Raw genomic sequence first — 144,179 nt, forward strand, 5'->3', positions numbered from 1 at the left:
GCAAAAATGACACAATAACCTTATTATACAGGTCAGCACAGTGTAGAGTAAGGTTGGTTATGGTACTGTATCCATGTAGTAAGCTTGGTTGTGGTATTGTATCCATGTAGTAAGCTTGGTTCTGGTACCGTGTCTATGCAGCAAGTTCAGTTCTGGTACTCTATGTAGTAAGCCTATTTCTGGTACCATATCTGTTTAATAAGCATCAGATCCTTTTAAATCTTCAGACTGGTGGAGCTCCACATTCTTCATACAGCCCAAGGCACATATAATGTGCCAATAATGGTTTGCTTACATCTGGGGCTTCAGTAGGGCTTTTTGTCTCTCTGTTCCATTTCTGGAGCAGCGAAGCGGAACTAAAACAGAATAAATGTTTCCCTTTATTCCCCTTTTGTTCTGTTTGGTTTCTGTGTATTTAACGGAACAGATAACGCTGCAGGCTGCGCTATTTGTTCCTGTAGGAAAAACAGACACCCTAACAGAACAGAAACTAATTGAAAGCTCTCCGTTTGCTTTCTATTTTTTGCGCCAGGGCCAGTGGGCCTCTAGCTATACCCCTGGGGCACACTGCAACAGTCTGGGAGACTCACGAGGGGAGTGCAGTACTGTAATTGTGGGGTTGCAGAAGGAAGCACTATTAACTGTATAGGGGGCACAAGGAGGGACGCAGTGTAACTGTGGGGGCAAACAGTGTCTCACACTGGAACTGTGGGAGATGACAGAGGGGGGCACTATTAGTGTATAGGTAACACTGAGAGGAGTCGGTAGAGGCTGGATAGGAAGACCATGCGGAGCTGAGTGGTGGCTGCAAGATGTTATAATGGTCAGAAACAGGAAAACTAAAATATGGACGATGCTGATGAAAGATGCCTTCACATATGGTCGGTTTTCTAACAGATGTGCCCTGTATGCTCTATTTTTACTTCACTTTTAGCGGGGTGAGGCATGTGTTTTGAACCTTAGGCCCTTAATTGTTTAAGACTATAGCAATGTTCCTTGCTACATCATTGGGTAAGTTAGGAGACCCAGCACTTCAACAGCATGTTTTGGGGCGGATCACAGCCAGCAGCCATGAAGTGCAGAAGGGAAGCTGAACTTCTTGCCCCCGGGCTCGTGGGCCTTTAGCTACAACCCTGCAAGCACCCCTTATATGCTTTTCATGGTGTTCACGAAATCTCTGTCTTTGACTAGATTCCTAATTTGAGAGTCATCACATATACCGGCCTTCAACTTGTGTGAAAGAATAGGAAATCTGGAACACAGATACTTAAAGCACTTACCATCTTTATCCAAAGCCTTAGGCCCAATGGCCACAGAGGGGTATAGGGAAACATGGTCGTCCGCAAAAGCAATAAAGCATGCAGATTGTTTTTGCGGACCTTTTGGTCCGGAAAACAAATCGCAGCATGCTCCATTTCACTGCAGATCCCGCACGGACGGCTTCCATTGCGTTACGGGCAGGCCACGGGAAAGCAGGAGTTTAAAAAAAAAAGAACTGCGCATGTGCGTGGTGCGCTGGCTGGTGCTTCCTCATGCATCCGCAGTGAAGAAGAAAGAAGATCCAGACAGGATGCAGAAGAACCGCATTGGACCCGCACAGGTACAATAGTGTCCTCGGCCGCGGGTAGTGTGGTATTCCACTGCGGGCTCCCGCATGCGGAATCCGACCTGTCTGTGGACATAAAGCCTTAAACTCTTCCATCCATCCCAGTTTTATATGGAGTGGGGGAGCAACACTTTATTAGGATCAACCAGTGGTTCATCCTTAAAGGGGTTGTCCCGCGGCAGCAAGTGGGTCTATACACTTCTGTATGGCCATATTAATGCACTTTGTAATGTACATTGTGCATTAATTATGAGCCATACAGAAGTTATAAGAAGTTTTTCACTTACCTGCTCCGTTGCTAGCGTCCTCGTCTCCATGGTGCCGACTAATTTTCAGCGTCCAATGGCCAAATTAGACGCGCTTGCGCAGTCCGGTCTTCTTCTTTTCTCAATGGGGCTGCTCGTGCAGGATGCCGTCTTTGTGTAGCTCCGCCCCATCACATGCCGATTCCAGCCAATCAGGAGGCTGGAATCGGCAATGGACCGCACAGAAGCCCTGCGGTCCACCGAGGGAGAAGATCCCGGCAGCCATCTTCAGCAGGTAAGTAAGAAGTCACCGGAGCGCGGGGATTCAGGTAAGCGCTGTGTGGTGTTCTTTTTTGAAAAAAAAAAAAAACCTGTTTCGGCGCGGGACAACCCCTTTAATATTTTCCTCCCAAATCCCTTATTTCTCATACCATGTTACAGTGTCATACAACTATAAAACATAGTATATGTTACCTAATCAATCAAACGTTACCTAATCGTGTAAAGTGTCGCACACCATTTATCTCTGGTTTCTTCTTGAGACAATGACGGCGCAGCTATGACTTACATCTACAGGCTTCTACTTTATAGCACTACTTATATTGCCGAGTTTATTGTATTCTTGCCTTGCACTTTCTATCACAAGAATAACTACTTGTTGAGTTAATTGGATGTTAACTGTCTACTACAGTAATTATACTTCAGTAGGATTAATGAATAATAACCCCTTTAATCATATGCCGGAATCATGAAAGAGTTCAACATTATCAGTTCTAGTTCTCTGTTTATTTAATCTTCTTTGAAAGGATCAATAGTCAGTCATATAGATATGTTATACTCAATAGACACATAGCATACAGTCTGCTTATCCAAAACAATATCAGCAACTTCTGTGAAAACCAGACCTGACTGGAAGAAACAAATGCGATATTTCAATTCAGCACATAGAAATCTACAAAGATCAAATATCATGTGGTCAGCAAATGTGATGTAGACCAGTGTAATCAGTGTCTGCAGATCTGTCAGCCTGTAGCCTCTTAGTGCAGGGGAGCCGCCTGTGAAGAGAGACCCTCCCTCTATTAATATGCAAACATCCCCGTGTCCTTGTCACTAAGGAAGCTCTGTACCTTACAACAAAGAGTGGATTGCAGAGAAGCTGGGAGACCCCTAGTGGCAGCTACATCAAATGTGATTTACAGTGGTAAAACAACAAAATGTTTCATGCAGGTATATTACAGAAATGATTAGACAAACACAAGATAGTAGATAAGCAGAAGATATCTGAAAAGTTAGTGCCCCTTTAAGCAAACTTTATGAATATTTAGCATGTGCATATATGAACCCTTTTTATTCTCACCATGAAACCTGCCATAAAGCAACACTGTTCCTTCACACCGCGTCCAGTCTCTCCGCCCGGTTGTCACTAGTCACCTATTTCCTTTGGTATCTTTCTCTAAAGTTAACAAAATAATACAACCATCTTTTGTCCCAGTCAGTGCTGCTAACTACTGACCAGACCTAGAGTGCTGGGTCTACTCTCGTCAACTATTTGTGTACTAACCCTCTTCTCGACCCCTTACAATCTGCTTTCCATACTCTACATTCTAAAGGAAGTTCCCTGATTGAAGTGTCAGATGATCTTCTGACAGCCAAATCTAACGGTAACTACTCTCTGCCGATTCTTGTGGACTTCTTTGCAGGATTTGACATTGTAGATCACCAAGCACAACTTAGTATGCTCATCTCTACTGGCCTCAAGGATGCTTCTCTGTCTTGATTTACTTCCGACCTCTCTGATCACTTGTTGAGCGTGTCATTTGGTGGTTCTACGTCTCCTCACTCCCTTGGTGTTGGCGTTCCTCAGGGATACTTTTGGAAGAATCTGAAAATGGGCAAAAGAATCAATACTTTCCATCCCGTTGGGGAAGAGACAGAGCCGAAAGGAGGAGGAGGATGTAGCTTCACAAGATGCTTATGTATGGAGGAAAAAGTTTATCTGGCTAGGCAAACTTAAGGAGGGTGATTGCTTCTTCAATTAATCTGGCAGTGCCCTGTGCAACTACATGGGTCGTATGTATTTAAGTCTGAGTATGTACCGCGCTCCATAGGGTGACGCCGGACACATGGCATATGCTAAGGAGCCGCGCTCCATAGGGTGACGCCGGACACATGGCATATGCTAAGGAGCTGGGAAGGCAAGATGCGGGCTTGTCAGGGCAGCACTTACCACGCTCCCTCCCAGAGGGACGCACACAGCCAAGGCGAGGGCAACGCTGGGCCACTTCTGGACACCCCTAGGATAGGGATGCCCAATAGATGGTAGAACAGGGAAAGAGTTTGTCTCGGGTGACGCCACCGTTCCAGTACCCACCGGCATGAACATCGGCGGGGAAATAATTGAGCCACAGACAGTGATAGAGTATCTCAGGGCCTGGAACAACTTTACTTAACATTACTTCAGCAATACACAAGGCACAAATGACAGATTTGGAAAGTGCAGGCAAGAGACAGGCTAGAATACCTCCACACAGCAGACCCAGACTTCAGGACACCTGTGTGTGATGAATTAAAGACTCGTATCTCCACTCAGCAGGACCCAGACTTCATGACGCTTGAGTGTGAACAATGAGAATAAAGTACATCCACCTGGTAGTCCCAGACCTCAGGACGCTCGGGTGTAAAAGACAACGATTATAGATTAGTACCTCTGCACTAGACCTGGGGATGAATACGCTCACTTGCTGCTCACTCTCTCTCTTTGGGGGCTCACTCTTTCTTCATAGAAGCAGGCACTCTGGGAAATCTCTCCTACTCTTCTATCTTCAACACATGAGGGCTAAAGGCGCCTCTGTGCTTTACTCTCTTGGCTTTAGAAGATGGACCCTGAACAACAACTACTACTTTCCTGCTCTCAAGCACTCACATTTATAGCCTCACTCATACCACCTGACAGGACATAAATTGATACATTTACCAGTCAGTCAGCTCACACCAGACATTAACCTCTCATTTGCTGCAGCTGTGCAATGCACATAGCACAATGACAAGACACATTTGCACAGTGCATCAACACAAGACATTACATGTATGACATTATGGAGGGGGCCAGGAAAGCATGTACTGGGTCACTACACATGCTCTTTAAATCACATAACCAGGAGTGAATATGCTGGGACCTGTAATTACCCCCCTCATATTCCCTACCTGGAGCCTGTGACTTAGATCACATTGGATACTTCCATTAACCCTTTCTCTGCTGTAGACCACCACAGTTCTGCCTATTAATGGAATCGTTGGGTTACAAATTCACTTTTTAGAATTAAAGCCAAATGACTTAAAATGGTATTTACCCAATCTCAGCCCCAGTGGTTCAGCGCTGCACTCCCGTAACTGTCTGGGTCTCTATTGACATTAGAAGTCAGGTGACCACTGCCTGCCAATCAGAGGCCACAGTGTCACCGTTCCAAACTCCTGTTATCACGGTACCCGGGATGCACTGATGCCAGAAGAACAGATGCTGCAGCCTCTGATGGGAAGGCAGCATTCAGGAGAATCATGTGGCAACAGCTCTGGATCGACGGGAGGAGGTCAGGTAAATACTATATTTGTTACATTTGGCTTTAAATGTAAAAAGAGAATTTATAACCTGACAACCCCTTTAACCCCCTTCCCTTACTTAGACCACCAGCATTGCGCTCTTCACTACCCAAGCCCACCAGCGATGTGACCACTAACCCTTTTAGTGTTTCTAAAATCTACAATATGCTTCCCTTAATAGTGGTTGTCCCATGGTTTAAAAACAAATACAAAGAAAATGCCCTAAAATTAAAATAATAATTTCTTCAACTCTCTCCAACCCAGTGCAGATGCTCTGGTGGCTGCCTGCTGGTCTTCACCTACAATCTGCCAGCGATGATGCGCTGCAGCAGCACAGGATAACTGCACCCAACTCTGCTGTCACTAGTCTCCTGACACACTTTCTAGCAACAGCGCACATCAGAAGTTTTTTCTTTGTTTAATTTCAGGACATTTGCTGCTTCTTTTGTGTTTTTGACCTACTGGATAACTTGACTAGGCAGCACAATGGATCTAAAGTCTTTAATACCAAGCTACACTGCATAGTTAGGAAATAGGCTACTGAGCTCTCACATGGTGAGTCAAAAGTCAGGCCACCCCCTAAAATCTTCTGAACAAATAGTGACATAAGTAATAATAATAATAATAATAAACTTTATTTGTATAGCGCCAACATATTCCGCAGCGCTTACATAGACAGGGGATACAGAAAGACAAAAGTACAAACATTACAGAACCACAGTTACATAGTAATCAATTGATGGAAACAGTAGGGGTGCGGGTCCTGCTCCAACGAGCTTACATACTACTGATAGTGGGGTGATACAGAAGGTAAAGGGGCTGGAGATGTGCACTATATGGTGAGGTGGAGAGTGAGAGGTGATATACACATAGACAATGGTCAGACATTTAGCCGTGTGACGGCAGAAACAGTATGACTGCAGGAGCGGTTTATGATGGCTAGCAGGGATTGCAGTCAGTAGGTCAGGGAGCATGTTATCAGGGGGTACAGAGGGGTTTGTTTAGGGAATTCAGTATGCCTCCCTGAAGAGGTGCGTTTTTAGAGCACGCCTGAAGTTCTGCGAGTCCTGGATTGCTCGGGTAGCCTTTGGTAGTGCGTTCCAGAGGATCGGTGCTGCTCTGGAGAAGTCTTGGAGGCGGGAATGAGAAGTTCGAATTAAAGGGGCGCTCAATCTGGTTTCGTTAGCAGTGCGGAGAGCCCGGGCTGGTTGATGGATTGAGATGAGGGAGGCGATATAGGGGGGCGCTGCGCTGTGGAGGGCTTTGTGGATGAAGGTGGCGAGTTTAAATTGAATTCTGTATTTAACGGGCAGCCAGTGCAGTGACCGGCACAGGGCAGAGGCGTCCGAGTAGCGGCTGGACAGGAAGATGAGCCTGGCTGCCGCATTCAGGATGGATTGGAGAGGGTAGACTCTGGTGCAGGGGAGGCCGATCAGCAACGAGTTGCAATAATCGAGCCGGGAGTGGATGAGGGCAACAGTAAGCGTTTTTAGCGTGTCCACAGTGAAAAAAGAGCGGATTCTTGCGATGTTCTTGAGGTGCAGATGACATATTCTGGCCAGAGATTGGATGTAGGGGGTAAAAGAGAGATCAGAATCAAATATGACTCCAAGGCAGCGGGCATGTTGTCTAGGAGTTATGTTGGCGCCACACACTGAGATGGAGATGTCAGGATGAGGTCGGTTAGTGGAGGGTGGAAATACCAGCAGGTCAGTTTTAGAGAGGTTTAGTTTTAGGTAGAGAGAGGACATGGTGTTAGAGACAGCGGACAGACAGTTAGTGATGTTTTGGAGTAAAGGTGCAGAGATGTCACGGGAAGAGGTGTATAGCTGGGTGTCATCAGCATACAGGTGGTATTGGAGGCAAAATCTCCTGATGGTTTGTCCAATAGGGGCTGTGTAGATAGAGAAAAGAAGGGGGCCGAGGACAGAGCCCTGGGGGACCCCAACAGCAAGGGGAAGAGGAGGGGAGGTAGAGCCAGCAAAGGAGACACTGAAAGAGCAGTCAGATAGGTAGGAGGAGAACCAGGAGAGGGCAGTGTCCTTTAGGCCAATGGAGCGTAGCATACTGAGGAGGAGTTTGTGGTCAACAGTGTCAAATGCTGCGGAGAGGTCGAGGAGGATCAGTAGGGAGTAATCGCCCCTCGATTTGGCTGTCAGTAGGTCATTGGATACCCTTGTAAGGGCAGTTTCTGTCAAGTGTTGAGGTCGAAAGCCAGACTGTAGGGGGTCTAGGAGAGAGTGCTCTAATAGGTAGCTTACAAGGCGGGAGTAAACCAGCCGTTCTAGTAGTTTGGAGATGAACGGGAGGTTTGAGATGGGTCGGTAGTTGGCAGCATCAGTCGCGTCCAGAGTCGGCTTCTTTAGCAGTGGGGATATGATGGCGTGCTTGAAAGAAGAGGGAAAGATGCCAGAGGTCAGAGAGAGGTTGAATATAGTGGTGAGATGGGAGATGACCACTGGGAAGAAGGAACGGAGGAGGTGTGAGGGGAGGGGGTCGCTAGCGCAGGTGGTGGGGCGAGCAGAGAAGAGCAATTTGGAGACTTCTTCCTCTGTCGCTGGTCTGAGTACAGACAGTGAGCAGGAGCTAGATGCAGTGCTGACAAGACTAGGGTCAGGGCTAGTCTGGGATTGGGAAGTTATTTCTTGACGGATGTCATCAATTTTCTTTTTGAAGTAAGCAGCCAGCTCTTCGGCACTGAGATCCGTCACCGGGGGCTGTGGTTTAGGGCTGAGAAGGGAGTGAAAAGTATCAAAGAGCCGTTTAGGGTTGTGGGATAGTGAAGAGACTAGAGAGGTGAAATAGACTTGTTTGGCATGGTGGAGGGCAAGGTTGTAGGTTCTGAGCATGAATTTGTAGTGGAGGAAGTCTGCGGACGTTTGCGATTTCCTCCACAGCCGTTCAGCACTTCTAGAGCACCGCTGGATGAAGCGCGTTTGAGGCGTGAGCCAGGGTTGCCGTGGTCTACATCGGATGGCTCTGGTCCTGGGGGGCGCCGCTCCATCCAGGGCATGTTTGAGAGCGGTGTTGTAGTGAGCGGCAGCCAGGTTGGGGCAGGTGAGGAGAGAGATGGGGGACAGAGAGGACTGTAGGGAATCAGCAAAGTTCTGGGTGTGAATGGCCTTAAGGTTCCTGTAGGTACTGTAGGTAGGTGGGTCTGGAGAGATGTTAGGGAGCGTGACAGAGAAAGAGAGGAGGTTATGATCCGAGAGCGGGAGAGGGGAGTTAGTGAAGTTGGAAGCAGAGCAGAGCCGGAGGAAGACCAGATCCAGGGTGTTTCCATCCCTGTGAGTGGGAGAGGCTGTTAGTTGAGAGAGACCAAGGGAGGAGGTGAGCGAAGGAAGCTTAGAGGCAGATGGGGAGATAGGGTCATTAGTGGGGATGTTAAAATCACCTAAGATGAGGGTTGGAATTTCACAGGATAGGAAGTGCGGGAGCCAGGCGGCAAAGTGGTCCAAAAACAGGCGAGCAGCACCTGGGGGGGGCGATAGATAACTGCTACTTGCATGGACAGCGGGCGGAAAAGCCGTAGCGTATGTAGATAACTTTGTGGAACACTTGGGTGGAGGAAAAGATTTTGGAACTTCGGTGGTGCCTGTTGGCTATTTTGGTGACAGCAATCTTGAATCCAGCCCTAGAGCCTTCAATGGAAAGGGTGTCATGGGATACACGATTATAAGATAGAGTTTCATTTGAAATTGATATATCTGCAATCATTTTTAAGTTATAGATAATGTCATGCGGAGTAGTAATAAAGTTGTTCTGTTGAATTATTTAATATGGAAAACACTAATTACATTTCTTCTAAGGTACCAGAAGATGCCGCTAACAATCCAGAACAGAACTGAGATCATCCTGATGATCAGTAACAGAAGTTCACATGAGGTGGTCGAGGCTTTCAATCAAGTATACCCAGGAAGACAACTGATGAGTGCGCAAACCATCTGGAAACTGATTCAGGCGTTCAGGCAAACTGGTAGTATCCAGGATAATTCAACGTGAAAAACACATCATGCTTACATCCCTTCGAAATCGGAAGATGTCCAGCAGTGCCATGAGCTCATAACTGGCAGAGACCTGTGAGATCCAGGTACATCCATCTACTGTTCGGAAAAGTCTGCCCAGAAATGGTTTTCATGGAAGAATTGCGGCCAGAAAGACATATCTTTGATGTAAAAACAAGGCCAAGCTACTCAATTATGCACAAAAACATAGGAACTGGGGTGAAGAAAAATGGTAGCAGGTACTCTGGACTTAGGAGTCAAAATGTAAAATATTTGGCTATAACAGAAGGCAGTTTGCTGAAGGTCTGGAAAGCGGTACAATAATGAATGTCTGCAGGCAGCAGTGAAGCATGGTGGAGAGCGGTACAATAATGAGTGTCTGCAGGCAGCAGTGAAGCATGGTGGAGAGTGGTACAATAATGAGTGTCTGCAGGCAGCAGTGAAGCATGGTGAAGTAGCAGTACAATAATGAGTGTCTGCAGGCAGCAGTGAAGCATGGTGGAAAGCGGTACAATAATGAATGTCTGCAGGCAGCAGTGAAGCATGGTGGAGAGCGGTACAATAATGAGTGTCTGCAGGCAGCAGTGAAGCATGGTGGAGAGCGGTACAATAATGAGTGTCTGCAGGCAGCAGTGAAGCATGGTGGAGAGTGGTACAATAATAAGTGTCTGCAGGTAGCAGTGAAGCATGGTGGAGAGCAGTACAATAATGAGTGTCTGCAGGCAGCAGTGAAGCATGGTGGAGAGTGGTACAATAATTAGTGTCTGCAGGTAGCAGTGAAGCATTGTGGATAGCAGGACAATAATGAGTGTCTGCAGGAAACAGTGAAGCATGGTAGAGAGCAGTACAATAATGTGTCTGCAGGCAGCAGTAAAGCATGGTGGAGAGCAGTACAATAATGAGTGTCTGCAGGAAACAGTGAAGCATTGTGGATAGCAGGACAATAATGAGTGTCTGCAGGAAACAGTGAAGCATGGTAGAGAGCAGTAAAATAATGTGTCTGCAGGCAGCAGTGAAGCATTGTGGATAGCAGGACAATAATGAGTGTCTGCAGGAAACAGTGAAGCATGGTAGAGAGCAGTACAATAATTAGTGTCTGCAGACAGCAATGAAGCATGGTGGAGAGCGGTACATTAATGAGTGTCTGCAGGCAGCAGTGAAGCATGGTGGAGAGCGGTACAATAATGAGTGTCTACAGGCAGCAGTGAAGCATGGTGTAGAGCGGGACAATAATTAGTGTCTGCAAGCAGCAGAGAAGTATGGTGGCGATTTATTGCAAGTTTGGGGCTGCATTTCAGCAGCTGGAGTTGGCGATTTGGTCAGAATTAATGGTGTCCTCAATGCTGAGAAATACAGGCAGATACTTATCCATCATGCAATACCATCCGGGCTCCAAATTTATTCTGCAGCATGAAAAAGACCCCCAAACATCCCACGAATGTCATTAAGAACTATCTGCAGTGTTAGGAAGAACAAGGAGTCCTGGAAGCGATGATATGGCCCCACAGAGTCCTGATCTCAACATCATCCAGTGTGACTGGGCTTACATGAAGAGACAGAAGGATTTGAGTGAGCTGACATCCACAGAAGATCTGTGGATCATTCTCCCAGATGTCTGGAACAACCTCCCTACTGGGTTCCTTCAAAAAATGTGCGCCAAGTTTCACGAGAAGAACTGATGCTGTTGTGAAGGTAAAGGGCAAATATTGATGGGATTTAGATTTCTCTTTAGTTCAGTCACTTTGCATTTTGTTAATTGACAAAAATAAACTTTTATCAACACTTCTATTCTTGGAAGCATTCTTACTCTGCAGCATTTCTTCCACACCTGCCGAAAACTTTTGTCCAGTACTGTACTTTGTTCATCAGTAGTAGGCCATGAGAGATCTGAAACAGCATGTGAATGGTAAGCACAGAGAAAACTCCATTCTAGTTGAGATGTTTAGCTTTCCAATGATAGGAACTCCAGAGATGGCTGTACATAATGGGTTTTGGACTGATAGGTGGCAGAGTTGTAGCACACCTTGGCACCAGCAGTGAGCGGTGCGCCCACTCTGCCATGTATATTGCCACAGCTTTCACTGCTGCCTCATCATAATGACAGGAGTCAAAGTCTGATCACCTCCTTATCATCCTGCCCTTTGTATCAAGCTGAGAGACTTGTTTGTGGAGGAGGGGTGTAATACATAGAAAGGGTTAAAAAGTCAAATTCCAGATGATAAGACTGTATTCACAAATGCCATTGGATCAGGTCTAATTTATCTGTGTGGTTGGTATCAGTACTGGCCCTTTTATAGGGCATGGGGTGATAAATGGTTCAGATGCCTGCATCCAGCAGGAGTCTGAATGATAGGGTCCAGTGTAAATGTATGCCCAACTGAACGGCGGACGAGAATTCATTGGCTTCTCGTTCGTCGTTCAGTTTCTGCATGCCAGAAGCCAATTGTTACGGTCTGGAATGGGTTCAGAGCCTCATGTTGTAACCTGAGCGGACAGATCGCGTGGTCAAGGAAAGTCAGGGGTCGGTAACGGGTTGGTATCTGTTGCAGTACCAGGGAGCAGACAGGTAGTGTAGTCAGAATGTAGCCAGAGTTTGGTAACTGGTAGCAGCAATCGTATAGAGAGGAGACATAGGTAGTCTGGAGGGGTTGTTGGCTACTGGGGTCTGCTTTTCTCCTCCAACACTGGTGGCTGTCCCCTGGCGTCTGCCTGGCAGATTCCTCACCGACAGCCTCCACCTGGCGTGATAAATGGGTGTAGTTGTGGAATATGGTTATTACTCCTATTAATTTGTTCGTGACGCCAGTGCTTTACAGCACGAAATGTAATGGGTGATGAAGATGACAAATTAATCACACCCAGCCAGGGTTTAGTAAAATAAACGTAATTAATGATTTTTCCTTTTTCTCTGTTGTGATGGAGATAATAGCAGTAATTATATTTGCGTACTGTACAGTCAATCCACAACGATTAAACACTCCTGCTCCTTTAAATCCACAAACTGGTGACCTAATTGTGTGGGCTTCCCTTTGATAGCCTTGTAATTGTGCCTAGATATGGCTTTGACTCCTGGTCTTTACATTAATTTCCTCAGTGCAGGCGCTGGTGGATTGTTAGGCCTTAACGGACATTTGGAACGTTATCTCTCTGGATTATGAGGAAGAGACGCTCCTGAAGAGGCCTACTGACATAAATAGACTCCCAGGAAATCACGATAATGGATGGGGTGTGGCAAGAGGGGTGTTGGTGGTACTTATTCCCCAGGGATCAGCGCCGTCACCCTGCTGTAGTAGGCTGCGACTTGCCACAGAGTCTGGTGACGCTCCGGACTCCTCTGACTTCAGCTTTCACAGTCACTAACCCTCTCCTCACTATCCCATGCCTGTGACCCTATGACAACTCCTATGGGCACGCTCCGCTATAATGCTATCTTTCACTAAAACAGACTAATCACTTTTCTATTTCCACTCTCTCCTATACCGACACTGACTGACAACGGACTGTACACTCACTAACTGATCTCTCTCACTATGTGTCATCTACCACTCACTATTCTCTGACTCCTATACACGGCATAGACTACACTACCTAGTATATTGACTATACTCTTCTCTGTATAGTGGTAACGGACTAACTAACATTAACCCTTTCCAATCCATTTATTTTTTCTCATCCATTCTCCCCAGCTCCAAATAAATTGGAGCTGGTAAGAATGGATTAGAAAAAATACATTTTCCCTGCACCCTCTTGAACTGACCCCCAGCGGTCACATGAACGCTGAGCCGGGAGCCTGCACCGTGGGGGAACATGTTTACCTGTCCGGCGTCTTCCGCATTCTCTCTTCTGCCTCCCGACTTGGCGATCATGTGACCGCTGGGGTCAGGTGGCACCCAACGGTCACATGATCGCCAGGCAGAATGCGGAAGATGCCGGACAGGTAAACATGTTCCCCCACGGTGCAGGCTCCCGACTCGGCATTCATGTGACCGCTACAGGTCAGGTAACACCGGCGGTCACATGATCACTGGCCGGAATCTCTGTGCATTACATAGCGCTAATTGAGCGCTATGTAATGTGTAAAGGAGAAGGCAGAAAGGGTTAAAAACCCTTTCTGCCTTCTCCTCAGTGGTCCTTGAGGATCAGTGCAGGAGTGCATCTGCACCTGATGTGTCTGATGATTGAGTGCAGATGCACTCCTGCACTGCAGTGTCGGACCTGTCCCAACATCGGAGCTGTGGAGGGAAATGATGTCGGGGCAGGCCCGACATTGGATTGGAAAGGGTTAACTCCTGTCTTTGCATAGGACCAATTGACCTGACTCCTCTCTCCCTCTACGCTCCTCTGACCCGACTCCTGACTGAGCTAACCTCTCCCTCTTGTCTCCTCCTATGACCAACGCATTGGACTAACTGCCAGGACCAACTGTCACGTCACAGCATACGCACGCTTTTTTTTTTCTTCTTTCCTCCCGTGTGCTGCTCTGGTGTAACCAGGCAACGGGCGCTCCAATCACAGGCCTCCACTTTCCTGTCACCTCACAGCTTGACAGCCTATCAGGTTGCTCGGCTCATCTGTGCTGCTGTCCTATCAGGGCTGAATCTGCCAGCCACCAATGAGAATTAACTGGTCGCCAGGTAGATTATTAATAGAGCAAATAGTAAATTGTCCCACCTTGCTTCATGTGCTGCAGCTCTGTTCCTGTCGACAGGTATACTCACACGCCTTCACATTGCCATCCGGCTGCTTTGACTTTGGTTAAACACATAAATTCCATATACAGGAGTCCGGCTTACGTGAGATAGTTCCTGCTTTATTCATATAAACTTGTGCTCGTGACAGACAGAGTACGCGTTTCGGTTCACATAGAACCTTGCTCTGGGGACAACGCCAGATTTATATAGGGAGACTAATTAGAGAACACACAAGGTGTAGCCAGTCAAGGAAACACAGGGGCATAGAACTAGGAGCAAGGGCAAGCTTTAGCAGGGAAGTGGTCTAGGGAGCCGAATAGCTCAGCAGATAGAGCTACTGTCTAGAGTACAGGAGCTTCTGGGTTTGAGTCCTGACACCAATAGGAGGTACTATTACTACTGGAGCCATTATGGGGGACGCTAGTACTACTGGAGCCATTATGAGGGACGCCATTACTACTGGAACTACTATGGAGGTCACTATTACTATAGTCTTACCATTACAATGGTCCTTTTGAAGGCAACTATAAGACTGATGTGACCCTTGGTTAAAATGAGTTTGTCACCCCCGCCGTAGATCCTAAGTTCCATTTTGTGGTATGTTTCTCATTGTTCTCTTCTGTGGAATCCAATGCATCAGATGGTGGCGTAAACCGTCCGGCTGTGAAAACGGCGGTCAATATACGCTCATGTGAATAAAGCCTTAGGTTTTATTCACGCAATCGTATATCGGCCATTTTCACGGTCGGCCAATATACGCTACCATCTGATGCACTGGATTCCAATGCATCAGATCACATAGGCATGTTCCCGCGGCATAAAAGCGCCCGGCCGGGCAGCAAAGATAGTGCCGGAACTACCTTTCTGCCAGCAATACGCCGGCTGCTGCATAGACTCCTACGGGAGCCAATGACAGCAGGCAGAGAAAGGAGGTGGGAGGGAGTTTAGCAGCGTGACTGCTAAACTCACTCCCACTTCTCTCCTCTCTTTCTGCTGTTTGCAATGGAAGGGGGCTGGACAGTGGCAGAGCTAAGCCCCGCTTCTTCCATTGATGGCTGCGGACGTGGGGAGGGGTTTGTTTAATTTTTGTTCCCCATTTTTTAATTTTAGTATTTTTAAAACTTTTAGGGTGCCTGTCTATGGGTGTGATTTTGTCGACGCTAAACCGCCGGCGAATCACGCCGTGTGAAGCTTTCATAGCATTGCTATGGAAAGTGCCAGCACACTGTCCACGAGCGGAGAATCATTGCGATTCTCCGCTAGCGGCGGGCAATTCGCAGCATGCTGTGTGCATCCGGGATCCTCCTCACCCGTCCCCCGAAGTTTCCTACTTGGTTCAACGAGATCAGGGGGCGGAGGCGTCCGGTACACACTGACGTCAGTGTGCACCAGCGATCAGGGAGGAGAGGAGTGGCGCTTCCACGAGGAGGAGGGGTGTGTGGGTCTCGGGGGGGGGGGGGGGGGGGGGACATTATTACTGCTGGGGGACCGCTGCAGGGGAGGGCAGTATTACTGCTGGGAGGACCGCTGGGGAAGGGGGGGCATTATTACTGCTGGGGGACCGCTGGGGAAGGGGGGGCATTATTACTGCAGGGGGAGGGCATTATTACTGCTGGGGGAACGCTGGGGGTGGGGGTGCGGGTGCATTGTTACTGCTGGGGGGACCGCTGGGGAAGGGGGGGGCATTATTGCTGCTGGGGGACCGCTGCGGGAGGGGGGGGCATTATTACTGCTGGGGGACCGCTGCAGGGGGGGCGCAGTATTACTGCTGGGAGGACCGCTGGGGAAGGGGGGGGGGCATTATTACTACTGGGGGACTGCTGCAGGGGGGGCATTATTACTGCTGGGGGTGGCCATTATTGCTGCTGGGGGACCGCTGGGGGTGGGGCATTATTACTGCTGGGGGACCGCTGCAGGGGGGGGGGCATTATTACTGCTGGGGGACTGCTGCAGGGGGGGCATTATTACTCCTGGGGGACCGCTGCGGGGGGCATTATTAGTTCTGGGAGGACCGCTGGGAAAGGGGGGGGGGCATTATTACTGCTGGGGGACCGCTGGGGAAGGGGGGTGGGCATTATTACTGCTGTGGGACCGCTACAGGGGAGGGCATTATTACTACTGGGAGGACCGCTGGGGAAGGGAGGGGTATTATTACTGCTGGGGGGTCGCTAGGGGAACGCTGGGGGTGGAGGGGTGCATTATTACTGCAGGGGGAGGGCATTATTACTGCTGGGGGAACGCTGGGGGTGGGGGTGCGGGTGCATTGTTACTGCTGGGGGGACCGCTGGGGAAGGGGGGGCATTATTACTGCGGGGGGAGGGCAGTATTACTGCTGGGGGAATGCTGGGGGTGGGGGTGCGGGTGCATTGTTACTGCTGGGGGGACCGCTGGGGAAGGGGGGGCATTATTGCTGCTGGGGGACCGCTGCGCACGGGGGGGGGGGCATTATTACTGCTGAGAGGACCGCTGGGTAAGGGGGGGCATTATTACTACGGGGGGGGGGGACCGCTGGGTAAGGGGGGGCATTGTTACTGCTGGGGGTGAGAGGTGCATTATTACCGCTCTGGGAACCGCTGGGGAAGGGGGGGTGGCATTATTACTGCTGGGGGACCGCTAGGGGAACGCTGGGGGTGGAGGGGTTATTACTGCTGGGGGTGGGGCATTATTACTGCTGTGGGACCGCTGCAGGGGGGGGGGCACTTTATTACTGCTGGGAGGACCGCTAGGAAGGGGAGGGGCATTATTACCGCTGGGGGACTGCTGCAGGGGGGGGGGGCATTATTACCGCTGGGAGGACCGCTGGGGAAGAGGGGGGGCATTATTACTGCTGAGGGACCGCTGCAGGGGGGGCATTATTACTGCTGGGGGGACCGCTGAGGAAGGGGGGCATTATTACTGCGGGGGAGGGCATCATTACTGCTGGGAGAACGCTGGGGGTGCATTGTTACTGCTGGGGGGACCGCTGGGGAAGGTGGGGCATTATTGATGCTGGGGGAATGCTGCGGGAGGGGGGGCATTATTACTGCTGAGAGCACCGCTGGGGAAGGGGGGGGGGCATTATTACTGCAGAGGGGGGAGGGGGCGCTGCGGAAGGGGGGGGCATTGTTACTGCTGGGGGTGAGAGGTGCATTATTACTGCTCTGGGAACCGCTGGGGAAGGGGGGTGGCATTATTACTGCTGGGGGATCGCTGGGGAAGGGGGGGATTATTACTGCTGGGGGACTGCTGGAGAAGTTAGGGGGGATTATTACTGCTGGGGGGAGGGGCATTATTATTGCTGGGGGACCGCTGGGGAAAGGAGGGGGGCATTATTACTGCTGGGGGACTGCTGCGGGGGGGGGCATTATTACTGCTGAGAGGACTGCTGGGGAAGGGGGGGGGGCATTATTACTGCCGGGGGGGGGGGGCGGCTGGGGAAGGGGGGGCATTGTTACTGCTGGGGGGACCGCTGCTGGGAGGGTGGTGTCACTATTACTGCTGGGGGGGTGTTACTATTATTACTGCTGGGGGACCGCTGCAAGGGGGGCATTATTACTGCTGAGGGGACCGCTGGGAGGAGGGGCATTATTGGTGCTGGGGGACCGCTGTGGGAAGGGGGGGGCATTATTACTGCTGGGGGAACCGCTGGGGGGGGGGCATTATTACTGCCGGGGGGACCGCTGCTGGGAGGGTGGTGTCACTATTACTGCTGGGGGGTATTACTATTATTACTGCTGGGGGACCGCTGCAAGGGGGGCATTATTACTGCTGAGGGGACCGCTGGGAGGAGGGGCATTATTGTTGCTGGGGGACCGCTGTGGGAAGGGGGGGGGGCATTATTACTGCTGGGGGAACCGCTGGGGGGGGGGGGCATTATTACTGCCGGGGGGACCGCTGCTGGGAGGGTGGTGTCACTATTACTGCTGGGGGGTATTACTATTATTACTGCTGGGGGACCGCTGCAAGGGGGGCATTATTACTGCTGAGGGGACCGTTGGGAGGAGGGGCATTATTGTTGCTGGGGGACCGCTGTGGGAAGGGGGGGCATTATTACTGCTGGGGGAACCGCTGGGGGGGGGGGGGAGTGGCATTATTACTGCTGGGGGAACTGCTGGGGGGGAGCATTATTACTGCTGGGGGACCGCTGGGGGGGGATTATTACTGCTGGGGGGGGGGGGACATTATTAGTGCTGGGGGGACTGCTGGAGAAAGGGGGGGGGCATTATTACTGCTGGGGAGACCGCTGGGGTGGCGGGGGGTTTGCATTATTACTGCTGGTGGGACCGCTGGGGAATGGGGGGTATTATTACCACTGGGGGGAGGGGCATTATTATTTCTGGGGGACCGCTGGAGGAAGGGGGTAGCATTATTACTGCTGGGAGAACCTCTGGGGAAGGGGGGGCATTATTACTGCTTGAGGACCGCTGGGGAAGGGGTATTATTGCTGAGAGACCGCTGTGGGGGGGGGGGGGGGAGGGGCATTATTACTGCTGGGGAAACCACTGGGGGGAGGGTATGGCATAATTACTGCTGGGGGGGCGTCACTATTATTACTGCTGCGGGGCCGCTCTGGGTGGGTGTCACTATTATTGCTGGGGGGGGGGCACCATTATCGCTGTGGGGTGAGTCGCTATTATCACTGGGGTATATTTACATGTGATTGAAATGGGCAGGGCTGTTTCAAAATAGACAGGGTGCAGATTTTGACTGCTTTTTGGATGCAGAAATGCTGCAGAATTTTCTACAGTATTTTCCGCTGAGGACATTCTGCAGTTTTTCTGCATCCAGAAAGCAGTCACAATCCGCACGCTGTCTATTTTGAAGCGGCCCTGTTCTTTTTAGAACGACAGGGATAAAATCATACATCGTGATAAGCCCCGCCCCCTGACACGTTGGCACTTTGCGGTTAATAAGTGTGTTTTGGGGTGCAGTTTGGGCACTCGGTCTCTGAAAGGTTCGCCATCACTGGTCTATTCTCTGCATATTGCGTCTGTGTCAGTCCACCCTATGGGTCTGAAGCCTTTCCAAATGCATAGTAACCCACGAGGCTCCAGCACACGATCATACTTACCAGCAGAAGGGGCCACACACAGAGGTGGACCAGAGGACGACAGTATTGATAGCTTGTTGTGTAGTTTTTTTGGTTTTCCTTCTCGCAGCTCCTTGTGACATATTTGATAACAGCTCTGTATCGGCGTGTATGCTTGTATGCAGGCGGCCATTGTCAGTACTGCGATATCAAATCTATTTTATGGCCCTTTTACATGGGACGGCTTGTTGGGCGCAGGTGCACGATAGGTGGTCACAGCGCTAAGCATTTCTGCTCTTTTACACGGGAACGAGCATCGCTCAGTGAATGTAGACGGAGCGGTCGGGGATTGTTGCGGCCCACCGCCCTCCATCCACAGTAAACAGGCCGTCGCTCATAAGTGATACTGCCTGTTTACACGGCCGATCACAAACGCGGAGAGAACAAATTCTCGTTTGTCGTGGCATGCATTTACATTGCAGATAATCGTTCCGATTATTCATGAAATGCGGGAGTCCCAACGATTTATGGGTCGTGTAAAAGGGCCCCAAGTTTGGTTTAAGCAACAAAACTTATTTTTGGGAGAATACGTAACCTCGGCTGAACAGAATGTGTGGGGATTCAAAAGAAATGGTCGGCAGCCGTATCCAGTTGTTAAAGGTGTATGGCCACCAACCGCTGTGGCCACCTACAACCATATACAGCTGTGCTGCAGTCTCTAAAAGATGGCAGCAGTTTTTCTAATCCGGTACGACCCTTTTGTTGACGGAATGGATTCTGGACTCCAAAAAAGGTTTTTTCCTTTAAATAAAGAAGCGCAGACTGGTTGTCAAAATAAAACTTTTATTGTATTAAAAACGAGGCTGTGACATGCAGAATATTCCCATTACAGACATAATAAATGACCATCATGTGCTACTGCTAATGTACCGCTCCCAAATCACCAGATCATTTAAAGAGAGTTTCCCAGGATGAAGCTATGGCTGAGCCATCATCAGGAAAGTCGTCACTACCAAATCGGCAGGCCAACACCTGGCACCCACGCTGATTAGGGGTCGCTGTACTACTGTGTTTCCCTAAAAATAAGACCCTGCCTTATATTAATTTTTTGCCACTTAAGAGGCTCTAGGTCTTATTATACTTCCCTAGCAGGTTCAGTCCATGTCGCTCCTGCTGCTCTCCGGAGCTCCGATGCGCTTCCCGCAGGCCTCGGCAACTCATACAACATTACTACCTTCAAGAAGTGATGGCTGTGATTGGTTCTTCAATTACTGCTTAGTCAATCAATGCATCGCTGGATGAACCAATGTGATGACTGTGATTGGTTTATCCAGCGCTGCATTGATTGGCTAAGCAGCGCTCAAAGAACCAATCACAGCCATCGCTTCCTGGAGGTGGGATTTATGAATCCCGTAACCAGGAAGTGATGTTGTACAAGCGTCTGAAGACTGTGGAAACCACGGCGAACCTCTAGAGAGAGGCGGGAGGGAGCTGGACCGAGCCTGCTAGGTAAAAAATATTTTTTTATGTTGTGTAACTAGGGCTTATTTTCAGGGTAGCCCTATTACAAGCATCCCAAAAATTATGCTAGGGCTTATTTTTGGGGAAACTGGGTAGTACGGCAGGGTCAATCTCATTCAACTGGATGTGTGCTGGGTGTTGGACCCCCGCCAATCTGCTACTAAGGAAAATCTGTATAAGCAATTCTTTTTTTTGCAAAAATCTATCAATCATGGCAGGAAAAGAGAAAAATATGTGGTTTGTGTGCTTTCATAAGCTGTGTGTGGGAGGATGATACAGAGGGAACAGGCAGATTCTGGGAGATGTAGTAGACAAGAACAGGAAGTACTGATGTAAGCAACAAGGCACAACGGATGCTGCAGAATGAGGAAAAGAGCAGAAAAAACAGAGGAAAGGGTAATGGATGGATTTACTAGAGCTCTGGGGGAGGATTTATCACTATTTTTTTAAATTTGATTTTAGTCTTGGAATACCGGAAAAACTGGAGGAAATCTAAAGAAGATATAAACTCTATGCAGAGGTAAAAATAAAACATTCCAATCGGAGTAGCAAAGATCTTATAAATAATAAGGCACCTGGTTTCTTACATTCAGAAGAGTCACAGAAGATTGATTGCAGCATTCTCTATTTTACTGCAGAATCTGCTTGGGCAGCCCCCACTGATGGAAGTGTCCGACCCGCAGCCTATATGCAATTAACATTGCGTACGGGCTGCGAGTACCCAACGTCACCACTAAGCGACAGCGCAAGAAATACAGACAAACACACAAAACCCTGTACTGCACATAACCACCTGTAATCCTCCATGGTCATCCGCAATACAGGTTAGTGCTGTAAGCAGGGTCAAGGGCCGAGCTCACAGCTGGAATCCACTGCGGGCTTCCCGCATGCGGAATCTGACCTGGTCGTGTGAGCTTTGCTTGAAGGCTCATTTTCACACAACGATTATCATTCAAAATTTGCTCAAATGATGTCTTTGAGCAATAATCGTTGTGCGTAAACGCTACCATTGTTTAATTTTCAGCCGAACAATGATTTTTAGGTGAGCATAAAATCCATCGTTCGACCAGAGAGTAGATAACAGGGACCGCACCCCGTTTTCTCCACAGGAGCGCTGATTACATTGTATTCAGTTGAAAGCCCCGTGGCAGAACAATGGAGCTGTATGCAGAGAACAAACCACCTGCTGCTCTCTGCATATAGCTCTCTGAGGCTCATTTACATGCAAATAAAGTTAATAGGCTGCTAATGGGTGTTAGTGCCCATTAGCAGCTTATGCAAAATTATTGCTAAAACGGTCAATCTTCCTATATTTTGAACAAATTTTCAGCGACCATCTTTGCGTGTAAATGGGCCTTAACATAGAAGAGCTTGGAAACATCACTTGAGTGTGTCTCATTGTTCTCTTCTCTGATATATCAAATAAATTAGGCATACCTCATTGAAAAGGCTAATATAGCTCTTAAAGGGGTTCTCACACGAAAAATGTTTTTATGCTTTAACAGCCATTGTTCCCTGGGCTGCCTAATGGAGACAGGGAACCCACCATTAATGGCTGTTAAAGCATAAAAACCTAATACTTACCTAATGCTTACCTTCTGTTCTGTTGTCGTTGTCATCAGGAAGGGGTTCATCTCCCAGCAGGCAGTCTTCTTGCTCTTCTTCCTCCGATGAGGCGCCCCGCTCCGGGATTGTGCGCACGCACAGTGGAGAGGTGCCCTCTGACAGGAGTCAGGATGGGCCGCGTCTCCACTGCGCATGCGCAGAACTCAGACTTCAGCAAGGACGGACGGGCTGCACACAGCAAGCACTGCTTGTGACGTGCTTGCTGTGGGCGGCCCGTCCGTTCACCTCGGAAGTGGCTGATGGACGGAGCAGAGCAGGAAGCGGTTATTTAGACCGCTCCTGCTCTGCTTCTACAAGCCACAGATGAAGAAGCCGGACGGAGGGGACATGCTTGGCGATCGGTCCTAGCCAGGCAAGGTGAGTAAAAATTTTTTCTTCATATCAGAACCCCTTCAAGTACCGCCTAAATAAAGTGATTGGTTCATTGAGCGCTGGCTCTGATTAGTGGAGCCGTGGCGCACAAGAACGCATCACAGCCAGCCCTTCCTGGAGGAGAGATTGTTAACCTCCAATCAAGGAAGAACTCACAGAAGACTAAAGAGACCTGAGGAGATGACAGCACGTCTTAGGTAAACGCATAAGACTGCAGCAAGATAAGAGTATGCCGCGATTTTTTTTTGATCTCTCAACATTGCATGAGTGAAAACATCACTGAAGGAAACCATTGTAAACCATAAGGCCTCATGTCCACAGGGAAAATCAGGCCCGCTACGGATTCCCCATGGAGACTCCGTAGCGGGTCCCTCCTGCCCCGCGGACATGAGGGCTAAAAAATAACAATTACTCACCTCTCCGCACGCTCCGGATCTTCCCTTCTTCGCGGCTTGATTTTCTCTCCGTCGCGGCCGGATCTTCTTTCTTCGGCCCGGCGAATGTGCACGGAGCAGGTGAGTATATTCTGATTTTAGGTCTCCCGTGGATCCGGACGGCTTCCATAAGCTTCAACAGAAGCCTGCGGGAGCCGTCCCCGTGGGAGACCCGCACCTAGATGGAGCATGTCCATTTTTTTTTTCATGCTCCATATTTTTTTTTATTCCCTTTTATTGACCATCCGCGGGTATTTATCAATGCATCCCTACAGGATGCGGAGCTGCGTGCGGGTGATCCGCTGCGGACCTAAAATCATCTTTTGCCCCGTGGACATGAGGCCTTAGTCTTCTAAACCGATTTTTTACTGACTAATGCATCAGGTAAAAAACATAATTTGCATGATTTTCTCGCTCGTGGAAAGCCACCCTTATTCTTAAGTATCTGAAAATCTCTGCGATCCTCCTCCTCAGCTTGATCAGGTGATCTCCTGGTGATCAGCTGGGAATTACTTATTCTGTTCTCTTTTGCAGGAGTTACTATTTCAGTCACCAAAACTTTCTGGATGTGTAAACTGCATGGACTGTACCAGACAGGCTCCTCACAGGGAGAACAGAACCACCTATCACGCTCGCTGATGGTGCTCCTGTCCCACAGTTAGGCCTCATGTCCATAGGCAAAACTGAATTGTGGAACCAGCGCGGATGATCTGCAGTAAAAACACCTGCAGATCTCACTTCCCCCCTCCCCCCCATCATGCGGATCACACGCGCAGGAAAAACTGCAGCGTGCTCCATTATCGACGGTTTCCCGCATGGACAGATTCTATTGAAGTCTATAGAAGCCGTCCAATCTGCGGCGCTGACACTACATAACACATGTATGTGAAGCCCATGCTTTCCAATTGGTTCCTTCACATTAGCCATGTTCTGTCTGATGCTATGTTGCTAGAAAAAATAAAAAATATTTTAAAAATTGCGGCACGCTCTATATTTCAGCGATGTGCCATTTTTTTGTAGCCTATGACAAGCCCTAGGCAAAAGGGGCGGTGCCAGCACAGTAAGTGGGTGCCATCTTGGGTTTCTGAGCTCTGGCGCACATCCAGACATCTGTTCAACAACTCATAGGTGGTGGCACAGCTTTGAACCCCTACAGGAAGCTCAGTGCTAAAGAGATAGAAACGGAGAAATGCCTACATAGTGCAGAGCTCCATAGCCATGTTAGGCCGCCTGCAGACGGCCGGTCGGATCCAGCGGCGAGGATTCCCGCCGCAGGACCCTACGACCTGCAGGGACCAGCGCATACTCGCCCGCGGCTCTGGCTGTTTGATGTGCCGGCTTGCCGGGCAGCCGGCACATGCGCAGACCGGACCCGGCGGCGGGTAAGTGACGTTTCTGTGCGGCCAAACCGCGGCCACCTGCATAGGATTGCGTTTGTTAATGCAATCCTATGCAGGCTTCCAGTGGCGGAAATCCCACAGGAAATCCCGACGCGGAATTTCCGCTCGTGTGCAGGCGCCCTTAAGGAGTAGTTAAGTTTAGGGTCCAATCATTTTTTTTCACTTGCGCAAAAAAAAAAAAAAAAATTCAAGAAAGTCCCATAGATTTCTTCTGCCTTCATGCCTAAATATGCAGGGAATACGCACTACTTATGTATCATGGGCGTATTCACACAATCCTATTGACTTCAATGGGCAATTTCAGTCTGACATTCAGCCCAAAATAAGACATGTTACAATGTGCCCTCAGAATGCTGATGTGGCCCTTAGTGTTAGCCACCCTTGATATGGAGGGTGATAATCACGCTGTCCTATCATGAGGCAGAGATGGTGCTAGCTGGTCATGTGATACTATGTTGATGCATCATGGGATTGCTAGCACCGCATAAAGGAAGAGAAGGCAGATAAAAATCTAAAAATCAAGATGGTGTCTAATAAGTATTAGACAAGAGGCTGCACTGTATGGAAGTGACTGCAACATACAGAAAAGTAGTCCAAAATGTGATAGAGAATTGGGTGAGGAGGCAGGGACGGAAATAAAATGTGTTTTCGCAGGAGTGGCCCTTTAATTATATAGACTTTTTTTTTAAAATAAAAATAATTTTTCCATACATTGACTGACCACAAGAACAATCATAGCAGCTTGGGCTCTTCTCCTTCGTACCATCCTCTGAGAGACGAAAACATTCCCACATGTCTCACCAGGTTGGGCTCTAGTGCCCATGCCCGTTCCTTCCGTTTTCCAAGTTCTTTGTATAGTGCAATATCTTTGGCGTAGCCCGGTTCACATTCTAATCCCTCCAGATACTCCAAGGTCCTTTGGGCGGAGGCTTTGGAGAACAGCATGGCTGGTGTGCAGCACTCTGTGGCGGGGACCACATTGTAAAGTGCAGGCGACATTCTGCGCAGTTCCAATTGATAGTGCCTACCTGCCAGTTCTGCCAGCAACATGGCATAAATAGTCAAGGCCACAAATATAAGCCAGCTGAATCGCGGTCGGTGAAAAATAATCGTGTACAGCCAAGTGAAAACCAAACCCAATATTCCGCCCACCCCAATCCATTCCAAAATCCGCATAGGCTCAGGGCTCACGTAGCCCTGCAATCTTTCTGGATGATACAATTTTATATACAGACCTCCCCCTAGAGGTTCCTTGGGGAAGCGCACTTGCACCAAATGGAAGAAGGCACTGAAAATATCCCTGAGTGGGACAGCATCGTCCTCAACCAGCAGCACGTACTCCGGAGAGTAAAGCTTCAGTGCCTGAGACAGGCAGTAGGTGTAATCTTGCTTCTCCTGCTCAAAACGGTTGGGGGCTTCAGGCACATGTCCAGCAAGATGGCGTGCCACTGAAGGCAAGAGGTGGGAGAGGAGACAAGCATCGGTGTGTTCGTTGGGCAGAGGGTCCACATTACAAACTAGAAGCTTAAAACCTGAACACTTTGTGCCACAATCATTTAGCCGATCTAGAAACCCAAGTGCTACTTGCAGAAGGTAATGATATTCGGGCCGCCGTCTTGTTGTAACGATGGTGATGATCAGGGGTGTTCTGGAACCTTCTTGTGATGCCTTCAAGCTCTCCATGGCTCTGTGGTTGCATGGCACAGATACGTTATTAGCGCCTGGAGAAACGAGCTGCTGAAAACGTTTCAAGGAATTCGTTCCATCCTTCAAGTTTTGCTCTAGGAAATCGTGACTCAATCGCTGGAGGTGGAGCCTGCGAGAAAACAAGGGCGAATACAGTAGGCTGCGGAAATAGAACGTGGCCAGAAGAAGCGTAACGATGAAAAGGGCCGAGAGATGAAAGCAAGGAGTTCTGATCACTGCAGACATGCGCATGATGCAGGCTGAAGATCACGCTATCAACAGTCATGGAACACTACTTTGCTCCTCAGGTCTATCATCTTCAAGTCATTGGTTTCCCTTCCACAACCATCAAGCATTGAAGGTTAGCTGCATTTCTGTAAAAGAAACAATGCAAATCAATGAATTAGGATCACCATAACAAAAGGTTAAAGGGCTTTCCAGGCAGCTGTCAGTGCCGGGCTAAAACGGGGTCAGAGCAGAAGCCACCACTCGGACCCCTGTGAATTGGCAATGCTCGTAATTGCAGGCTGGGGTCCCACTGATTTCAATGAAACTGCACTAGAAATTATGAGCGTCAGCCACTACACAGGTCAGAGTGGCGGCTTGCACTCCAACCCCTGTGTATCCCGACACAGATAGCCGGCGCTGCCTCGAAAACCTGTTTAAAGAAATGCCTCCAAATCACATGGACATTGCAATATGTTGTTCCTTTTATCAATCAGGTTCTAAGGCTCTTCATATTTTTAACGGATCAGTCTACAATCCCATAAAAACTCAAAAACGGGTGTCAAACTGACACAAACAGAAACTAAGGATTCCAGACACAAGGTAGTTATACTGCACCAGCAAGGTCTCTCCCAGGCAAAGATTTCAAAGCAGACTGGGGTTTAAAGATGTGCTGTGCAGGCTCTTTTGAAAAAAACAAAGAATTGGGCGATTATTGAGGACTGTAGATGCAGGGTCGACCCAAAAAGACTTCAAGGAAAAAGGCTTCTAACGCTAGTTTTGTGACATAAAAAACTTGCAGAATTTGTCATAAGGGCTGCGTGCTCAAAATGTGTAGGAGAGGAGGCTTGTAGGCACAGGGTGCGGCTGCCCCAGACTGACAGATTTATGTAGAATTTGCACCAGTTTGTGGCATAAATCATACGATAAATGTACCTAGAGGAGTGCAGACTAATCGCAGCAGGTGCTCTGGACCAAGGAGTCAAAACTTGAAATATTTGGCTTTAACAGAGGGCAGTTTCTTCACCAAAGAGCTGGCTGGAGAGCTTTACAATAATGAGTGCCTACAGGCAGCAGTGAAGCATGGTGGAGAGCGGTACAATAATGAGTGTCTGCAGACAGCAGTGAAGCATGGAGGGAGAGCGGTACAATAATGAGTGTCTGCAGGCAGCAGTGAAGCATGGTAGAGAGCGGTACAATAATGAGTGTCTGCAGGCAGCAGTGAAGCATGGTGGAGAGCGGTACAATAATGAGTGTCTGCAGGCAGCAGTGAAGCATGGTAGAGAGCGGTACAATAATGAGTGTCTGCAGGCAGCAGTGAAGCATGGTAGAGAGCGGTACAATAATGAGTGTCTGCAGGCAGCAGTGAAGCATGGTGGAGAGCGGTACAATGAGTGCCTGCAGTCAGCAGTGAAGCATGGTGGAGAGCGGTACAATAATGAGTGTCTGCAGGCAGCAGTGAAGCATGGTGGAGAGCGGTACAATAATGAGTGTCTGCAGGCAGCAGTGAAGCATGGAGGGAGAGCGGTACAATAATGAGTGTCTGCAGGCAGCAGTGAAGCATGGTGGAGAGCGGTACAATAATGAGTGCCTGCAGTCAGCAGTGAAGCATGGTGGAGAGCGGTACAATAATGAGTGCCTGCAGTCAGCAGTGAAGCATGGTGGAGAGCGGTACAATAATGAGTGCCTGCAGTCAGCAGTGAAGCATGGTGGAGAGCGGTACAATAATGAGTGCCTGCAGTCAGCAGTGAAGCATGGTGGAGAGCGGTACAATAATGAGTGCCTGCAGGCAGCAGTGAAGCATGGTGGAGAGCGGTACAATAATGAGTGTCTGCAGGCAGCAGTGAAGCATGGTGGAGAGCGGTACAATAATGAGTGCCTGCAGTCAGCAGTGAAGCATGGTGGAGAGCGGTACAATAATGAGTGTCTGCAGGCAGCAGTGAAGCATGGTAGAGAGCGGTACAATAATGAGTGTCTGCAGGCAGCAGTGAAACATGGTGGAGAGCGGTACAATAATGAGTGTCTGCAGGCAGCAGTGAAACATGGTGGAGAGCGGTACAATAATGAGTGTCTGCAGACAGCAGTGAAGCATGGTGAAATAGCAGTACAATAATGAGTGTCTGCAGGCAGCAGTGAAGCATGGTGGAGAGCGGTACAATAATGAGTGTCTGCAGGCAGCAGTGAAGCATGGGGGAGGCTCCTTAGAAGTCTGAGGTGGCTGGGGATTTGGTCAAGATTAAGGCCTCATGTCCACGGGGAAAATAATAATTAAAATCCGCAGCGGATCACCCGCGCGCGGATCCGCGCCCCATAGGAATGCATTGACCACCCGCGGGTAGCTAAATACCCGCGGATGGTCAATAAATGTGAATTAGAAAAATCATGGAGCATGAAAAAAAATGGACATGCTCCATTTAGGTGCGGATCACGCTCCGGATGGCCCCATTGATCTCTATGGGGTGCGGGAAATCCGCTGCGGGTGTTAAATGCCATTTATTTGGGTGCGTGAAATCTGCATGCGGATTACAAGTTTGTCTTCTTTTTCAGTGGCCTTGCATTTTTTTTCACGCGCAGATGCAAAAATGCCATCCGCGTGCATACACGCGTGAAAAAAAACGCATCCGCGTGTCATCCGCATGCAATAAAATACTATTTTAAGCTCATCCGCACTGCATCCGCGGCCCAAATCCGCGTTACAAATCCGGAGCAGATTTGATTTTCCCCGTGGACATGAGGCCTAAGGGTGACTACCCACTAGCGGTTTTTTTCACTGCAAAATTCACAGTGTTTTTTTTTCTGCAGGGGTCTATGGGCTATGGGACTTGTAATGTTAAAATCGCGATTTACCACGAAATCGCGATTTTAGCTTTACAAGTCCCATAGCCCATAGACCCCTGCAGAAAAAAAACCACTGCGAATTTCGCAGTGAAAAAACCGCTAGTGGGTAGTCACCCTTAGGCCTCCTTCCCACAGACGGATTTCGGCCACGTTGCCCGCAGCTATTAGATTCTATTGAACCCAATAGCTCAGTGCTCATGATGCGGAATTCCGCCCCGTGAAATCTCCCGTCCTCACCCGCGGCATGCTCTATTTGCCGCGGGTGTACGCGCTGACGGCTTCCATTGCAGTCAATGGAAGCCATCCGCTCACGCTATCTCCCGCTGTAACACTGCGGAAGATAGCGTGAAAACACTTCCCCACCTACCGCCGCCGCGTCATTACACGCGGTGGGCGTGTCATATGACGCGGCGGCGAAGCATCATGCGGGACCCAGAATGCCGGATCCGCTGGTAGGTATGGGGTCTCTGGGGGGCGCCGTGACGGGCTTTGCCACGGAATATTCCACGGCGGAGCCCGTCACGGCCGTGCGCAGCCGACCTTATGGTGTCCTTGATGCTTATAAATACAGGCAGATACTTATCTATCATGTAATACCACCAGGGAGGCATCTGATTGGCTCCAAGGCTATTCTATGCAGGACAACAACCCCAAACATAAAGCCAATGAGATCCTTCAAAAACTGTGTGCAAGTGTACCCAGAAGAGCTGATGCTGAAGGTAAAGGTGGTCTCACACAATATTAATGTGATTTACATTTCTCTTTTGTTCAGTCAGTAGTGATGCTTTAATAGCCCCCATAAAACCCCTTTAAGGAATGACGGCCCAGAGTGTGCGCCCAGGTGACTACCAAGTGCCACAGACTTGCCCTGACATATGGTTCTATAGCCCCATGAGCCATAACCCTGGGGTGAAGAGTTCTAGGACTTATGGGGGTCGCGGTTCCTGTGCCCATGCAGTGTGAAGGCTGCTGCCCACTTATTACTAATATGCCGGTTTCTTTTACCTCAGTTTACACTACTGCAGCGTCACTCGCACTCCTTCCAGCCTTCAACTCCTCCTGTCACCACTAATATGGCTGCCTGCAATCTGTGAGCGGAAGTCCACAGACAACTTCCGTCTCGCCGGGACTGACGTACGACGTCCTCTACCAACATGGAGGATGGAAGCTTCCGCGGTGATTACATCACTTGTAAGAGGCACCCTTACCAAGATGGCCTCTGTAGTCCCACCCCCGACGCTCCTTGGCCCCGCGTCACTTCCTCTTCCGGCGGCTGTGTTGGTGAGCTGTGTGTAAAGGTAACTAATAAAATGTATTAAGAGCGGAGTGTCCGCGCTGGCCGCCTGTACTGCAGGTGCTCGGGAGGGGGCGCACCGGCTGTCCCGCGTACACCGTGGTGTGGTATCCGTGTAGAGGCGCTATCTGCAGGGGGCGGGAGGGCTGCGGGGTAACGGCTTCTGTCTGCAGACTCCTCTCCTTCAACCAGCGAAAGCCACAACTATCCAGCCGGGTGTGAGGATATCTGCAGGCACTTAAAATACCTAGAGGAGCCCCAGAGCCGCGGGCGCTACGAGCCTCTACCGGTGAGCGCCATGGTAAGACCAGAGCTTCTCCTCCAGTGATAGTGCCTAGTGTGTAACAGTAACTGCCACCTCAGCCCTGGTGACACAAGCAATGGTAGCCATAAGACCCCTAGTAATGGCGACAGCCGCAGACTCCTGGTGATGGCCACAAAGCCCCCTGTAATAGTGACAGCCGCGGACTCCTAGTGACAGCTACAAGACCCCGGGTAACAGTGACAGCCACGGACTCCTAGTGACAGCTACAAGACCCCGGGTAACAGTGACAGCCACGGACTCCTAGTGACAGCTACAAGACCCCGGGTAACAGTGACAGCCACGGACTCCTAGTGACAGCTACAAGGCCCCGGGTAACAGTGACAGCCACGGACTCCTGGTGACAGCTACAAGACCCCGGGTAACAGTGACAGCCGCGGACTCCTAGTGACAGCTACAAGACCCCGGGTAACAGGGACAGCCACGGACTCCTAGTGACAGCCACGGACTCCTGGTGACAGCTACAAGACCCCGGGTAACAGTGACAGCCACGGACTCCTGGTGACAGCTACAAGACCCCGGGTAACAGTTTCAGCCACGGATTCCTGGTGACAGCTACAAGACCCCGGGTAACAGTGACAGCTACAAGACCCCGGGTAACAGTGACAGCCACGGACACCTGGTGACAGCTACAAGACCCCGGGTAACAGGGACAGCCACGGACTCCTAGTGACAGCTACAAGACCCCGGGTAACAGGGACAGCCACGGACTCCTAGTGACAGCTACAAGACCCTGGGTAACAGTGACAGCCACGGACTCCTGGTGACAGCTACAAGACCCCGGGTAACAGGTACAGCCACGGACTCCTAGTGACAGCTACAAGACCCCGGGTAACAGTGACAGCCACGGACTCCTGGTGATAGCTACAAGACCCCGGGTAACAGTGACAGCCACGGATTCCTGGTGACAGCTACAAGACCCTGGGTAACAGTGACAGCTACAAGACCCCGGGTAACAGTGACAGCTACAAGACCCCGGGTAACAGTGACAGCCATGGACACCTGGTGACAGCTACAAGACCCCGGGTAACAGGGACAGCCACGGACTCCTAGTGACAGCTACAAGACCCCGGGTAATAGGGACAGCCACGGACTCCTAGTGACAGCTACAAGACCCCGGGTAACAGTGACAGCCACGGACTCCTGGTGACAGCTACAAGACCCCGGGTAACAGTGACAGCCACGGATTCCTGGTGACAGCTACAAGACCCTGGGTAACAGTGACAGCTACAAGACCCCGGGTAACAGTGACAGCCACGGACACCTGGTGACAGCTACAAGACCCCGGGTAACAGTGACAGCCATGGACACCTGGTGACAGCTACAAGGCCCTGGGTAACAGGCACAGCCGCAGAATCCTGGTGAAAGCTACAAGGCCCCACAGTAACAGTAATAGTGACAGCCGTGGACTCGTGACAGCCACAAGGGTCCCCGGTAACAGTGACAGCTGCGGACCCCTGGTGACAGCCACAAGGCCGCTCTGGTACCGGTGACAGCCACAAGGCCGCCCCAGTAACAGTGACAGCCACGGACACCTGGTGACAGCCGCAAGGCCCTCCCGGTAACAGTGACAGCGTGGACTCCTGGTGACAGCCACAAGGTCCCCCGTGGTAACAGTGACAGCCACAAGGCCGCTCCAGTAACAGTGACAGCCGCGGACTCCTTTTGACAGCCACAAGGCCCTCCCGGTAGCTGTGACAGCCGAGGACTCCTGGTAACAATGACAGTCGCAGACTCCTGGTGACAGCTTCAAGGCCCCGGGTAACGGTGACAGTCGCAGACTCCTGGTGACAGCTTCAAGGCCCCGGGTAACAGTGACAGTCGCAGACTCCTGGTGACAGCTTCAAGGCCCCAGGTAACAGTGACAGTCGCAGACTCCTGGTGACAGCTTCAAGGCCCCGGGTAACAGTGACAGTCGCAGACTCCTGGTGACAGCTTCAAGGCCCCAGGTAACAGTGACAGTCGCAGACTCCTGGTGACAGCTTCAAGGCCCCAGGTAACAGTGACAGTCGCAGACTCCTGGTGACAGCTTCAAGGCCCCGGGTAACAGTGACAGTCGCAGACTCCTGGTGACAGCTTCAAGGCCCCGGGTAACAGTGACAGTCGCAGACTCGTGGTGACAGCTTCAAGGCCCCGGGTAACAGTGACTGCGCGGACTCCTGGTGACAGCCTCAAGGCCCCCCGGTAACAGTGACTGCGCGGACTCCTGATGACAGCCCCAAGGCCCCTCGCTAACGGTGACAGCCGCCGACTCGTGGTTACAGCCACAAGCACCCCCAGTTACAGTGACCGCTGCGGACCCCTGGTGACAACCACAAGGTCCTCCCCTGGTAACAGTGACAGCCACAAGGCCCCCCGGTGACAGCCACAAGGCCGCTCCAGTAATAGTGACAGCCACAAGGACCCCCGGTAACAGTGACAGCCGTGGACTCCTGGTCATGGCCACAAGCCCACCCGGTAACGGCGACAGCCACGGATGCCTGGTTACAGTCACAAGGCCCCTGTGTTACAACCGAGGACTCCTGGTGACAGCCACAAGCCCCACGGTAACAGCGACAGCCACGGACTCCTGGTGGCAGCCACAAGGCCCCCCCAGTAACGGCGACAGCCGCGGATTTGTGGTGACAGCCACAAGGCCCCCCCAGTAACGGCGACTGCGCGGACTCCTGGTGACAGCCCCAAGGCCCCGGGTAACAGTGACAGTCGCAGACTCCTGGTGACAGCCCCAAGGCCCCGGGTAACAGTGACAGTCGCAGACTCCTGGTGACAGCCACAAGGTCCCCCGTGGTAACAGTGACAGCCGCAGACTCCTTTTGACAGCCACAAGGCCTTCCCGGTAGATGTGACAGCCGAGGACTCCTGGTAACAATGACAGCTGCAGACGTCTGGTGATAGCGATAAAACCCCCAGTAACAGTCGCAGACTCCTGGTGACAGCTTCAAGGCCCCGGGTAACAGTGACAGTCGCAGACTCCTGGTGACAGCTTCAAAGCCCCGGGTAACAGTGACAGTCGCAGACTCCTGGTGACAGCTTCAAGGCCCCGGGTAACAGTGACAGTCGCAGACTCCTGGTGACAGCTTCAAGGCCCCGGGTAACAGTGACAGTCGCAGACTCCTGGTGACAGCTTCAAGGCCCCGGGTAACAGTGACAGTCGCAGACTCCTGGTGACAGCTACAAGGTCTTCAGTGACAGCCGCAGACTCCTGGTGACAGCTGCAAGGCCCCCGGTAACTGCGACAGGCCCGGGCCCCTGGTGACAGCCGCAAGACCGTCGGTAACGGTGACAGCCGCGGACTCCTGGTGACAGCTTCAAGGCCCCGGGTAACAGTGACAGTCGCAGACTCCTGGTGACAGCTTCAAGGCCCCGGGTAACAGTGACAGTCGCAGACTCCTGGTGACAGCTACAAGGCCTTCAGTGACAGCCGCAGACTCCTGGTGACAGCTGCAAGGCCCCCGGTAACTGCGTCAGGCCCGGGCCCCTGGTGACAGCCGCAAGACCGTCGGTAACGGTGACAGCCGCGGACTCCTGGTGACAGCCTCAAGGCCCCCGGGTAACAGTGACTGCGCGGACTCCTGGTGACAGCCTCAAGGCCCCCCGGTAACAGTGACTGTGCGGACTCCTGGTGACAGCCCCAAGGCCCCTCGCTAACGGTGACAGCCGCCGACTCGTGGTTACAGCCACAAGCACCCCCAGTTACAGTAACCGCTGCGGACCCCTGGTGACAACCACAAGGTCCTCCCCTGGTAACAGTGACAGCCACAAGGCCCCCCGGTGACAGCCACAAGGCCGCTCCAGTAATAGTGACAGCCACAAGGACCCCCGGTAACAGTGACAGCCGTGGACTCCTGGTCATGGCCACAAGCCCACCCGGTAACGGCGACAGCCACGGACGCCTGGTGACAGTCACAAGGCCCCTGTGTTACAACCGAGGACTCCTGGTGACAGCCACAAGCCCCACGGTAACAGCGACAGCCACGGACACCTGGTGGCAGCCACAAGGCCCCCCCAGTAACGGCGACAGCCGCGAATTTGGGGTGACAGCCACAAGGCCCCCCCAGTAACGACGACAGCCGCGGATTTGTGGTGACAGCCGCAAGGCCCCCCCAGTAACGGCGACAGCCGCGGATTTGTGGTGACAGCCGCAAGGCCCCCCCAGTAACGGCGACAGCCGCGGATTTGTGGTGACAGCCGCAAGGCCCCCCCAGTAACGGCGACAGCCGCGGATTTGGGGTGACAGCCGCAAGGCCCCCCCAGTAACGGCGACAGCCGGGGATTTGGGGTGACAGCCACAAGGCCCCCCCAGTAACGGCGACAGCCGGGGATTTGGGGTGACAGCCACAAGGCCCCCCCAGTAACGGCGACAGCCGGGGATTTGGGGTGACAGCCACATGGCCCCCCCAGTAACGGCGACAGCCGCGGATTTGGGGTGACAGCCACAAGGCCCCCCCAGTAACGGCGACAGCCGCGGATTTGGGGTGACAGCCACAAGGCCCCCCCAGTAACGGCGACAGCCGCGGATTTGGGGTGACAGCCACAAGGCCCCCCCAGTAACGGCGACAGCCGCGGATTTGGGGTGACAGCCACAAGGCCCCCCCAGTAACGGCGACAGCCGCGGATTTGGGGTGACAGCCACAAGGCCCCCCCAGTAACGGCGACAGCCGCGGATTTGGGGTGACAGCCACAAGGCCCCCCCAGTAACGGCGACAGCCGCGGATTTGGGGTGACAGCCACAAGGCCACCCCAGTAACGGCGACAGCCGCGGATTTGGGGTGACAGCCACAAGGCCCCCCCAGTAACGGCGACAGCCGCGGATTTGGGGTGACAGCCACAAGGCACCCCCCAGTAACGGCGACAGCCGCGGATTTGGGGTGACAGCCACAAGGCACCCCCCAGTAACGGCGACAGCCGCGGATTTGGGGTGACAGCCACAAGGCACCCCCCAGTAACGGCGACAGCCGCGGATTTGGGGTGACAGCCACAAGGCCCCCCCCAGTAACGGCGACAGCCGCGGATTTGGGGTGACAGCCACAAGGCCCCCCCCAGTAACGGCGACAGCCGCGGATTTGGGGTGACAGCCACAAGGCCCCCCCCAGTAACGGCGACAGCCGCGGATTTGGGGTGACAGCCACAAGGCCCCCCCCAGTAACGGCGACAGCCGCGGATTTGGGGTGACAGCCACAAGGCCCCCCCCAGTAACGGCGACAGCCGCGGATTTGGGGTGACAGCCACAAGGCCCCCCCCCAGTAACGGCGACAGCCGCGGATTTGGGGTGACAGCCACAAGCACCCCCCCCAGTAACGGCGACAGCCGCGGATTTGGGGTGACAGCCACAAGGCCCCCCCCAGTAACGGCGACAGCCGCGGATTTGGGGTGACGGCCACAAGCCCACCCGGGAACGGTGACAGCCACAAGGCCCCCCTGTTACAGCCGAGGACTCCTGGTGACAGCCACAAGGCCCCCTCCCGGCAACAGTGACAGCTGCGGACCCCTGGTGACCGCCACAAGGTCCCCCAGTAACAGTGACAGCCACAAGGCCCTCCCGGTAACGGTGACAGCCGCGGACTCCTGGTGACAGCCACAAGGCCCTCCCGGTAACGGTGACAGCCACAAGCCCCCACCCCCAGTGACAGCCACAAGGCCCCCAAGAAACAGTGACAGCTAGTAAAAAGAAATCTACTCATCAGCAATAGTTACTATCCTTATATAAAAATGTCCACTATGGTGATGCTTGATCATTCTTTCTACAACAGAGTATTTACCTGTAAAAGCCGCTTTGTATACTTATAATCCGTAATATGGAGATCTGTATAAGATTAGTGGTCAGTGATTTATTATCTTTGTCTTCTCCATCACGGCAAGTTAGCAAGTGTAATACTGCTCCCTATGTACAAGAATATACTATAATACTACCTCCTAGAATATAACTACTATAATCCTGCTCCTATGTACAAGACTATAACTACTATAATACTGTCCCCTATGTACAAGAATATAACTACTAGAAGACCGCCCCCCCTATGTACAAGAATATAACTACTAGAAGACCGCCCCCCTATGTACAAGAATATAACTACTAGAAGACCGCCCCCCTATGTACAAGAATATAACTACTAGAAGACCGCCCCCCTATGTACAAGAATATAACTACTAGAAGACCGCCCCCCCATGTACAAGAATATAACTACTAGAAGACCGCCCCCCCATGTACAAGAATATAACTACTAGAAGACCGCCCCCCCATGTACAAGAATATAACTACTAGAAGACCGCCCCCCTATGTACAAGAATATAACTACTAGAAGACCGCCCCCCTATGTACAAGAATATAACTACTAGAAGACCGCCCCCCTATGTACAAGAATATAACTACTAGAAGACCGCCCCCCTATGTACAAGAATATAACTACTAGAAGACCGCCCCCCTATGTACAAGAATATAACTACTAGAAGACCGCCCCCCTATGTACAAGAATATAACTACTAGAAGACCGCCCCCCTATGTACAAGAATATAACTACTAGAAGACCGCCCCCCTATGTACAAGAATATAACTACTAGAAGACCGCCCCCCTATGTACAAGAATACAACTACTAGAAGACCGCCCCCCTATGTACAAGAATACAACTACTAGAAGACCGCCCCCCTATGTACAAGAATACAACTACTAGAAGACCGCCCCACCTATGTACAAGAATATAACTACTAGAAGACCGCCCCCCCATGTACAAGAATATAACTACTAGAAGACCGCCCCCCTATGTACAAGAATATAACTACTAGAAGACCGCCCCCCTATGTACAAGAATATAACTACTAGAAGACCCCACCCCCCTATGTACAAGAATATAACTACTAGAAGACCGCCCCCCTATGTACAAGAATATAACTACTAGAAGACCGCCCCCCCCCCCCTATATACAAGAATATAACTACCATCGTACCGCCCCTCCTTGTACAGGAATATAACTACCATCAACTACCGGCTGTACGCCGGGGTGTGTGCGTGCGTTCGAGACGTGCATGTAGTAGAGCTATTATCACACACCCTAGAGCAGTGATGGCGAACGTTTTGGAGACCGAGTGCCCAAACTGCAACTCAAAACCCACTTATTTATTGTAAAGTGCCAACACGTCAGGGGGCGGGGCTTATCACGAGGTATGATTTTTACCTCCGTCGTTCTTAAAAGGACAGGGCTGTTGCAAAATAGACTGGGTGCAGATTTTGACTTCTTTTGGATGCGGAAATGCTGTGGAATTTGCCACGGAAATTTCCGCTGAGGACATTCTGCAGCATTTCAACCTCGTATAAACATACCCCAGCAGTGATATTGACCCCCCCCCCCCCCCCCCCCCCGAGCGGCACAGCGGCCCCAGCGGTAATAGTGACACTGCACAGTGGCCCCTTAGTAGTAATAGTGACATCCCACAGTGGCCCCCCAGTAGTAATAGTGACATCCCACAGTGGCCTCAGTGGTAATAGTGACATCCCACAGTGGCCTCAGTGGTAATAGCGACACCCCACAGTGGCCTCAGTGGTAATAGCGACACCCCACAGTGGCCTCAGTGGTAATAGCGACACCCCACAGTGGCCTCAGTGGTAATAGCGACACCCCACAGTGGCCTCCGGTGGTAATAGCGACACCCCACAGTGGCCTCCGGTGGTAATAGCGACACCCCACAGTGGCCTCGGTGGTAATAGCGACACCCCACAGTGGCCTCGGTGGTAATAGCGACACCCCACAGTGGCCTCCGGTGGTAATAGCGACACCCCACAGTGGCCTCCGGTGGTAATAGCGACACCCCACAGTGGCCTCCGGTGGTAATAGCGACACCCCACAGTGGCCCCCGGTGGTAATAGCGACACCCCACAGTGGCCTCAGTGGTAATAGCGACACCCCACAGTGGCCTCAGTGGTAATAGCGACACCCCACAGTGGCCTCAGTGGTAATAGCGACACCCCACAGTGGCCTCAGTGGTAATAGCGACACCCCACAGTGGCCTCAGTGGTAATAGCGACACCCCACAGTGGCCTCAGTGGTAATAGCGACACCCCACAGTGGCCTCCGGTGGTAATAGCGACACCCCACAGTGGCCTCGGTGGTAATAGCGACACCCCACAGTGGCCTCGGTGGTAATAGCGACACCCCACAGTAGCCTCCGGTGGTAATAGCGACACCCCACAGTGGCCCCCGGTGGTAATAGCGACACCCCACAGTGGCCCCCGGTGGTAATAGCGACACCCCACAGTGGCCCCCGGTGGTAATAGCGACACCCCACAGTGGCCCCCGGTGGTAATAGCGACACCCCACAGTGGCCCCCGGTGGTAATAGCGACACCCCACAGTGGCCCCCGGTGGTAATAGCGACACCCCACAGTGGCCCCCGGTGGTAATAGCGACACCCCACAGTGGCCCCCGGTGGTAATAGCGACACCCCACAGTGGCCCCCGGTGGTAATAGCGACACCCCACAGTGGCCCCCGGTGGTAATAGCGACACCCCACAGTGGCCCCCGGTGGTAATAGCGACACCCCACAGTGGCCCCCGGTGGTAATAGCGACACCCCACAGTGGCCCCCGGTGGTAATAGCGACACCCCACAGTGGCCCCCGGTGGTAATAGCGACACCCCACAGTGGCCCCCGGTGGTAATAGCGACACCCCACAGTGGCCCCCGGTGGTAATAGCGACACCCCACAGTGGCCCCCGGTGGTAATAGCGACACCCCACAGTGGCCCCCGGTGGTAATAGCGACACCCCACAGTGGCCCCCCGGTGGTAATAGGGACACCCCACAGTGGCCCCCCGGTGGTAATAGGGACACCCCACAGTGGCCCCCCGGTGGTAATAGGGACACCCCACAGTGGCCCCCCGGTGGTAATAGGGACACCCCACAGTGGCCCCCCGGTGGTAATAGGGACACCCCACAGTGGCCCCCCGGTGGTAATAGGGACACCCCACAGTGGCCCCCCGGTGGTAATAGGGACACCCCACAGTGGCCCCCCGGTGGTAATAGGGACACCCCACAGTGGCCCCCCGGTGGTAATAGGGACACCCCACAGTGGCCCCCCGGTGGTAATAGGGACACCCCACAGTGGCCCCCCGGTGGTAATAGGGACACCCCACAGTGGCCCCCCGGTGGTAATAGGGACACCCCACAGTGGCCCCCCGGTGGTAATAGGGACACCCCACAGTGGCCCCCCGGTGGTAATAGGGACACCCCACAGTGGCCCCCCGGTGGTAATAGGGACACCCCACAGTGGCCCCCCGGTGGTAATAGGGACACCCCACAGTGGCCCCCCGGTGGTAATAGGGACACCCCACAGTGGCCCCCCGGTGGTAATAGGGACAACCCCCTTCCCCCTCTGGGACCCAAATTCCCCCCCACACCTCCTCTGCTTGGCCCCCGGTAGTAATAGCGACACCCCACAGTGGCCCCCGGTAGTAATAGCGACACCCCACAGTGGCCCCCGGTAGTAATAGCGCCCCCCTTCCCCCTCTGGGACCCAAATTCCCACCCCACACCTCCTCTGCTTGGCGCTCTTGCTGCCACTGATCCCAGGAGCACATTGTGATGTGCTGCCGGACACCTCCTCCCCTCCCCTGCTCTCGCGGAACCAAGTATGAGACATCAGAGGAGGGGGGAGGAGGATCCTGGCTGCACACTGACATCACAGTGTGTGCTGGGATCAGCGCATCTAGCAGCGCTGCTGAGTGAATACCAGCAGGGAAGCTGCGGCACCCCTGCCAGTATTTACTAACGACGGCGAGTGCCAGCTGGGAAGGCTCTGAGTGCCGTCTCTGGCACGCATGCCATAGGTTCGACACCACTGCCCTAGAGGCACAGTGACATCCTCACAGGTCCTTAACCAGCAGCTGTGTGCTGACAACTCCAATCCCTTTCACCACATGATATTAGTAAGTGGCGCACTGCGCCACCAAAAACACTGGTGCTATGATTTCCTAATAACTCCTAGTCTCTCTTGCTATAGTCTGCTTTCATATGACAATGGGCAGAAAATCAGAATGAAGACAGCCCCCTAGTATAGAATCTACAGGGGAGGTGACGACTACTGTCGGCTAGATTTGGCAGCTAACTGTAGTTGACGCTATCAGATGGATTTTGCTATTAGGGGATGGAGATGCAGTTGCTGTATTTTGTAGAGCCCTGTCGCACTGACTCGCACTAATATATATATTTTTCTTCTCTCTTCAGGCACAACCCTCCAGGAGACGGCACTCTTCTGCTGGACATTCCAGGATGTCGGGTGCTGCAAATAAGAGAACCGCAGGGGATGCTGGCCCCTCGGGTCCCCCTGAAAAAAAGGCAGCAGTGGAGGATTCTGGGACCACGGTGGAAACCATAAAGCTTGGCGGTGTCTCCTCTACGGTAAGTTTGTTAATTTTGTTTAGAGTTTCTTTCTTTTTAATCCCCTATAACCTATTGTGACTGTCATCCTCCAGGAGGAACAAGACTTGCGCACCCTGCAGGTGAAAAACAAGAAGCTAGCTGGCATGCTGGACCAGAGACAGGCCATTGAGGATGAGCTGCGGGACCGCATTGAGACCCTAGAGAAACGTCAAGCCACAGATGATGCGTCTCTTCTTATTATTAATCGATACTGGAGTCAGGTGTGTCTTATAGTTGCAGGAATGTTGCTGCTGGTCTTCCCTGCCACTCATTTGTATGAATATATCGTATATTTGCGCCAGTTTAGTGTCTATATATTATATTATGCACTTATCGCAAGTTTGTGCTTTTGCGCATATGTACTCTAGAATTAAACCAATAGAAACAACACGACGTCCCACAAAAAATGAGCCCTCACACAACTAGATTATTTTTTGCCGCCATCATCTGACAGCCATAAGTTTTTTTTATTTTTTCAAGTTGTTTTGCAACTTAAAAGAAGTACAGCAAAAAAAAAAAGCATAAATTTTGATAGTAATTGTACCGACCCACAGAATATAGTTGTTATTTTGGCCGCAGAATGTACATTGTAATAGAAACTGTGCATCTAAAGTATGAAAAGGTTTTCTTGTTCTGTACGGTCTTGTAATGTCGGTGTTGGTGTTATTGACAGATCTGGTCTACAGTCCTTTAAAGGGGTTGTCCGGTTCAAAACTATTTTTAGCATAGGGCACCAAGAGTAGATTGGCGGAATTCCACCACCTGGGACCGTCTCTGATCAGTGTGCTAATGCACTGAGCTGATTTCTGCAGGAAGCCATAGCGCTCTTCCTACTGAAGTGGCCAGACTTGGTATCACGGGCCATTCATTTCAGTGGGAACTTTGCCTGCACTACCAAGCTGGACCACAGTGGGAACGGCGCTGTCTGCGTCTTCAACTCAGTACACAAGCGCACTCACCCAGCCAATAGCTGATCTGCCAAAGTCCTGGACAACAGACTCCCGGCTGATTGACACCTATGCTATGGATAGGCCACCAATAGTTTGCAGCTGGACAACCCTTTTATATCACATAATAGACACTGCGGGGAGTTAGTAGGCTATAAGATGTCTATGGACAGGAGAGGAAAAAATTAGACCACAATGTACATTAGGAAGTTGATCTTTCAGAATCGTTAGATTTCATTTTACCGCTGACTCAGCTTTACTTTCCACTGTTTCAGTTTGATGAAAATATTCGCATTCTCCTTGGCCGGTATGATTTGGACCAGGACTTGGGGGAGTTTCTCAGTGAGCGTAAAGCGCTTGTCATTCCAGAGCCTGAGCCAGATTCTGACAGTAATTCAGAGCGCAAGGACAGTGAAAGAGGTAAGAGATATAATCCACTGTTTTTGGTAATACTGGGTGAGAGTTGGGTACATGCCCCCCTGCCTCTGACTCCCAGTAGTGTTGAGATGCCAGAGGCACAAGAAGCAGCGGTATGGGCCCATAGCAGGCTATCCGGACTCGGGATCCATGTATTACAGATGCCAGATACATAAGGGTCATGCCTTGGGTGTTAATATATGTACTGTTCAGGACTGTGGCTTATCAGCTATCTCTAACTAATGGGCTCTTCTTTGCAGGGGAAGGATTGACCGAGTCCTTCTCTTTCTTGGGCACTCTGGCCAGCAGTAGCAGTGAAGAGATTGAGTCTCAGCTGCAAGAACGTGTGGAGTCTTCTCGTCGAGCCGTCGCCCGCATAGTGTTGGTCTACGACCGTTTGCATGCCCGACTGGACCAGCTGTCTGCTAAACTAAGCAGCAATGGTAAGACATCCTTGACATTTAGACCTTTCATGTATTGATGTCCCCTGTGGCCATTATTTAGCGTCAACTTTTTCCTTATTTATGTAGACCCATCGCAGATGGAGGAAGCTGTTAAAGAGCTGAATTCTATGTTGAGTAATGAGAACATGCGTCTGCAGGAAGTATCCAAGCGTTTGCAGGAGAAGCAACAGAACATGACTCAAGAGGTTGGAGAATTGTCATCTCTCACACTGAAAGTGAATGTCCACTCTGCTATACCTTCATTATATTTGTATCATTAAAAAGGCCCAAAATACTGCATAACTTCTACCAAATGATTACTTTTGTACCTATTTTTTAATGACTGGAGCTTAGTTTATTATTTTATTTTTTTTTATACAGCACCCTCAATCCATTGCATAGGCAAAGTTTAAACTATATTATTGCTGCCTTCAGAGCAGCACAAGAGGGAGATTCTAAGCACACAGCATTATATATTGAACTCCGTAACACAGTATGCAGTAAGCTCCTGAGCTCCCTCTTGTGGCAGGTGAAGGCATCCAGATATTTATCATCTTGCTCTCCGGTTATGCAGGAAATTTGGAACTCTGTACCCAGAAAAAGCTTAGATTGCTATGAATCTATTGTAAGAGCTTGGTCAGTACAAAATATTGGATGTAGTAATGACACCGTGGTCAAATGTGGACATTGACTTTACCAGGAAGAAAAGTAAATCCTATGATAGTCCAGTTTGATGCGCACAGTTGACCAAATTGATTAGCCTGGGTTATGTGGGCATCATCTGCCTTCCAGCCCCCAGACTGCCTGTTTCAGTCATGGCATCTGCTGGGCACTGGCTGTCACTTAGAAACTTTTGAATTAAGTTACTTCCATTTTCTATAAGCTTACTTTTATTTAACTGCATGAAACCAGCCTGCTATGGGAAGCCGTCCTCCTTGCACAAGGGCTTGTGATAAACCAAGAGGATGTGGAAGGAGTATAGTACTGGGGAATAATCAGCGGTGTTGGGCCACTCTCACACAGGCGTTTGTGAAAATGCAGCATTTTACAGCGTTTTTAACACCCCCTATCATTGCAATGGGCGAAGCAGGGCGTCCAAAAATGCGCCAAGTGCACGAAAATGGAATATACAGCGATTTTCCCATCGTGCGTTAGAAGTTCTTTGCCGAAACGCTAGTCTGAGAAACCTTTTTGAATGAATGGAGGCTCGGTACAGCGTTTTTAGCTGCCATTGCAAACGCTGTATATAAGACCCTGTGTGAGAGGGGCCTAAAGGTGGTTTCACGCACGGCTGTAGGTCCATATGAGATGTGATAAAACAGGGGGGGGGGGTTGTTTATCTTCTTTTTGGTGCATATTTGGGGTTCATAGCAGTTTTGTATGTCCTCCAAAACATGGGGTGCTTTAGACATGGGGCTATATTTATTTTTTCCCCATACATTGTCTCGTATACTTTTCTATTGGGAATGGAAAAAAAGACCTGCGGGAAAAAAGTGCATGTCAAATATGAGTGACCAAGAATTGCACAAAAAAAAAAAGAAAGCGGCTTGTATAAATATGACTTTCATGAGATTTTTAGAAGTCCCAAAAAAGTGTATGTGAGGGAAGCCTTAGAATGCTGTAGCTCCCCATCCTCCGCTTCCACTCCATCTTCTTTGTACGAGGGCCTCCTGCCCTTATTGCTACTGAGCGAGTGAACGTTCTACCTGCCCAAGACCCTGCTGGTGGAGAAAAATGTCAGCAGCGTGGATTGCTCGTGATGCAGACCTGTTTGAACTACATGCTAAACTCATTCTTGTTGCATTTGGCCCGGCTCACACAAGTGTGTGGTAGAACGCTGCATGTATAGCGCAGCTTTTTACCGCAGTGTGAGCCGGCATATGGCAGCGACTTTTGTCTGCACATGACAGCGTATCTCACGCACGACGTCATGTGCTATCTGCCTGGTTTAATTTTTTTTTAAATTCCCTATTTATCGCTTAGTGATGTTGAGTATAAACGCCAATGTAATTATGTTTGTACGCACAGGTAGAGGACAATAGCGCTCGATCACGTAATAGGCAGTAAAATAGAACATGATGCGTAATGAACAAAACGTGGAACCGCGAAAATGAATGCATTTGAATCGCAGTGATGTACCGCGGATTATACATGTGTAATATGCAATTCCAATCCGCTCATTGGAGCCCGGCCTTACATGGCTTGAAGTAACATTAGATTCTGTGTTTTCTCTTTCAGTTCAGTCAGTTGCAGACACGATTGGAGAATGCAGAATCTCGAGTCTCTGTGCTGGATGGTCTTATTGAAGATTTGCAATGGGACATTGATAAGGTCCGGAAAAGAGAGCAACGCCTGAACAGACACTTGTCTGAGGTTCTGGAGAGGGTAAGAGGAGATGATGATGAAGGGGTTTTCCAAGATTTAAAAAAAAATCTTCCTAGTATTTTTTTTTTTTTTCTTTTCCTTTTTTAAATCTTGCAAAAATAGAGTGCAGCAGCATTTTTTTTTCTATGGAAGCTTTGTTAATAGTCATTCTTTTGGCAGGTCAACTCCAAGGGCTACAAAGTGTACGGCGCAGGAAGCAGCTTGTATGGAGGAACAATAACCATCAATTCTAAGAAAGTAAAGTATTACTCTGATTAACCGATTATTTTCTATAATGTGGCTTGCGGGTTGTTTGCATATTATCTCAGTACTGGGCAAGTCCTTGGGTCATTCCTGTTGTCAGGAAAGGGTCAACATATAGGAAATGGCCAAATCCATTCATATCAATTGCACTTCATTGAAGAGTGTTAAGTGACTTGTGTCCTATAGAAAATGAATTGTAATAGAGTGTAAAATTACCAGGTACATCTGTAAACTACATCAGGGAGCATATAAAGTGAATGTGCGCATGTGATGTGTAGGTGTACTCCAAAAGGTTTGGATTGGCTGATTTATTTAGTGTTGTGTTTATTTTCAAAACTTGCACTTTCTAATATGTCTGCTTGTGGAGCTGCAAGTTCAGAGCTCATCCTCATGTTCAGTGGGCATTCTCTCTGGTGCATCATCCCTCTCTTTTTGTCCTGCAGTGCTCCAGTCAGTGTGCTTCTGTCTCCTCCCCTCTCTATAATGTACAGACTGGGATTTTGGGAGAAAAAGTGGCTCCAAATTCTCTTCAGAGATCTAAAGAGAGATTTTCCAAAGTGACTTAAATCCAACAAATGCCATTTTCTGCAAATCCTGATTTTCTGTGGTCTGACTTTGCACACGTTAGAATAATACTTGATCCTTGCCATGAATGTTTTTGTGCTTTTGGCTGTATAACATGTTGCTGACCATACAGTAGGCATCCCAACGAGTATGGGATAACCACTCTTGCATATATTCCGAAGAAATTAAAGGGGTTGTCCCGCGGCAGCAAGTGGGTCTATACACTTCTGTATGGCCATATTAATGCACTTTGTAAGGTACATTGTGCATTAATTATGAGCCATACAGAAGTTATAAAAAGTTTTTCACTTACCTGCTCCGTTGCTGGCGTCCTCGTCTCCATGGTTGCACGAGGTTTCCGTCTAATTTTCGCCGTCTAATGGCCAAATTAGACGCGCTTGCGCAGTCCAGGTCTTCTTCTCTTCTCAATGGGGCTCGGTGTAGCTCCGTGTAGCTCCGCCCCGTCACGTGCCGATTCCAGCCAATCAGGAGGCTGGAATCGGCAATGGACCGCACAGAAGCCCTGCGGTCCACCGAGTGAAAGGATCCCCGCGGCCATCTTCAGCAGGTAAGTAAGAAGTCACCGGAGCGCGGGGATTCAGGTAAGCGCTCTCCGGTGTACTTTTTTTAACCCCTATGCGGGGTTGGAAAAAAAAAAACCCGTTTCGGCGCGGGACAACCCCTTTAAGGAAAGTCACCTTGGAAATCGCCTCTTCGTCAGTGTTTCCTCTAAGCCTTTGCAGCAGCTGAGCGAAGCACTTAGGTAGCTGGGCAATTTTGTTTTTAAAGATGGGTGATCTGTTAATAAGAGTGTATTCAGACGGTGCGCTCAAGTCATATATATATATATATATATATATTTTATTTTTTTTTTAATGCAAGATCTACAAAGTTGTGTCAAAATTGTGTGTTCTGTGAAATTGTTGCAAAATTGCAGCATTTTGATATGATTTTACTGTATGTTAAAAATACATGACTCTACCGCCCCATCTGAATAAACCTTTAACCCCTTAAGGACGCTTTTTAGGGGTTTTACTGCCTTATTTTTTTTTTCCTTTAGCTATTAAATATGTTTCTTGCTGCGGGTTGTTTCCCGTGACATATAGGGCTATTTTTTAAAATATCTTTCTCATTGCCTTTTTTTTTTACTTTTAATGGTGGTAAAAAGCTAAAAAACATTTTAGTAACATTTTTTTTAATTTAGTATATTTACGATTAGAGATGAGCGAGCATACTCGCTAAGGGCAATTGCTCGAGCGAGCATTGTCCTTAGCGAGTACCTGCCCGCTTGAGAGAAAAGGTTCGGGTGCCGGCGCGGGGGAGCGGTGAGTTGCGGCAGTCAGCGGGGAGAGGGAGAGAGAGATCTCCCCCGTAGCTCCCTGCCCGCGCCAGCAGCTGAACCTTTTCTCTATTGACGATATAAGACCTCCTGGGGGACATTCACATATTTTTTTTTTCTTTTTATTTGACATCCATAGGAGCCCCAGCTATAGGGGAAAACAACCCCTATAGTGACAATAGGACCCTGCAGCTCTGCTGTAATAGGGGATCCTGACCGCCGGTTTGCATAGTGGGAGAAACCCATCCACTTTCACTTTTTAGTACATAGCGCTCATTACATACACACATTTAACATTAATAGTAAGTAACTTCGTTTACCTCATACTAGCCAGAAATTGGTGTAGGTTTCAAATTATTGTCTGTAAACAGCAATTTTACCCCTGAAAATCACATAGACATTAACTATCATTTGAAAACCGGACTATCAGATCTGACGCTACACCCCGCTTTCCGTTGAGCCTCAGGGCGCCTTCACACTTAGTGGAATTTTCGAAGAGATACTGCAGAATATTCTGTCTCATGGAAAAAGCCGTCCCAGAATCTGCATGTCTAACCTGGATTTTAACACACATTTGAAAATTTGACTAATTCTGCAAGCAATTCCTTGTAAAAATCTGCAGTTAGACATCTGGATTTTAGTGCGGATTTTGACAGCAGAATAGTCCACAGCGTCTTGTGAATATTCCAGTGCGTGTAAAAGCTCTCTTAGGACCTGGTTTACATGTGTATCGGAGCCTCCAGCACAGATGCTGGAGAGCAGAGCAGAAGCCTGGGCGCTGTTCATTTCTGTTGTAGGATGAATCCAGCAATCTGTTTTCCTCTTCCCATGATGGAACAAGAAAACAACCTAATTGTAGTGTGAACATACATGCTGCTTTATGGGCATAAAACCTATACATGCACACCTGTGCTTATATACATGTAAAGAGATCACACAGCAAATATGCAAAAAACAGAGCATGCTGTCATGTCGGCTGAGTAGAGAGCGGCCTGGAGCTGAGCAGCTTCACGTGAGTGCTACTCATCATATATTACCTGTTGCGTGTGAATAATGCCGACCTTAACGGACGCAGGAAGAGTTTAGGAAGCAGCAGGGTAGATGTACAATCGAGCTAGATGTAGTCGGTAAGTATGGTGTAGCAGTTGCATCACCATGGCGGTCTGTATAGAAGTTGTATACGCAAAAACCGTAAGGCCTCATGTCCACGGGGAAAATCAGGCCCGCCGCGGATTCTTTAGGCAGAATCCTGCAGCTGGTCCCTCCTTTCCCTCAGACATGAGGCCTAAAAATAAGCATAACTCACCTGTCCGGATGCTGCGGATCTGCCCTCCGTCACGGCCGGATCTTCTTTCTTTGGCCTGGTGGATGTGTTTGTTTTTGTTTTTTTTTTAGCTCCTGCTCTCCCGCACCAGAGAGCAGGAATTCAGCTGCGGGTGTTCCGTGGATCCGGACGGCTTCCATAGGCTTTAATAGAAGCCTGCGGGAGCTGTCCTCGCTGGAGACCCACACTAAAATGGAGCGTGCTGTGGGTGATTTCCCGCACACGCAATCCGCGCCTCAGGGGAAAATGACATCCGCAGGTATTTAATTACCTGCGGGTGTCCAATGCATCTCTATGGGGCGCGGATCACGCGTGCAAGTGACCCGCTGCGGATCTGTCCCGGTGGACATGAGGCCTAAGAGATTTTTAATCAAGACTGTTTGCAAAAGTGATCTATGTGTGATGGAGCAAAGAAAAAAAAAAAACAGTTGCAATGGCGCACACACATACATTAACACACACAGCCCACTGTCCCCAGACCTCTGGAAATCTGACACAGGGTGTGTACCAGAATATTGCAATCCTTCCAGATCTCAGCCCTTTTTGTATGGTTTCCATCCCTGAAGACCTGCCTTCTTGTATACTCCTTCCCAGGCTTCTGGACCTTTTTCAGTCGTTGATATTCTAGATTTCTCCTTTATGATATTCCATGTTTTACTGCAGTTTGAAGAGATGACCTCAGAAGTTGATATGAATAAGGAACTTGCAGTCAACCGCCTGCAGGAATTGGACAAATTGCGACAAGATCTGCAGGACGTGACGCTAGAGAACCAGGAACTTCAGGTAACTTTTATGTTTAATATGTTTTTATTAAAGCTTTTATCAAATTTTCACAGTAATAACAAAACAAATATAACAAGTAGCTAGTCTCGCAGGACTGCTGCATTAATATAAGGGCTATAACAATGATAAATCACACCAAAATGTGACCGGACTCGTAGTTGCTCGGTGATCAACTGACACCCCTTTGGTATTCGTATTTTGGCAGCGAGTCCTTCGGATACTGAACCCATGGTTACACGTAATCCAGGAAAACCGGATAATAATAGAATAAAACACAACGTCCAGTTTTAAAATATCTACGGCAACCAGTACAAAAAAGAGAAAAAACACATAGAAAAAAAAAAGGACACAAGAAAACCTAGAGTACACGCAGATAATGGGGGAGGGATAGAGAAAGAGGAGGAGGGGGGAGGTACCGGCAATAAGAAGACAGGAAGGGAGAGGGTGCAAGGGCACCCAGCCCTCGTAGGTTAACAATCCAGGGATCAGATCTGCATCATAACTTCCCGCAGCCCTGGGGCAACTTGTCGCCTCACCACCCCGTAATATTCTGAAACTCAGCTGAGTCACGGAATTCATTCCATACTGACCATGCACGCCTGCCTGAGCTCTCGGCTCCAGAGCCCTCATCCCCCAGCTCCTCCATGTACATCAGGTGGTTCAGCTCTTGAATGAATTCTATAGTTGAAGGGGTGACGCCACTTCGCCAGTGGCGTGGAATAACGGCCCTGGCTGCAGTGAGGAAATGTCGCAGAAGACCCTTCTTAATCGCGGCAAAGGAACCAGGGATGATTGAGAGCAGCACCATTTGCGGAGTGCCATCCACTGTGCTGCGTGACACCCCCTTGAATAGTTCGAAGACCGTCTTCCAAAATGGCTGTATAAGCAGACACTCCCACCAGATGTGCAGCATGGTTCCACGCCCGACCCCACATCTCCAACAATCATCAGGCACCGATGGAAATATGCGGTGAATCAGATCTGGGCATCTGTACCACCTAGAGAGGAGCTTAAAGTTTTTCTCCTGCGCCACGCAGGCCAGGGGTAGTCTGTGTGCGAACGTGAATGCTCTCTCCCAATCAGAGTCCTGCAGCTCCGAAGACAAGTCTCTCTCCCACCCCTTGGTGTAATGAGGAAGACCCTGTGTGAGCCTCCCTAATATAATGTTCGAGAGGGCACGAGTAGGGGGGCTGGTTTGTAAGAATAGTTTTTCAATCGGTTCGGCGGGATCCCCGAGGCGATTTGACCCCATCCGAGCCCTCCAGAAGGAGGACAGTTGGAGGTACTCCAACCACTGTACTTTCAGATCTGGTCGGGACGCCTGTAAGTCGTTGAATGATGGGAGGCCCGCTGGACCCGATATCTGACAGCACCTTGTGTCCTCCTCCTCTCTCCAGCCAAGGAAGCTCTGCTTCTCCTGTCCCGGTGGGAATGCGGGGTTGTGGAATATGGGGGTCAGTGCCCCCCTGCGGATTGCAACATCACCTCTAGCTGTCAGCCTATCCCACACGTCGAGGCAGTTTATGGTCAGGGGTGTATGGGGAAGAGCCTCGGGCCTATCCCCCAAGGAGATCCATGGCAGTATGTGTATTTGCAGCCACACCAACGCCTTTTCTAGGTCCACCCACTGTTTCGAGCCGGCATGATGATGCCAGTCCAAAAGCCTTGTGAGGATCGCGGCTGAATAGTAAATTTTGAGGTCGGGTAAACCCACCCCTCCCCTCGACTTTGTACGGGACATGATCCGGTAGCTGATGCGGTTATTCCGGCCTCCCCACACTAATCTACGGAACGCCCGCTGGACCTGTTTAAAAAACTGCATAGGGAGTTTAATTGGCAATGTCTGGAAGAGGTATAGAAACTTGGGGGTCACATCCATTTTTAAGAGATTTACTCGTCCAAACCAGCTCAATTGTTTGGCGGCGTACCCATCCAGTTCCCGTGTCACTTTCTCAAGTAAGGGAACATAATTCAGATGGTATAAGGAGGAGATGTCCGCTGCAATATGTGCCCCTAGGTATTTGATGGAGGTTGCTTGCCATTTGAATTCAAATTGCTCTGCTAGATGGGCCACCTCCGCAGCCAGGAGGGATATGTTCATGGCTTCGGACTTGTGAAGGTTTACTTTAAAATTGCGTAGACGCCCAAATTTGGAAAACTCCTGAAGAATCGCTGGGAACGAAATCCGCGTCTGGGAGACAAATAATAAAAGATCATCTGCATATAGGGCCGCCTTGCAGGTCTGTGCCCCGATCTGCAAACCACGTACGTTGGGATTGTCTCGCAGTGCCACAGCCAAATGCTCCATGACAATGGCGTAGAGAAGAGGGGACAGTGGGCATCCCTGTCTTGTCCCGTTCCTAATAGGTACTGGGTCGGACAGTAGGCCTTTCACGCGGATTCTCGCCGACGGGTTCCAATACAGTGCGAAGACCCAGTTCAGGAACTTAGGCCCCAAACCCAACTTCGGCAGGGAGGAACGCAGAAAGCTAACACGATCAAAGGCCTTCTCTGCGTCCACTGAGAGGAGACAAAATGGCTGCGACAATTGCTTAGCCTGACTAATCAGCAAGAGAGTCTTGTTGGTATTGTCTCTAGCTTCTCGTCCTTTTATGAAACCCACTTGGTCGTTGTGTATGTGGGCTGGCAAGATAGGGGTTAGCCTATTTGCTAGAATTTTGGAAAACAACTTGATGTCTAGGTTGATGAGCGAGATAGGGCGATAGCTGGGGCATAGCCCCGGGTCTTTACCCGGCTTGGGGAGCACCGTAATGTGGGCCATGAGTGACTGAGAGGGGAATGGGGTCAATGGCGAGATTTGGTTGAACGTGTCTCTCAGAATGGGTGTCAGAATTTCCCAGAACTGCTTGAAGAACACGGAAGTAAACCCGTCCGGATCAAGGGCCTTTCCCGATGGCGAGGCCTTGATAGCTTCACTAATCTCTTCTGCAGTGAAGTCCATCTCCAGGGTTTCTCTGTCCTCTCCTATTATGCTTGGGAGGGCTGTCTCCGCAGTGTATTCGTCGATCTTGTTTTCCCGGGCTTCAGGTAACTTTTAATGTATTCTTCTTAAAGGGGTTGTCCTGCGGTAAAAGTACATTTTATTTTTTTTTGCCCAGTCGCCCTAGCTAGCAAAGGGCATTAAATCAACACTAAAACCGTTTCCATAAGTGCTGCACACTAACCTGTAGCAGCTTTTGTTCATTGGGAGAATTTTCCTTTTCAAGATGGCGCCTCGGGTCTTCTCCCATGGTGCACCGCGAGTGGTCTGCTGCTACGTGCGCACTCCCAATGACGTCATCACGGTAGGCGGGCACCTTTCTGTTCCTGCTCTCCGCTCTGGTGGCATGTATGCACTGCCGATTCCAGCCACCTCATTGGCTGCTCGGCACCACGTGCAGGAGGGAGGAGGGTGTTCAGCCGAGGGAGGAGTCAGCTCGCAGCGTCCACAAGACAGAAGAAAGCTACTGCGCAGTTGCGACTGTTCCAGCGGGGAGAAGAGGACTTTGGTCGGCGCCAGGACAACGGGGACGCCAACACGGGGGGGCCCCCCCTGTAGGTAAGTATATAACTTCTGTATGGCACATATTTCATGCACGATGTATATTACAAAATGCATGTATATGGCCATACAGAAGTACTTAGCTTAACTTTAATTCGTGGGACAACCTCTTTAAGGCTTCATTGCTGCACAAATGACTTTGCATCTAGCTTCGCGAATATTTTTATGTAAGGGCATAAGTGGCCATGTTCTCTGTAAAGGGCGACTCTTGCTACTAGATGCAGCAGCATTTGCTGTAACTTTGAGTGCTGTTACTTATTTTTACAAGGAGCCTCAAAATGAAATGGGATCGTTACTATGTAGTTTGTCAGGTGACCCTTCATCACTATCCACAGCTGAGGCAAGCTAGCCATTTTTATTGACTAGTAGACCCAACGGATGGCTTGCTGGAGTAGTCATGTAATCCTGCCCATTTGAGTTCATGCATTTGCTATGGGTTGCATCAAAATGTGATGATGTTTCCCAGAAATGGCTGAACTCTTTTCCCCAGTTTTTGTTTCTTGTCTATTGCTATGCTGCCACCTGCTGGTCACATTATTTCTTCTCAAGCCATAGGAGACATGATTATTGAAGTTTGCCTAGTTGATTACTTATTGGGGAAGTGTAGTTGGGGCATGCAGGTAGGACATCTGTTGAATTGCCAGTTACTTTGTCTTTTACCATCAGGCTTTGCTGGCAAATGCCGTGGAGGAAAACGTCCGCCTGTCTCCAGAATATCGCTGCATGCAATCTCAGTTCTCCGTCTTGTATAATGAGTCTCTTCAGTTGAAAGCTCATTTGGATGAGGCGCGTTCCCTGTTACATGGAACACGTGGCAATCACCAGCGTCAGCTGGAGCTCATTGAGGTGAGTTCACTAAATTCAACTAATCTGCCTGCTAATACAGGAAGCTCTAAACCTTGTAATGCATTAAATCTGCAAGGAAAACAATTAGCGTCTCTAATACACGTTAAGTGGAGATGTGTATTTGTATACACATGGGTATAAAGTGCTGGCGCGTATCTGCTGCATTAACCCCTTAAGGACCAGGCTGTTTTGTACCTTAAGGACCAGACACTTTTTAGGGATTTTACCCATGTGGCGGTTTTACTGCTCTATTTTTTTTCCTTTAGCTACCAAAATTATTTTTGCTGCGTTTTTTTTTCCGTGACATATAGGACTATTTTTTAAATATCTTTTTCACTGACTTTTTTTTCCGTTTTTTAGTTTTATTGGGGGTAAAATGCTAAAAAAATGATTTTTTTTTTTAACATTTATAGTTTTAAAAAAAAAACGTATTTTTATATTTACACTAAAATAAAGTATGGGAATGGGTTCCTCTATTTATTTCGGACGTTTTGATATATAGTATGTATGGTTTTGGTTCACAGGGCGCATACGGCAACTGTTTTTGTTGGCGTCTGCTTTGTGTTATTCTCTTTCTTATGTATGTATTGTTGTTTTATTCTGTTATTTTGTTTTACTTATGTATGGAATTATGTTTTTTACTATCTGTGTCCCCCAAGACGTCATATAAGACCTCTGGGGGACATTCACTTTTTTTTTTTAACTTTATTTGACACTTTCCCACTGTAGCTGGGGCGTCCATAGGATCACCAGTTGCAGGGGATAGCAACCCCTGTGGTGACATTAGTCACCTGCAGAGCTGCCAGGGTCTAAGTCTGACCCTCCAGCTCTGCATAGCAGGGAATCCCAGGAGGTCACATGACCCCCCCGGGGCTCCCATAGTGAAAGAACTTCTTACTTTCACTTTGCCCATACAGTGCTCATTGAGCACTGTATATCGGGGAAGCAGAAGGCAGGAAGGGTTAAAAGCCCCTCCTGCCTTGTGCTCTGGGTTATCAGCTGTCACTAACAGCTGATAACCTGTTTCTGCCTCTGACTGATTGCAGAGGCAGGAGGCTTAGAGCACCGCCGTATTTTTACGATCGGTGGTCCTTTAAGCCCAGCACCAGCCGCCGTATATATACAGTGGCTGGTCGTAAATGGGTTAAACGGCAGGGGCGATAGTGCTGGCTTTAAAAATAAAATAGACTTATTTCTGCCTCACTGCAAATGTCCAGCGGATAGTGGAATCTGCAAGCGGCAATCTTTAGGCCGCCTGCACAAGACTAGGTCGGATTCTGGATGCAGGATCCTGCACAAGAATCTAACCCTGTGCTAGGCCAGTGACCTCTGCGTATCTGTCATTCTTCTGTGCTGCGGATATGCAGGCCGGCACACATGCGCAGAACAGATTTACTTGTGCCGTCGCTAGGCGATGATGCGGGTCCCACGACCTTTCTGAAATGATTGTGGAAAGGCCGCGGGACGGATGGCTTCCATTGACTTCATTAGAAGCCGTCCATATGTAGTATGTAGCCCGCACAAAAATAGAGCATGCTGTGATTTTTTTATTTAATTTAAATTTTTTTTTTTATCCCTCCCCCGTTCCCCGTGAGTGGAAAATCGCAATTGATTTCCGCTTGTGGGCAGGAAAAAACGCATGCTATGGAAGGTATTTGCTGCAGAATGCAGTGGCAGTTGCCGGGCCCGGATTCCGCAATGCAAATATGACTGTGTGCAGGGGGCCTTGGTGTAGGATAGCACGAGCTTGGGATTTGTATGGCCGGTTTCACATCTGTGTTGGAAACCTGCGACCAGAGGTTCTGTCGCAGATCCGGCTGCAAATACTGCTAGAAAGAACGTTGCACGTAGCACTTTTTCTTCTGTGTGGACACCATTATTCATGCGAAGCAGGAAAGTGGAGACCCCCAGCGCAAGTGTGAAACCACCCTAACCAGCAACACAATCCAGTGATGTAGGAGTCCATCTGTGATGTCTGAGCCTTCATTATATGGTCTCTATATGTCTGGTTTATTTTCAGTTGAAATCTACAGAACTTTGTACTCTTCTTCTCCTGTTTCTTTCCCCTGATCTTCTTTTCTCTGTGTCCTCTGCTACAGAGACTGAGGTCTTCTCTCCTCTATTGTCTTTCAGAGGGACGAGGTGTCTCTTCAGAAGAAAGTACGAACAGAGGTGATTCAGCTGGAAGACACTCTTGCTCAAGTAAGGAAGGAGTACGAGATGCTCAGGATAGAGTTTGAACAGACTCTTGCTGCCAATGAACAGGCTGGTAAGTTTGATGTGCTTCATGAGGTCTCTAGCTTGGAGCTGTTGCATCTTGATGATGAGCAGGTCTGAGGCCTGATGACCAAATAAAGGGCAAACTCATGGCAACCTCAACAGTGTGTGTGGGGAGAAATCACTGAAAATCCACGTCTTTATATTCAGATACTGAGTGGAGTTCTTTAGTATTTCTATATGCAACAGGTAAAAAGTAAAGGAATTGGCTCCTGTCTCATGACAGAGATTGGGGTCGTATGGTATTGATATGTCGCCGATTATATAATTTGCAACGGTTTGACTTTTGTGACCCCCCTCATGATCACTAGAATGAAGTGGCACTTACCAGCCTCCTTCGAAGACTGCACAGTCAGACCAATGTAGCTATTAGCTGGCCACTTGGAAAAGTGTAAGGACTGGCAGAAGGTGACGTGGCATTGTGCAGTCCTCGTGACCAGCGGTTGTCTAAGCAGTGGGTCATCCACCAGTTACTAAAGCAAGAAGGCAGCGAAGAAGCGCTAAACTCGTACAGGGAAAAAAACAAAATATGCAAAGATAAGATCAAAACTGCTGAGGAGGAGGCTGAAACACTGATCGCCAAAGAGAGCAAAAACAACCCGGAACTATTTTTTAACTATATTAACAGCAAAAGGATTTGCACTGAGAGCACTGGCCCTTTAACAAATCATTGAAGATGATGGAGAAAAGGCAAACCTATTAAATAGTTTCTTTTCAAGCGTATTCACGAATGAAAAGGAATTGCCACACGAGATACAGGGGAATAAAATAAACCCCTCACAAAATATCTCATACCTAACGCAGGAGGAAGTGCGGAACCGGTTAAAGAAGATTAAAATTGATAAATCGCGCGGCCCAGATGGAATACACCCAAGGGTACTAAGGGAACTAAGTGATGTGATAGCTAGGCCACTGTACCTAATATTTATGGATATTATCAAGACCGGGGTTGAACCACTGGATTGGCGCATTGCCAACGTGGTTCGAATTTACAAAAAGGCGACCAAAAGAGAGCCTGGTAACTACAGGCCGGTAAGTCTCACTTTAGTAACTGAAAAAATATTCGAGGGGTTTCTGAGAGACGCCATCGAAGAGTACCTCAAGGAGAACAACGGAATAACTCCTCACCAGCATGGCTTCATGAAGGGTTGATAATGTCAGTCCAATCTGATCAGCTTCTACGATGAAGTAAGCTCTAGGCTGGACCTGGGAGAGTCTATTAATTTCATATATCTGGACTTCTCTAAAGCATTTGACACCGTGCCGCATAATAGGCTGATATATAAAATGAGACAGCTTGGTCTGGGTGAAAACGTGTGTATCTGGGTAAAGAACTGACTCGGAGATAGAAAGCAGAGGGTGGTAATAAATGGTCCGTACTCTGATTGGCCACGTCGCTAGTGGGGGCCACAGGGCTCAGTATTAGGCCCCATTCTGTTCAATATATTTATCAATGACCTGATAGAGGGGCTGCACAGCAAAATATCAATATTTGCAGATGACACAAAATTATACAATATAATCAATGCAACGGAGGACAATGTGCGGCTACAAACGGACCTGGATAACCTGGGGGCTTGGGCAGGAAAATGGCAAATGAAGTTCAATGTTGATAAATGTAAGGTTATGCACATGGGCAGCAAGAATGGATGTTACCAATATTCACTAAATGGGGTACCGCTAGGAAAAAGTGATATGGAAAAAGACCTGTGGGTACTAGGGGATTGTAGATTAAATTGGAGTAACCAATGCCAGTCAGCTGCTGCAAAAGCTAATAAAGTCTTGGGGTGCATTAAAAGAGGTATAGGGGCGAGGGACGAGAACATTATCCTCCCACTATATCAAAATTGGGGTTATTTACCCTGGAAAAAAGACGGCTAAGGGGCGACCAAATAAGAATGTATAAATACATGACCGGACAATACAAGGATCTCTCCCATGATCTGTTTATACCCAGGACTACGACGGTAATGAGAGGGCATCCGCTACGTCTAGAAGAACGCAGGTTTCATCGCCAACACAGAAAAGGGTTCTTTACTGTAAGAGCAGTGAGACTGTAAAACTCTCTGCCTGAGGACGTGGTGATGGCAAAATCCATAGAGGAGTTTAAAAGGGGACTTGATGTCTTTCTGGAGCGGAAGGATATTATAGGTTATAAATCTTAGGTTAATTGTTAATCTGGGTTTACAGGCAGGTAGGAACTATTAGGGGTCTGACTGCCATTAGGGAGTCGGGAAGGAATTTTCCCCCAATGGGCTAATTGGCTCCTGCTTCTTGTTTTTTTTTTTTTTTTGCCTTCCTCTGGAACAACAACATAGCAGGATAAACAGGCTGAACTAGATGGACATTGTTTTCATTTGGCCTTACATACTATGTTACCAGTTGGACATTGAGGGTATATCCTAGCAATATACTGCATATGTGTATGCTGGCATAACCCTTTTAAGATATATATTATTTCTCTTTTTGTTAGGTCCTATTAATCGGGAAATGAGACATTTAATTAGTAGCCTACAAAACCACAATCATCAGTTAAAGGGTGAGGTACTGCGGTACAAGAGGCGTCTGCGGGAAATCCAAGGAGATATCAACAAGGTAAGTGAAGGAGGGTGACAGGTAGAGATTACCAGTGCGTGGACGGCATGACAATACTCCCTCTGTCTTTTAGATGCGTTCTCGCAGTAGCAGCGGTCTCTTCTTGCCAGCCTCACAGTCCAGTGTGGAGGAGCCCAAAGAAGAAACTATTGAAATAAAGCCAGAGCCTGAAGAAAGTGCTCCTCCAACACCAGCCTCATCGCAGCCAGAGCCGGTCCTAAAACGGGAGGAGGAGGAAGTACAAGCACAACCGCAGCAGAGAGACAGACGGGAAAGGGAGCGGGAGCGTGGGAGAGAGAAAGACCGAGGAGACAGCTCTAAGGAGAAGTCAAAACATGAACCAGACACCAAACGCAAGGATGCAGAAAGTGTTAAACAGATGAAGGCTGAACTAAAGTGAGTCTAAAGAGTCTTGTCTTTTACCCATTGTATTGTGACCTATGTCAGACAGTTCTCCATGGAGCACAAATTCTCTAACATCTTTTCTTAGAACGGTGCAATGTCCCGTTGCTCAGTTATTACTCCTGGAAATGAATGAATAAATTATCAACTGGATGTGACTGTTCCCCCTCATCCATGGGGTCTGTCTGTACACAGTCTAATCCTATTAGCACTGGTTGGATAGTGTGTAGTGACAAGCACCTTCAAACAGGACCTCTCGTGTCAGCAGGCCCTGCTGCATTGCTTTGCAGTTACGTCCCCGGTAACTACAGTGATGTCTCTTTACTGTCCTGTTCCTACATACGGGCTCTTAGTTTGTGTGAATGTGTTGGGCGAGAGGTTCCCTTTGCTCACTGTCAATCAAGTTTGGCAACTTGGATTGAGTGAGCAGTAGGGATGCCTACTTGACACATTCATAGCTGTGCAAACTAAGAAGAGGGGGAAAGAGAGACATCGTTGGAGTCAGCAGAGCTGCAATCTATGTAGGTGACCCAACTGACGTGAGCACATCGCAGCTCCTATTTAACAAGGGGAATGGTTACACCCAGTTATCAATTTATTTATATAGTCCCCAGGAGGAAAATCACAAACTTTGGTTTAAATAGAGCCTTCTGTAACCATGCAATGTATTTGGTTTCTAAGTGTTATTGATCTTCTATGTCTTATTGTACTAGGCGAGTCCAGGAGTCTCTGCGAGACATGAAGCTGCTCTTGGATATGTATCGTTCTGCACCCAAAGAGCAAAGGGATAAGGTGCAACTGATGACGGCAGAAAGGAAGAGCAAAGCAGAAGTAAAGGGGAAAATAATTCTGTTACAACATCTTGATCAGAATATTTGGATATATCATGTCTATCTTTTTTTTTTTTTTTTTTTTTCTTCTTCCCCCTATAAGCTGGAAGAACTTCGCCTGCGGCACAGAGAACTAGAAGAGAGAGAACGCAGGGACAGCAAAAAAATGGCGGATGAGGATGCTTTGCGCCGAATGAGAGCAGCAGAGGAACAGACAGAGGCTTTGCAGAAGAGATTGTCCACGGCCAAACAAGTGAGTGCATAGCTGCACCATGATGTAAAACATAGTTATTGACTGTGGACAACTGGAGTTATCACTTGTCCCCTTTTATAAAATGTTGTTTTGTTACAAGGGAACCCTGAGGAGTCCCACTGTTGGGACTCCCAGCAATCAGCTGTAATCTGTTGGGGAAACTGGCAGAAAGTGTTCAATTTTCCTGCGGCACTTCCAGAAAAGTGAAGCATTACGTGATTGCCATTGAAACTTAATAGGATGTCTGTATAATCAATGGATGTGTACTGCTGTAACTGATACCCATTCTCGCTAATAGAGGAAGGTTCCCCAATCAGGACCCTCCTCTGTTAACCCACTTCGTCAGCTTTCCATTGGGAATTAGTATTAATATGTACATTGTCTCCTGTCAGGAGGAAGAGGCTTTGCTCTCAGAAATGGACGTCACAGGCCAGGCATTTGAAGATATGCAGGAGCAGAATATCCGTTTGATGCAGCAGCTGAGGGAGAAAGATGACGCCAACTTCAAGCTGATGTCTGAAAGGATCAAATCCAACCAGATCCATAAACTTCTCAAAGAGGAGAAGGAAGAACTAGCAGACCAACTGCTCACCCTGCGTACACAGGTATAGTGTGTTTAGAGCAGCCACCAGAAATGGCGACTTCAAGATATCCTTTCATCTCTATACAATGCAACATATAGTCCAATTTACTTTTCTTATCATTGGTTCAAACAGATGGCAATCCACTTAGTGTTCCTGTGTCATCAAAGCAAGGGCCTGGTGTTTGCACCTTGTGGCTATCTTTGGACATAATGGGGAATTGTTAAGTGCTATCTTGGAGACTGTATCTGACCAATGATGCATATTTAAGAAACTGCTGGATCTTCTGCTGTGTCTCAAGCTACTTGTGATTCCAGGTGGATGCTCAGCTACAGGTACTGCGAAAGCTGGAGGAGAAGGAGCATCTTTTACAGAGCAGCATTACCACAGGGGAGAAGGAGCTGACTCTGCGCACACAAGCGCTGGATCTCAGTAAACGCAAGGTAATGACAATACATTCATCTCGCAACTTCTTAAAAGACGTTTTACCAGAATAATAAGTTATCCCCTATCCACAGGATAGGGGATAACGTATTGATCTTGGGGGTCTCACCGGTGAGATGCCTGCCGATCTCCACATGTCTCCTATGTATATTACATTGTATTCCCTGCAGTTCCGCCTCTGGTCTGATACTTGTCAAACGCCATCTTGATCTTTTAGATTAACACCCTTATTTCTCTTCCCCTATGCTGTGGTAGCAATCCCATGATGCATCAGCACAGCATAATATGACCAGCTAGAGCCAGTACCATCTCTGCCTGTGAAGAGGACAGTAGAATTATCGTCTGCTTATATATTAAAGGAGATGTCCCGAGGCAGCAAGTGGGGTTATACACTTCTGTATGGCCATAATAATGCACTTTGTAATATACATTGTGCATTAATTATGAGCCATACAGAAGTTATAAAAAGTTTTATACTTACCTGCTCCGTTGCTGGCGTCCTCGTTCCCATGGAGCCGACTAATTTTTGGCCTCCGATGGCCAAATTAGCCGCGCTTGCGCAGTCCGGGTCTTCTGCTGTTCTCTATGGGGCTCCGTGTAGCTCCGTGTAGCTCCGCCCCGTCACGTGCCGATTCCAGCCAATCAGGAGGCTGGAATCGGCAGTGGACCGCACAGAAGAGCTGCGGTCCACGAAGATAGAGGATCCCGGCGGCCATCTTCAGCGGTAAGTATTGAAGTCACCGGACCGCCGGGATTCAGGTAAGCGCTGTGCGGGTGGTTTTTTTAACCCCTGCATCGGGGTTGTCTCGCGCCGAACGGGGGGGGGGGGGTTAAAAAAAAAAAAACCCGTTTCGGCGCGGGACATCTCCTTTAACCTAAATAAGCTAAATGTACAGTCATGAAGAATATACTATGTGCCAGGAGCTTCTAATCATCAGCAATTTCTGTGCCTTCCTGTGTAGAACAGTCCATGTAATTTCATCATTGACCCCGTAAGGATACCGTAGTATTACATTATACCGCGACATTCTATCAAGTCACGCCACAGGCATGGTTTGATGAGAAATCAGCCATGGCAATGTTGAGGCGTTAAGAAGGCCACAAGTTGGACCTTGCAAAAGTAATTGGGAGATGTAAATGCTGTTGTCAGAACTTACAGCATTTATCGGGTTAACAGGCACGATCAGCATTACCACGGGTGTCAGCTGTGAGAAACAGTCGGCACCTGCACTGCACGGAGAGGTTTTAGCCTGAACGCAGGGGATGGGACTGTGTACGTCCTGTTTCGTTAAGGCCTCATGTCCACGGGATAAAAATCTGCAGTGTTTTTTCCCGCACGCGGATCCGCGCCCCATAGGGATGCACTGGACACCCGCAGGTAGTTAAATACCTGCGGATGTCATTTTTCCTTTCAGGAGCGGATCCGCGTGCGGGAAAAAAAACGCGACATGCTCCATTTTCGTGCGGGTCTCCCGCGGGGACGGCTCCCGCAGGCTTCTATGGAAGCCGTCCGGATCTGCGGGAGACCCGTACATGAATTAAAACTTACCTGTCCGGACGCTGCGGATCTTCCCTCCATGGCGGCCGGCTCTTCTTTCTTCAGCCCGGCGGACGTGCCCGGCGCATGCGTGCGGCACACTGCCGGTGTGCCGAGCACATCCACCGGGCCGAAGAAAGAAGATCTGGCCGCGACTGAGAGAAGATCCGCAGTGTCCGGACAGGTGAGTTTAATTTTATTTTCAGCCTCATGTCCCTGGGAAAAGAGGGACCCGCTGCGGATTCTGCATGGAGAATCCACGGCGGGCCTGATTTTCCCCGTGGACATGAGGCCTTAGGGGTTAAGGGAGAGAACAGAAGAAGTAATACTAGCTGATTATGTATTTAATATTCCCACTAGAGAGAACAGGCTTAATGAATGGAGCGCTTTGCGGTTTAAAAAAAAAAGTGTCCCTTTTAAGATCTCCCCTGGTCACTTCATAAAGGGACGGCCCGCCGTGCGCCTTTGGATTTTGCCTGCTTTCCTTGGCTTTTCTCAATACCTCTTCCTCATTATTTTGTGCCAACGTTCCTGACGTTTACTGAAGATGGACTCATTGCTGAGCTGCGGGGAGATGTGGCATAGATGCATTTTAATCTTTGGCTGCTCCTCAGGCGTGCTAGAGAGAACATGAGATTATCGGCTGATGTTCGCTTCTTTGTACCATTGTCGCTCATTCTCATTCCATGATTACCAAACATACGTTTATCCTCTTCTAGGCAATGGAGGCCTCACAACAAGCGGAGGAGCTGCGTGTTCAGCTGGAGCTGTCGCAAAAAAAGCTGCAAGACCTTCGGGTAGAAATTATAGAAAATAGCTCAAGCCGGGAAAAGGACGCATTCAACTACAAGAGGGCGCAGGTAAAACGGGAATGCTGTCTGACTATTGGATGACCGGTCAGAGATCTGTTCTGTCTATGGCAAATATGATGGCTTGGATAAAAACTGTAGAGCCTTCAGTCGATGTGGTTGAAGAGGTTTTCCTATATAAAGCATTGATGGCATATCCACAGGATATGACAAAGATTCCTGATTTACGGATAAACTAGAAGTTTCTTGACTCACTTTTGCTGATGCAAAGTGGCCGGCAGCTAGTATTGGCTTCAATGGAGAACTGACTGCTCTTGCACGTGGTTGTCTCCATTAAAATATGCTCCTCATGTGCTGTAGTTGTGGTATAAATCAAAATTGACACTCCTCTTGAGACTGGGTTATATGCTAGCACTTTGTGAATAAATCGGTTGGGTCTAAAGTGTGTTTCTTGTAAGAATATGGGTCAGAAGGGTATTGTTTCTTCTTAAAGAGCACCTAGAAGGGGTCTGAGGAGACGTATAAGGCTGTGCATACTCCTCTGGGAAATATGCAAATGAGAAGATGGAGCAAGATCTCTGCAGCACCACCTATTGGATGGCGGCATTCCTGCAAGTCAATTTGAGACATTAAATAATAACGATTGGAAAGCAGCATTAGGGAGAGATGATACCATTCCTGACACACTTCTGTAGGCTGAAACTAGACATCGAACGAGAAGCTAACGAGTCGTTGGGTCACGTTTAGACCAAATGATTATCGTTCACTTTCGCTCGTTCGAAATAATAATCATTATGTCTAAATGCACCTTAACTTTCTATCAGGAAATCTTGGAGTCCATTGAAGATTCCTGTTGACTTTCTAATCATAAATATGCCGAACATAACACACATTCATCAGGCCCCCTAACCCTCATTTTTATTGCACCCTGGATAGTCTTCTAGCCAATGACCTAATTCAATCTATAACGTGTCCATAAGACCATTCTGAATAAGGATGAACTCTACAGTGTTATCTTGTGGTTTTGCAATTAAAGCAGGTTTCATCACCAACATAGAAAGGGGTTCTTTACTGTAAGAGCAGTTAGACTGCGGAACTCTCTGCCTGTGCACGTGGTGATGGCAAAATCCATAGAGGAGTTTAAAAGGGGACTTGATGTCTTTCTGGAGAAGGACATTGCAGGATATAAATCTTAGGTTAAGTGTCAATCCGGGTATACAGGCAGGTAGGAACTATTAGGGGTTGATCCAGGGAACAGTCTGATTGCCATTAGGGAGTCGGGAAGGAATTTTTTCCCCCAAAGGGGCGATTTGGCTTCTGCTGTTGGGGTTTTTTGCCTTCCTCTGGATCAACACAGTAGGATAGACAGGCTGGACTAGATGGACATTGTTCGTTAGGCCAAATGAAGACAATGTTACTATGTTAACCTATGGCTCATTGGTTTGACTTCACTATCATTAGAGATGGTTCATGGTATTCTACCTGTTGGCCTTGAGTGGGCAGAGCTGCTGGACTCCCTATTTAGGTCCTGACTGATAAGATCTTTTTACATGTAATTGTACCCGTAGCAACTGGTATATACTTTCTGTAACACAAGCTTTGTTTCTTGCACCTCACTGTTTGTAGAGACTTGTGAGTTTATCCCTGACTGTGTATTTTGTAACGTTAACTAAATTGCTCTATAATAAAAAGAGATTAGATTTTTTTTTTTTTTTTTAATTAAAAAATTGACAAGGTACTTGGTTTCAGTAAGCATCAAGTTTAACCCCTTGATTCTTTTGGCTTTACATGCATGCCCTCCAACATCAGGTTTTGTAAAGAGGGGCATCAGGAGTCAATACCACTCCATACATGGTACCGGATGTCGCAAATAGGCAGAAATATGTGGCGGCCCTGGGTACCTTCTGAAAGCCCTAGGCTACTATGACAACTGAACGACACTTAGAGATTTCATTTAAATGCCGCCGTCAGAATAGAGCTGTTTTGCGCATGTGTGATCACAGCTCCATTCAATTTTATGGGGCAAACACCAATTGACGCGCTCATCAATCTTCCTCCATGCCATAGTAGTAGAATTCACGCATTCACACCAGCAGGCAGATGAATCTTGGGATGGCTGATTCTCCTGCAGGGGGGGCGTGTGACTGCTGGGACCCCCAGTAATCCAAATTTACTGACATTTATTCCTTATCCTGTGGAGAGGGTATAAATGTCTTTAGTGGACAAACCCCTTAATTACACTCTTGTTGGGCAGTATCATGTCTTGAGATACTGTGTTAAAGAAAACCTTCTGAAGCATTAGACCTCTCTCACACAGGTGGCCGTGTTTTTTCAGTATTTTAGAACGGCGTTTTTAAACGCTTTTGACAGCGTTTTTAACTCACCACATCATTGCAATGGGTGATGTGATGTGCTATTTAAAAAGTGCGGAAACACCGAAAAATAGCACGCGTTTGATTTTAACACACATTAGAAACACCACGCTAAAATGCTCTTCTGAGGAGCCCCAGTGAAATCAATGGAGGCTTAGTACAGCGTTTGGCGGGCGTTTAAAACGCCCACTAAACGCTGTAGAATAACACCTGGCGAGAGTGGCCTTGGACCTGTGCTTGTTAGTCTTTGACCTAAGTTGCTGAGCGGTGCAGCCAACATATTGCAGATTACATGGGCACTCTAAAAGGGGTATTACAAAATTGAATTCGTAATTCATGGTGGTGCTAATATTAAAACCCCTTTATGTAACCACCGCTTTATAATTATAGTAGCTCCATGTATGGGACAACAGACGTCTACCTTGTTTCGCTGAAAATAAGATGTACCCTAAAAATAAGACCTACCCTGATTTTTGGGGTGGGGGATTTTCGGGGAAGCTTTAAATATATATTCCTAGCTGCATTACTTACCTAGCAGGCACAGTCCAGGTCCCTCCCTCTGCGGAGCTCTGAAGCACTTCTTGCAGTTCTCAGCCGCCCACAGAAGATCACTTTCTGGGTTCGGGATTCATAAATCCCACCTCCAGGAAGCAATGGCTCTGATTCGCTAAGCAGCACTCGAAAAACCAATCACAGCCAACGCATTGGTTCATTGGGCGCTGCCATGATTAGCTGAGCAGCACTTGAAAACCAATTGGAGGCATCCCTTCCTGGAGGTGGGATTTATCAATCCCACACCCAGAAGTGATCTTCTGTGGGCGGCTGAGGACTGCAAGAAGCGCATCAGAACTCCGTAGAGCAGTGGGAGGGACCTGGACAGAGTCTGCTAGGCAAGTATAAGAACCCCCCCCCCCCCGAAAATAAGACCTAGTGCAACGTTTGGGGCAAAAATCAATATAAAACTGTAGACTTCCCATATGTAAACACACCTATGATAGCGGGGAGTTGATTTGTCTCTTTGACGCCCACCTGCTGCAATCTACATAGTGCAAGTATATATTTCCCATAATGGAGCTCCTATATGTAACCCACAGCGTGTCGGGGATAATCCCCCTCATTGTGCCATACACACCAGTAACGTTCCCGGCTCTTCCCTAGTACTTTATAACCAGAATAAAATGCAGTCCCCCAAATTCTGCCGTCTGTGGCCCATCATCCCCAATGCTTTGTTCTATGCATGCTTAAACTCTCCAAATTGCTTTTTGCCCATTCAGGAAGATATTTCTCGCCTTCGAAAGAAACTGGAATCCACCAAGAAGCCTGATCTCGTGCCAACGTGTGATAAGATCTTGATGGAAGAAATCAAAGAGTGCAAGGTAACAATTGGTCATTGGACTGTGTGGCCGTCTGGTTGTGCAATGGCGCGGTCTCCAGCCCTTCTTCTCTTCTGAATGATCTTCTACAGTGTTTCCTCAAAAATAAGACACTGTCTTATATTACTTTTTGCCCCAAAGAAGGCACAGTGTCTTATTTTGTGTGTGTGTGTGTGTGTGTGTGTTATACTTGCCTGGACCGTGGCGTCCCGATGCCTCGTGATGGTCTATGGCGGCGCTGCGGCAAACTGCAGTCATCTCTGCTCTGACATCTCAGCTTCTTCCTGGTGATGGGGCTTGGAATACCCCGCCTCAAGCAAAGCGAGCGCTGTGATTGGATTGAGCGCCAGCCAATCAACATCACTGAATGGCTATGATTGGCTCATCGAGCACTGGGTTCGATTGGCTGGCGCTCGATCCAGTCACAGCGCTCGCTTTTCTGGAGGTGGGGTATTCGAAGCCCCATCACCAGGAAGAATCTGAGATGTCAGAGCAGAGGATACTGCAGTTTGCCGCAGCGCCGCCGGAGACCATCGCAAGGCATCGGGATGCCGCGGACCAGATTAGTATTTTTTTAGTATGCAGGTTCGCTAGGGCTTATTTTCAGGGGGGCTTATATTTCAAGCCTCCCAGAAAACCGGGATAGGGCTTATTATTGGGGTAGGTCCTATTATTGGAAAAACACGGTAAGCTGATTTATGACTAAATCAGAGTTCGGTGTGTTTCTCTGCAGCTTATTGCTTATAACCATAGGCCCACATTTATGATGCAGTTTACAACCGTTACGTTATAAACTATGCCAAAACTCAGGACTCGTTTAATGCTAAAATTGCAACTTTTTAGTCACCAGTTTTCAAAAGCGCTGAGGAAAGGGCGCCTGGCTTTCACTGATTGTGCATAGGTTCAAAGTTTTTTAACCAGAAAACAGTGCAAATTTTTGTGTAATACTAATTTTCTGACTTGTCTCAAATGCAATAAATTTATTAAAAGGTGTGCACCATTTAGTATGTTTGGCACAAGTCCCACCCCGTTCCTTTTTCTTCTTCTGGCGTCAAAAACGGCAGGCTTAGTGGGACATAGTCTGTATTTGGAATCTTCTAGAGTACATTTCTAATTCATTGTTGACCTCTGTTGTTGTCTACACGTCTTTGATTAGAATACATTTAAGATTATTAAAGACATATTTTGGAATGATTCTTTGGATGAAATAAGTGTATTCTGTGTGCAACAGAACCCCCTCCACTCAAAGTGGAGAATATACAGCTGTTTCCCAGGCACAGCTCCCTGCTATTGGTAGTGGTTGTGCCTGGAATTGCAGCTTAAGGCCCAGTGTCCACGGGCAGATTTTATTTATGGAATCCGCGTGGGTCATGTGCAGCTCTAGCCGCCTATAGAGGAGCATTGGGCATCCGCACTTCATTTAAGTCCTGCGGATTTGATTTTAAATGAATGAAATCACTGTGATGTATGTAACATGTAGTTCACTGCCTTCCTAATTCCACACCTTCTCTTCTGCAGTCACGACTCACGTGCCCTTGCTGCAACTCCCGCAAGATGGATGCTGTCTTAACTAAGTGCTTCCACGTCTTCTGCTTTGAGTGTGTGAAGACACGATACGACACAAGGCAACGCAAGTGCCCTAAGTGCAACGCTGCATTCGGAGCAAACGACTTCCATCGCATTTACATCGGCTGAATGGGCGGCATCTCGCCGGGTCCTTCATGTATATGTCAACTCTGCGCCCTGGTTTACGGACAGATGTACCATACGCCAGCCCTGTGTCACACACACACTGTTCTCCATCTCTACATTGTAACACTTTCTCTCCAGATAAGTCGTCTTAAGAAGCCCTGTCCGACAGGACGCAGCGCCTGGATGATGACACGCCGATGATTCTGGCAGATCCACTTTCCATTTTATTGGGATGACCGGTGAACGGATCCTTCTGGGGAGGCTGTGATACAGAGACGGACGGACTCTTTGGCAGTTGGATGTTTGGGATTTTTTTACGTAACTAAACACAACTCTGTTGTATCATACATGACATGGAAATATTTATTTCAAGAGCAACTAATCTGATCGATCATCGGTTTCCAATAACTACTCCTTAGTACTTACAGATCAGATGAGATCGGGCATCACAGGAGATTTGCAAAGGTGAATCTGTCGAGGACCAATATTGAAAGACCAGTGAATAGCAAAGCATACCATGGTTCAGGATAGAGATGGGACGTTTAAAGGGGTGGTGATGAGATTAAAAAAGAAATGGCTGCAGTCTTCCAGAAACAGTTGCCACTTTTGGCCATAGAACAAGTCTGGTATTGCAGTTCGTCCCTATTGGCCTGCACAGGGATGAGCTGCATTACCAAACAGCCCATGGACCACACTGGCACTTGATCTGTAAGACAGCAGCCATGCATTTTACATAACTACCAAGTGCATTACACAGAGCAGAGGTAAGAGCGAGCAGCTTCCAGGGCGGAGCAGAATCGTAATCGCATGCTCCGTCCAGAGGTAATATGGTGGCTTAATGTTCAATGGACACATAATAAATGCAACTGGGATTTCCCTTTTTTATTTTTTTGCAATCCACTGTATCGGTGGCACATATTAGTGTCTGACTGCTGGCACCTCACTTATCGCAGTTGGCAGTATAAATACACATACGTATATATTGCTGACACTACATGAACTCTGATCTGGTATAAGGCTTGGTACTCGATACTAGAGAGGTCATGTAATGCAGCTGCTCAGTATGAAATGGAAGCCTAGACGAGGAGGAGGGATGCTCACATGCACCTTTCACAGCAGGCAACGAGCTTTTGCACATACAGTACAAGGGGAATCCGGCCTCTTTGACTTGTCACATCGGGGTTCTTACTGTGGATGTTGAGGATGATCTGTGTCCTGGTTTTATTCTGCCATCGTGTCTTGCTGCGACGTCCCGCATTAGTCGTGGTGCTTGTGAGTAAAGTGTGATTAGAGGCTCAGCGCACTGAGGAAAGGTTACATAATACTAGCTGGTAGTTCTGGTGATGGAAGGAGTGTGGGGTCCAGGGTGGTTCTGCCTACTTATGAAATGCTGCCTGTATTGTTGGAGTCAAATAAATTCTTCCTTTTTTTTTCCTGTATTTATTTTAAAATGGTTATTTTGGGTTCAGATATTGATAAAATGATGCTTTTCTGCTGTGTTCACACTGAGCGCTTTTTGGCAGAGCATTTTATGTTTGCTGTATAATCTCCTCCGCGCCGGGGCTGGGTCGTAGACGCTGATGATACTGAACATGTAGCAGCGCTCCCCGTGAGACAGGCCCTGAAAGGCATTGCAGGAAAAGGAAGGTTAGCTTTCTACTGCACCCCATCATTATACCTCCTGTCCGCCCTTCCCAGATGACCAGAAAAAAGGCATGGTTTCTTCTATCTTCAGGCCCTTTTACACGGGACGACCTGTTGGATGCAGGTTCCCGTACAAAGGAATGATCATCGCTAGTGAATGGCGTAGCAGTGGCTCGGGGATCATTCCAACCCACCTCAATTCACAGTAAACAGGCAGTTTGTAAATGATACTGCCTGTTTACACGGGCCGATCCGTCGTTCAGGTTTTTGCATGCAGAAATGAGAAGCGAGCGAATTCTCATTTGTCCAGTTGGTGCTGCGTTTACACTGAACTGTAATCCCTCAGATTCTCGTTGGATGCAAGAACCTGAACCATTTATCAGCCCGTGTATAAGGGCCCGTAGATTAAAGGATGAAACAGAGGCGTAGCTAAAGGCTCATGGGTTTGGGTGTAAAAGTTTTTATCTTGGGCCCCCCCCCCCCCCCAACTTCTCTTAACCCCTTAACGCAGAGGCGTCACGTGAAGCTCCTGGGCCCCAATGCAAAACCTGTAACAGGGCCCCCAACTATAATGCTTTTTCATAGTACTGGGCTCCCTACATGGAAAAGAGAGGCCTTATGGGTCCCCTGAGGCTCTTTCCCCTATAGTCACACCAGTGGGATGAAAACGGATTGTTCTACCATTGACATAAATCTATGTTGACATCCGTGCTTAGATTTGTAGTCTTCAGCTCTCTCATAGGAACCAAACGACAGTAATCACAGAAGTCCCGAATCTGGGACATCACACACCCCAATGACTATATAATGGGATCCCTCTGATTCTTGTCATGCTGCACTGCCATGCTGCCATCTTAGACCGACTTTGCTCTGAATGGAGCCTTCAACACAGATGTGAACAGAGCCTAGGCTGTGTAATACCCACCAAGAGGACCTCTGAGACCATACGAAACTTTTCCATCACTGTACATGGCCTATAAAATAATGGCTGTGTGTGATTTGGTAAGTTCCTGTAGTGTAATCCAATAGCTTTCCTTGTTATTGACTAGTAGAGGCCAGAACCGCAAGTGAAGTAGCCGTGTATAACTAAGCTGTTCTTGCCGCTACTGGTCTTACTGCAGAGGGCCGAGTTGTGAAGTTTTACTGGCAATCTTCAATGGGGGAAAAAAGTGTGCAAACTAGCTCTCTGAGATGGTGACCACTTTCTTCCTTCTGGAGGAGAGCTAATTTGCACACTTTTTCCCCTATGGAACATTGCGTGTAAAGGGCCATTTATACAGGACCATTATCACGCAAAATGCCTTCAAACGAAAGAAAATGCGCAATAATCACATCTAAATGTAAAGCGATTGTTTACTTTTTGTGTTTCGCTCACTTACAACCAGCATAAAAATCACCGATGATTCGCTCCCTTCTCACCGCGTGTGAACGCTCCATATTGAACGTGAGCGACACGTCAGTGGGCATCTGCCTGTCTGAACATTCTGCCCGAGCAGCTAGCGGTGACGTCACCCACTCGTTTAGCTGACAGTCGTCCCATGTAAAAGGGGCATTAGTCTCCATGCCTTAGCTGAATCTCGTCAGTGTGGTACCCAACATCGCCATGTGTGACAGAGATGCAGCACTCCACTCAATGTGCCACTTACCCGCAGTAGTGACTGGTGTCTTTCCATCTTTGGGATTTTGATATCCTTCATGTTACAATTTATTCTTTTTAACTCTCTTGGATTCTGAAACACAAAAAAGATTCATAATAAACCTTCATAATGACACTAGAGCAGGCAATAAAAGCTTTAACCCGTTCACGACCGAGCGCCATAGATATCCGTTGTTTGCTCCATAGTAAAAATACGTAGTGGGATTAAAGCTTCAGCTCTTGCAATTACGCAAGAGCAGGTTGGCTGGGTACTTGGTTGTCGGAAACCGAAGAAGACTCAGAAGATTAGATAGAAACAGTTCATAGCTGCTTCTGCCTTCTCTTTTGCAGGCCACATCGCACTCAGCAGAGCCGTTTCCTGCATGTGCTCCGGCAATCCCATCATACCCCAGCATGTCAGAGCTGTAGGAACATAGCAACTGTTAGTGACTACTGTCACACTAGGGGGGATGGCTTCCCCTGTAACATGGCTATTTAAAAAATAGCCCCATATGAAATGGAAAAAAAAAACACTATAAGAACACTTCTAATTAATTCCATGTAACCTGGAGTTGAATCCGTTGCGGGGTAGGTGGATTTAGCTGCAAAAAAGTCTGCAGCAGTTACAGTGCAGGCATTATGGATAGGGAATTCCCATCAACACACTGCGGGGGACAGCTGCAGCATAATTGCCCTGCACTGCACACTTCAGAGCGTCAATACATGCTTTACTCCTTCAAGGGAAGAGGTGAAATCTGCACTGTTTGCAAAGCAAGGCCGGAACATGTGAACCTACCCTGATGGCTGCGGTCACACGGAGCGAACATTTCACGGAATGACCGCAGCGGGACCGCACGGAAATACCGTGAGATTTCCATGGCAGAAATGCAGCTGCAAAACTCGCACCGTTCGGTACGGGTTTTGCAGCGGCTTCGCCGCCTGCATTTCGCTGCGGCTGTCTCTCCCCATAGAGAGGAGAGATGGCGATAAAATTGACATGCTGCGGCTTTGAATTGTGTGCGACATGTCAATTTCATTGCGGCTGGATGAGATTTTTGCAAATCACGTCCACTTTGCTGGTTTATCCTAGGATAAAAATTGCTAGCGGAATTTCCGTGCAGAAAGTCCGCCCCGTGGGAACCCAGCCTAACTGTTCCAATTATGGCTGAGGCAAATATGTTGCAATGTGGTTTTTGAATAAAATATTCCTCATGTTGAAAGGGTTAAAAGGGTTGGCCCCTCTCTCTAGGGCAGGGGTGGGCAATTAATTTTCCCATGGGGCCACATGAGAAATTGGAATGGTTTTAGAGGGCCAGACCAACAAATTCCCCGCTATGTCTTCGACCCGTCTCGTTATAGTTCGCCTGGAGAGGGGCACATTTGCGAATGCTTCTTTTTTCTCAGGACAAATTAGCGCTGCAGAGTCCACCAAACATTCTTTGACAAACTCCCCATCAGAGAATGGCTTACTGTTTCTTGCAATTTTGTAGGATACTACAAAGCAGGTCTTTACGGCTGCATCCCTGGATGAGTGAAGCTTTTTAAAAAATCCTTGCTGACTTTGCAGTTTTGCTAGCAAATCTTCAGATACCCGTGCCCGCTCTGCCTCCGTCAAGTTCTTGTATTTCTCTCCGTGTTTAGTCTCATAATGGCGATGCAAATTGTAATCTTTAAATACAGCTATCTGCTCTCCACAAACTAAACACACAGCTTTACCTTTGGTTTCAGTAAATAGATATTTAGAAGTCCATTCTTTGTTAAAAACTCGGCATTCTGCATCAATTTTTCTTTTTTTAATGTTAGCCGCCATATTTAAGGGTTAACAGCTAACCTCGGAAAATAGATTTTTTTAATACACAGTAGTATGCTCCTAGGAGAGGGCACAGAGAGCTGCCCCAAGAAGAGAGATTAAAAAGTGAATATTATTAGTATTATTATTCTAATTACAATGCAAAGGGAAAAGTCCTGACACTTACCAATGACGAGCGTGGAACGATTGTCCTGGCACTCCCCAAGGTCCGCAACGAGCATCCTGGCACTCAGAAGTTACAGTGGCATCACTTACTCAGCATCGGGAAGCAGTGAAACTACAAACTCCGAAGCCTTGTCCATTTTGTTAACTTATGTGCTGTTTAATAAAGTTATTCAAGCCTACGTCATTGGTAGAGGTGCTTGAATAAGTAAGGCCTGAATAACTATTAGCACAGCACAGAAGTGAACAAAATGGACAAGGCTTCGGAGTGCATAGTTTCGCTGCTTCCCGTTGCTGACACCGGACTCATTGGTGAGTCACCAGGACACTCTTTGCGGGCCGGTCCGAGCTATTCAGCGGGCCGGATGTGGCCCGCGGGCCGTGCTTTGCCCAGGTCTGCTCTAGGGTGTATTCACACATGACCGTTCTAGGCATGTGAATGCAGTTATTTCTGCAGCAAGTGCTTGGATTACTGCAAGACCAGATTAATGGGAAAGTTTCAGAAACTTCTGCCACATGCAAACATTGCCTCCCAGGCAGTCTGGGTGTTACTTTAAGGCTAAGGAGCTCTACTTCGATCACCATGGGGTATTTGTACAGAAGATCACCACTGACCAACTTTAGGCAATAAGGTGGAACATTTTTCACAGCAAGCCCTACCCTGTAATACGGGCCGTGCCCTCAGGACTACAGCTAGACCTCTTAGCCAATGACAGACTGCGGCTCTTGGATTTGCCAGACGCTTGTCCAACAGTGAGTATGCGAGGTCCACTCCTTTTGCAGGAGACTCCCGGACATTATACAAGGTTTGCAAATATGCCTAAACCCAGGAAAAAACTTTGAAGAGTTCTGGTAATTTAATTCTAAGAATACGCCTAATTTTGGATCTTGAAGGGGCTATCCCAAGATCAACTTTTATCACGTAGCCACAAGATCAGTGGTAGTCTGATCAGTAGGAGTCGCACCACTGAGACCACCACTGGTCCCATCTCCCCCTCTCCTTCCTGCACCCTCCCACAGTAAAGAGGAGTCTAAATGGTCTATTCGATGCAGTGAGGCTGTCGGAGATGGTTGTTTATAAGAGCTTGGGTATTTCCGACAGCTCCTCCTCACTGCGGGGCGTACAGGATCCTTGTTCTCAGGGTTATATGGGATCTATTCTGTGGTTATGCTCTAAAGGTTGATTTTGGAACAACGTATCCCACCAACATACTGATCCTCAATGTATAAGATGCCTTTTTATGAGCATTAGTGCATCTCGTACAATGGCCTCCTCAGCTCTGTGCATTTTACATGTAATGACGGCCGTCGTACAAATGAATCCTTCACAGTTCTTGTTGCTCCCGAGGCTCTACAACACCTTAGACCTGGAGCGCTACCTCCATATTGTCTCACCATGTGACTCATCGCCTCCGCTTTCTTCTTTTTGGTTTCTGAAACACACAAGAGCATACACGGATATGATGTAACTGTGACCACACAAGTCAGTGTTCAAACAAGTATATCGCATGTTTAAATGTCCGTATTCCATATGTAATCCTTGGCCTCATGTCCACGGTACAATTAACATTTAAAATCCGCAGCGTTTTTCCCGCACGTGGATTGGCGCACCATAGGGATGGATTGGACACCCACAGGTAGTTAAATACCTGCGGATGTCATTTTTCCCTTCAGGCGCGGATCCACAGGTGGGAAAAAATCCGGACATGCTCCATTTTCGTGCGGGTCTCCCGCGGGGACGGCTCCCGCAGGCTTCTATTGAAGTCCATGGAAGGTGTCTGGATCCGCGGAACAACCGTACCATATTTAAAACTCACCTCTCCGGACGCTGCGTGTCTCCCTTCCGTCGCGGCCGGATCTTCTTTCTTCGGCCCGGTGGATGTGCCCGGCACGATGCCAGCGGGCCAAGCACATCCGCCGGGCCGAAGAAAAAAGATTCGGCCGGGAAGGAAGGAAGGAAGAACTGCAGCGTCCGGAGAGGTGAGTTTATTCTTCTTTTTAGGCCTCATGTCCGCGGGGCAGGAGGAACCCGCTACGCATTCTACATGAAGAATCCGCGGCGGGCCTGATTTTCCCCGTGGACATGAGGCATGCAGTCCCCGAGGATCTACTCAACCATACTGACCGCACCAGGATCAGTCTTATTGCATCATTTAAAGCTCTTCTAGTGGGTCCGGAAAGCCTTCAGACCCCTTCACTTTATTTTTTACATTTTGCTATGCTGTGGTCTTGGGCAAATTAAAAAACATCAGTTATTTTGCTATCATTCCGTACTTAATACCCCAAAAGAAATGGCTAGCCTTAGCTAAAAAAAGACACATACCAAAAACTGGGCAATAAAGTAAGTCTATATAGTACATTATACGTGAGGCGCTCATGTTTGATGTTTGCTATAAAGAAAAAAATATGTAAGAAAAAAACATCTTCTGGGTTTCCACTATGTTTGCATTCCCGCTTATTAAAGGGTTTTTCCAGGGGTAATACTATTGATGACCTATGCTCAGGATCGGTCACCAATAGTTGATTGGCTGGGGTCCACCACTCATCAGGTGCCCACTGTCAGCGTCACAACACTGACCCCTGTGTGGTGGCTGCAATTTGTAATTGCAGGTGCAACTGTCAGTAGAATCCGTGAGAGCTGTGCCTGCAGTTACAAGCAGTGGCCACTACACAGGGGTCGGAGCATCAGTTTTATGCTACCTAGCCTGTGTGTTGTGTGGAACTGACAACATACGCCTGGTCAGCTGATGTCCCAAACAGCGGACCTTAGCCAATCAGCTATTCATGACTTATTCTGAGGATATGTCACCAATAATATCCTTCAGGGAACCCCTTTAAGGAATACACCTTCCAACCACAGGAAAAGAAAGCAAAAGGGAAGAGAAAGTAGAAGAGAGAAAAGGAGGGAGGTGGGGTGTCCTCAAACAAAACTCATAGAGCTACTTTGTGCTAGCTAGAGCATCCCGATTAACCCTTTCCAATCCACTGTCTGACGTCTTCCTACATTCTGATTGAAGCTTGTACAGCTCCAATGTCAGAAGACTTCCGACAGTGTATTCTTACCGTCTGTTGCCAGCCACTCCGCTGTCGAAGCCTCTCTGGCGCACACACACTGGCTTTAGCCAGCAGATGGCACCGTTATATAACAGCAAAAAGAGAAAGCCTTTTAGGAAACCCTGAATCCAAAATTGGATTGGAAAGGGTTAATCACTGGATAAACTAAGGAACATCATCAAATTCTTAAAGGAAAGCCCTTGGTTTGAGGAGTTGTGTTTGGCAGCAGATCCACCTAAAGCTGAAATCTCTAGCTCATACCGCATCTTGCTAGCAGAGGAGACAAAGGACGAAAAAGTGGGGTTTAAATCGTGCTGGGAAAGGGAGTTGGGGCACCCAATATCAGAAGGAGATTGGGTAAAGGCTTTAACTTTAACACATAAATTATCTATTTCCAACAAACTTCAGGAAACAAACTACAAATTGATCTCTCAATGGTATAGAGTACCATCTAAAGTAGGCAAGATATATCCACAGCAAACAGATAGATGCTGGAGATGCCTACTAGAGGAGGGGACTTTCCTCCACATATGGTGGTCGTGCCCTTTGATCCATAGTCTGTGGACAGATGTAAATAAACTTTATAACGCACTGACGCATGCTGGGATCACCTTCTCCCCTGAATTGGCCCTTCTGTTGATTTTCCCGGGTTCCATCTCAGGTGCAAGAAAAGGATTGCTAAGATTTTTCATTCTGACCATAAGACAGGTAATCCCGAAGTTATGGAAATCAATAACACCCCCATCCAGAGTACTTTGGTTAAAAGTCGTAGACACGGAGGCAATTAGAAGAAACCATAGCTACAGACGACAACAGATTTCAAAAATATTATGAAACATGGGCAATATGGCTAACACTACGTTCTTCCAGTCGACTTAGTGACTGGCTCCTTAGAGGGGAAATTTACCCTTAAGGCTGGATTCAGAGGACCGTATATCGGCTTGGTTTTCATGCCCAGCCGATATACGTCGTCTCTCTCTGCAGGGGGGGGGAGCCTGGAAGAGCCAGGAGCAGTGCTCTGAGCTCCCGCCCCCTCTCCGCCCCTCTGCACTATTTGCAATGGGGAGGGGCGGAATGGGGTGGGGCTAATTCACAAAACTTAGCCCCTCCCCTGCCCGCCTCCTTTCATTGCAAATAGTGCAGAAGGGCAGAGAGGGGGCAGGAGCTCAGTTCCTGCTCCTGGCTCTTCCATCCTCCCCCCTTCCCCCCTGCAGATGAGAACACCGTATATCGGCTCAGTGTGAAAGCCGAGCCGATATATGGTCGTCTGAATCCACCCTAAATCAGTAAGAAACTAGCAAAAGATTATATAATTAGGGCGGGCGGCCCGACCTGACGAACACAGAGAAGCTTTTCTTTTCCTTTTTTTTTTTCTCTTCTCTTTTTCTTTTTTTTTTCCTTTTCACTTTTCTTTATCTTTATCTTGAATAGTTGTTTGTTTTCGCTACTCTATGTCCTGATACTTTATACCTGCACAGGGAGGCTCTCCTTTCGAGGACCTCCTCAAACTATTTAGTTGATGTTGGATATAGTTTTATATAAGGAAGATTCGATAGTCATATAGTGAAAGTTATATGAACAAGATTTACTTTTTTTTTCTTTGCTGTGACTATGTGTAAGAAGCTGTTCTTATTGATTGATTGTACGACCAAATAAAATGCGTTTGAACCATAAAGGAAAGCCCTTCCTGTCCTGTTTGGTAGTATCTGCCCGTTTCATCTTTGTCTTCAGACACCACCAACTCCATTCTGCAAAGAAAGTCCATTTCTACAAGCCGTTCCATGAGAGCAGCGCCCTCCGGAGAGCAGCAGGCCGAGGGATCATCATACCCTTCCTAATCACCTGTACCAGGGATCATGGACAATGAGGGGATTTGGGGGAAGTTAGTGAGGTCCCAGTGATGGGGAAGATCCTATACCATAAAGAAGGTATTTGAGGGCATTGTGGCATTGAAGCCATTGCCAGCGGTCCTCAGAAACCAGGGGGCTACATCTTCTGTACATCCTTTGTTGGTCAAAGCTGATTATTCCTTGTATAGAGACAACAGCGCATGTTGCTAGTGTAACTGTACTGAATTTGCTGTGCCGTCCCCTACCAGTAGTAACTTCATGAAGTTGGAGAGTCAGCGGTTGTCCAGCGCTGGCGGATAACATGTAGAGTAGTTACTCCTATTCTACCTGCTGTCATCCCATTTCACGTATTCACCCACATCTAGATGGGCATGCAGTCATACAGGTATAATCCGACCAGCACGTACCTGTTTTCTTCTCCCCGCTGCTGTAGGTGTGTTGATGGAACAAGTAGTTGCCAGTGACTGCCGCCAGAGCAGTATTATTATTACAACCTCACCCATACGCCTCCTACTAAGAGCTCGGCCAACCTGCCAGAAGCCACAGGCAGTCACCTACTGTGTGATATCATGTATAAGCAGCGCCGTGTGTAGCCTTCACACTGCGCTCGGCACTAGTACTGCTCACACCCCTAACGGTGTATCAGGTTAAGGGCTTATTCAGGCAACCATATGCGCAAGAATGCTCACCTCAGTATTTGTGCATGAATGAGGTTGTTGAGGGTGATTTGCGCACGTCTGAAAATAGTACTGTACTTTTTGCGCCCGCAGGGCCAGTGCACACCCCTCTGTGGCTATTTAAATTAATGAGGTCCAGATGTGTTCTGTTTTTTTTTTTGCAGGTTTTGCGCAGTGTTTCACGCATACCCCTGCGTATTTGCACACCTCCCATACACTTCTATGGAGGTCTTTGCTGTGCAGAACGCAGGAAGATAGAACAGATCCTACTTTTTTCTGTGCGTGCGAAAAACACGCTTATGGGGGACAGACTGATATAATATATATACATTGATAAAAATGGGTTCTATTCTCTGTGGTTTGTGCGCGCAAATACAGTCGTGTGAAATGGCAACAAAGCTAAGATTACTGTATAAATATGATAATAGAACCAAGCTTACTACATGAATATGGAAACAGAAATGAACTCACTACAGTAACAGAGCTGAGCTCACTGCATAGATACAGTACCAGAACTGAGCTCACTACATAGATACAGTACCAAAACTGAGCTCACTACATAGGTACAGAACCAGAACTGAGCTCACTACATAGATACAGTACCAGAACTGAGCTCACTACATAGATACAGTACCAAAACTGAGCTCACTACATAGGTACAGTACCAAAACTGAGCTCACTACATAGGTACAGAACTAGAACTGAGCTCACTACATAGATACAGTACCAAAACTGAGCTCACTACATAGGTACAGAACCACAACTGAGCTCACTACATAGATACAGTACCAAAACTGAGCTCACTACATAGGTACAGAACCAGAACTGAGCTCACTACCTAGATATAATAACAGAACCAGGTTTTCTACATAATAGGGTAATAGAACCAAGCTTACTACAAAGACACAAAATCAAAACCAAGCAGACTACATAGCTACAGCATTACATAGATACAGTAACAGAATTGTACAACACACTATGTGTACCCCAAATTGGTTTCTATGAAAACTAGAACTCAGCCCACAAAATACAAGGTGTCATATAGTCACACTGACAAAACAATAATAAAGTTCTGACAGTTGGAACACAAAAGGGGAAACGATCTACTGGCTCTTAGGGATCAAAATACACAAAAAGTGATGGAGTTCTGCGCCAAATATATTTACATGAAACTTAAATTCAAAATCTACAATAAAAAAGTCACATTTTTAGGCTGGATTCACACAAACGTATATCGGTTCGGTTTTCACGCCGAGCCGATATACGTCGTCCTCATCTGCAGGGGGGGGGGGGATGGAAGAGCCAGGAGCAGGAACTGAGCTCCCCCCCTCTCTTTCTCCTCTCCACCCCCTCTCCGCCCCTCTGCACTAGTTGCAATAAAAGGAGGTGGGATGGGGGTGCGGCTAAGTTCCGCTAATTAGCTCCGCCCCTGTCCCGCCTCTCCCCATTGAAAATAGTGCAGAGGGGCGGAGAGGAGGCAGAGAGGGGGCGGGAGCTCAGAGCACTGCTCCCGGCTCTTCCAGCCTCCCCCCTGCAGAGAGAGACGACGTATATCGGCTCGGCATGAAAACCCAGCCGATATACGTTCGTGTGAATCCAGCCTAAAGAGGGTTTTTCCAATTTAACGTGATTATTGGGGGTTAACCCCTTGAGGACACATATAATGTATTGAAAATCCCTTTTAAAAAGTGAGATGAAAAGGAACCGCAATTCTGCCATCTTGGGGGGGGGGGGGGGGTGTCTTGTCTCTATGCTCTTGCCCCCATGAGATATAGTACAAAGCTGTCTGTACTTGCATGTACTACTGAGTTCTAAAGAAATGCTCTGCGGTTGTTTTCTTGAGAACAGATAAGCGCAGATTATATGTGATATGTTTACAATACAGGGACGGTGCAACTTCCCTGTAACACCCCCACCTCTCTCCCCCTCAGCACACCCGCACCACCTTTCTTCATAATGGTGCCAACGTGGTGAAGGGTCATCTATCGGATTATGTTTGCTTGATGGGTGTGTGAAACTGCTGCCAGTCTCATTTTTACTATACCAAGGCAAATAAAATGAATCTCAGTGCTAACACTGTATTGGACCGTGACACATCTACTGAGGTATATAAAGTATGTGAACACGCTGGAGGGAAAGCAGAAGAACAAGACATTCAGGTAGGCATTGCTCCTTGCACGCCATCCTTGTGGAATTGACTACTTTGGAGAATCCATTTTTGATAGAAGGGCCTCCAGTTGACATTCTTATCGTAGGTTCTGGACCGGCAATGATCGGCGGTATACTAAGGGTCTCACAGCGGGATGGGCCGACTATCTAATATCTGCAGGAGGTTTTTAGCTCCTTGCGCTTCATAGTGGTGGTACCTGGTATAGCAGCTCCATTCCATTCACTTGAATGGACTGAGCTGCTCTCAGGCTATATGATGTATGACCTGATATCACTGACCTGAGTAGAGGCTGCAGCTCTTGAAGTAGTTGATCGGCGGGGATCCTGAGCGGTGCGCCACTACTGATTAAATATAGATAATATTGGAATTCTGGAAAACCCCTTGAAAGTTGTAAGCTTTCCTGAGACACTATCTGCTGCCTGCAACACCGGTCTATAGAATGTACTGCATGTATGATGTGTGCGTCACGCTCTAATGTGTAGGCAGAGGTAGCATTAATACGTGATCAGGTGTCATTGGCATCCTTGAAGGCTCCTGTAGGATGTGAAATTTGGCTCAGGTGTATTCAGAATGGACCTAGTTAAACTACTACTTGTTAGCCCACAACTGTCAGATGGCTCCAAATGACATCACTTGCTTGTGGGTCAAGAAGGATATTTAGCAAAGCAATGCCTGATATATTTTCTTACAGAGGCAAACATTAGCTCAGTTCTGGTACCAGTAAGCTGGGTTCTGTTCCTGTTTCTATGTAATAAACTCAATTCTGTTATGGCATCTACGTAGTAAGCTTGATTCTGGTACCATATCTATGTAGTAAACATGGATACATATAAATACATAAATGCTTCTGTTACCATATATGTATTAAGCTTGATTCTGTTATCGTATCTATACTTGATTCTGGTAAACTATCTATGCAGCAGGCTTTGTTCTGGTACCTTATATATGTAATAAGTTTGGTTCTGGTACTGTATCTATTCAATACATGTCAGATCTTTTAAAAATTTAGACTGAGGGCCTAAATTCCTCCTAGAGCCCAGGGTTAATGGTAGACCTAATCCACTGCTGCTCTCGCTATTGAAAAAACATGTTTGCCCATCTGAGCTGGGTTTCAAGAGGAATAGCTATTGACCTAATAAATATTATCTAAACTGTATGGCTACCCTAAAGGGCCATTTACACGGGATGATTATCGCTCAAAGTTCATTCAAGCGAATGAATTTGAACAATAATCGTGCAGTGAAAATGCAAAAAAATAGTCTCACTATTCGTTATTGCTGACTTTTAGTCAGCGTAAAAACATTGCTGGACCACCAGCATGTTGTTGCGTGTAAACGCTCCCCGCTCCCCGCTTCAGATAGAAGGTGAAGCACTGAGCGAGAAGCCCGCGATCCAGCAGTGATCTCTGCCTGTCTGAACACTCTGCACGAACGCTAACGAGCATAGTGGTGTTGTGAGCGCTCACTCACTCGTTTAGACGACTTTCGTCCCCTGTAAATGGGACCTAAGAATAAAGCAAGACATGGATGTGCTAGAATAGTCAGCCATGAATTGTTGTCATTTTTGATGATGACCCAAACACGTAACTGTCATGTATGCTCCGTACGCCGGACAGTTCTGGCTGTGAACATACTGGTGGAAGCATGAGAATGGGACAAGAAAAATTCAACATGGCCAATTCATTTTTCTATCAACTGCAGACATTGGCGAAGTTCTAGATCTTCTCCTTCCCCATTGACAACACATTTTTGGAAGGTTCATTGGCGGTTGGACTGAGATATTTGAGCCCACGAGAGAAATTGTATTGTACAGACCCACCTTCACAATACAGCATTCATCTTGTCTAAATGGGCCTTACGTTTTCTTGTGTCCATCAGACATAATTCTGACAGTTCCCCCTACATCTATATAATCTATACATTACTGTGCATCCTGTTGATATCATTGTATATATAGGACATATCATTAGTAAGGTCTAATAGGTTAGTGGCGAATCAACCCATAATAATCAGACCGTAGAAACAAGTGATTGGTTCCAAAAAGCATCTGCCTTCAGATAGACCTTAGCGTTTTATTGGGTATTCCTGTCCAGAATTCTTCCCTTAATTGAGAAGAAGTGAATTCCGCAGCAGAAATGGTGATAGAATTGACATGTGCGGAATTGAATTCCGCACCGCATGTCAATTTCCGCACGGGTTTTGCGCGGTTTACTTACGCAGCTTGTGAACGGGATTTTCGAAATCTCATCCACTTTGCTGCTGCTGTAAATGCCGCAGAATACCCATGCAGAGGGTCCGCACAGAAGTTCTGTAGCAAATCTGTCCTGTCTGAACCCCCCTAAGAGTGCAGCTACATGTGCCTGAAAACACTACTTTTGCTGCAAAATCCTCATGTTTCACATGTAGAATTTGGTCAGGGATTTGCCAAGGATTTCATCCTATGTGTTGCAAATGGTGAAATCTCCGATGAACACCCACAGCAAGAATTTGCATGCTGCGAGTATAATCAGCCCCATGGGTCATGTGGATGACATTCATTTCCTTAATTTCTACAGGACTAACCATGTTTAACATGACGCCCCTATTATTGTTACTCTCTTTGGTGTTTCTTCAAGGATCTCTAGGTAAGTCACATTATTGTACTTTGTAATCGTTGCTAACCCAGTCCAATCAGCAAGCAATTTATGGGGTTATGACCACTAACAAGGCATACCTTTCTATGTAGGGTTTATATTTGGGAGAGGTGAAGCCTCACATTCTGCTGAAATCCGGCTTCCATTCCTGAACATTGAGGTGGGCTCTTCGAATGGGCAGAATGCACAACAAAATGTATTATCAGTACCAGATGATGAAAACCCAGATTATTTCTGCCAAGGTCCCTGTAAAGATGGTTGGATCTCCTACGGTGGATATTGTCACTTGTACGTGGCTTCGGATCTAAGCTGGAAGGATGCAGAGGTAAGAATAAAGAACTGACCATAATGATGAATGGCTTACTGGTACAGGTAAAGCTATCCATCTGGGTATGCATGGCACCACTGATCCTGATGCCCACTGGGGTCACGTTAGAGGTTCCTGAAAGTCAGGACTGTTCTCGAAAGTCCTAAAGCAAAATGCAATGAACTTCTAGAAGTCTTTGGCCAGAATTAGACCTAGTCAATGCTTCAGACTCTTTTTGACTTGCCAACACTTGTCAGGCATCAGTTAAATCCCAGACCCATGTGCCAGTGCGACCCTCTTGCTTGTGCACTAAAGGTGCGCATATATTATTAAACTACAGTTCATGAAAATGGATTATTTCAACCAAAATGATCGCTCACCGGGTGACATTTAACAATGAACGACCGTTTCAGCCAACTGATAGCAGACTGCCATTGTCTGGAAAGAAGTCAGCCATGTTTGACATTTTTGCCCAACAACCAGGAAAAACATTTTTCGTCCATTAATGATCTTTCTTTGAAAGGTTGTTCCTAGAAAGATCTTTCATCCATCGCTTGTGTCATTGAACATGTATGGCAAGTTTGAATGGCTGCTTTAGGCTTCTTTCCCAAGAGCGCCATTCAATCCCGCCCCCTCCCATTGATGGCTATGGACAAGGGGCGGGGAGAGGGTGGGGCCTTAGCTCCGACCACACCACACCCCTTGTCCGCAGTCAGCAATGGAAAAAGGTGAGGTGGGCCGGCGCTTAGCTCCCCTTCCATTGCAAAGAGCCAGCAGGAAGGAGAGCAGAGGGAGGTAGTTTAGCAGCCACGCTGCTAAACTCCCTCCCACCTCCGGCCGCTGCCATAGGCTCCCATAGGAGCCCATGCAGCGGCCAACGTATTCCGGCCTAAAAGATAGTTCTAGGACTATCTTTTGGGCCCGATGTAAATTCAGCATATGTTATATTTTGGCTCATTATTATAAGTAGCACCTAATTCCTGGTGGTTCACTGGTACATGCAGGGATGTAGTTATAGGGGATGCAGAGGTAGCAGTCACTACCGGGCCCTAGAGCCGTGGGGGAACCAAAGCCCCTCTTTCACATAAAAAAGGACCAGTATTATAAACAGCACATGGATGGTTGAGGGGCCATGTTACAGATTTTGCATTGGGCCCCCAACATTTGGCCTCTACCTAAGGCCGGCTTCACATGACGGGATTTCAATAGTGGAATCCGCGATCGTTACCTGCGGTATTCTGCGCCTATTAAAAAGATAGAACATTTGAGTGTGCGCTCATATGAGCGGATAGCGATTGCGATTTCCACGAGCAGATTTAATGAAGCCGTCCGACCCGTAGCCCATCTGCAATGAACATGGTTGATAGGCTGTGGGTGTCCGCGTCATTACCTGGCAACGGCATGGGATAAAACAAACATTTTTAAAAAATCTGTACTGCGCGTGACAGGTACGCAGGGTTGCCGGCCGGGGTCAGAGCAGAATCTGCTACAGGAACCCGCATGTGGAATCCGTCTCTGATGTGTGCAGCCGGCCTACTCTTTTAAGATCCTATTGATGTCCCTAGCTGCTGGCGTTGCATTGATGGGCTTCTTAAGAGACCCAGCATTGAAAGTTGTGGGAACCTTTGCATCCAGGCCCCTGAGCCTTTAGCTACGCCTAATAAATGCTTGCTGGTAATACCTCTACACTCCTGAAATATCACATATAAGCCCTACCCCAAAAATAAGCCCTAGCTGCATTACATTTAAAAAAAAAAAAAAGGAAACCATTACCTAGCAGGCTTGGTCCAGGTCCCTCCCGCTGCTCTCCGGAGAGACGACGTGCTTCTTGCATGAAACATCTTATTAAAGAATCACTGCATCCAAATTGATGCTCCTTTATTGCTTCCAAATATCCAGAAAGTATGCGAGGTTTCCAGCACGCTGGGGTCTTTGCCAAGCTTGACAAAGACCCCAGTGGGGGTGGCTTTGCTGCTTCCCTTCTTTACTTCATGAAGCACTTGATGGATCCTGGGAGTGGGGTCCTCCCTTTAACCTTTGCATGCCTTATATACTTCGCACGAGTTGTGCTACATTCGTGAAGTGCTGCAGTGTTACTTATATTGAATTCGACGCGCTTCTTGCAGTCCTCGGACGCCCACAGAAGATCACTTCCTGATTACGGGATTCATAAATCCCACCTCCAGGAAGCGATGGCTCTGATTGGTTCTTGAGAGCTGCTCAGCCAATCAATGCAGCACTCGATGAACCAATCACAGCTATCGCATTGGTTAATCAGGCGCTGTATTGATTGGCTGAGCAGCGCTCGAGAACTAATCAAAGCCATCGCTTCCTGGAGGGAGGATTCATTAATCTTTTTCCATGTTAAACGCTGTCAATCTCTACCATTGATTTCAATGGGGCCCCTCAGACCACGCTTAAAATGCAGCGTTTTTTTACGCAGCATTTTTCAAACGCGGTCTGTCCTATTTTCATGTGTTTCTGTGTTTTAAAACGCGATGCTTTGCCCATTAAAATGAATGGGGTGCGTTTTCAGCGCTGCCCAAAACGCAGTAGATTGTGGTTACCGCGTTTTTGACTGCATTTTCAGCTGCGTTTTTCCAGTTCTGACATTATCAGCTTGCTTGGCTGCGTTTAGAACCGTGCTGAAAACGCAGACAAGCGCTGTCAAAAAGTATGTCAACGCAGCTAAAAATGCAGTAAATGCAGCGTTATTACAAGTGCATGTCTTAGAGGGGCCTTCCATTTTACATTATTTTCTTCATTACGAGGACCACCCTACAGGAGACACGTTTTCTATGCCATTTTGGGTGGTTCTTTCATGGAGGCTTCACTACAGATATTCAGAGCTGAGAGGGACTGAAGAAGCGCTGGGTAACCCAAACGATAAGCGGACGAGCCAACGATGGATTTTATAAAATGAACGAAGAGCAATAAGCGAGCGATTATCATTAGAGATGAGCGAGCGTGCTCGCTAAGGGCAAATTACTTGAGCGAGTAGTGCCTTATGCAAGTACCTGCCCGCTCGCCTCAAAAAATTCGGGTGCCGGCGGGGGTGAGTGGTGAGTTGCGGGAGTGAGCAGGGGGGAGCGATAGGGAAGGGGTAGAGAGAAAGAGTGATCTCCCCCTCGTTCCTCCCCGCTCTCCCCCGCCGCTCCCCGCCCCCCGCCGGCAGCCGAATCTTTTGAGACGAGCGGGCAGGTACTCGCAAATGGCAATACTCGCTCGAGTATTTGCCCTTAGCGAGTATGCTTGCTCATCTCTAATTAGCATTCTTCGTTTGGTCGTTGTCTCGCGTTTAGATGGAACGATTACCGTTCACTTTCGCTTTCTTGAACAATAATCGTTCCGTCTAAAAGCCCCTTCTAAATGTCTGGATAGAATCCTTCAAGTATGAAGGAGACAATAAGCCTGTGGAGCGTTATCTTTGTGAGGGTAAACACGGATTATCCACTTCTAACGCTAACGGTTATATTTGCCTTCTAGGCTGTATGGAAACCACTTTGCAAAGGCTTATCTGTACTTCACTGCGATTGCTCTCTGTTATCACAAGGAGGGTTGTTCTGTGTTCATATAACAATACTTCATGTTTAGGTAACTAAAGCCTCTTAGATTCCAGTCATAGCTGAGAAATCTGAATGCGATGCGGTTGTCCACAACGTCATCCATCAATACTTCTGCTGCAAGGATTACTCTGCTGACCTTGAAGGACTTCAGATGCGGTTTTGTGTCTCAGTTGGTTTGCTAAGTGGGTTATACAGGGTACGACAAAGAAGGCTGCTTTCTTTAACCCCTTAGTGACGGGGCCTATTTTGGCCATAAGGATGCGATGATTTTTAGGGGATTTTTATCTCCACTTTTCAAAACCTATAACCTTTTTATTTTTCCATCAACATGGCCGTATGAAGATTTGGAATTTTTTTTTTGTACCATTTTGGGGTCCATATAATGTATTGTAAAACTTTTATACACTTTTTTTTTTTGGAGGGCGGGGAGAAAAAAAAACACATCAATTCTGTCATTGTTTTTTTTCTACAGCGTTAATCATGCAGCATTCATGACCCTATACTTTTGTTTTTTCTGTGTGTTGGTTCAATTATGATGGTGCCAAAATTATTACTTTTATTTATAAGTTTTTCCACTTTTGCACAAAAAAAACTTTTTTTTTATTCTTATTTTTTTGCATCGCTGCATTCAAAGTCCCCTAACTTTTTACTTTTCCATCGATGGAGCTCTTTGAGGGGTTGGTTTTTTGCATGACGAGCTGTAGTTTTTATTAGTACTATTTTTTGGTCTTTGTGGTATTTTTTGGTCATACAGACTTTTTGATCACTTTTATTGCATTTTTTGGGGGAGGCCAAATGAACAAAATAAGCATTTTGGCTCAGTTTTTTATTTTTACGTTTTTTGCCGTGCAGAATAAATGGTGTGTTTATTGTACAAGTCATTACAGATACAATGATACCAAATATGTGAGTTTAAAAATTTTTTTTTTGTTTATACAACAGGAAAGTGCACAAAGTTTTTTTATTTTCCTTACATTATTTTTATTTTATTTTTTATGTTCCTGTAGAGGACTTGAACTATAATATCTCTGATCGCTATGATAAAGCATTGCAGTACTTCTGTACTGCAGTCCATTATCACTCACAATAGAGACTGCAGGCCATGGCAGGCCCGGACACTGGTGTATGGCGTCCAGTTGCCATGGCAGCCAATCGATCCTAAATGATTATCATCGCGGACTGCCAATGACATCACAGAAGGAGTGTACTCCCTCTGTGAACCCTTTACATGCATCGATGTTTTGCATTTTCTACTCTGGCCGCTAAGCTTAGTAATACTCTGATACTTACTGTGCTGTATAGTAGCTTCATGGACCCTAGAAACAAAAGACAGAAGATGATTCACTGACGTCTATTGGAGAGTTTTCTAGGCATGTTCTGCGACATGTGCAATGGTCATTGTGCAGGATGGGGGAGGAGGTGAGCTGTAATTCCTCAGATACGCCGTTCCCTTCAGAATACTCAGCTTCTGGGCAGAGCTGGGAAAGGTCCGTCAGTTACAGTGTCATTTATTACGGCGCCTGCCTCCTTTTTCGACCCTCCAGGCATGCGCAGTAGATTCCTACTACTGCGCATGCGTACAGCATACATAGCGCCAGAGGCGTAACTTGAAGCTCCTGGGCCCCAATGCAAAACCTGTAACAGGGCCCCCAACTATAATGCTTTATTCATAGTACTGGGCTCCCTATATGGAGAGGAGAGGCCTTATAGGCCCCCTAAGGCTCCTGGGCCCGGGTGCAACCCCTGCATCCCCTATAGTTATGCCAGTGGATAGCGCACAGACAGTGCTGTACGGTGCGTAGACAAGGCGCTTTTGGGAGAAGTGGACTAGTCCTATGAAAGCTTGTCTATGTTCTATGGGCAAATTTAGCAATGGGGAGAAGCTAGCACTACTGCTCATAGGGCTTGTAGGAAAATGGAGGGGAAAGTGAGGCGGTGGAAGAAGATGTAGTGCGGCAGTAGGAGCAGGGGAACACAGAAAAATGGGAAAACCACGATTATGCTCTTTCAATGTGTTCTTATACATATGTGGTATACAAGGAGATGGTTAAAAAAATGGATTTGAGCTTGAAAACCCCTTTAAATGATAAGATCTTTTGTGCTGCTGAAATCCCACACTATCGAGTGAGCAGCGGTTTCCCTGCATCTGCAGCATGGAGTTGGTTCTCGTTCACATCTGTGCCGGACGCTTTGGTGCAGACCCAGCATGAAATACTGGACAGGAACCGAACGGACCCCATAAAACTGAACCATTCAGTCATTTTCCTGCTCTCATAACAGAGAATGAACATAAAATCCTCAATGTAAATGGGCCTTACAAACTGTAATTCCACACCGAAGCTGCTCCTGGAAGAGGTTTTGGAGATGATCCGACCCATTTCTTTAGCTCAGTGTACCTCGATCTTTTGAAGCCAACTAGCCACTAGTGGCATGTAGTTCCATTCGAGTACCCCCTAGGAAGAGACCTGTTGGCTATGCTCATACTGGCATCATTGGGAGTTCGTTCAGATTGGATGGCCAGAATAGCGCAGCATTTGGCATTATCCTTCCTAACAGAACAACAGACACCATGTCAGAATGCTCACGGACCCCATTATAAGTTAATGGTGTCCATTTGGGTGACATTGGTGTCTTTTATGTAATTTGATTTAGCCCTGTGTCATGGCTTCTGTTCAAAAGAGGTGAATAAAAAGTGGCGCACACAAAGCACCATGCAAATTTTTTTCCTTTATGCCCCACCTGTTTATATAAGGAAAAGCATTTGATTAGACATAGAACATATGACCCCCTACAGCAGATAACGGATACAGACTACACCTCATACTTCAGAAATAAAGATATGGACCTTTGTCCAGATACCCCTTTAAACAAACCCCGCTTGCCCCTGTACGCAGACCTCAGGCCAGAGCGCCATTATAAAAAAGACCCCAGACTAGTATACAACTCCCCCTATGTATAAAAACACAGTAAACATTACAGACTCCATATCAGACACCCTAAAAACTACTAACTCCAGGTTGGCCCTTCTGTTTACTGACCCCCAATAATATAACTAATTGCAGCACGATCATGGTAATGATAATGGCTGTGGTGGGGGGCACACACAGGAGATCAAACAGGAAGAGAGGGCGCGTCCGGAGATGGAAATGCCTTAGCAGCCGGTTATGAAACATTGCTGTATGTTAGGGCAGTCTAAGATTTTTTTTCCTTGCAGCATACACCGAAACTGGTTTGTACCCCTGTGTAATTGTACTACGGGTTGAGAGACACTGGTCTAGCTGTCACAATTTGGCCCTTGTCGGCGTCGCCGAAATATTTATTTTTTGCCAAATTTATCCCGCTCCTTGACTGGCGCCGTTTTAACAAGATAGTCATTGTTAATCACTACATGTTTTTAGTGATTTTTAATGTTGGGTGATCGGTGTGACATAGTACATAAGGCTGAAAAAAGAACCATGTCCATCCAGTTCAGCCTTCAATGTTGATCCAGAGGAAGGCAAAAAAAAACAATGAGGCAGAAGCCAATTTTTCCCATTTTAAGGGAAAAAATTCCTTCCAGACTCTAATCTGGCAATCAGAATAATCCCTGGATCACCGACCCTTCTGAAGTTATTAATCATTATAACATAGTATATTGTATCGCTGAAGAAAGGCGTCCAGGCCCCTCTTACACTCTTTTATTGAGTTCCCCATCATTACGGCCTCAGGGAGAGAGTTCCTCAGTCTCACTGCTCTAACAGAAAAGAATCTCCTTCTGTGTTGTGTAGAAACTTGTTACAGTCCTGGGTATAATAGATGATGGGAGAGATCTCTGTACTGTCCCCTGACATATCTATATATAGTTATTAGAGTGCCCCCTTGTTAGACTGGGTTCACATGGAACGGATTTGCTGTGGCGTCCAATCTGTCGTGGCAAAGCCGCATAGAACCAGCGATGCAATGCGGTATTGACAGCTGCAGCATGTCAATTCTTTTTTTTTTCCATTGCGGCCTCACGCCTGTCTATGGGGAGAGAAAGCCACAACGGAATGCCGATAGCCAAACTGCTCCAAAACCCACAGTGAAATGCCACAAGTTTTGAAGCTGCGGCTCTCGCGGAAATCTTGCGGCTCTCCGCGGGATTTCTCTCCCGTGGGAACCCAGCCTTACAGTCCTAGGTATAAATAGAAGATGGGAGAGATCTCTGTATTGTCCCCTGATATACCTATACTTAGTTATCACTGCGCCCCCTTCTTACAGTCTTGGGTATAAAATGTTATGGGAAAACTTAGGTCCCTCTGACTTCACTGCCTGTTTCAAATTGATAATTGGGAAGTGCGTGCACGCTGATATAGCCAAGAACACACAGCTGTATTAAAGGCAATATGTTTCTGATTTATTAATAGTGTCATGTTACAAATATACTCCAAATGACATAATAATAGAGATACATACCCTTAAAGTCATAAGAACTCATGATAGGCTTAGTTTCTAATGATTAACATATGTTAACGCCTTAAGGTGTGTGTTACTACTAAAACACGTGATATCCAAGAAACAGAGAGAGAAACTTATTAATATCACTGCTTGGCCTGAGGAATCCAAAGGAGGGGGGGGGGGGGAGAATAAGCAGCTCCACTAATCATTATGTAGAACTGCTTGTGAGAAAGGCCTGTGGGAGGTAGATACAAGAATCTAATACATTCTAGTGTATAATATGAACAAGTTAACCATTTAGCTGCTGCTATTTACTAATTTACTAATATCTACGGTATATGTATATATATACGTGTTTGCATAGCCTGATGTGAGAAACATATGAAATGATATAAATAATAGAATACATATATTATTACTATTACAAAATAGATTATGGGAGAGAACTTTGTATTGTCCCATGATATATTTATAGTTATTAGGACGCCCCCTTGTCCCCTTGTTACAGTCCTGGGTATAAATAGATGATGGTAGAGATCTCTGTATTGTCCTCTGATGTATTTATACATAGTTATTACAATGCCCCCTTGTTACAGTTCTGGGTATAAATAAATGATGGGAGAGATCTCTGTATTGTCCCCTGATATATTTATACATATTTAATAGGTCACCCTTCAGCTGTCTTTTTTCTAAACTACCGTAAATACCCCCAATTTTGATAACCTCTCTGGGCATTGTAGTCCACCCATTCCATTTATTACTTTAGTTGCCCGCCTTTGTACCTGCTCAAGCTCTGATATGTCCTTCTTGAGTACCGGTGCCCAAAACTGTCCACAATATTCCATGTGTGATCTGACCAGTAACTTGTACAGAGGAAGAACAATGTTCTCATCATGTGCCACTAGACCTCTATTGATGCATGTGTATAGACATTGTTACTGTATGATGATTGATGGCAATATGCGGATGAGATCTAGGTATATGGTGGTCTGTGAGGTTATATGGAGATATAGTAGATGTGGTCTAGGTATATAGTGGTGTGTTAGGTTATATACTGGACGTGTAATAGGTTGATTTTATAATGGTCAAGAAATACCAAACCTACCAAAGTATAACAAAATGAGATGATACTTAGCCGCAGTTACAGATTTTACAAACAATAGTTTTTCCACAATGAAATATGGAGCCCTGTTGTATAACATGCACAAATATACATCCATCATCCCTTGATGATGACCACCTTGGGCACCTTTCCACAATTCATGGTCCCATCCTAGGATACCAAGGTTGCCTTCCATAGCTCTTTAGGGTACGGTCCTACAAGGGATTCGCCACCCAGCTAAGATGCAGCCGGTATTCGGTTAAAAGCTACAGCTAGCTGAGACTAACTAATGATTTAAGTGATTATTTACTGTTCATGGTTAATGGCCGCACTGTTTTAGGCAAACTGCATGGCCAATAACCATAAATTAGTGAGCCACAGCTAGCTGGAACGTTTGGCCACATAAATGGATAACTACAGAGAGCAAAGGAACGCACACATAGGCACCGTAAAAGGGCGGACACCCACTGGTGTTTTTTTTCTCCATTGTGTTGCGAGAGCAAGTGAAAACTCTCGCCTCGCAGTGCGAGAAAAAAAACTGGATGATGCCGGGATATCGCCAGTCTTTGCAATTGGGCTAGCAGCTGCAGCGCTAGCCCCATTGAAAAGATATGGAGAATACTGCGGACCTCTGCCACAGCTGTGACAGCTGTGGCAGAAGTGCAGCATGCTGTCCCATTGCTTTCAATGGGATCGGCGCTGCTGCCGGTCCCATTGAAAACAGTGGTTTTTGGCAAACCCTGCAGTAGGATTTTTGGGGAAGGGCTTGAAATATAAGCCCTTCCCTGAAAATCATCAATAAGTAGTTTAAAAAGTACAAAAAAAAATACTCACCTCTTCGCCGCTCACACGCGTCCTCCGGCTGGCTCCCCGACACTGCTATCCAGCACTTTCAGCAGTTGGGGATTTAAAAGTCCCCGCCTCCTGGAAGGGCTGTGCTGATTGGCTGAGCGCTCAGCCAATAACAGCTAGTGCTTAGCTATTGGCTGAGCGCTCAGCCAATTACAGATAGTGCTTAGCTATCCATTCATATCACTGAGACACTTCAATTCTGTCCTATTACATCAGGGATATACTAGTTGTATGATAGCATGCTGCACTTTGAATAATTAGTGAATAATAATGATTATGCATTGTTGGGCCATCATTAATGTAATTAATCATCACCTTTATATCCTTTGTTCCACTCACCTCTTTCCTTCTTCCATACTACACAGCGCCATTGCCAATCCCTCTTTAGCCGTGCTCATCTTACAAGTGTCATGAGTGAGGAGCACAATCGATTCCTCATGGCTCTGGCCCTCTCTAAAGGATATCATGGTGACAAGCTGTGGACCGGTGGCAGCGCAGAAAGGGTGAGTGACAACTTCCAAACAAAAAAACGCAATTCATATTGTGATAACAAACCCAGCAGAACCAATGGTGGATTATAATAGGGGCGATTGGGTTGGATGCCCCTGGCGTGAGGCTTCAGGGGGGCCTATGGCAGTCCCAATCACCTCTCTTGTAATCCACACTGCCTAATCTCCAGCTGCAGGGAGAGGAAGGGGTTAAATGCCTTAGTACTCTCACAGCCTTCCATCTCTGCTGCATAGGATTTCACAGGTGCACAGCAGGACGTCATCACTCCTCTCCCTCCCTGGCCTCTGTACTCCAAGTGTAATGAGTGCTTGGAAGAAGAGTGATGGCATCCTACTGTGCACTTATGAGCTCCCTATGCAGCAGAGATGATAGGCTGTGTGGTGATGAATTTAACCCCTTCCTCTCCATGCATACACAGGTTTAGCAATGGGGCCAAGCTGTCTACCATGGCCACTCTCCCTGTGCACAATGGGGGTCATATTACTAGGTGGGGCCACTGAAGAGGCTTCCCCCCTTCCTCCCTCGCATCTGTCCAAACCTTTTGATGTACAAGAGGTCAGGAAGTCCTTAGTTCAAGTTAGTCAGTGACAGGGGGATTTTCAGAATCGGGCAGACTAGCTAATCAAAACGCACCCAAACATGTTTCAGTGCAGGCCCCAGAAAACCGTCAAACTGTGTATTCCCATAACTGGTTATAATTTCCGAGACTGTTTGATATCAACAAATAGATAAAATTATGACTGGAAATATGCCAGGCCTATATCCCCGATCGGAGGGTCTCCCACCGAGATATGGGGAAAATGGGCAATTATGCTTTGTCAGAGCTCGTACGAATCCAACTCACCTCTCTCCAAATGACCTCAGATGGGGCGTGGAGAAGGTGTGTTCTAGGGAACCCTTTATAATTTGGGGCTCCACAGAACCAAATTGTCAGATCTTCGGAGATACGCCCAGTGTATGGACTGTCCCATTGTTTTAAGGAACTCCGCCAATCAGAATCATGGGCTGTGTATCCAAAATCTGGTATTTTTCCTTTATATTCTTTTTTTCATTTTAAAATAATGTTTAGTGTGCATACCTTTATACCCTTAGAGTTCCATGTAACAACCTTTTTCTATATCTTATTTATGAACGTATATATAATATATATAAAATAATCTGCACTTCTAGTCTTTTTCTAGAATAAATCTACAATTTATAAGTCAGCCTTGTCCGTTTTAAAATGAATCATAACTCCGAAGATGGTTTTCATAATTCATAGCCTGGGTCCCAGCTTCCCTTAACAGCCAGTGATCATAGCGTCTGTATGTGCATGGCATTGTAGAGTGCAGAAGCCATTAGACTGAAGCAGGGAGTGATCTGAGCTTCTTGTCTGCATGCATGCAGAAGCCTGGGAAATCTGGGTACAGATCCACCTGTATTCTAAGAACTCCAAGCTTGCAATCCCGCTAGAGTGATCAATCGAGGGTCTGCCGTGACAGTTGGTAGCAGCAAGTGTGCTCGAAGTAGTCAATCTGTGAGTAATTGGGGATAGACGCGGGATTGATTGGTATTGCCCCCCTCTCCCTCCGTAACAGTTACTATTTCTAAGAGGAGCTACAGCAAGCACATTATTACTATGGGAGGCATTGAAAAGTTGATTAAGGGCTGCAGTAGGATGTGAAGAGTGAGCAGAGGCAAGTCGTGGCTGGAAAAAATCTCAACAGTAAATCTGGGCCCAGAGAGAAGAAAACCAAATCTGGATGACTCAGACGACAGAGACACCATCATCTGTGATCACTGGAGGTACCTGCGCTCTAAGCACTATTAGGGTACATTCACATGTAGTGGAAATCAGTGTAAATTTTCTGCAGCGAAAGATTCGTGTGGCCCTGGGCAAAATTAAAAGTGGGGCCCCAAATTCTAAAACATGACCCCAGGCCCCAGACCAGCCTGCAAATCTAATAGACAGCAGGTAGACAGTCCCTGTGGCTTATGCCCCACCCAAGAAGAGTGGAGAGACAGACATTTCTCATGTACAATTCAGCCCCTCCTATTCCTGCCCATCAGTCTGTCACCAGCAAACTAGGAAGGGGAGTTGTCTTCTAAACAGGGGCATAGCTAGAGTCTTATGGGCTCTGATGTAAAGTTCAGTTTGGGTCTCTCCTGGCCACCGCTCATCCATAATGTTCTACTTCTTCACTGGGTCTCTCATGGGAGTTGCTAGAGTCTTAAAAAATTGCGAGCGCAAGCCTGAAGAATACATATGACCTACCCCCTTCCCAAAAATAAATATAAAATAATACACATATGTTTATGTATTATACAGTATACAAGACAGCATATCTATAGGACATAGTAACATAGTAACATAGTAACATAGTATGTAAGGCCGAATGAAGACATTGTCCATCTAGTCCAGCCTGTCTATCCTACTGTGTTGATCCAGAGGAAGGCAAAAAACCCCAAGGCCAGAAGTCAATTAGCCCTTTTGGGGAAAAAATTCCTTCCCGACTCCCTAATGGCAATCAGACTGTTCCCTGGATCAACCCCTAATAGTTCCTACCTGCCTATATTCCAGGATTGACACTTAACCTAATATTTATATCCTGTAATATCCTTCTTCTCCAGAAAGACATCAAGTCCCCTTTTAAACTCCTCTATGGATTTTGCCATCACCACTTCCTCCGTTTTATAAAATGGCCTGCTCGGCTCTAGTATAACTGTAAATAATGTAGTCACCTATATTATATTCATATACCAGCTCTACACAGTGAAGTAATTACTGTGCAGTTACCTCCAGTGATAGTAGTTGATGTCTCCTCTGGTTGGGATTGTTCACTTTCATTTTCTTTTTTGTCCGGGCCTAGAAAACCATGAAGCTGTCCAGCCATGACTCATTCCTACACTTCCTATCCTGCTGGTGCTTCCAATGCCCCTCTTAGTGCCCCTAACAGTGTAAAAGTGCTGCCATTTGTACCTCCTACAAGATAATTAATGCCCCACAGTTGTAATGCTCCAAACAAATGCTTCCTTAGTGTCCCCAAAAATTCAAACTGCTCCATTAGTGACCCATGGGTTTACTGTGCCACCGGACGTTTACTGTGCCCAATTAGTGCCCCCACAAGTTTATTGTACTACCAGACATTTACTGTACCCCCAAGCGTCTACTGTGTTCACTCAGTGCCCCTAGAAGTTTACTGTGCCTTTTTAGAGTCCCCATAGGCTTATACTGTCTCCAGGATTTCACTATGCCAAATGCATGCCTCCAAAGGTTTCCTGTGCCGCCTTAGTGCCCCAGAGGCTCACTGTTCCCCCAAAAGTTTACTGTGGCCCATTAGAGCCCTCTGAAGTTTATTATGCCCCGAAAGGTCTACTGTGTGCCCTCAGTGCCTCTACAAGTTTACTGTGCCACCTTAGTACCACCAGAAGTTCAATGTGCTCCCTTAGTGCCCCCATAAGTTTATTGTGCCATTAAAAGTTCACTGTGTCACCTTTGTACCCCTAGAAGTTTACTGCACCCTCAAGTTTTCTGCCCCTTAATGCCCCCACAAGTTTACTGTGTGCCCTTAGTGTCCGCAAAAGCTTATTGTGCCACAAGAAGTGTGGTCCCCCAGTGCCTACAGATGTTTACTGTGCCCCTTTATGCCCCCAGAAGTTTACTGTGCACCCTTAGTGCCCCCAGAAGTTCAATATGGCATCAAAAGTATGGTTACATTGCTGCGTGCTCATCTCTCCTTTATAAAAGACAAACTGTTATTGGCTGATATGGTCACGCGGTCAGGAGGAATGTTCCTGGGGAAAGGAAGGAAGAGGATGTGTGTGTCTGAAGCCCGTGCATGGTGGCAATGAGAAGCTGCAACACAGCAGAACTGAACAGAGGGACAGACACAGGCGAACAGCAACCTGTGGCTGAGACTGTGGATTGATGCTGCGCTGCCTGTATGACTGTGGGATCAGGAATCATTTCTGGGAGAGGTAGACCAAGGAAAGCAAAACAGTCCCTTTGGCTGCAGTCCTTGTGAATCTGTTAGAAAGAGACAGACATGATTCGGTAACTCTTCACATTAATCATCTCCTTTCGGACTCCAATGAAGCTTCTCTTCCCCTCTGCGGTACCCAGTTCGCCTGGAGAACTGTAAGTTGAGGCGGTCCTCAAAAAAATCCACTTCTGTGCAGACCACCAGATTTCAGGGCCTTGTAGGCCTGCCAGCCACACTAAAAATACTGCAAACACTAACAATACAGGAGTGTGACTGGAGACGAGCCGGGAACTTCTAGACTGTTATTGCAGGCGTGTGCATCTGCAAGTTGTGGACAAGTCATCCGCTAATACTTAGGTGACATTCGGACGGTCTGTGGGAAACCACCATGCATTACTGAGTTTATACGTTTAGTGATAACACCGCCTGTTCTCCGGATACGGTGTATGTGCGGAGCTTTCTGATTACCGAGAGTAAATTATATCATTCCAGTAACGTTAAAGTTATTGCAGTTAGCACTATTATATGATGTTAACGCTTGTGTAATAGCGCTGATTGCTGGGCAGCCCGGCAATTATTAGGAAAACGTGTTACAACAAGCAGCCGATATGCGCCATTTATTTTCCAATCCGACTACTGGGCAGCTCACTACAATCAGTGGAGGCCTACGCAAGGACAAAGGGGGGTATTTTTCAAGGTAAGTAGGGTGCAAAATTTCCCGATTTTGACCAGAATTTCACTTTAAAATTCTTCCAAAGCAGCCTTAGATTATTTCAATGTGTTAATATATCTGTATTTTCGCTCCTCAGGGATCCAATACTTGGGTTGATGGATCACCATTCAAGTTTCTGAAGTTTCCCGGAGGCATTCTGAGTAGAATTTTTGGTAGCAAAAAGTGCTTAAGCCTGACCTTTGGAGGTGAATAAGTGATTGAAAAGGTCAAACGGGAATTAAGTAATGGGGATGGGACCTATTGCCCAGGTTGGTGGCGGTATTACATTTCTTACTGCTCTTGCTCAAGGACCTCTCCCCGGTCTGGGATCTGAGACAGTGCTTGAACACAGAGAGTGCTCTCTATCCTTAGGCATATCCTATCATTCTAGACCCCTCACTGCCCTAGACCACCAGAGATACTAACATTAGCCCCCTGTCATTTTGCTTTTACACTTAAATGCATCTTAGGTGGCAGAGGGGACCTATAAGCCCCCTTAAGCAGCAGGGCCAGGTACGACTATCTCTGCATAGTCTATAGCACGTGTCAAACTCAAGGCCTGCGGTTCTAATCTGCCCCGCCACATGATTTTACGTGGCCCTCGACGAGGTCCTGATGCAGAAGGACAGGCTTTCCACTTTCCCTGGAGGATGCAGCCAGTACTTGGCAGAGGGGGCAGTGCCAGCTCAGGGAGCGAGTGCAATCCACACCGCTCTGTTCAACAAGTAACAGGTGGCGACTCAATGCTAACAGCCCTACCTGGCACCCTAGCCACCCTCCACCTAGGAAGCTTGATGCTGGAGAGGTGGAAGAGGAGAAACCCCATCATAGTGCACAGAGCTCCATAGCCATCTTATGTACATATAGGGCTCATTCACACCGGCAGATGCCGTTTCGGTCTGTGAAATACGCAATGTTTTTACAGACCGAAGCCATGTATATTTGCATTGTATTTGCACATTCTTGCATTTTTTTTATTTTGCACATGTATTCACTATGTTTATCATGTGCAAAAAAAAACAAAACTCTAGAAGGTCCCCTAGATTTCTCCTGGCTTTAATCCGTAATATGGACCAAAATAAGACATGCTGTGATTTTATGAGCACGCAGAAAATACCCATATAAAAAAACCTCATGCCTGACTACAACCAATGCAAACCTATGGGGATTAGCTGCCTGCATTAGGGCTCAGTCAGACGAGCGTTTGTTTTTTTTTGCGCATGTACTTGAAAGCATTAGGATACAGGCAACCCCCACAGAGATTTTCAGGGATCAGCACTTTCTGGAGGCAGGGATTTTTAAATCCCAGGCCACCAGAAAGTGCTTCAGAGCAGTGCCGGAATGGAATGGAGAACATGCGCTGGAGCCCCGACAGCGGTGGAATGTGATGTATATATATTTTTTATACATGCTAGGGATGATTTTCAGGGAAGGGCTTATATTTAAAGCCCTTCCCCAAAAATCGTTGCCTGTATCCCATTGCTTTCTGTGGGGCTGGCTGCAGCGCCGACCCCATTGAAAGCAATGGGAGAAGATTGCGATCCTCTGCCACAGCTGTGGCAGGGAATTCCTTCATCCTCGCGGGGAGTCTCCTTGCACTGAACACTCTGACAGTGCTGTCACAGTGTTCATTGGTGAGGGGACTCCCCGCGGGGATATTTTACACGCAGCACGGACCTTGCTGCTGCACGGATGTCCTATCTTTTGCAAGTGTGAGTATTTTGTGCCTGTAAAAGACAGACATGTGAACACACCATAGGAAATCAATGGTTCTATGAAAAGTGCTTTTTTTTGCGCTCATAGACGCGCGCAAAAAAAACACTCGTCTGACTTCGCCCTCAGACATTTAAAAAATATATGTGTAATAGGGAGCGCAAATACACCCGTGTGAATGAGCCCATAGAAATGGCCTTTGGAAGGCAACCATAATGCTGATGTGGCTCTCAGTGAAAATGAGTTTGACCCCCCCCCCCCCTGCGCTATATGTACGTGTCTTGTTGTATACCTCAGTTTCAAAGTGGAGGAAGGATAAACCCATGGAGCGCACAGCAGGAAATTTTTAATTTTTTTTACACCGAGCCGCGTCTCTTTTCCCATCCAATCCTGTCTTACTGTGCAGTGAAAAACCGTGAGCGACCTTTCATACGGGTGGAATGCTTCCACATTCCACACTGCAAGCCGCGGTAAATTCGCCATTGACAAAGGTTAGCAATGGATCGCATTTTTACCATAAGCCACAGTAATTTATACAGGATGCATCACAACGCAACGCTTTTGAATCACCAGACCCCTGCAGACCAGACCCCCTAAACAAATCAAGCCCTCAGACCAGACTCGTCTCCCAGACAACATCCTTACGCTGGCCACAGGGTCCGGGAGTAGGCTGGGGTGACATGGAGACTTTTTGTAGTGCGACTTTCCAATTTTAACTATCAAACGACAGCTGTAGTGAATCTGGTGACTTGCAGCAGCCCTGAGGACTCCTGCAGCTCATTCAATAAATAATATCGTAAAGCCGTGCTACAAAAAGTCTTTCTCTAGCCCCAGCCTAAAAATCTCATGGGATTTTCACGGTCGTGTGAAATTAGCCTAAAAAGCAGTGCAGGAATAATGCGAGGTGTGTATTCAGGTGATGGCATCTGGGAGACCTGACAGCTCTTGCAGATGTCTGAGAGGTTTCTGGCAGAAGTGTGCTGTAAATTAGGGCACCAGTAACTCAGTGTGCAGAATGTTTAACATCTGACAGTGAGGGTGATCAATGAGTGGAACAGGTTACCACAGGAGGTGGTGAGTTATTTCTTCAGTGGAAGTTTTCAAACAAAGGCTGGACAAATATCTGTCTGGGATGATTTAGTGATCCTGCACTGAGCAGGGGGTTGGACCCGATGACCCTGGAGGTCCTTCCAACTCCACCATTCTATGAGTCTATGATTTTGCACCACAGTGATGTATAAATGCTGTTTATAAGGGCTTATTCAGACGTCTATATATGGGCTGGGTTTTCACGCCTGGCCAATATACGGTGTCCCTTTCGCAGGGGGAGGAGGCGGGCCGGGGGCGGGAGCAGTGCACTGAGCTCCCGCCCCCTCTCCACCCCTCACCACTGTTTGCAATGGGAGGGGCTGGGATGGGGGCGGAGCTAAGTCTTAATCTTAATAGCTGGACTGCTCTGGGGATTCAGTGATCTCAGACTGGTTGGTACCAGATTAAGCAGGATCAACATTCTTGTGAAAACTTTTGAAAGCCCTATTTATATTCTCTCCAACCTTTCTCTGCAGGTGGAAACTTCTGGGATCCTATAAACTGTGTCCAGAGGCTCCAGTTCATCTGCATATACAAGCCAAGCCAGCTGTGAGACCCAAGAAAATTGGCCGGGCCGGGCTGGACACTGGTGCAAATGTGGCGCAACTGAAGCAACCAGAAAACTACTAGATTTTAGGCATGTGGGGCTTTGTGGCACATTGTAATTGATGCCTGGGTGCGGTGATGAAAAAAGTTGTTGTTTTCCCCCCTTTTTTTTTGATCATTTCTTCTTGCTGGAAATACAAAGATAATCATCCTCAAATACTAGAAAACAATTGACTGTATAACCTTGTGATGCTTGAGCCTGTAGAATATGCAGAACTGCCGATGACTGTCAACTGCTGGAAAATTGTAACTTCTACTTACGTACATACAGAATGTTGGTAGGTAAACGACTTACCTCTCCGGATCCTGCATACAGATTGATGCCACAGTCTCCACCCACCCAATAGGCCACATTTTAAGGTTTGCAATAGCGACTGCCTCAAAAACTACAGTGAAAAATCCGCACTTTTCCTGCACACGAGCGAAAATCAATTGCGATTGCAGAGTACAAATCGCAGCATGCTCTATTTTGGGCGGTGTCCGTTGAAATCAATGGAAGCCGTCCGACCTGCGGCCCTTCGGCAAATAACATTGTGGAAATGTAGCGGGAACTGCGTCATCACGTAGTGACGATGCAGGAAAATCTGTAATGCGCATGTCCACAGTACAGATAGAGAATAAAGAAGACGGGTACACGGGGTCACTGGTCGGACACAGGGTCGGATTCTGGTGTGGAATCCGCATCTGAAATCCAACCCGTTCGTGCGCAGCCGGCCTATAAGCACACCGCGGATAAAATAGGCACAAAAATTCGTATGTAGATTTTAGTATGGATTTTGACTGCAAAATTCCCTCCCTGCAATGAATGACTTTCAAGCAGGAACATACTGTGGAGTTAAAAATTCATAGCATGACTCTTCCGCTGTGGTTTTTTCCACTGTAAGATAACCCTTTCAAATCCAATTTGTATCCTGCTTTTCCTAGGGGGTTTACTCTTTTTCTGCCATTATACAACGGCGCTATCTGCTGGCTACAGCCAGTACTGCACGAGGTGACACATTGGATAGCCTCTGACAGCAGAGAGGCTGGCAATATACAGTAAGAGAACCCCTGTGGACGTCTTCCAACATCGGAGCTGTACAGCCTTAAATCATAATGTCTTCAGAGGTCAGACAGTGGATTGGAAAGGGTTATTGGGGGTTTGTTAAAACCTCATTCACTTACATTGTATGGTACGTTGCTGTGGATTTTTGGTGTGAAAACCGCAGCTGTAAATCCATGGTATATGAACTCACACTAAGGCCGGATTCACGTGGGTGAGTGCGATATTGGGCCTAGAAACGTGTCACGATATCGCGCTCACCAATGTGCATTTTTCACACGTTTTTTATTCATAAATAAGCTTTGCATCATTTCTATTAAATTGCGCATCAGAGGAACGCAACTATTGTCCATTTATTTCAATTGAAAGTATCACCTCGAACTCGCATGCACACCACACGGGATGCAAGGGCCATGCAATGTTTTTTTATTTTTAACCCTTTGCAGTCCACTTTTGGATTCAAGGTTTCCTAGGGGGCTTTCTCTTTCTGCCATTATACAATGGCGCCAACTGCTGGCTAGAGCCAGTACTGCGGTATGGGACATGCTGGAGAGGCCCCTGACAACAGAGAGGACAGTAATATACAGCAAGAATACCCTGCCGGATGTTTTCCGACATCGGAGCTCTACAGCCTTCAATCAGAATGTCTTCAGACATCAGACAGTGGATTGGAAAGGGTTAAACCGAAGTTGATGGTGGAAATAGTTAATAAGGCCACATTCACATCTGCTTCTGAAGCTCCGTTGAGAGCCACTGGCAGAAAATCCCGTACGAAATAGCAAAGCAATCTGCACTAGGAAAATACTAAAGGCTATAAAGGAGGCTGAACAGACCCTATAACGGCCAATGGGGTCCATTCTACACCTTTTTATTCTGCCATTGGACGAAGTTGTTTGCCATAATGAAGCAGGCAAACGGAAACCCTAGCAGAAGCTCAACGGAAATGTAGCCTTAGGGCTTTTATCCACTAGCGGTTTTTAATGCTGCGATATCGCTGCGTTTTTTTAAATGCCAATGTCAACGCGACTGGTGTTAGACATGCGTATGTTAGCTCTGTATTTGGTCCATGTTTTTGGACCATGATATGTAGCTAATATAAGTCTATGTATCTATTCATATGTGGTATTTTTCATAGCTGTGAATAAGCTGAAAACACAGATCAATATGGAGGCAAATACTGCTGAAATAGTGATGCCATATAGTTGTAATGTCATCTGTAACACATCTCTACTATGGATCCATGGAGAACAAAGTGTGCGGTCCCTGCTATCAGCTGTCCATCCAAACGATGGATTTTATGCTTGCCTAAAAATCATCGTTCGGCCGAAAAGTAAACAATAGTAGTATTTATACCCAACGATTATCGCTCAAAAGACAGAGTTTGAGCAAATTTTGAGTGATAATCGTTGCATGTAAATCGGCCTTTAAGGGTGGGTTACTTACTTCACCAGGGAGGTGCGCGTAGGCCCATGGGGACCTCTGCTAACCCCGTGTCCAGAACTGCAGTAATCCAAGTGAGGTGATTCAAAGAAATAGGAACCAATACTTTAAGTGGTTAAATACTAACAGCGTGTTTATTGGAGGTTGGACCAATAAAAACACAGTAAAATTATAACATTTATCAAAAGTAATAAATATAAAATGAGATATAAATATATAAATGAATATAAAGGGTGAAATTAAAATCAAGGGGTAGACTGCTTGAAAAAGGGCAGATGGCTTAGCCTTAACACCCAAAATGCATTGCAGGGTACCCCTTGATTTGTATTTCCCCTTTTTTATTCAGTTAGTTATATTTCATTTTATGATTATTTTTTATTATATATAATTTTTAAGGCCGCATTTATTATTTTGCTGTGTTTGTATTGGTACACCCTCCAACAAACACGTGAAATAAGTAACCAAACTTTTAGGCCTCGTTCACACGGGCTACAAAATCATTGCTATGTTTTGAAGCCTGAAAGAACCAATTGGAAACCATGGGCTTCATATACATGTGTTTTGTAGCAATGATTTTGTAGCCCGTGTGAACGAGGCCTTAATCTCATTTACTAATCCTTCTATTCTATGAAGGGTTATCTTTTAGAGTTGTATGCCTCTTTTGTTATTTTTGTACAGGAAGCAGACAGCTCCATTCTCACTGTAGTGGCCTGGCTTGGTATTACAGAGGAAGTTCTCATTCATTTCAATGGTAGAAACAGAAACCAAACATGGCAACAGCACTCAAAATAAATTTACTATCAGAGGTATACATACCTATAATCAATACTCTAACCACATTAAATAATGCAAGGTTCTTGGTATATAATTTGCTCAAATTACATTGGCCCACCTACCAACGTCCAGGCTTTCAGATGGGTCCTAACGCTAAAACCAGGGGGTATAATCTCAACCTGGGAAAGCTGAGTTCCTACCTCTCAGAATGTTCCTCTCTTGGGACTAAGCCTACAAATAAAACCAGGGAAGGTGAGATATCATTTAGATGTTCCAGTAGGAGGGACAGAAGGTAAATGGGCGGCAGGTGTGCATGACCAAGTGAAGGCAGCCAAAACTTCACAATATTTGTACAAAAAAGAATAAAAAAGGTCAGCACTACCCAATGGAAGTATATCCCAATAGAAATCTATAGGTCTGGAAGTCGGGCTTTCCAGCTCATAGCGCATTGCGTTCACTATCTACAGGGCTGCAGCATGTGGATGTACAAAGTAGTGTTCTCATTCACTGACAGAATGCAAATACCTTGACAATGATGGAGGGACTGAACCACAAAAGTATATTAAAAAGTTGTACAACTTTTCATTCATAAAGTGATTACACCTCATAACCTACTTGGCCTACAGGCCATTCTAGCCCTGCTGACCTTTATTACGCAGTGCATATAGATAGGAGATGTGTCACGTATTTAGATACTTTGTTAACCAGTTAACCCCAACATAATTAATGCCCACTGCCCATAAGCCTCCATTTTGGTGATTCCAAGAAATCCAAATACTGTTCAAAGTGGAATAAATCAATCAAATAAATCAAATGAACAGAATGTAGAAATAGTTCTGTCTCTTCTGTGTATCACCGCTTTGTTGTAATTCTTACCAGTTCATATTCAGCTTTCCGCCTATTAACGGAACTCTAGAAATTAACTATAGAATCGATAATTCTATGGATATAATAAACTATAGAAGCCAAAGGGCCATCTAAGATATTACACAATTCTGAGATAAAATACATTTAAAGCAACAGTTCAGTGATGACCTCAAAGTGATATGTAAGTCAGTACCTAGACAGGAACATTGCTGGAGTCTACAAAGATCAATCTTTTATAACACAGGGGGCTTGGATACAGCCGCATGGCTCAATGTGTGGAAGTATAGCTTGAAGTAATGCAGTCACCATTAAATAGATATCAGTTCTACACATTGCTTTCCCTTTTGTTCTTCATCCAGGCCCAGACCACCATGCAGATTTCTTTCCGCTATCAATCGTCTCTATATGTAAACTTGCCATCCTGACACCTTACTGCTTCTCTCAGTGCCCCCTACATAGTGCTAGTGTGGTGGGCGAGCGCAGACATCATGGGTTGAGGGAGACAGCGGGGTTCAGTAGATGTTTGTGACGGGTGGCTCTCTGATCCGCTCCATAGATCGGCTGCGGCCTGGCTCAACCACTTGCCGGTTGCAAATCGACATAGATAAATAGCTCATGACGCCAACACCCTTCTATCTTAATTATGCTGATTAGAATGATAGAAAACAGTCCAGCCAGGAATAAGTAGGTAAACCAAGGGTATAAAGTTTACTAAATTCCTCAATACAGTCCATAACAAATTCCAAACGATATTCTTACAGTGGCAGCGTTCAACATGAATTACTTCTCAGGTAGAGGAAAATACCCATGGCATAGATTCCACTACATATTAAAAATGTTTTAGGTGAATATTGGCCTAAGGAATGTGATTTAGACATAGGAGCATCAATGACCCTTGGCCATTAAAGGTTTATTAGTACATCTGAAAGGATAGGGAGCATCTAGATACCTACAGTATGTCTAGATACAGTGCACTGATATTGGCAAAACTGAAGGTTAAGATAAGTAATAACAACTTACGGCATGATTTGTGAGAAAGAATGATAAAAGTCACCCTCCCGTGGAGTGAATGATACAACTCACTTTACCATACCTTCATGGACTATAGAAAAAGAATGGCCACACCACTGATACGGTGTTAAGAAGCAGATACTTCATGTTGTTGGCAAAGGAAAACACTGTTAATATTCAGAACCCTTCATTCATCCTGTGTCTTCTTTTTGGCTCGTATCAGTGGTGTAGCTATAGGGGGAGCAATGGTAACAGTCGCTACGGGACCCAGGAGCCTTAAGGACCCCAAAGGCAGCTCCATCACATAAGAAGACACCAGTATTATAAACAGCACATGGTAGGTAAGGGGGCTTGTTACAGATTTTGCATCGGGGCCCAAGAGCTTTTAGTTACGCCCCTGGCTCATATATAGGTTCAACTAGGAATTACCCGGGACAGAAAGGGCTTTGTTGGAGTTCGGGGGGAATTCCTTGTGATTCCAGGTGAATTTCCTAAACTGGCTTTTTATGGGGTCAACCCAAAGACCCTATATATCTTATGTTTTAGATTCTGATACATTTCAGATCATTGACCAGACACCATAATTCATGCCCTAGACCAGATTTCATAATTCAGAACCCACACCAGACCCCAAAGTTTAGACTCCAGACCAGACCCCATAGTTCAGACCAGAACCTGCTATTACTCACCTCTGCTCACTGCCATCTCCTCTTCCGTTTATGTTCTCCTCATGGGCTCTAAGTGCTGTCAGAGCCATGATGTTGTGTTCTAAAGAGGAGCCAAGAGCAAGGAGAGGTAAGTAATATCAGTCATTATATATTGTATTAATCTGCTGGTGGAATTAGGGCGAGGAAGATGCCCCCATCACCAGCCTCTCCACCAAATCCACTCCTGACTTTGTGGAAGATTGATTGGAACAAATATTCTTTATTTTGAACTAAACTAAATGGATAAACTAGTGGAGAGAAAATCATCAAGTAAGTCTAACCACCCATTAACTGTTGCATGGGACTATAAGAATTAAAAAGTTTTGGAAAAACCCATTATACAAGAATAATACTTGTAATTATGAACTTATTAACAATCGAGAGGAAAAAAACTGGAGACGGGATTTGAACTGTTTATTTTACAGATCGTTACAGTTTATTAAAGTTCATAGTTATAACAACAATGTTGGCTCCCAGATCCTTTGTGACTTATCCTCTAAACCTCCGTGCTACCGCCACCAATAGAGCACACTTTCACACTCTGCCCTCTCCCGAACCGCTCTGGCCAAAAATGGGACACGAGTCCCTGCTGTTACCCATCCTTGCATATGTATACAGGGGTACAGTGGTGACCTTGAAGGCAGCGGGCCTGACACAACCGGTCAACACAACCCACTACATTCCGATCTACTCCACTGGAGCCTCTGGCGGAAGAAGTAGACCCCAAGCCTGAACCCTGTGTTCCCTCACACATGCACATTTTTAGACTTTTCTGTTCATGAAGAAGGCTGTGGAAAGACATCTATAAAAATGCCTCACGCAATGTTATGCTTGCAAAAAAACGCACACAAATTGAGGAAAAATCCCCCCCACCCCCCAAAAAAAAATTGTGGTGCATTTCATTACTTTCTACAGGTAGCATCTGGTAGCGAAACACACCAGGAAGACTGCACAAAAAATGCTGTTTATTGACAGAATGTTATGTGAAGAATGCAGCATTCCAAAAGATAAGATTTAGCTTTGGGCTTGAAGGCCCAAGACATCCTTTGTGATGAAAGGGTTAAGAAATTTTTTAATATATAATTGTAGGCTCATCAATGTTCCTCTACCCTTTAACATACGATAGAGGGCATGCTGTATACATATTAGTCAGGCCAGATCATCATGTTACTAAGTGCAAACACTGTAGCCATAGAGCTGAAGGACCAAAGTGGTGGAATTTTTGGCTCCAAGTGGAAGTGGGATGTGACGATGAGCTCTAATGCTTGAACTTTGGACACGCTGACCCCCACTCACAGTATACTAGAGTCAATCATACACTTTATGAGCGCTCATGAAAATGGCCAAGGTTATCTACTCTCCTCTACAGCTACAAGATTAGGTATTAAATCAACAGCACAAAGATTTTCTTTTTTTCTCCAATGTATAGGATCAGGGTGAAAACCCACATTCTATCTCCTTCCTGTCAGACGGAATTATTCAAAATCCGGGGAAACAGGACCTATCTAATTTGTTTCTGCCTGGAGTGGGCACACAGGCTGCCAAGGTGAATTTCAGTATTTGGTACTATTCCCCAATCAATACGTTTGACCTCTATTAAATAAAGACCTGATTCTATGAAAAGCAAGCGATAAAAAGGAACTGATGTAGTCTGGATCTTTAATTTTCTATTTTTGCGGACTTTGCTCTGGAAACCCAAAGAAAAAAAACTTCCTTTATCCAGATTAAAACCAGATTCCATGCAGCAAGCATCCAATATCCTTCAAAACTGAGAATAGTAAATAAAGATAAAGGGTGATTTTTTTTGGCTGAAATTTGATACAAAAAATTCAGAGTTTTTCAACTGGTTTGGTCAGGTTTTAAAAAGCGTTTACGAGGTTCATCAGTAGGGGGCGTGGTTAGCACAAACCAACAGATTTACTATACTTTATACCAAGGTCAGGAGAAAATACAGAGATCTCTCCCATCATCTATTTATACCCAGGACTGTAACAAGGGGGTACCTTCTACATCTACAGGAAAGAAACTTTCTACACTGATATAGAAGGGGGTTCTTTACTGTAAGAGCAGTGAGACTATGGAACTCTCTGCCTGAGGATGTGCTGATGGTGAACTCGATAAAAGAGTTTAAGAAGAGTCTGGACACATTTCTTGAGCGATGCAATATTATGTTATAGTCATTAATAACTTCAGAAGGGTCGGTGATCCGGGGATTTTTCATATTGCTAGATTGGTATCAAGAAGGAATTTCTTTTCCCATAAATAGGGAAAATTGGCTTCTACCTCCTTGGGGTTTTTTGCCTTCCTCTGGATCAACATTAGGGGATAATAGGCTCAACTGGATGGACATGTGTTCTTCTTTGGCCTTCTATACTATATTACTAAATCAGTTGGTATCTGTGCCAGCTCATTCCTGCATAGATTGAACAGTCTGTCGCATTGTCTAGCCAGACTTGTGACACATTTATTAAGAGGTTTGTGGTTTGTGCCTCTTTATAAATTTGTTGCACTCCAGTGCACTGTTTACCCAGTATAAAACACCAGTCTAAGTAAATCTTCCCCCCAAACTGCTGTTTAGAAAAAAGTCCAAAGATACCTCTGTACTGATCTAGCTTGGGAAATATCTTTAAAACGGGAGCTGGATGTTCGGACCACGGAGAAAATTTGCCCAATATCATTAGCAGAATGGAGCGCACCAGTGCGGTGGTAGACAAAGATGAGGGAGGACATATAGGGCGGTGCAGCATGGTGGAGAGCTTTATGGATGAGAGTTTAAATTGTATTTTGTAGTAGACGGGCAACCAGTGCAATGACTGGCACAGGAGGCATCAGTGTAGCAGTTAGACAAAAAGAAAAGCCTGGCTGCTGCATTCAGGGTGGATTAGAGAGGGGAGATTTCAGTGAAGGGAAGGTGATCAATAGTGAGCTACAAGAGTCAAGACGAGAATGAATCAGTGCAACAATAAGCATTTTTGCTGTTTCCACAAGGAGAAAAGGGCGGATTCTGCAGATGTTTTTAAGGTGCAAGTGACACGATTGAGCAAATGATTGAATATAGGAAGTGAAGGAAAGACCGGAGTTAAATATGACCCCAAGCCAGCGGGTGTGCTGCCTAAGAAAAAATTGAAAAAATTGCTTATGGTACAAGAGAACTTTTAGATCATAGATATTTTTTGCTCTTGAAATTAATCTTCCACATCCTAGAGGTTTACAACTGTTGACGATTAACCTAACTTGCTTAACATTGCTGAATAGACAAGTTTAGATTCTGAAATTCTGGGTTTCTTTGGATATAACAACCTAATGGAAAATCTAAGAATCCTTGGAATGCTGTTAAAATGCACTGATGAGGGTAATATTTGAAGGAATTGACGTGAATGTAAAGGGCTTTTCTGGGACTTTAGACTGCCGCTGGCTTCTTCTGGGCTCTTAGCAGTGTGCACCGAGGCTCCAGCGCTGGATGGGGAGCAGCTGAACTAAGTGAGCATGTCATTTTTTTTGTTTTACACAATTCTAATACTCTTGTATTTTTTTAAGCCCCAGAAAACCTCTTTAAGATTGCAGGGTGTCCACAGGAATAGTTATCCCGGGACAAAAGAGATCTTCCCAGCATTGCATGAGGACTCGTGTGGAGCATGCTTATTCCAGAGCTAAAATAACTGAAGGGAATCAATTTAATACAAATAACATAATAAACAATTTATGACTGTAATTAAAAAAAAGCAGGTGAGTTTTATTATCCTACAAAAAATGTTCAAAATCCCCCCATCAGCGGCAGTACAGTCTGAGCATGAAAAAAAGGACACGAGTAGTGCAGTGTATTATCTAAATGATCAAATATTTGCATCTTCAAGTCCCCTTGTGAGTCAAATAAATGTGGTAAAAAAAAGGCAAAAATGTTTTCATGTAAAAATAAAAGGGGTGTGGCTTGACCGCGGAGCTGTACAGACGCACTCTACAAGAGCTTCGGCGCTATTAGAAGAAAAGTGGGTTTGCACCTCTGGTCCTGCATCCAGGTTGTCATGATCCCGGTCCTCCTGTCTTGACAGGTGCCCCGGTCTACTTCGCTAGGTGATCTGCTGGTTGTGGCCTTCAGTGGCTCATTGTGGACTGTTCCACATGCAGCGCCCGGATCTCTCCACTAAAGTACCGACGACTATGGTGGCCACACTTACTATCATACTCGCATGTGGCGGAGTACTGAGGACACAGCCTGGCGGAGTGCCTGTGCCTTCTAAGATCTGTGAGGGGTCTTCTTGTCTCCAGCGGTGCAGCGCTAAGAGCGAGTCTCAGACGCTGCTCTACGTTCCAGCTACAGCCTGGGGCTTTCCTGCCTGAACACACCACTTCAGAGGCTGTCAACTGCTGGGCACTGACTTCTAGAACACGCTGATCTAGAGATCTAGGGCCTTTACAGTCCTGCTGAACTTTACTGCCTGGAGGTTCCTAGTGGGCCCTGGAAAGTGGGTGGATGGGATACAAATAAACTCCACTCTCCACAACCCCAAAGTTAACAAACTAAAGCAGACTGCATAGCAGCAAATATATATAAATGGTGCGGTGTTCTATATTATAAAACCCTAACACATCTAAGGGGACATAAACAGACATTGGTCGTAACTATAGGGGCTACATCCCTAATTTTTTTCAGATCTGTCCTAAGGGGCCACTGACCCAATGTTTTCTAGGATCATATTCACCATCAACTAACACATTTAACTCAGAGCACCGTGTTCTCAAGCAGCTCAAATAGAGGCGTATTACTCCTGCACTTAGCTTAACTAGATGTTATTCTTTGCTGTATTTTGCTCTTCTTTTCGCAATAAAAATCATGACGAAAGGTTAAAAGAAAGGAGTCAACCCTTCTAAATTTACAAAGTTTTCCAGCTGCGTCTACTATGCACCAAGGAGCAGACTATTTCCCTCTGAGACCTGTATATCTCAAAGATCTCAAGGTTCTTCTGCTACTAACAGAGACATTCAACACTTTTCTCCAGAGCCCGAGATTATATCACAGGGATCCATCACAACCTCATCTCCTCCACATTAAAGCAAATGTCATATCTAGGGATGAGCGAGTATACTCGCTAAGGCACTACTCGCTCGAGTAATCTGCCTTAGCCGAGTATCTCCCCGCTCGTCCCGAAAGATTCGGGTGCCGCCGCGGGGCGGGGAGCTGCGAGGGAGAGCCGGGAGGAACGGAGGGGAGATCTCTCTCTCCCCCTCTCCCGCCCGCTCCCCGCCGCAACTCACCTGTCAGCTGCGGCGGCTCCCGAATCTTTAGGGACGAGCGGGGAGGTACTCGGCTAAAGCACATTACTCGAGCGAGTAGTGCCTTAGTGAGTATACTCGCTCATCCCTAGTCATATCGTTATACAATTCTCCTTTATTGCATAGAGAAATTGATTACTTAACATCTACAGTGTAAGGCCGTCTGCACACAGGCGTATAGGTTTCTGCATGCGGAATGCGGACTTGGCAATAGCAGTGTCCGCACGTACCTGCTTTCTTTTTCTCTTTCCTGTAATGCGGATGGTCCGCACGGCTCGCTGTTGGGCATGTGCAGTACAGATTATTTTTTAACTCCTAGCGATGATGCGGAATCCGTGACCTTTCCGGAATGTGATTGCAGAAGGGACACGGATCGTATGGCTTACATTGACTTTAGTGGAAGCTGTTGGCGCAGAATACATGCAAAAATAAAACATACTGCGATTTTTCCTCTGCAAGTAGAAAATCTCGATTAATTTCCATTCATGTAGGGGAAAAAGCATTTTTCAATATCATGTTATAAGTAGTATTTGCTGTGGAATCCGGAGGCGGATGCCCGCTCCAGATTCCGCAATGCAAATCTGCCCATGTGCAGGTGGCTTTAAAAGCTGTTTCAAGACCTTAAAGATACAATTCAAAGAGACATTAAAGAAGCTGTTCCATATATTCACGCAGCTATAGTTGATTGTGCAGTGTCCTATAGGGACACTCCGGACACTGGACACACAGGGGGAGCTGGGAGTGTTAAGTGATGGCTTGTCACGGTGGCACTTACCAGGCTCCTTTCCAGAGGGATGACACGTAGTCAAGGCCAGAGCGTATCTGCAGGTTGTCAAAGACACCCCTAGGATAGGGAATGCCAATAAACAGGAGGATGGGGGTAGTAGTTGTCATGGGTGACGCCACCATTCCTACACACTGGTATGATACACGGTGGAGAATAATCACAAACAACGTCTTTTAGTACCTCAGGTCCCCAGGAACAGTTAGGGCCCGGTATTAACTTTACGTGGGTAAACTAGTAGCAAGCAATTATTACAAGGCAATTTTTGTACAGTCAGGGTGGAAACACAAGATGACACCGGTCCTGCAGTCCACGTCATCTGCTAGGCACCACTCCTGGAAGGGAAAACACTTCGGAGGAGGAAAGAGGGTAGTGGTCACTCCGCAGACACTCTGGCATTAATTATTGACTATTAGGATTGGTACCCCACTCTGGAGACGTGTGACTTGGTAGCGTACTTCTACGCTGTGATCCTAACTCTGGACAGCCCCGTAGGAAAACTTGTAAACTTGAATTAGTACGTCTGCACTGGCCTCTCTTACGGAATTACTTACGAATGCTCTCTCTTATACTTGGGCTCACTCCACTCACATCCAATAGACATTCATCACGGGATATCTCTCCTCCTCTTCCATCTTCACCACAAGGAAGCTGAAGGTGCTTCCATGTTGCTCTGTGTTAGGTGGTAGTCAGGTAGCAGACAAGATTGAACTCCTTTCCCGCTCTCAAGCACTCCTTTTTATACCCTCGCTTGTACCACTTGACATGACAGACTGTTACATGTACAAGCAGACTATGATTTTATTGGAGTTAAAGGGGTTGTCCCGCGCCGAAACGGGTTTTTTTTTTTTTAAACCCCCCCCCCCGTTCGGCGCGAGACAACCCCGATGCAGGGGTTAAAAAAACAACCCCCACAGCGCTTACCTGAATCCCGGCGGTCCGGCGTCTTCATACTCACCTGCTGAAGATGGCCGCCGGGATCCTCTGTCTCCATGGACCGCAGGGCTTCTGTGCGGTCCATTGCCGATTCCAGCCTCCTGATTGGCTGGAATCGGCACGTGACGGGGCGGAGCTACACGGAGCTACACGGAGCCCCATAGAGAAGAGGAGAAGACCCGGACTGCGCAAGCGCAGCTAATTTGGCCATCGGAGGGCGAAAATTAGTCGGCACCATGGAGACGAGGACGCCAGCAACGGAGCAGGTAAGTATAAAACTTTTTATAACTTCTGTATGGCTCATAATTAATGCACAATGTACATTACAAAGTGCATTATTATGGCCATGCAGAAGTGTACAGACCCACTTGCTGCCTCGGGACAACCCCTTTAACCTCTCAAGCGCCGCAGCTGTGCAACGCACACACTGGAAATGAGACAGGTTTTGCACCGTGCATCTACATGAGACAAACATGTATGACATTTATGGAGGGGACCAGGATTATGTACTGGGCCACTACAATTGTACTGCACATCTTGAATAGAAAATGGAGTAATTTGTAGAAGCCTATAATGAAGCGGAAACTAGCAGATTTGCAAGATAGGTCAAGAAAAAACAATATATAATTCCGAGATATACCAAGATTTTTAAGTCACTAGATTTCTTACCGAAATTGTCGCTATCATCCCTGACGTAAGAGAAAGTGATCTTCTGGTTGACAGAGTTCACAGGTATCTAAACCTAAAAGTATACCTACAGAAGTTCCTAGAGATGTACTTGCTAGATTACATTTCTAGTACTTTAAGGATGCACTTTTAAAAGTTTCTGCACAAGTTACAAACATGCCCCATTTACACACAAAGATGATCGCTCAAAATTCATTCAAAAGATAGGAGGATTGACAGTTTGAGCGATCATTTTACATAAGCTGATAATGGGCACTAATGCCCATTAGTAGCTTATTAGCTTCATTTGCATGTAAATGAGCCGCCATGCGCTGTATGCAGGTGGTCTTTTTCCTGCATTCAGCTCCTTCGCGGGACTGCAGCTGAATACAGTGCTATCAGCGCTCCCATGGAGAAACACAGCGTGCGGTCCCTGCTATCAGCTCTCCAGCTGAACAATGTATTGTAAGCTCAACTAAAAATCATCGTTCGGACGAAAAGCAAATGATGGTAGCATTTACATGCAATGATTATTTCTCAAAAGTCATAGCTTGAGCACGTTGTGAGTGATAATCATTGCATGTAAATGGGGTTTAACCTGATCCTCTCTCAACCAGGAATAGATCAAAGTGACCCAAAATAACTCTCCTGAAACCTCTACTTGAGCTACAGAATCTTCACTCATCCACCCACAAATTTCCTTTCGATTGATGCTTGTTCCACAAGCTCTTTCAGTCTTGAGGGAACTTTCATTTTCCTAATCTTGGAATATATGGTTCAGGGCTCTTTCACACGAGCGTATATCGGCCCACCGTTTTCACGGTTGGCCAATATATGCTATGATCTAATGCATTGAATTTTTTGCGTGTGCTCATGAGCGCGTGCAAAAAAACGCTCGTCTGACTTAGCCCTTAATGTGCAAAAGTTGTAAAATCATTAAAAAAAAACTTGCATAAATTTGCTGTGATTGTACTGACCCGAATAATAAGGTTAACATGCCAGTTGTGCAGCATGGTGAATGATACGTGTCAGGGTTGCAACATGAAATCATTTTTGGATGCCAAAATTATTTGGGTCATCACGACCCAAAAATAAAGGTTATCTAAACTACACAAATGTAAATTGAAAAAGAAAAAGAAACTGTCCCACCTTGCTTTCTTGTGCTGCAGCTTTAGTCCCGTAAGCAGGTATACTCACACGCCTTCACATTGCCATCCGGCTACTTTGGCTTTAGTAAGACATACATAATCCATACGCAGGAATCCGGCTTATTGTGAAGAAACCTTGCTTTTATTTTCTTAACTTTGTGCTCATGAAGCACAAAGTTAAGAAAATAAAAGCAAGGTTTCTTCACAATAAGCCGGATTCCTGCGTGTAAATTGAAAAAGGTTCATGCGGAGAGGTGGGGAAGGGGGGGGGGGGGGGCATTCCAAAGTTTGGTATTCAACGCAGCCTTTCCTAGTTACATGTCTGATATGGGTAGGCTTCATCACTATTGTTTAGCTTAACTAGTGGAACACAACAGAGGCGCCCTGTGTCTCCGCTGCTATTTACCCTGATGATAGAATCACTGGGAGCTTAAGGCCTCATGTCCACGGGGAAAATCAGATCCGCTGCAGATTCTACATGTAGAATCTGCAGCGGGTCCCTCCTGCCCCGCGGACATGAGCGCCGAAAATAGAAATTTAAAAGCATTTACCTATCCGTAGCGGGCGGAGAAGGTCAGCTGTTCCTCACGGCCGGATCTTCATTTTCGGCCGGCGGATGAATTCCTGACGCCGGCGGCACGTCGCCGGCACGTCGCCGACGTGCCGCGCGCATGCGCCGGGCACATCCGCCGAGCCGAAGCAAGGGAGATGCGGCCGTGAAGAAGAGCAGAGCTTCGCGGCCCGCTGCGGGTGAGTAAATGCTTTAAATTCCTATTTTAGGTCTCCCGCGGATCCGGACGGCTTCCATAGGCTTCAATAGAAGCCCGCGGGAGCCGTCCCCGCGGGAGACCCGCATGAAAATGGAGCATGGTCCAGATTTTTTCATGCTCCTTTTTTTTTTAAATCACTTTTATTGACGATCCGCGGGTATTTATGTACCCGCGGGTGGTCAATGCATCCCTATGGGATGCGGATCCGCATGCGGGAGATCCGCTGCGGATCTTAAATCATATTTTGCCCGTGGACATGAGCCCTAAAGAAACAAGGAAAAAGACATAGATGGCCTTAGACTCGGAACAAGGGATCCTAAATGAAAATTATAGGCTGGTGATACATTTCTTAAAAAACATAAATGTTTAATTTGAACGAGTAATAAATATATGCTCTCAGTGGCTGCGATGACGGCGCATCAACATTATGACGCTGTATGTCATGTGACCAACTGATATGCGCAGAAGGAGAGTGATTGCAGTGGGTGCCTTGGTATGTTCATAGGTGCTTATTGTCATCAGCATTGGATTGGTGGGTGAGATTGAGCATTCTGTTATATAAGGCTTGCACTGAACTTACCTAAGTACCCTAGATGAAGATTTAACAAAATGCATGCTGGTTGTGGTAGGTCCCCCCCCCCCCCCCTCACTGTATGTTTATATGTATGCACTTGCTACTTTATGGTTATACCTATGTACATATATGAATTAGGGTGTTTGTAAATATTTGGTATACATTTTTGTAGACATTCTTTGCATTTTGTATTATTTGGGCACTTTACTTTTGGTGTCTTATATAGTTTTTTCTATATGCTGAGAGGCATTGTGAGACCCATCTTGCATGATGTTTTTTATTCCGGTCTCCTGTTAGGTGATTGCATAGCATAGTGTTCAATTTTAATAATTTATCTAGATATAAATTAATTTTATAAGGGTACATTCCATCCACTTGCCATCACCACGTCCTCAGGCAAACAGTTCCATAGTCTCACTGCTCTTACAGTAAAGAACCCCTTCTATGTCGGTGTAGAAACCTTCTTTCCTCTAGACGTAGAGGATGCCCCCTTGCCACAGTCCTGGGTATAAATAGATGATGGGAGAGATCTGTAATCGGTAAAGAATTCTGTAATCCAGTGCATTTGATTGGACCCGATGACCCTGGAGGTCCCTTCCAACTCTAACATTCTATGATTGATCTGCGTATTACTGCGAATAAAACGCATGCGGAATCCGCAATTTCTATCTGGTCGTGTGAGACCGGCCTAAGGTAGATTGCTACTTTTTTATCACATGACCGGGGACCACTCAACGAGGCCATCGGTCATTGCTCAGGTTCTCGGCTTTGGTAGCCAGGAACAAGGAGAGTTTAAATTTCCCAGACCCTCCCCGGCTCCTGTGCATGTGTACGTCATTTTGCCAGTGGGCGCATGTGCAGAAGTCAGGGAAGATAGTGGAGGAGGATTGTGTCAAGGTTCAAATGTGGAGGCCTCCGGTAAGAAGTTTCATCTCCTCTCACTGATTGCATCGGTTAGGGGAGATTAAACTTCAACTTTTCTTAACTTTTACGTGATCGCCATTATCCATTGGATAACAGCGATCATGTGACCTGGTAGAAAGATTACACAGTAAAATATCAATATTTGCAGATGATAAACAACTATGTAAAGTAACACAAGAAAGGACAGAATGCGATAAAAAATAGATATGAATACGTTGGGGGCAGAAAAATGGCAAATGGATTTTAACACTGCTAAATGTAAGGTTCTGCACATGGGCAGAGGAAATACATTTTACCATTGCACACTAAATTGAGCAACCAGTGTCAGGCAGCTGCTGCCAAGGCAAATAGGATTATGGGGTGCATCCAAAGGGGTCTACAGGCACATGATGAGAACATTGCTTTTCGTCTCTACAAGTCACTGGTCAGACCACACATGAAATATTGTGTGCAGTTTTGGGCGTCGTAACTCAAGAAGAACATATCAGAGCTTGAGCGGGTTCAAAGGTGGGCAACTAAAATAATAAATGGAATTGGCGGACTACAATACCCAGAGAGGTTATGAAAATTGGGGTTATTTAGATTAGAAAAAAATGGCCGAGGGCCGACCTAATATTTATGTGTGAATATATCAGGGGGCAATACAGAGATCTCTCTCATCATCTATGTGTACCCAGAACTGTAACAAGGGGACGCTCTAATAACTATGTATAGATATATCAGGGGACAGTACAGAGATCTCTTCCATCATCTATTATACCCAGGACTATAACAAGGGGGCGCTCTAATAACTATGTATAAATATATCACAGGACAATACAGAGATCTCCTCAATCATCTATTTATACCCAGGACTGTGACAAGGGGGCGCTCTAATAACTATGTATAATATATCACGGGACAATACAGAGATCTCTTACATCATCTAGTTATATCCAGGACTGTAACAAGGGAGCGCTCTAATAACTATGTGTAATATACCAGAGGACAATACAGAGATCTCTCACATCATCTATGTGTACCCAGGACTTTAACAAGGGGGCGCTCTAATAACTATGTATAGATATATCAGGAGATAATACAGAGATCTCTCCCATCATCTATTTATACCCAGGACTGTAACAAGGAAGCGCTGTAATAACTATGTATAATATATCAGGGGACAATACAGAGATCTCTCCCATCATCTATTTGTACCCAGGACTGTAACAAGGGGGCGCTCTAATAACTATGTATAGATAGCAAATGGATTTTAACACTGACCGTACATATATACTATGTGCGGTCATATGTTATGAAGCAACCATAAAGAAAGAGAGTATGTAATAAGTATTTCTATCATATATCGCACTACCTAATACATTACAACTAAAGTGTGACAAAGGGTAAGGCAAATTCAAAGAGAAGTAGAATGTGTTTAGAAATGGTACTGCATAGGGCCAAGACCAAAATTTGTTCTGGGGCCCATAGGACGCTAGTTAAGCTATTTCGTATAGCATCAAAATTAGACCAATGAATGGTACATAATATACATTTATTGTAAGTCACATCTAATAATCTCCAGCTGTGTTTATGTTATAGTATTTAATATGAGTAATAACGAGAGGAGAAGTCACATAGGTTGAAACTTCCACTGTTGCCATCTTCCAGCCAATGGAAATCCTGCATTAAGAGTGGCTGCTTGACTGATCTTATTGTCGGGGGCCACATGGCAGTAGAGCGGACTTCCCTTGGAATTTAATTTAGCTGTCAATTGAATTATCAATGTACGAAACAGTCCTTGATTCCTGTATGCTGGGTCAGTGTATCCCATGCGCATTTCTCCAGATTGTTCGCTCATTGTCCAGGCAACAGGCTTCCCGACACCTAATCTTCTTGCACAAATACTAGGAAAATTCTGGATGCATTTACTGACGTAACGTTCACTGAGTGCGTTCCCACCAAATGCCCAGACTTCATTCACTAAGTAGGCTTCCTCGGACTGGAGGGAAGAGAATTGGAGGTCACTGCATGAAAAGGAACATAGAAAAGACAAAAAACAATGAAAAAGAGATCTAAAAATGTGGGCATATCAGTGGATAATAAACTCAGTTGGAGTGAGTATTCATCCCCATAGCGTGCACTAAATGGGGATGACTACAAGAGCCGAGAACACAGAATGTGTATAGTTTTCACCACCTGTGTAGAAGGCCAGATTCACACAGTTGCATGTGTGTTGCATCCGAAAAACTAAAGGCGCAACTCGCATTGGACAGCACATGGACACCATTCTGTGTGCTGTCCTATCACTACGGACCCTGGACATTGCAGAGTCTTGTCGGTGAAGATGGATGAGAATAAGACATGCAGTGATTTCTTTCACACAAACCATCATCGGTCAATCAGAAAAAAATTTTATTATCCGGCCATGTGCCGTCGGTGAAATACATGGCCCGAAAATACATCCATGCAAATGGGCCCTAAGAGGGCAAAGCCAAAGTAGAGAGTATAAAGGGAGATGGCCAATGTTATTGCAGGAATGAGTGGAATGCAATACCCAGAAGAAAGATTCACCATCAGCAGAGGGGATTCTTTACTGTAAGAGTAGAGCGACTATGGAACAATCTGCCACAGGAAGTTGTTATGGGTAATGTATTCAAATGCTAAAGTTCTGGATGTCTTTCTTGTAAAAGAAATCATTACTTTTCTCCATTACTTATATAGCATCCACACAATCCGCAGCGCTGTAGTGGAATTGTCATAACTCACATTAGTCCATGTCTTCAATAGGGCTCACAATCTATCTCAGTCACACTGGACAAATTTCATAGGAAGTCAAATAATCTATCAGTATGTTTTTGGAGTTTGGGAGGATATAGGAGTATCTGTAGGAAATTTATATAGGAATAATATATAAACTCCATGCAGATGTAGCTTATAATTGGATTTGAACCCGTGGTCCCAGTACTGCATGACAACATGGCTAACCGCAGTGCTCCTCATAGAGCTCCTCTCTCGTGGTTCTCTAGCCAATTGATCAGTAAGGTATGTAAAGTGCTTTGGTGGGAAAACCCTTCTGAATACCGAAATTCCTGTTGACTTCATACCGGTTTAGAGCCAGCCAAGAAGCAAAATTACCACTAGCAAAGTGCTGAGATATGGCTGCCTCGCCGACTTAGTAGATGGGTCTGTAAAGAGCCCAGCCAGGCCGTCTGTAAATGGCTTCAGAATAAAGCTGGACTACTTCTATAATGTGGCTGTTTTATTTGTTCTATAAATTAAAGCACACTCTACAGTTCTGCATAGTGTCAGCCATAAGTGCACCATTGACCTCTTAGTGACCGTCCATATGCTTTTTTTTATAAAGGTCATTAATGGGCTTTACTCTGATGCATGAGAATATCGTCATGGATCTCCAAAGAAACTGCAATCCTCTTTGTTTAATCCTTTACATGTCGCAGTTAATACAACCGCAGCATGTAAAAGGCTGACAGAGGGAGGGGGCTCCCTCTGTCCTCTACAGGATCCCTGCGATGTAATCATGGGGTCCCGATGGGTTGCTATGGGATCCGGAGGCTTGAACATGGCTTCTAGGTCTGCCATTTACAGTGGTCTATGAGTCTCTGTCTCTGGCTGTATCTTATAGACCAGTATAATACACTGCTATACTTAAGTACATCAGTTTATAATACCAATGATCAAACGTAGTGACATTCAAGTCCCATGGTGGTAAAATAAATAAAAAAGGGAGAAAAGGATGTTACAAAATTAGAAAAAATATAAAAAACATAAAAAGGGGAAAATAAGTGTTAAAAAATTGGGGAAAAAATATAAAAAAAATAAAAAAGCTAAAACCTCAGGACTTCTCTTTTTACTATGCAAAAAAATAAATAAATAGTCATCACACATCTGGTTTTGCTGGATTCGCAATGACCGTTAGTACATTATTTAAAAAATATATTTAAAAAATGGCAAAAATGTTGCTCCCTCAATGTGAGTACTGAAAGCTGCCTGTCAATGCATTGAGTGGCTGTCTAAGTACTTCTCCCATTCTAATTATATAATAGGCAGACTACTTATCAGCACCGCTAAAATGCATCGTGCAGCGACTTTCATCACTTACTGTAGGGGTACGACAGGGGCCGCAAGTATAACACTTATATGGGCTGAAAATAAGAGTAATGCACTTAGTAACTTATTTGGTAACACTTATCCGGCGATATAAGTGTTACCAAATGCATTGAGCGGCAGCTTTCAGCACTCACATCGGGGAAACAACCTATTTTCAGCCCATTAGCTTAGCTTTTAGGGACAGAGTCTCTTTAAGTTGCTCTTCTCTGAAACCTCTCTAGCTTAGGGATGTCACAGCATGGGTAAACTTAACAAAAGACTAGGGAACACACCTAGAAGCTGGGGCAGTACTGGTTTAGATCATCTCCAATCACTCAAAAGTTTTTTTTTTACCTTTTTGTGCACAGATTGTCTAGTCTTCTCTATAATTTCTAATGATGTGTCATAAAGAATAACTTTAACCCCAAATGGGCACAGCTATTTATTTTTGCTTTTGTTTATATGCATTCCAATAGCTATAACTTTTTTTCATTGACTTATGTGAGAATGTTCTCTTGGGCCTCGCTCACACAATACAAGTGTCAGATCCATATCAACATGAGTCTGACACGGAATCTGTGGCAGAAAACTTGGTCTGAGCCTCAGGGCTTGGTCACATGGGCATGAAAATCATGCAAAAAAATTGGGGCAAAAATCGCATGAATGGGCGATTTTCCGCAATCAAGTCTTGAGCCTCATTAGCGTGAAAATCGCTCATTCACATTGGAAGAGGCAGAGAGAGAAAGCGAGAGAACAAAACCCTTAACTCACCACATACACCCATGTGACATTCTTTATCAGCACTCCCCGCTGCTAATCTGACTCCCCTACCTCTGACATTGTTTCACAAACTCCCTCTCCCTGCCAATGCCATTGTTTAGCAGTGTCAGCTAAACAATGGCCAATGCTCCTAATAACACTTCCTCTTCCCCTCCCTTTTTTTCCAGCTCCCATAGGAGTCTAGGGACACTCCTATATAAGATAGGTCAAGACCTGTATTTTCACGCAGCAGGGAATTTCAGTTGCTGATGTCCTATTTTTTTGGGTGCAATATTTTTTTTGCACTCCTAAAATGACTTTGTCTGAATGTTTCCATAGAAAAGCATTGGTTCTAATAGACACTTTTTTTGAGGGCGGGGGTTAGCTAACTTAGCAGCACAAATTCCCTCATGTGAATGAGCCCTTAGGGTACATTCACAGGTAACTGATTTGCTGTGGATTGTGTTTGGGATTGTGGTGCAAATCTGCAGCAGATTCACCCCCTCAATTTGTATTCACTTGAAAGGGTGAAATCTGCCCCAGATCTGCACCAAAATCTGTAGTAAATCAATGACGTGAACACCCCCCCAAAGGTTCTGTTGCAGATTTTTAAGAGGATCCACACAAATTTAACCGTAGTGCATGGGACAAATCTGTGTGCACCTGACCAATGTGGCAACTTAATCAAGAATTGACATGTTAAGGTTTTGTTTTTTTTATCCGCAAGGTGGATTCCAAAATTTGTGCCCAAAAAATTCCACGCTGTATGAAGTACAACAGAGATTTCTATAGACGCTGAGTGGGTTTGCATGCTGGGCCCGGGTGCAACCGCATCCCCTGCATCCCCTATAGCTATGCCACTGGTCCCAATCGAAAAGTTGTCCAGGTGTGTGGGAATTCCGAGTAGGAACTTCTACGTGGTCGGGGTGCATGTGCCTCAGCATCATGACAAAGTTTCCCGTTAAAAAGAACGCACTTTGCTTTTGTCTTCAGTACCCTCTAACACAATCCCACCCACACCATGTCCGGCACTAATGTACTAAGTTACGAATATAGGAACTATAAACCATGAAATGGAAGACCCAAACAGCAAAAATACATGGCATAAGTTTAATAGATGACACCTGCTCCTGGATTACATGTTCAGGACTCTACAGTTTACAACTGGCTAATGCAGAAGAAAATCATCAGATAAATATATTTATAGACAATCAGTGGGAAGAATAGCTGACCAATAATCACCAGTGTTACGTAGATGAGGTTCTCAGCGCTAGAGACGTGTAACAAAGTAGAGGTTGTTGGAGTATTCATTCAATTTAGGTGATGCTGAAGGAGTGTCACAGCCTGTTGTGACCGCACATAGAAGCTGTAATCCCACCCAACAGCCAGACTCTCATGGCCTGGAACGGTGACTTACATGTAACTTCATAGCATGTAGTAAAAGTCAGGCTTTTCTTTCTTCACAATTTTGTCTCTTCATATTCTGATAGCCATAACTTGTTTATTTTCTATTGACAAAGTTGTATGAGGGCTTGTTTATTGTGGGACGAGCTTATGTTTTCATTAGTGCCATTTTGGGAGTTTTTCATTGCTTTAGGAGATGAAGTTTACAAAAAAACCTGCAACTCTGACAATAATTTTTTCTATATGCCACTTACTCTATACAATTACAATGATACTACGAGGGGCTGCTGCTAAGTCTTTGGCTTTACCCAGAAAGAAACGAGATAGGAAGATGAAACTTTACATTTATTCCACATCCTCTCCAGTGATGCCAACACACTTCCTACATCGGTATTCCAAGTTCTGTAAGCCTTGCAAAAAGAAGGATTTCGGTTGTGCCTCAAACCAGTCATCCATAGCAGCCATGGCATCAGAAATGGTGTGAAATTTGGTCCCCTTGAGGTGTTTCTTCAGGTTTGGAAACAGATGATAGTCGGAGGAAGCTAGATCTGGTGAATAAGGTGGGTGGTCAACCAGCTGGAAGCCTAGCTCCACCAGTTTTGTCGTGGTGGCTTGTGCAGTGTGAGTGGAGGAGTCTTGCAGGAACAAGATTGCTTTGGACAGCTTGTTGCACCTTTAGGCCTTCAGAGCTGCCTTTAATTGGTCCAAAAGATTTTTGTTTGTTTTCCAATAAAATTGTACAGATAACGGGTGACATTGAAGGTGGAAATCTGAAATGATTCATCTTTGTCAGATTTTTTTTAACATGACAAAAACCTGGCATTTTAACAAGATGGCGTAGACTTTTTATATCTACTGTATACCGATTAGCAACATTGTATAACATTTTTAACTAGGTTGTATGGAAATATTACCTGGATACAATATTTTACACTCCATATACTGTATATTGAGGGGTACTAGAAATGGGCAGAGAGTTTGCAAAAAGGTCCATTAAATGGGCCATAAACTAGAACTTGGTTGGCATGGAAAAATATCTCAGTTGATGCATTTGTACAACAAGTAAAATAGCTATATGGAAAGAAGATTTTGATATACAACCTTTGGGCTTTGACTGACAGAGAAAATGGGTAACTTTTTCTGCTGCTTTTTAGTATTTAGCATTAAGGCTTTTCTGCTGGAAACGCCACTGTACCCATGTGCCCCTTTGCTGGAATTTTGCTTTGTAGAGCACGGCTTGACTTGCTTTATTATCAGGTGCAGTGTGGGCATAGATAGGAAACCCTCTCTGGTGATTGACTGCAGCCATCTTGCGTAGGAGAGTGTAGTTCATTCCCATATTCCTGAAGGCCGGTGAGGTGTACCCCATGCGTATTTCCACAGAATGGTCAATGACTGCCCAGGCAACAGGCTGATCCACTCCTGTTTTTCGGGCACTGATGGAAGGTAAAGTCTGAATGCAGCGCTCTACAAAATGAAGACTATGCTCATTCTTGCCAAGCAACCACTGATCGTTAACATAATGAGCTTCATGGGTTTGGAGTGGGGTATACTGCAAATCGTCTGAACTGTGTAAGAAAGGAGAGACAGTAATTGATAGACCTATGTCTTCAGCAGAATGCTTCCACCCTTCAAATTACTCTAAGTTCCTCCACTCTCCATGATCAACCCCTAGTATGCCCTTTTTCCTAGGCTTGCTTTGATTTTCATTCTTCTTCCCTCTGAATGAGCCATCTGTGTAATGAATACTATAAAACTAATGGAATACAATACTTTTCTTTAACGTTATAGTCTTAATATCTTAGTAAAGCAATGTTAAAAGGAACTTGTCACACTGAAACTGAAGGCATGTTGTTATAGAGCAGGAGAAGCTGAGCAGATTGATAGAAAGATTTGCGGGAAAAGATTCAGTAGAACTTGTATTTTATTCATTTATATCTCTGCTCATTTTGGGTTTAGGAGTCCAGTGGGCGGTCCTATCAGTGATTGGCAGCTATCCCTGTATGTACAGCCATACACAGATAGCTGTCAATCACTGATAGGACCACTTATTGGACTGTTCAACTCAGAATGAGCAGAGATATAAATGAATAAAATGCAAGTTATACTGAAGCTTTCCACATAAAACTATATATTGTTATAGTAATAATATATGTATTATATTGTATGTATCCTTTTATATGTTTCTCATATTAGCCTATGCAAACACGCATATATATATATATATATATATATATATATATATATATATATATATATATATATATATATATATATATATATATACACACAGAGGGGGGGGTATATCATCTCTCTTAGTAAATAACAGCTTCTAAATGGTTAACTGTTGCTCAGTATTGTACGCTGATACGCACAAGATGCTTCTCATGACTCTCACACTTCTTTGCTGTCTGAGAGAGCTCTAGGGCCCCTACCGCTGATAAGGAAAAAGCTATCAGGACAATTAACGCAGTAGTATAAGTTTAATTTCTTTTTGCTTAGTTAGAAATCACGTGTTTTAGTAGTAACATACACCTTAAGGCATTAACATATGTTAATCATTAGACCCTAGAGCCTATCATGATTTCTTATGACTTTAGGGGTATGTACCTCTATTGCTACGTTACTTGGAGTATACATGTACCATGATGCTACTAATAAATCAGAAGCGTACTGGTTTTGATTAAAGCATTGTGCCTGTCTCGGTTATTGAGAAATACATGCATGCAGAGTAACTAATTTGGAACAGGCAGTAAAGTCAGAGGGATATGATTTTTCTCATAACAATATCAATCTGCCCAGCTCCTGCTCTATAACATGATGCCTGTAGGGTGGACAACATGTTCTAGCTGAAAGGTTCTCTTTAATCCTTCAGTTCTTCAAGTGCTAAAGTTACAGAACTTTTAAACCCTTTATGGGTTTTCTAATTTGAACTTAGATCGCCACATGATTTTATGGTTCTAAGTTTGGTTCAGTGGAACTGTGCCTGTCTGGGTCTTGGGGCTTTATTATGCATATTAAAAAATGTGGCTGTATTGAGGTAGTCTGAAACTGGCTTACATCTGATTTCTGTAATAATCTCTCTGTTAGGTTCTTTGTGTCACGTTTCATTTTTTCCTAACCTCTAAAGTTCTAGAACTGACAAGAATCCTAGTGATATGCCATTCCTTTATCACTTAAAGGGTGCTCCTATTTCACCAAGTCTGAAGAGGTGACTGCATTCTGTTTGTACATTGAACTAAATAAAAAAACACAATATGCAGTGACCGTTGACCAGGCTTTATCTGCATTATACTTGTAAGGCCCTGTTCACACGGCAGATTGTGTCACTGATTGGACACAGAATCCATGGTTAATCTGCACTTCTGACCAGAAGCACCTTTTTAATTTCCTGCTGTATGGAGCGGGGAATCTGTTCCGTGCGCAGTAGTTTCCATCAACACCTGCTCCCATAGAAGTCAATGGAAATTCCTGCAAAGTGTGCACCTATGTCTTATCTTTTTTTAGGTGCGCACAGTTTTGCGCTTCACATTCCGCACATATGAATGCTTCTATAGCAACCCATTGGTTCTTTTATTCACACTTGTGTGAATGAGGCCTTAGAGTGGAATGTTCTGCATATCAGGAATAGCTTGGTTGCAGTTAGATGGGTGGAAAAAGTGATGATGCCCATAAGCAAATTTAATGAAGCCTTTAGGCCGACTGCACCACACGAGCATATTTGCATTGCGGAATCCGGAGCGGGTGTCTGCCTCCATGGCTCGCCATGTGGACCATCCGCAGTACAGAAAGGCCGAATATATAAGAGTTACGCATGGATGCACAGGGTCAGACTCCGCTGCGGGCTCCCACATGCGGAATCTGACCCGGTCCTGTGCATCTGGCCTATACAACATAATTTTAACTGGAATGACAAAGCATCACATCTTTTATAATGTCAGCATAGTAAAAAAGCCTTTGTTAACTGCCCACTCCGGCAAAAACACATTTTTCCATTCCAGACCCCCTGATTGCCTATCACATTCTGTTGTTCTCCTCTGTGTATTGCAGTCACTTCCATGCAGACACCATCTTCATGGTGAGATTGTTTACTTTCAGTTTTACATCACTCCCATGACGCATCAGCGTAGCATTAGCTAGAGCCTGTACCATTTCTGGCTGCTGAGGGACAGTTTAATTGTCATTACCTTTTATATTCTTCTAAATAATCTACAGATCATAAGTATACAGTCAGGAGGATGAGCTGTGATCTCCTCTATTATACCTGTGTGACAGTAGCTATGTGATCACCATCAGTAACTGTGACAGGACTGCATGTGTTTCTCTGTAGGTGGTTTCAGTGGTAGGGTCTGTGTAATAGCATCACACAGACTGAGAAACTGGACACATATCCCCAAGTAAAGCTGAGCTGGTCAGAATTGAGACCACATGACCACATGAAAAGAAGGAGTCCAGGAATCTCAGACAGTAAGAAATAACTAACCAAGATAACACTAGCTGACATATTTACTGGGAGGACAGCTAGTGGAGTTAATTATCATGCAAGGTGATGGCAGACATACATGGGCGTACATAGTACAACGGGTATTTTTCTCCTCATCCTTGCGCCACCATCAGTAACTTATTGCTACCCGTGATATGTGCATTATTGTGGAGTAATATCCGCTCTACCTTAGTTTGCTTAACTTCTCCATCTCTTCATCCTCCATCCCATCTCTCATATATAACAGATTACTTGTGGTATGCATTTGGCTGCCATGTTTGGAGCTGACCTCTTGAAGCACACCAGTCAATGTTGGTTGACATCCTGCAAAATATAATGAATAAGCCATAAAAATGACAAAAATTACATATTAATGTAATAATAATTAAGCAATAATACAAAGTATTACACTGCAAAGTCAAATATATATAAAAGGGGCAGTGAACAACATACCACTAGCGCAGTGGCCCTATAAGTAAAAAGCCAATGTTTAATTCTCATACATTAGCTGATATAAAGAGCAAAACAGAAGAGAGAAGTGCTGAAAACTGAAGACTCTTTTACACACAAAGATTATCGCTTAAACAACTGCACTGACTGAACAAACTGCTGGCATTTTTGAATAAAATTACTCACACCTAATAATCTGTATTTTCCCTTATTAGCTAAAGTAAACTCAGTAGCAGCTGGGTGTGTGTTTGTTCGAGAGATTATCTGGCCAGCAGATTCCATTGTCTTTCTTCCTTGCGTACACAATGAGTACTTTGTCCTCTCCTGACATGAGTAAACTCTGCACTCATTGTGTACGCAAAGCAAACAAAACCATCCTTAAGTCGCTGAAAAGACTGAACTGCAATCAAATGGAATGAATTCTCAACGGTTTAACAATGGATTTTATGCCAGCTAAAAACCAGTGCTAAACAACAAATGAACGGATAGTGCACGACTGCCTGTATTTACATGTAATAATTATCGCTCACTTTGAACACATTTTGAGTGATAATCGTGTGTAAAAAGGCCTTAAGCAGTCAGTCTAGCACACTGATGGATCTCTTACTGAGACTTAAGGTATCTCTACACAGAATGACTATTGGGCGTATAAGCGCCAGACAACCGTTCCACTGACTATGAGTCTTTGCTTTCACACCGGAGCAATAGTCGTTCTGCGAATGTAGGCGGAATGGGCTGGAGATCTTTCGCTGTCCATCTCTATTCACTGCAAACAGGCAGTCATTCACATAGGAATGACTGCCTGTTTATATGGGCCAATAGTCTTTTGGGTTTTTGCTCAACTAAAAACCAAGGGACTTTAACAGGTGAGCGATTTGTCGTTCAGTGCATTGTTGGAGGCCATGTGTACACAGGACAACTATTGCCTAAATTTTCTGCTTCCAGTGATTATTTGGGTGATAGTTGTCCCATGTAAATATTCCTTTAGACTGAAGTGTCTATATACAGTGATATGTAGAAGCTGCAGAAGATAAACAGTGTGATATTTTTAATTAAAACCCATTGCAGAAATGATTGTCAGTCCAAAATACATGCACTTAAGTAAAAAAAAAAAATTGCCCCCAAAAAGGTGAACATGGCCTTTAACTAATTTGTTGCCGTGGTCAGTGCTGACCGCAGCAACTAAGACATTAGCCTCATCAGCCCTTAGTGACACAATTGCAGGATACCCTAAAGCCTAGTCAAGATTTCCAGGGCTGTAACGTATTGCAATCTATTAAGCACTGATTATAGCAAGGCTTAATAAACTAACATTAAAATGTACACTACAGTGCAATTCAGAAGTACTGCAGTATATTATACAAGCAATCAAGTAGTTGCAAATTCAAATATCATTGTGGGATTGAGAAAAACTATAAAAATGAATGAAATAACATTCTTAAACATTTTCCCTTTTTTTCTACATAAAAAAGATAGCAACTGTAGTATCACCGTTATATTTGTAAGAAAAAAAAATAATGCCTAGAAATGCAGGTTTATTTTTTTTGCGCACTCTGTTGAATAGAAAAAAATTAACGAAGAGTTGCATGTACGCAACATAGTGGCATAAAAACAAGGTTGCCCTACAAAAAACAAGCTCTCATGCAGCTCCATCAACAGAAAAATAAAAACATTATGGGTTTAAAAAAATAGGTTTGTTTTTAAACTTTGTTTTTTTACAGTCATAAAACCTAAAAAATGGCATCAGTCCATTTGTATTGATCAGCAGAATAAAGTCAACTGAATTCACTGGGAGCTGTGCTTGCATTACCACCCCAGGCCACTGCAATATGGACAGAGCTGTCTAATTCCGGCTCTGGATTACCTGGATTTTTACATTGATTACTAAAACAATGTGGTCTGATTCTTATTTAACTCACAATTATAGAAACACACAATCTAACTAAAATAATTGTCGCGTCTGACTGAGATAAGCTGATTCTGTAACCTGAAATAATACGCAAATCACACATGGAACACCAAGAGAAAGTGAACTGCGAACTGGACTCACAGGCAGACATACACAATGACTGAAAAGCGCCCAAAACACTAACCTAGCATACCTGCACACATAAACAGATAGAATAGATACGGCACAAGATATTGGTTCATATTTTGTCCAAGACACTTAAGCCCACGAGTCCGCGACAAGGGTCCTTGCTGTCTCGTGGGTCTCTACTCTCACAAGACATCTTGCCCAATGAATCCTGCCTTCAAGTGGGGCGATCGTACCAATAGGGATGGCTCCACACTGGAACCTGAGGACATAACTTGCCCTAGGTGGTAAACTATCCAAGCAGACAAGACAGAGTTCACACCAGCACACCAGGAAATGCGTACTACACAGAACAGGACTATTCACACCACATGTCCGGCCACCTGCACAGACCCACAGAACACATCACTGTACACACCATACAGAACACCATGCATGAAAGCAAACACCAGGGTATTGGGAAACCAGCATTCTCTAGCTGGAGGGGCTGGTATATATGTGCAGCAGACCAGTTGTGATTGGCTGCCTGGAGAACTCCACACCAAGCCAGCTCAATTATCCTACACCTGTGGCAGTGTGCACCTGGAACCTCATAGAGCTACAGGTCCCAGCAGCACAACCAAACACTAATAGTTGTTCTGTTCACGTCTTTCATTGCATTAAACATCCATACTGCAAGGAGAAAAAGTAAGTGAACATCTGTGTTCATCATTTCTTTAAGAGTTAATTGGGAGAAGTTGTTTGAATTAAGGAGATGAGATTGGAAGAGTGGGTTTCGCAGATAGCTTGACTGTTAAATAGAGGAAAACAAAGCCTGGTTTTTGACAAATTGTACTTCTCAAGGAAGATTGGTTATTGTGAACCATCCCTTTAAGCAAACAACTTTCAGAACACATATTATAAAGATGCATTAAGCTGGAAAAGGTTACAAAAGTATTGCATTATAGCATAGTCACCTTGTATCTGTAACTCCTGCCTCCAGTTCACAGTTTGGGGATCTTGGAGGAACTGACGCAAACCCTGTGGGTCTTTACTGAAGAGAAAATATGTATTGGTGTAACGATCTAAGGGATCCGTCATTTCCTATGGAAAAAACAGTGTTATGTACTTTTAGGCATAAGTTGTGGCAGTACTTGATTTCTTGACAACTCAGTAGTAAAAGCACTTGGAAGTTGTTAGATAGTACCTAGAAAATTGTATTGTATTACTAGAGTAAGTTATGAACATGAAAATACTACTGTGTTTCCCCCAAAATAAGACCGTCTTATATTATTTTTTGCCTCAAAAGAGGCGCTAAGTCTTAATATATTTACCTAGCAGGCTCGGTCCAGGTCCCTCCCGCTGCTCTCCGGAGGTCCGGCGATTCCCGCAGTCCTCGGCCGCTCATACATCACTTCCTGGTTACGGAATTCAGAAATCCCGCCTCAAAGAAGCAATGGCTGTGATTGGTTCTTTGATCGCTGCTCAGCCAATCAATGCAGCGCTGGGTGAATCAATCACAGCCATTGCATTGGTTCATCCAGCGCTGCATTAAGCCCTTGAGTGGCGGGTTTCCTACCACCCTGTCGTGCCCACCAGGGCAGGTTTTTTAAAATGGTCTAATCATTGAATTTCAATTAATTTTGCAGTTGCGTCTCAAGAGCCATAACTTTTTCATTTTTCCATTGACATGGCCATATAAGGGCTTGTTTTTTGCGGGACAAGTGATTTTTTTAAACAGGGGGGAGGAAAAAAAGAAATGGGGAAAAAAGAAAAAAAGGGGCCATGTCATTAAGGGGTTAAATAAGGCATTAACTTCCTTCTCTGGGTCATTACGACGCACATGGATACCACATGTGTGATTTTATTTTTGATTTTTTTTACAAAGTAAAGGGAAACAAGTGTTTTTATAATTTTTTTTATAATTTTTTAACTTATTTTTTTATTATTTTTTTTGTCCCGACTTCCACAGGGACCCATCAGGACCCCCTGATCCCATTCCGGGGGTCCGATGATGACAACCCTTTACATGCTGCAGTCACATAGACTGCAGCATGTAAAGGGTTAACACAGCAGAGATCGGAGGTTTTCTCTGATCTCTGCTGTAAGAGCTAGTACCTAGCTGTCCTCTCACAGCCAAGCACCAGCTCTCCCTGCCATAGAGACCATCGGCTTGCTTCTGACAAGCCGATGGTCTCTATGGCAACCTGTAAACAAAGCAGGAGATTGCCGGCAGATCGGCAATATCTTCTGCTGGTTTTTCAAAGCCCTTGCTTTGTTCTCTGTGGGTCTGTGCAGGCAGAGCACACTGCCACAGGTTGTGGCATTGTGCTCTGCAGCTCCCATAGTGATACATAGCCTGGAAATCTTCCGGGCTAAGTCGCTATGAGCAGTGGAGCTCGTCCCGGAAAATTTCCGGGCGTGCCACTCAAGGGGTTAATTGGCGGAGCAGTGGTTGAATAACAAAATCACAGCCATCGCTTCTTAGAGGAGGAATTTATGAATCCCATAACCAGGAAGTGATGTTGTACGAGCAGACGAGGACTGCGGGAACCGCCAGACCTCCAGAGAACATCGGGAGGGACTTGGACTGAGCCGGCTAGATAATGTATTAACATGTATTAAGAATATATTGTTTCTCTGGTTTATATCAGGCATCATAGCGTGAGCTTCATCTAAGCACCCCGGTGCTCAATGACATGCTCTTGAGTGTCAGTAATGCAGGACTGGTTATACTCAGACACCTTATTTATAATGGGGAGGATGGGGGTAGCAATAATGGGGTAAATTATACATTTTGGCGCTGCTTTTGTCTGCAATATGAATGCACAGATACAATAAATTGACATATGGAAAGTAAGCTATATTCTCCCTTAGTATATTGACTGCAAGTGATCGGGAGGAGTGTTGTCTCTCCTTAAGGAGAGCACCCAGAAGGTGTGTGGAGACACCTAGGAGGTGAGTGGGTTGAGAGGGGCATCGTCTCTCCCCAAGGAGACCCGAAGGTATTCAGAAAAGTGTATGCAGTCAGAGAAGCTGTGCAGCCATCTTTGTTTATCCAGGCTGTTTTAAATAGCCAGAGGCTTGTCCAGATTGGCTGTGGATAGGGAAGCTGTGTGCCTGTGCTGGCACTTTAAGAGGTAGGTAAGCTATGTGCGTGCATCTTATGGGGACCAGGAAACTCAGTGTGTTGGGCTAGACCTCTGAGCACATGTGACTTTTTATTATTATTCATTTTGGTTTCCTTAACGGCAGGGGGAGGTAGGGGACACCATCGGTCATAACCAGCAGCCATAACAGGGGCACTGTACTATACAGATGGTACTGAAAGGGACTGCTGCCAGATGGGTAGAGTCTATAGAGATTTATGGTGGTCTAGGCCCAGATAAAGAAGCAAACTGAAAGTGGACACTCCAATAAGAGAAGACATTGGCTATAATAGGAGATGTCACCTGTGATCAGTGGAGATGACTTGACCGTAACCACTGTCCACGTCTAGAGCTGGTATCTGTCTATTATATGGTAAGTGTATAAGTTACAGTGTTTAGCACCTACTTTTGGTAGGTGCTAACCCCTGTGTACTGGAAACACTTCATAAGAACTGGTATTTTGGAGATGCTTGGACCCAGTCATCTAGCCACAATTTCACCATAAAGTTACTCAGATGCTTGCACTTACACTTCTTACTTCCATTACTTCAACTTCAAGAACTCCCCCTTTGACAGGTGCTATTGTCAGACGGTAATCAATAGTACCCACTTCACCCTTCAGTGGTTTAATGCTATGGCTGATCAATGTATATCGCTGTACAGAGACAGTCCAAAGTCTTACTAAAGCTACGGATCAAGATGTCGTCAACACTGAATCTAAAATATAATTTAACAGTTTGAGGACTGAGAAATAAAGCTGCTTATTTCCAGAAACAGAGCAGCGTTTGTCCATAATCCATATCCAGCATTGCAGTTCACTTCCATTCATTGCAACGCCTGACACATGCTTGGTCAAGAGTGATACTTCTTTATGAAAGAATGGGGCCAAGTTTATCAAAACTCAACCACGAGGGTGCAGAATGACATCAAAACGTCCTCATCGAAATCATCAGAGCTGAATTATACAGAAAGCAGAAGCAATTTCCCAAGGGCCTCCATTAAACTTTGAGGTGGCCCTGAACATCTCTTTTATAACTTACTTCCAATGGGGGGCGACACATAACAGAAGTAAAGTCTGGCCATTGGTCCACCAAAACCTGAAGCCTAAAGGGATTTTTGTCAATAACTTGATGCAAAGCCCCGCACACCTGCAAAAAGAGAAAATTCTTCAGATTAATATTCAAATGATACATTATAACTAAATTCTAAGGGTATGGATGCAAATATCAGCAATCAAAACTCTTCTACAATTTTGTGTATGCAGATCAATTATTCTCCGTGAGTGCTATAGCTGCAGAGATTTAGTTACAGAGATGACGTAGGATGCTGCAAGGGGTATTCCGGAACCTTTTACATGTCGGTCATCAAAAGATGATTGACAGGGACCCACCACTCGGATCCACACCGATCAGCTGATTCCAGGGGCCGCTGTCTCTGTGGTCAGCACATTCTGCATCTTGCCCTGACTGTGGTTTTAATCGATACGGCTTAAGCGAACATATTTGCACGCAAAACCGTGCATAAATAATCCCATGTGAAGGAGCCCTCAAGACAATTTTTTGCTACTTTTTTTAAACTACTGGACAACAACTTTACCAGGCAGCGCCACAGTTTCAAGGTCTGTACTCTAAATGCCAAGCCGTATTGTATAATTAGAACATAGGCTACGGAGCGTTCCCCGGGCATTGTTCTTGGAGCGCCACATTCCGCCCTTACTTAGTTGCCTGCAAGCACTTCAGCAAGTAGCCAGCGGAACAAAAAGAAAATTTCTCCAGGATGAGTCGAAAATGCACAAGGAATAACTCATCGGTAAGTCTGTCCATGTGTATATGAGTGCTAAATAAGTCATCAGTAGGAATCTGTTATGTATTAGATATGTATGCGATAATGTCCTGCCTACACCTTGTACTGGCTTTGTAAACATTACTGCAGTGATCCCCAACCAGGGTGCCATGGCTTCCAGGCTGGGAATCACTCAGACAACATCAAGACTGGGTTCACACGGGACGGATTTCCAGCGGAATTCTCGCAGATTGGCCACTCCAAAAAATTCTGAGAATTCTGCTGGAAAAGCGCAACTGCAGGTTTTGAAGCAGCTTCAACGCCTGCATTTCCACTGAGGCCATCTCTCCCCATAGAGAGGAGAGAGGCCGCTGCAGAAAAAAAGAATTGACATGCTGCATCTTTGTTTCCCATGCCACATGGCCGTTTCCGCACGGCTTGGCTGCAACGGATTGGCCGCAGCATGTGGACAAGATTTTTGCAAAATTAACAGCCGCGCGCGGAATTGCCATGCGGACAATCCACGCGGAAATTCCGCAGCAATTCCATCCCGTGTAAACAGTCCAAACGAGTCTTCCAGGCAGTGCCTGCCATGATATTCTGGGGTCAGAGCAGAAGCACAGCTCTCATTAAAATCAATTGGAGCTGCTGTGCTTGTAATTGCAGGCTGATGTCCTGTCCCATTCATTTCAATGAGAACTGTGTCTGCAATTGTAGTGACCCAGTACTTCATCCTGGTCCCCTCCATAAATGTCATGCATGTATGTGTTATGTTGATGCACTACGCAAAGCTGTCTTGTCATTTCTAGTGTGTGTGTTGCACAGCTGCAGCGCTTGAGAGGTTAATTTCTGGTAAAATCCAAAGTCTGCATGTAAATGTATCAAGTTTGTCATGTTATGTGGTATGAGAGGAGGTTATAAATGCGAGTGTTTGAGAGCGGGAAAGGAGTTCCATCTTCTACGGCTGCTACAGAAATGAGGCACATGGGGGCACCTTTAGCCCTCATGTGTTGAGGATGGAGGAAGAGGAGAGATTTCCCATATTGCATGTGATCTATATATAAGGAGAGAGAGAGAGAGAGAGAGAGAGAAAGTTCTAATCTGTGTTTATACAAGGCCAGTGCAATGGTAAGTGTCACCATGACAAGTCAGGACTCTACCCTCCCAGCTCCCCACGTCTATCAGGTGTCTGGGGTCTCCCTATGGGATGCTGCACAATTACGAGTGCCGACCACTATACGGGTCCCTTTAGGCTGGATCCACACAGGGCGGATTTGGAGGGAAATTTTCGTGCTGACTCTCTGTATGGAAATTCCGCAGCATTTACAGTAACAGCAAAGTAGATGAGATTTTGAAAATCTCATCCACAAGCTGCAGAAAAAATCTGCACAAAACCCGCATGGAAATTGACATGCGGTGCAAAATTTAATTACGTGGCATATTAATTTTACCAGTGTTTCCACTGCGGAATTCACCTATTCTAAATGAGGGGGTGAATTCCGATTTCAAAGCTGGGACTTGCAAACTGACAACAAAATAGGGACTGGATGGCGCTTCTTGTGATAGGAAAACAGTACACCAGTGCACTACGGTAAAACACACGCTGACACCAAACCGGGTGTTTCATCAGATTTAAAGCATTTAAAAGGATAGAAAGGTCATAGGTGCCTTTTAAGACCACCATTTGCGCACATTCCCATAAAGGTCTATTGGAAAGCATAAGCACAGTGGTCTGAAAAAAGAGTCAGATTTTTGGACTTCATCGGCAGACACCAAAGAAAAGCAGGTGAGTGTAAAAAAATACATCCCCAACTACCTGTTACATCACTGAACAGCACCATAAATTAGTATTCTAACCAATCAACATTGGGCCAGTGGGAGGAGCAAAGTTTATAAAAGTTGTTGCAGTGATCTAGAAGTTTAGTTTTCAATTTACAGGAGAGCTATGTAGTGTAAACAAATTAATTTGGTTTAGGGATCAGTCTCTCCGAGCAATATCAGGATTCAGCTACTGGTGGATAAATGGTGGAGGAAGATTACAGACTCCAGGGCTGTGATGAAAAACTCACAATAGGAAATATGGAGCAGCAAGATAGCAAGCACCACAGTCACCCCATTAGGACTGGACTCTCATTAGATTGAAATTGCTGTTTTCTCAGGTTTTATGCCTTCATCTAATGGATGTTGCCCTAATGGAGTTGAACTCTTTCCCTCTCTGTCTCCATCGACTCTTTTTTTTTTTTACTGGGGTTTGCACTACACCTTATCATCGCCTCCGGAAAAAGAAAACACTTTACCATCACTATATATTTTATTTCGAGTAGCCACTTGGGCAGTGACATACACAGTAAAGGCCACCGTGGGGCAAAGAACCAGCTGCCCAAAATATCACCCCCCATGTGTTGCAAGGACCAATTGCACCTCTCCAGGCTAAGATGGAAGGACTCCTGTCCCTTACTAATCAGAGAAAGTGGGGAACCCCTGCCTAAAAGAGGGATGATTGTCACGATAAGGAGAGACCCACTGTCTTCATCTGAGACCTGGCTAACCCTGATTAGGAACCTGGAGATATGCACAAAACACAGGACACAACACTGTTTACACACACTGAACACAGAACTCTAGCAACCTGCACAAACATTCAGAACACGTTACTGTTCACACCAACACACCCGGTAATGCACATCACACAGAAGAAGACTGCACATACACGACATGTCTGGCCACTTGCACAGACATACAACACAAGTCACTGTTCACACCAACACACAAAGTGATGCATACCACACAGAACAGTAACCCCACCCTGAACTCACATGCAAGCCAATGGTAAATCATAACTAGTCCAAGTGTCCTCACACCAAGGGGAAAGAGAGTCAGGCAAGATGCTGAACATACAGGGAATTGTGTCAGGCATTACCCAACTGACACACTCATAAGACATCAGATGTCTGGAGGCCGCACCTGTCAAGGGGAAGGGAAGAGAGGTCTGTATATGACGCAGACAAGGACTACCGGTGTCCAGACCGTCCTCAGGGAAAGTGAGAGACACACAACAGACTAGACATGCACAACAAAGCTCAAAGTGGGATTAACACAAAGCGCATCAACAGAGCAAAATGAATAAAGCCTTAAAATGACCAACATCTTCTAACAAGAGATGCTGTTTTTTATATGCAGTAGACGAGAGAAGATTGGCTGGAGAAACACCACACCCAGCCAGCTCAATTAACCCTCAACTGTGAATCTGTGTGTCTGACGTGCATGTAGCAGAGCTGTGTGTGTGTGGCATGCATGCAGCAGAGCTGTGTGGTGCATTGCACCACCAGAAACACAGGTACTATAATTTCCTACTAATTACTAGTACAGTAGATAAAGCTTAGATGTCCGCATTCTTACCTTTAAAGACTCTGGATAGTTATGTGTCAGTAGCCTTCTGAGAGTAGCAAGCTTTGAAGAACAAGTCAGGACTAACATTCTAGAGATGGGAAATAAATTATAAAAAATTATCAATACTACAGAAAAAATGCAAAATGATGATTGGTACAGGACAGATCACAGGTGGCACAGAGAACTGATAACACAGGATAATGTGCATCGACTAAATAACACAGATGACGTATAGAGGGTGCCAAACACATATTGTAAACACGAGGGGCAAAATATGAAGGGCAGGGTACAACTATGGTGAACAAAAAAAAATAACATTTTTGGGTACTTGCACAAAGATATGTAACTTTTTAGCTCTTTTACATCACTTTAAAAAGGGCTTGGCAAATCGGCTGGGGACGCCTGCAGCCTGACCAATTTACTATAATTAATAGCACAAATGTACACTAGGTAATAGCAAGGGTAGAGTTTTTCGTTAGTGGTACACAGAAGGCGTAGCTTGCGACAAATATGCTTGTGCCACTTAATACATTTGGTGCATCTTCAGAAAACCTGGTCTTAATAAATTTCCCCAAAGTGTAAATTTAAAGGGCTTTTTGGGTCTAAGATATTTTTGACCTTTCCTCCAGATAAGTCATCAATATCCGATCGATGGGGCTCTACCACTTGGGATCCCCACCAATAAGTTGTCAAGTTCATTTGTGACGTGGCCTGAGAGCAGCTCCGTGTCATTCAAAGGAATGGGATCGAGCTGCTCTGCCATTCACCTCCACTACAAAATATACAGCACCGTGCCTCGTATTCCGCACCGTTACCTTTTCAAAGCCTCGTTAATAGCACCAAAATGTTTTGCTAAGGCGTGCACAATTGCGCTTAAGCCTGTGTGAAGCTGCCCCTGGGCAGAGGCAGGCATTGCTTCCCTCCTCCTATGGAGCCAGCAAAGTTAAAGTACAGTGTGTGTCTTTTTGGGTTTCCCTCCATTATCCTTTCATTAGTACTGGAGTAATATACAGAGTGTCTGAAAAGTGTGGAAACACCCACATAAAATAAAAACAGTTTGGCAGACGGTGATCTAATTTTGCATATAAGCTGTAGTGAAGGGACCACCTGTTAGGCCATGTCACCAACATGACATCCATTTTGAATGCTACCATCTTGGATTCAACTTTAATTCTTCCTATAGGAAGGTAGGTGTGTGATACACTCATTGTCAGTAACATCCAGTATTAGTGCTTCTTGACGCCACCGGAAGCTAGTGGTTTGACAGGAGTAATGCCCCTGTTACACCCCTAGCTCCCCCATAGGCTCAAGAAGCTAAGGTCCTGGAAGTAGCTACCAGCCGGGGAACCTAGGAGAATTGCGGGGGAGCCGAATCGGGACCCATGCTGCCGGAGGAGTGGGACCCAGGGCCGGCATGACAGCGCTCCCGCCTGCTTTGGCCACAGGGGGAGCCGAAGAGGAAGCGTAGAGTCATGCACCTCAGTAGGGACACTTGTCACAGTGCTGCCGCCTGCTTGGCTCTGCTGTGGGAGTGGAAGCGCCTTGCATTTATCCAAGTGCTGCAGGAGTGGATCCCGGGGACAGGCTCTAGTAACCTGTTGGGGCAATTTTAGCTTGGATGCAAGATGTGATAAGGGCAGGCATGGAGGCTCTAGTACCCTGTTGGGCCACCTCTACGTTGGATACAAGGTATGAGATGGGCAGGCATGGAGGCTCTGATACCTTGTTGGGCTGCCTCTAGTTTGGATACAAGTTATGATATGGGTGGGCATGGAGGCTCAAGTACCCTGTTGGGCTGCCTCTAGCTTAGATACAAGATGTGATATGGTCGGGCATGGAGGGTCTAGTATCCTGTTGGGCTACCTCTAGCTTAGATACAACATGTGGTATAGGCAGGCATGGAGGCTTTAGTACCCGGTTGGACCGCCTATAGCTTGGATGCAAGATGTGATATGGTGGTCATGGAGGCATACAGGTTCCAT

At 46.3% G+C, this 144,179-nt stretch overlaps 5 protein-coding genes across 7 annotated transcripts; 2 read left to right on the plus strand and 3 right to left on the minus strand.

Annotated features, from left to right (window-relative positions):
- Positions 1–19,977: 19,977 nt before the first annotated feature.
- Positions 19,978–30,360, minus strand: PGAP4 (post-GPI attachment to proteins GalNAc transferase 4). Its single transcript, XM_066587659.1, has 2 exons — positions 30,259–30,360; positions 19,978–26,564 (listed from the first exon to the last, which is right to left on the minus strand). The coding sequence occupies exon 2, from the start codon at positions 26,440–26,442 to the stop codon at positions 25,237–25,239; it is 1,206 nt and encodes a 401-aa protein (XP_066443756.1). The 5' UTR covers positions 26,443–26,564; positions 30,259–30,360; the 3' UTR covers positions 19,978–25,236.
- A 136-nt stretch (positions 30,361–30,496) lies between these two features.
- RNF20 (ring finger protein 20) lies at positions 30,497–70,732 on the plus strand. Of its 3 annotated transcripts, none has more exons than XM_066586433.1 (20): positions 30,497–30,551; positions 41,081–41,254; positions 41,329–41,496; positions 42,498–42,642; positions 42,900–43,082; positions 43,170–43,318; positions 45,321–45,467; positions 45,627–45,704; positions 49,601–49,720; positions 53,949–54,128; positions 56,262–56,397; positions 58,879–59,000; positions 59,074–59,396; positions 60,116–60,233; positions 60,336–60,485; positions 60,878–61,090; positions 61,384–61,509; positions 63,767–63,907; positions 67,503–67,604; positions 69,120–70,732. In XM_066586433.1, exons 2-20 carry the CDS (start codon positions 41,126–41,128, stop codon positions 69,294–69,296), a joined length of 2,907 nt encoding a protein of 968 aa, XP_066442530.1. In that variant the 5' UTR covers positions 30,497–30,551; positions 41,081–41,125; the 3' UTR covers positions 69,297–70,732. The 3 variants fall into 3 exon arrangements, with proteins under 3 accessions (XP_066442530.1, XP_066442528.1, XP_066442529.1); XM_066586431.1 differs by lacking the exon at positions 30,497–30,551 and adding an exon at positions 30,730–30,848; XM_066586432.1 differs by lacking the exon at positions 30,497–30,551 and adding an exon at positions 30,825–30,848 and having other exon boundaries at positions 43,170–43,288.
- A 20-nt stretch (positions 70,733–70,752) lies between these two features.
- On the minus strand, positions 70,753–79,913 carry LOC136587706 (protein FAM216B-like). The gene is made up of 4 exons (XM_066586435.1): positions 79,857–79,913; positions 75,941–75,978; positions 72,584–72,667; positions 70,753–70,914 (listed from the first exon to the last, which is right to left on the minus strand). Exons 2-4 carry the CDS (start codon positions 75,950–75,952, stop codon positions 70,759–70,761), a joined length of 252 nt encoding a protein of 83 aa, XP_066442532.1. The 5' UTR covers positions 75,953–75,978; positions 79,857–79,913; the 3' UTR covers positions 70,753–70,758.
- A 4,945-nt stretch (positions 79,914–84,858) lies between these two features.
- Positions 84,859–104,109, plus strand: LOC136588377 (lectin-like). The gene is made up of 5 exons (XM_066587535.1): positions 84,859–84,919; positions 85,021–85,253; positions 95,537–95,674; positions 100,453–100,561; positions 103,634–104,109. The coding sequence occupies exons 1-5, from the start codon at positions 84,859–84,861 to the stop codon at positions 103,708–103,710; spliced, it is 618 nt and encodes a 205-aa protein (XP_066443632.1). The 3' UTR covers positions 103,711–104,109.
- A 23,970-nt stretch (positions 104,110–128,079) lies between these two features.
- Positions 128,080–142,284, minus strand: LOC136587979 (glycine N-acyltransferase-like). Its single transcript, XM_066586838.1, has 5 exons — positions 142,207–142,284; positions 138,066–138,173; positions 134,854–134,980; positions 131,601–131,736; positions 128,080–128,497 (listed from the first exon to the last, which is right to left on the minus strand). The coding sequence occupies exons 1-5, from the start codon at positions 142,282–142,284 to the stop codon at positions 128,080–128,082; spliced, it is 867 nt and encodes a 288-aa protein (XP_066442935.1).
- Positions 142,285–144,179: the final 1,895 nt, after the last annotated feature.

Source organism: Eleutherodactylus coqui, chromosome 13 (genome assembly GCF_035609145.1).
Source record: "Eleutherodactylus coqui strain aEleCoq1 chromosome 13, aEleCoq1.hap1, whole genome shotgun sequence".
NCBI classification, from domain to species: Eukaryota; Metazoa; Chordata; class Amphibia; order Anura; family Eleutherodactylidae; genus Eleutherodactylus; species Eleutherodactylus coqui.

Excerpts from the sequence above, each read along its gene's own strand:
- PGAP4 (XM_066587659.1), bottom strand. The coding sequence starts at position 26,442 with ATGCGCATGTCTGCAGTGATCAGAACTCCTTGCTTTCATCTCTCGGCC.
- RNF20 (XM_066586431.1), top strand. Across the intron at positions 43,319-45,320 it reads TGTCATCTCTCACACTGAAA|TTCAGTCAGTTGCAGACACG; the intron begins GTGAATGTCCAC and ends TTTCTCTTTCAG. Across the intron at positions 61,510-63,766 it reads TGGATCTCAGTAAACGCAAG|GCAATGGAGGCCTCACAACA; the intron begins GTAATGACAATA and ends ATCCTCTTCTAG.
- LOC136587706 (XM_066586435.1), bottom strand. Across the intron at positions 70,915-72,583 it reads GACACCAGTCACTACTGCGG|GGCCTGTCTCACGGGGAGCG; the intron begins GTAAGTGGCACA and ends AATGCCTTTCAG.
- LOC136588377 (XM_066587535.1), top strand. The coding sequence starts at position 84,859 with ATGTTTAACATGACGCCCCTATTATTGTTACTCTCTTTGGTGTTTCTT. Across the intron at positions 84,920-85,020 it reads GTTTCTTCAAGGATCTCTAG|GGTTTATATTTGGGAGAGGT; the intron begins GTAAGTCACATT and ends CTTTCTATGTAG. Across the intron at positions 95,675-100,452 it reads CCGGTGGCAGCGCAGAAAGG|GGATCCAATACTTGGGTTGA; the intron begins GTGAGTGACAAC and ends TTCGCTCCTCAG.
- LOC136587979 (XM_066586838.1), bottom strand. The coding sequence starts at position 142,284 with ATGTTAGTCCTGACTTGTTCTTCAAAGCTTGCTACTCTCAGAAGGCTA. Across the intron at positions 138,174-142,206 it reads ACTATCCAGAGTCTTTAAAG|GTGTGCGGGGCTTTGCATCA; the intron begins GTAAGAATGCGG and ends CTCTTTTTGCAG. Across the intron at positions 134,981-138,065 it reads TGTGTCGCCCCCCATTGGAA|GAAATGACGGATCCCTTAGA; the intron begins GTAAGTTATAAA and ends TTTTTTCCATAG.